The following is a 129706-nucleotide window of genomic DNA, read 5'->3' on the forward strand; positions in this document are numbered from 1 at the left end:
GGTTCTTGTTTGTGGGTTGCTAAGCAGAGAGACACACCCCTCTGCAGCCCAGATATAGGCACCTAACTGTGAGAGGGGTGTGACTTAGGACACCCCTTCCCCCCTTGTCAGCATCTCCCATTGGCTAGCTGACATGGCTGCCCGCCTACTGAGGTGGCTTTTGTGAATCGCATTGTAACGTGCCTGTGTTGCCCATGGATTGTCTAGGGAGTTTAGACCACTGACTCAGCTCTGAGGGTCACAGTGCTGCTGTCCCTGTGATTTTCTTGCTCCCTGAAAATTACTCACTGTGATTCTCAGCATTGCAACACCTGAGTCCCTTCATGGATTGCACCCTGTGCAAACAGTCACCTCTCTGCAGAGCACAGCTGAGCAATTCCTGATTGACATGGGTGTGCACAGGACAGAGGCAGAGCACAGGCTGGTTAGTGACACATCACACAGTAAAATCCAAACTCTCTTCCCAGAGGCACAATATTCCTTGCAGCTGGGACATTAAAGTGGAACAAACAAGAATTATTGTTTGTAATGTTTTATTTACAGTAAGTTGCTGGAACGTAGCAAAGTAAAAGGAGCTAAGAAGGAGCTTTAATAACCACAGCATGGCCAGGAGATCCCCAGCTACTGAGAACAGTTTTCTTTATGGAACTAAGATTGCACCAATGGCCAGGAATTAATATAGGGAATTAATGAGTTACAGTCTCACTTTCAGTAACATGTAATAAATCTCCCCGTCCCGCTCATGTTCCCTTTCCTTCCATACTGTCCTTTTCTATTCATCATTGTTCTAGCCTCACTTCCCACCCCTGTTTATTTCCCTGTGTCTCTCCTCCCTGTCACAGATCATCCCCCTCAGCTGCTCTCTTCTTTCCCTGATCTTATCCCTTCCCCCCTCGTGCTGATCCCCGCCTGGGAGCCCCCAATGAGAGCTAAGGACACAGATCTGTACAAAACGCTCCCTGCAGCTGCTGCTTCTCCCCAACCCTGATTGATCAATTCTGTGTCCCTGCCACCCCCACCTCCGCCAGCCCCCTGCCAGGCTGTTAGTGCCACCCCCTGCCCAGCCCCCACCTCTGCCCCTCTGCCCCTCCTGCAGCCCCAGGGGTTCTTCCCCCTCCTCCCCTCATCCCTGAGGCTGCAGAGAGGGCGGGGGAGGTGCTTCCAGGGGCCATAGAGATGAGGAGCCAGAGGCTGGGTAGATGAGAGTCCTCCACAATCATAGAGACTGGGATCCATGAGGCTAGAGAGGCTGATTTCCGGTTCCTGCCTCTGGTGCATGTCTCAGGGACACAGGCTGAGCCGGGATCCTGGCCCCACAAAGAACAAGGGTCGGATTCTCCCCCCAGGGACGGAGCCCGGCGGGAAAGTGAAGATCGGGGCCTTGTCACCAGCATCGATAAATGTCACCTGCCCCCGGTCACAGTCCAGACAAACCCGGATCCTGCTGGGGGCCCGGCTCAGGGGCAGGGGGGTCTCAGGGGAGGTGAGAGCCCAGAACTGATCTCCCAACCACCCCACAGCCCAGATCCCCCCGTCAGGGCTAGGGCTGATCTTTCCCTTCCTCCCCACAGACTCTCTGGCCACCCCCACAGCCCAGCATCCCCCATCCCCCACCTCCACCTCCCAGCAATGTCTCCCTGAGGTGAATCCCTCACAGCCCAGCACACAGGGCCGAGTGTCAAATCTCTCAGGGTTGTTGGGCAGTTGCTGCCGCGTGTCTACCCGTCTCACACTTTTCCGATCCTCAGACAGGACGAGGTTGGGATGAGCCGTGTCTGGATCCAGAGTCACATTAACTGGAGAGAGAATCAGAGCGTTAGGGGCAGAGCTCAGCCCTGGGGAGTCTGGGGCCATTTCTCACGCTCCCCAGCAGCTCCATTCAGGCTGGGACAGTCCCGGATCCCAGGGAACTGCCTCTGTCCTGGACACCTGAGAGTACGTCTAGACTACCCGCAGTATCGGTGGGTAGTAATCGATTGAGATGCGATATATCGATCCCCGAAAGTGCTCCTGTTGACTCTGGAACTCCACCAGCACGAACTGCGGTAGCGCAGTCGACAGGGGGAGCCGTGGACGTCGATCCCACGCCATGATGACGAGAGGTAAATTGATCTAAGATACTTCGACTTCAGCTACGCTATTCACGTAGCTGAAGTTGCGTATCTGAGATCGACCCCCCACCCCCACCCAGTGTAGACCAGCCCTGAGACTGAGCAGAGATGTCACTGCAGCTCCTCAGTCTTTGTAACGGGTCCCACTTCATTAGTTTCTCATTTATCACAGAGGCTTCAGCTCCCACATCCCGCTGCTGGTGTTGCCCCATTCCCAGCAGCACAGACTCAGCCAGGAAGGTGTCAGAAGTTTTTATTGAGGGAGCAGAAGTGGCAGGTACCAGCTTTAAACCACAGAGGGAAGCTCCCTCCCCTAATGCAGCCTCCACTCCCAGGCCAGGGAACAGAGAGGAAGGTGCAGCAATGGGGAACAGCCACTTAAGAGCAGAGAGTAGGAGGTGGCACTGGGTGTGGTAGCACCATCTCCAGCCTAGAGAGAAAGGAGGAGCTGACAGTCTCACAGGAAGAGCATCTCCCCAGTCCAGGAAGCAGGGAGCGGCTCCAATGGGAGAGCCCAGCCCTGCCCAGAGGAAAGGCAGGATGTTGGAGAAGAGCGATGGGGGACCCCCTGCACCGGGGTGAAGCAGAGGGATGTGGCAGGGAGCTCTGTTTGCGTGTGACTCAGTTAAGAGTGTTTCTGTTCATCAGAATGGGGATGAACTCAGCACTAAGGGTGGTGTCAGGACTCTTTTTGTGTCCCTGCCCCCTCCGTGGCCCTGACTGAGGCCCCCTGGCCAGGCTGGGAGACTTGCCCGCTATAGAGAGCCCCTGACACTCCACCTGCCCTGGACATGGGTCCATGGGCCTTTGGCAGCAGTCCCCAGCCCATGTCCCCACTCCCCGGGGTGCACCACCCTGGGCAGGTGGAGGATCCAGGGCTCCCCAGTGCAGTCCCTGGATGGCAGCCTGGTTCTGGCTTCTGGCCTGGCCAGGGCCTGAGGGAAAGAGGAGCAGGGGTGGGGCCATTGAGAGAAGCCAGCACCAGGGAGAGATTGGTGCTGCGGGCAGGGGCTGCACTACACAGAGAGGAACTGCTCAGCTGCCCTGCCCTAAGCACAGACACTGCCTGCCATGCTCCACCCCTGCCAAGGCTTGCAGTGTGTGTGTGGGGGAGCAACGTGGCCCTCTTGCCCCAAAATATGCCCATGCTGAAAAGTGTCCTGGTTATCCCACCTTTAAAAGTGTGTGGGGGGGGGGGTGGGGGGGGGACGGGACATGGGCCCCTGGATCTCCTGACCGTTTAATGTGTTATTTTTAGGGCTGTGTGTGTCATGGTCGCTGTCAGTTTGGTTGGTAACTTCAGCTACAATCTCATGAAGATGTTTTCTCTGGAATATTCTCATAATTTAAAGGCAATCTTCACCCGCAGACTCACCCTGTCTGTGTGCTCCAAAGAATTCTCCTCTTTTTCTCTCCAATTCAGACGGCAGAGTGTCTTGGGGGAGAAAGAAGAGAGGTGAGATTTCAGACTTTCATATTCATAAGAGCATCCCCACTCTGAAACTGTTTTATAATTATGACAGAGAAACAGACAGAGAGGCCCAGAGACACACTCAGATATTTAATATAAAAAGGTCTGAAATCTATTTCCCCTCTCAATCAGGCTTCTCTCAGCAATGGAGCCAGCAGCCTTACAGCCTCACAACTATCCCAGGACACACAATTTGTAAGAGATTTACTTTTCCCTCCTCATCCCCTCCCACCTTTCAGACTCCAGTTGGTTTGTCTCATTCACTTACTGCCTTTTGTTGTAACCTAGACCCAGAGCCTGCAAAGACTTTGGCATAAAAGTAACTTTACCCACTTGGGTCCCTTTGACACTGATGGGATGTGGAGAGTTTCCTAAATACTGGCTCTAACTTTGAGCTGTTGGGTCTGTTTACTCAGCACCTCTACAGAGAGCAGCATGACGGGGCCTCGTCCTCCATAGGCAGAAATGGAAATAATAGTAAAATTATTTTATCAAGGTGGAAATTGAGGTGGGGGAGGGTTGGCTCAAAGGGTCCGATTCCCCCCTGTACCGGGAAAAGGAGAGAGGGGAGGGGCCATTTGTGACTCTGCTGTTCAGTGGCTGCAGGGGCCGGTGCAGACCTTGGCACAGGCTGAGGAAGTTCTGAAGCCAGCCAGAGCTACATCCCTGTGACAATGGCCCCCGTGTCTCTTGCCCAGCGTGCAGAGTGTCAGAGGCCCAGCTTTACACTGCCCACCTCCCTTTGTGCCTCGTCCACCCCCCTCCCTCTTCCACCCGCCCTCACCACCCCCATTCCCAGCCCTCTCAGGAACACGCCTTGTGCCTGCAGCTGCTGTGCAGGAGACACAAGAGGCCCCTGTGCTGGAGGGATCCCTGATCATGGGGGAGGGGCTTTCTCCTTCCCTCCAGCCCATTTGGCCCAAACTAGCTGCAAACAGGACCAAAGCTCAGTGATTGGCTGGATCTGCCTTTGAGAAATGTGCCCCATGGCTGGTGATGGGGCAGTAGATGGGGAGGGCTCTGAGCTATCAAGAGTTCTTTGCCACGTGTCTGGCTGTTGGGTCTTGCCAAAATGCTCGGTATCCAACTGACCACCATATCTGGGGTGGGGAAGGAATTTCCCCCCAAGTCAGATTGACAGAGAGCCTGGGGATTTTTTTCCTTCCTTCCTCTGCAGCCTGGGGCACGAGTCAGTTGCAGTTTGAAACTAGAGTCAATGGTGGGTTCTCTGTAATTTGTGTAGTGGGGCAGTTACCCTGTTCCTGGGATAAAAGGAGGTAAAAGGTGAAAAGCAGCTCACATCGGCTGACTGGGGAGGCAGCCACAGCTGGGGCCACACCCAATTAGGCCACAACTGGCCCTGATCAAAGGGCTGGGAGCTAGGCAGGCAAGAGTCTCACTGCAGGGCTGCCTGGGAGCACAGGGTACCTTACACAGAGCAGGGCTGGGGGTGGGGCAGGCAGAACTGGGGAGCTCTGGCCTGGCAAGTCCCCAGGCTGAGGCCTTGTTAAGGGCCAGAGATGGTACTAGGGTTAGAAAAGCAGTAGGTCCAACCCCTTTGCTAATGATGAGTGGACATTGTGGACTGCAGGCTGCCCCAGAGAAAGGGGGCTAGATGACTGGCAGTAACCACTGAGGCAAGGTGGGTATAGAGGGTTGGGATTCCCCTGGGAGAGGAGACCCAGAGTGTGGGGGTACTGCTGTGGGCAGAACCCCAAGGTAAGGGGCACTGGGGTCCAGGAGGGACATGGTGGGGCCTGAGGCAGGAGAGACACTGGCCAGCAGTGGGCGCTCTGGAGCAGGAAAGCTAATTCCCTGACTGACCAGCAGGAGGCGCCGCACCGCTGAGTGCTCAACCAGTTACACTTGAAGTTTTAAAATCATGTTTTGAGGACTTCAGTAACTTGGCCAGAGGTTAGGGGTCAATTGCAGGAGTGGGTGGGTGAGATTCTGTGGCCTGCAATGTGCAGTTGGTCAGACTAGATGATCATGATGGTCCCTTCTGGCCTTAAACTCTTTGAGTCATTTCTTAATTTAACAGCATCATCTAAGTGGGAACAAATTGATCAGCACCATTCTCTTCTCAGAGACTCATCCCAATTTCCATTCCTAGATCCCTTCTAGGTACCTTTGAACTTCCCCAGAATGTCCAATAGCAGAATCATTTTCTGGGAGAAATCACTGACTCGCTCTTCCACTTCAGGAGAAATCTCTTCCGGCTGCTGAAACTTCCCCTTCTCAGACCTGGAGAGAAACAATTTTACATGATTGGATTTTACTGTGTGACTCATTATAAGTTCTGGCTTGTGAGTCGCTGCTCTAATAGGCCTGGAGTTAGAATTCCTCGACTTCTCCCAGCCTCAGAGCAGATGCAACACAGCCCAGGGCCAAGCAACCTTCTCGTCAAAGGTCATTAATATTCTTCAACTCTGGTCTGGAGAGATCAGCTCTGGGGACAAAACGGGAATTGAGTCTCCATGGCCAATTCGCTCCTTGGCCTCCATGCTCTGAGGGACAGGAGGTTCCCAGGTGAAGTGCTGTAGAAATCTGCCTCTAGGAACTAGACTGAGACACCAACTACCCCTTCCCCAGCTCATTCCACACAGGTCTCCAAACAGTCCTCAGGTGGGAAAGACTCTTGATCGCTTCTGCCCTGGGCTGAATAGTGACCAGGACCCAGCAGTGACAGGCCCATATTCCATCCCCACAATCCTGAAGCTGCCTGTCCCCCAGGGATGTGACATCTCTAGGAAATACTTGAGGTCAGTCCTTGCCACTGACTGGAGAATTCCAGAGTCTTCTGTACAAGAGTTAGCACCCCAGGATGAAGTGATCAGAGAAATTTGTATCCAACACGTGATCTCCCCACACATTTTGCTGTAGAGCCCTGGGGAAATGCAGTGCTACCCTCATGATCAAGCTCTTTCCCAGCATTGTGGAGTGCGAGGGAGCCACATACCTGCTCAAGGTGGTTCTGACATCCTAGAGGAAAGAGAGGCAAAAGAATTTCAGTCCTCTATGACACATACACAGGGGATCCCAGGGAAGGGGTTTAGGAAGTATGGGGGAAGAGCCCCTGCCCTGGCCCCAGGGCCATTGATTCCCTGAGCTAATGGGGCTTTTCCATCTTTCATATCCCTGTGACTCTGCTAAGAATAATACTCACTCAGATGTCAGCAATGCACATGCTGAGTGGCACTGAGATCTCCGACTACTGGACTCCAGTGCTTATGATTTAGCAGCCCGCTCCTCCCTCTGTGGGGGTCTGGCATGTTTCTAATGATGAGTGCGGGTTTCCAATTGTCCTTGGGGGTGCTCAACCCCATGCCCCATCACCACTCCACACCTTTCCCCAATGCCACACCCCAACCCAACTCTTCCCCCTCCCACTCAACGTCCACCCTGTCTCTTCCTCGCCTCCTCTTGTGAGCTGCCATAAATATAAAGGAAAGAGTAACATAAAATACCTACTTGCAGCTGTATTGAATCACTTTAGCTATAAGGGGTTAAGAAGCTCAGATAACCTGGTTGGCTCCTGACCAGAAGGACCGATAAGGAAAGAAGATACTTTCAAATCTGGTGGGTTGCGGGAGGTTTTGTTTGGGCTCTGTGTGTTTGTTCCCTCTCCTGATAGAGAGAGAGACCAAGCAGGTACAACAGCTCCTGAAAACCTACCTGAAATGATCCATCTAAGATTACAAAAATTCTAACTAAGGCAAGGAAATGCGTTAGGTTATTTTTTTGTTTTAGCTTGTGAATTTTCCCTATGCGAAGAGGTAGTTTTAGTCCTGTTTTTGTAACTGTGAAGCTGAGTCCAGAGGGGAGTCCTCTGTGTTTTAAATCTTTTTATTACCCTGTAAAGTTACCTTCCATCCTGATTTTGCAGATGTGATTTTTGTACTTTTTTCTTTATAATAAAGTTCTTTTTTAAAGAACCTGATTGATTTTAGTGTCCTAAAGATAAGGGTCTGGTCTGTACTTACATTAAAGGCAATTGGTCGGTATATTATTCTCAAGTCTCCCCAGGAAAGGGGGTGAAGGCGCTTGGGGGGATATTTTGGGGGGACAAGTGACCCATCTCTGAATCTTTGTTTAAATCACTTGGTGGTGGCATCAAGGAGAAGGAAAGGAATTTGTGCCTTGGGGAAGTTTTTAACCTAAGCTGATGGAATATAAGATTAGGGGGTCTTTCATGTGGGTCCCCACATCTGTCCCCCAGAGTTCAAAGTGGGGAGCGAATCCTAACGTGAGCACACTCCCTCCCTGCTCCTCCCGCTCCCTCCCAGCATCTCCTGCACACAGTGGAACAGCTGATTGCAGCAGGCAGATGGTGCTGGAAGAAGGGGGAGGAGTTGAGCGGCAGGGCCCACGGTGGGTAGCACTGAGGGGGAGAGCTGGCTGTCCTGGAGCACCCACCTATGTTTCTCATTCAGTCTCACCTGTAGGAATTCACTCGCTGGCTTCTGACACTTCCCCTCCAGCTCACTGATCAGCTCACTCAGACAGGAAATCTGCTGGGAGAGTTTACTGAGATTTTCATTCTGGATCCTCACAATCTCCTTGTCCAGCTTCTCCAGCTGGGCCAGCAGAAGTCGCTCTTGCTCCTCCAGGAACTGCTGCAATTGCTGAAATTCAGACACAATCTTCTGCCTCTCGGTTTGTGTTTGTTTCTGTATGAAATAGGGCAAGGGTTGGTCTGGGGCATGGATGGAGCCCAGGATCCTTTCATGGAGAGCTGAGTGTGCAGGAGGGTGATTTTCTGTGAAAATCCTCAGATTTCTGACATTTGACTCTACCCTGTGGGTACTAGGCAGGGGATTCTCTCACACCTTCCCCTTTGGCCCCTGTATCCCTGTGAAAGGGATATTTCTCTGTCAGTCATGGTCAGCATCTTCTGTTATTTATGGTCTGTGAAAATTCAGACCCAGAGCAGCAGGAGGCAGGACTCAGCATTACACTAACAGAGACATCAGGGGAGTTAAAAGGAACAAATGTTTTAAAAATGCACAAAATGTCTAGACACAGTGGACAAACACTTCACGGGGACATTTGTGTGAATTCAGGCAAGCCAGAAGGGCTACTCACCTACTGAAATGAAAGCTTAGGGCTTGTCTACACATGAATCTAACCCAGCAATCCATGATCATGGAGAAACACACACAAGCCCATGTTCACATAGGCCACACAGGAGTCTGCCTCCTAACAGACCTCCCACTGCCAGTCCCACAGTTGATTCATAACAACAGGCACCTACCAGATATTCCCGGCAATTCCTCTCTCCAGTCGCTTTCAATCCCAGCAGCTTTTCTCTGTCTTCCCTCAGAGTTTTCAAATGGGCCTGGATTCTTTCCTGAAGAAACAGAAATGATTTGGGAAGTTTCATCTGGATAGTTGAGAGGTGCTTGGAAGTGGGTGTTTTTCCACCCAAAACCCAAGATGACTGTGGTTCTAATCGCTTTGCGACATCAGGACCACCAAGGTGATGAAACCTCATTAATGGAAACTGGGAGCGTGTCACATTCAGACTCGTTACCAATTCTGGTTCAGTGTTTTTAGTAATTAGCAAGAGATCTCAATTATACCCAAGCTTTACTGGTATTTGTGAATTGATTAATGGTACAGAGCATAACAGGGCACTGGAGTCACATGGGGGTGAATCAAGAAACCTGTTTGTTGAAGGTTTAACAAACAAAGTGATACAAATCTCAGAAGCCACCAGGGTTTAAATATGGGCTGGGATTTCAGCCCTGGAGTACTGGGGCTGCACTGGTTGGGCAGAGCTGGTCTAAGCACCAGGGCAAAACTCGTGAGATGTTGGGAGGCCGTTCGTCTGGTTTGAAGCTGCACAGTCCAGTTTTGTGGAGCACTGTCCCTGTCCGGTAGGGACTCAGCACTGGACTTGGCTTTGTCTGGTGCAAAAGGGAGAGGAGGAGACTGAGGCTGCAGGAGGACACCCGTGAGGGTGGGGGCAGGGCTGGGGTGGCACCTTCATGCAGAATGATGCAGGCGGGTGGCACGCTGGAAAAAACGGTGGTGGGGTCCACACAGGGTGACTGATACTGGTGAGGACCCATGCAGGCAGCTCTGAGGGTGTCCCGTGTTCTGGGGATGCCTCAGTGACCTCCCTAATTAGACAGGATGCAGATTTGTATAAAGAACGGGTTGGGGGTTGCCCCAGCGCTGTCCTAACCCCTCTCCATGGCAATGCCCCCTGGGCAGGTACCCCACGGTCCCATTCCCTGGTAAAGATCCTGGAAGCAGTGCATTCTGGGAGATTTCTAAAGGCTGCCTAGTGGGACTAATGGAACCACACTGACTGGTCCTTGCCCACGTACACAACAGAGCAGGTCAGACTGGCACTGGTCAGCTCCAGCCTGGGGTTAGTTTTGCTACAACCCAGTGTAATCCCAGTGGTACTTGGCATGGACCTGAGCTGTCTGGAGCCCTTTTGTGTGCGGACTGATGGTGCTCGGGGTCCCACAGCGTTTAGCCCAGTGATCTCCTCTAGAGTTTAACCCCTCATGGAGCAACACAGCAGTTCAGAATCCCAGTGAGAAACCTCCTCTCCCTGGTGCGCCTGGGACCTTTATCAAGGTGTCTCTGCCTCCTAACGGAGACACTTCATCACTGGGTGGGGCTGATGCTAAGATGGCAGCATGGCAAAGTGGTTCGGGTCTTGGACTGGGTCTGGGGAGATCTGGGTTCTATGCTAAGCTCTGTCACTGACATGCTCAGTGACTATGTGCAACTCGCTGCCACGCTTTGTGCCTCAGTTTCCCTTCCCACCTGTTGTCTAGCTAGACCAGAGGTCACCTACCAGTTGATTGCGATCAACTAGTTGTTCCTGGAGATTCTCCCAGTCGATCGCAATCTCTGGCAGCCGTGCGGCACTCCCAGAAGGGGCCAGCTTGCCCCTGCAGCCTGGCGTGAGGGCAGGGTTCTCTTCACATGGCTCTTGCCTGCAAGCACCGCCCTCGCAGCTCCTATTGGCCAGAAATGGGGAACTGTGGCCAATGGGAGCTGCGGGAGTGGTTCTTGCAGAGAGGGGCAGCGTGTGTAGCCACATGCTCCCCTCCAGGGGCCACAGGGGCACATTGGCCCCTTTCAGGAGTGGTGCAGGTTTGGGACAGGCAGGGAGCCTGCGTTAGCCCCGCTGCTCTACTGACCGGGAGCTGCCTGAGGTAAGTCAGTGCTGCCCATCTGGAACCAGCTTCCCAGACCCCCTCCTGCCTCCCAACCCCCTACTCCAGCCCTGACCCTCCTCCCAGAGCCAGCACCCTGTGCCCTCACCTGCACCCCAACCCTCTGCCCTAGCCTGGAGCCCTCTCCTGCACCCCAACTCCCTGCCCCAGGCTCAGCCCAGAGCCCCCTCCCCGACTGCAACCCCCTCGCCCCCAGCCCAGACCCCGCACCCCCTCCTGAATCCCAACCTCCTGCCACAGATGGGTGAACGTGAGTCAGGGTGGGGGAGAGCAATGGAGGGGAGGGGTATGGAGTGAGCGGTGCTTCGGGGGCGGGGGGTGCAGATCCTGCTTTCAAGATTTGATATTTTGCCTCTGTGGCCACATTGCCTGACCATTAATTTTGTTACAGCATCTCCCCACACAATGAAGACTTTACAGAGCAGAATGATGAGTCACACCTGTGCTAGGTAACTTTCAGTGAAATTAGCCGGTAATTAAAACCCCAAAGTTAACCCATTAAATCTGACAGCATTTGCCTACCTTGTACTCCTGTGCAGCCTCCTGGATAGGAACCACCGTGTGAGCGCGGTGAGCCCGGGATCTGTCACACACCATACAGATGGGGGTTTGATCCTCTTCACAAAACAGTTTCAGAGCCTCCTGGTGCTCCCCGCACACCCTGTCCCCTCCTGCTCCCTTTGCTGCCTGTAAACTCAGTTGCTTGACGAGTTCTACGACATTTGCCAGTTGCCTGTTGGGCCTGAGGTTTCCCTGTTGCACAGTTTCTCTGCACTGAGGGCAGGAGGCGGCTGTATCGGATCCCTCCCAACCCTGGCTGATGCAGGCTCGGCAGAAATTGTGCCCACACTCCACACTGACTGGTTCTGTGAAATATTCCAGACAGACGGGACATGTCGCTTCCTCCTGGAGACTTTCCACGGGGTTCTCTGCAGCCATGGCTCCCTCTGGGCAGTGGATCAGGGTTAGTTTCAATTTCCTGAGTTCACACTCTGCCCCGCCTGCAGCAGCAAGGGAGTGTTTCCTTGCCTGAAAATGACTCAGGCTGTTTGCAGAGCAGGGAGAACCCAGCCAATTTCACCCCTGGAGGCTTTACTGAAAAAAGGTACCAGTAGGGCTTCGGTCCTGCAATTAGCCCCTGTGCTGGTGGGGAGGGTCCCTGGGGCATCCACCTGTGAGGATGAGCCTGCAGGAGAAGGAGCTGTGTGTTAGGAGTGATAGTCAGGCTGGGCAGAATTTTGTTATAATATATAATTTTGACAGATGATGTTTATTTTAAGCAATTTTTATATTTATTTATTTAAACTTTCACAGCAGCACAACAATCTGGGGTTTAAGCTTTTCATTCCAATTAAAATTTTCACGGTTGTGGGAAATTATGGGGGGATCAGATAATATTTTGGTCAGACCAGAACTATTTAATGACACTGGACACTGAGATTCAAAATGTTGAAGCTTTAGAACTGTTAAAATTGTCTGTGAGCAGGTAAATCTCCTCCCTCCCCCAGCAGCTCCCCCAGGGCAGTAACCCAGCCCAGTGCCTCCCCCCCACCACCACACGGACCGAGGCTGAAAGTCCATCTGATGGCGGCTCAGGGGCCTGTGGAATGTGCTGGGATCTCAGCCTGGGCCCTAGTAGGGCAGGTGACCCTGTAACACAACCACTCCCAGCAAGGCCATGCCCCCATTTTCTCCCTGTTTGTCAGTCTCAGCAGAGAGACCAGGGACTGCAGGGAGACCAAGCTCCTGTCCCCCAGGTGAGGGCTGGGGCCCAATGGCCGAGGGCAGCGGGTGTGCGGGGAGCTCGCACTAGGGGCTGCAGGGACCTGGTGTGGGATAAACAGAGACCTCTCAGGCCACTTGCCCATTGAGGCTGCAGGAGGGGATGTGGGGACAGACTGAGGAGGCCTTGGGCAGTCTGGGAAGCTGCCATCAGGGACAAGGAGAAGGAATTCAGCTGTGGCGGGGGAGCCATGCTGGGCAGAGATGCTGCTGCGGATGCAGCTAGTTACCCAGGTCCAGCGTGGTTAATAGACGTTGCAGCTCAGCAGAGGGAAGTGCTGATCTTTTGCTGGTCTCCGCGGGGCTTGAGATTTGCCGGCATCATTCAAACACCTTTCTCCTGCGGCTGTCTCAGGTACCTGGGTCTTCACGCAGCATTGCAGAGCAGAGCAGATTCAGTGCTTTGGTACAGGGTTACAGGAAGGGAAAAGACTGGAATGGTGCATATCGTACCTGTCATTTCTCTCCCCGGGCCCTGGGGATGTACCGTGTGCAGCTGGTTACTGAGAGACATTCAGTCAGACAGCTGGGGTGGCATTTTTGTGCTCTGCCCCTTTCTCAGTAAACTGAGACTTTTCAGGATCAGGACACTGACTCATTCGCTTTCTGGGTCTACTTGCTCAGCGTCTTCTCAGAGCTCTGCACCGTGAGGCCCTCGTCCTCCATAGACTGTAATGCGAAGAGACACAGAGGCATTGTATAGATTGGGAAACTGAGGCAGAGAGAGGGGTGGTTCAGTAGGCCCCCTATTCAGTGACTGCAAGGGCCAGTGCAGACCTTAGCAGCAGCCAGGCAAGTCCTGAGCTCCAGCCAGAGCCGCATCGCAGCTTTAATGGTCCTAAGGGGCTTTGCCAGGGTGCAGGATATAAGAGAAGCAGCTTCATCCTGGCCACACCCCTCTAGTCCTTTCCACCCCTCCCTCCTCCAGCCTGTCCCTGCCCCAACCCCACTCCCTCCCACCCCTCCCAGGGGCGCTCCCTGTGCCTGCAGCTGCTGGGGAGGAGGCACAAACAGCCGTTCCTGCCGGCACAGGAGCCAGAGCACACTGAGGGGCTGGATCCAACTGTCAATAATTTCTTTTGATTTAGGGTCCTAATTTGGGTACTGACCTAAGTGCTGAGGGGCTGGTTCTCCAAGGGGCTGGGCACCCGCAGCGCCCACTGACTCCAGTTCCTGCTGTGGATGCAGCTGGAACACGTGCCCTGGAGTCCCGTATTTTGAAGGGGTATTTCAAGACATACGGAATTAGGCCATTGTTTAAAATTTAGGCCTTACCGATTTGCCCATTGTGATGTTACTGAAATGAACTGTGACCGTATAGATCATTGTTGCAACCAAGGTCCTAGAGCTGCACCAAATATTATACAAAGAAGGTCAAGTAAGGTGTCTATGAAAAGGTTGTAATTTGCTGGTTATGGTTATGCTGTCTGTATGTGTGTATCGTTTTTGTATTTGAAGTTATGAATAGTGGCTCTCTGCTTGTTTCTCAATGTGTTTGATTTTAAGTAGCATCAGTGAAGCATTAGGTCAGCTTCTTGAGACAGGACTATTTTGAGTAAGTGCCAAATCAAGAAACACTTAACTGACAGTGGACCTTGGGAGACTCCAGTCTACTTCTGAGGAGCCTTCCTGGAAACGTTCAAGATAGCATGTGAGCAATGGCTGCTCTACCAGCAAACTGAGTCATGCATGGACCTGTGACTCGCCCATGTGACTCCAAACTCCATTTTGCTGCTGTGATTTTCCACAGTAAGAACAAAGGGGTTTCCGTCCACATGGCAGAGGATATAAAAGGCCCCGGAAACCCCTATATTTTGATCTTCAGTCCTGCTTCTAACATCTGGAGGAACTTTGCTAGAAACGGAAGCTCTGAAGAAAGGACTGAACGACCCATCCAAAGCTGTTTTGATTGTACTCCAGAGACTTGATTTGAGCTTGCAGTTTATTCCACCACTGCTATAAGCCTGAACCAAGAACTTTGCAATTGTTGTATGTATTTGATTCCAGTTAACCAATTTTAACTCTCATCTATATTTCTTTCTTTTTATGAATAAACCTTTAGGTTTTAGATTCTAAAGGATTGGCAACAGCGTGATTTGTGGGTAAGATTTGACTTGTATATTGACCTGGGTATGGGGCTTGTAACTTTTTTTTTTTTTTTTTACTGGGGTATTGGTTTTCATATCTGTTCATCCCCATATAGAGTGGGGCTGGTGGTGATACTGGGAATCTGGAGGGAATTGCTTGTTTGACTTCTGTTTAGCCACTGGGATGAAAGTGAAGTCCTCTCTGTTTGGCTGGTTGGGTGTAGCCTTGGGCTGTGAATGCCCTGCTCTTTCCTGAATTGATCCTCTCAGTAGTGTCCCCCAAGAGCATGCCTTGTTATACCCATTAACAGCAGTACGTGGGCTAAGACTCATTGTATATCCCTGTTTATACTTGGTCTCTGCTCAATCCCGTTATTCTAAGCAGAAGACGAACCAACCCCAGGGGTGCTCTGGAGCTCAAACCCCAACAGAAAAAAATAGCAGGTGCTCAGAACCCACCTGCTATAGCTGTTCGATGGGGCCGTAGATCAGCTGTTTGGCAGCTGGAGAAAGTGCTTGGGTGAGGGCAGAGAGCAGCAAGCCGCAGGTGTGCGGGGGGGCTTCTGGGGAAGGGTTGGATCAGGGGTAGGAAGCGGTGGAGAGAAGGCGGGGCTGGGGGCTGGAGCACTTCATGGGAAAATTAAAAGTCTGCACCTATGGTAAGCAGAGAGCTGGCAGTGAAAGGCCCATGTTACATCCCCAGTGTCTACAGGCAGCCAGTCCCCCCAGGATGGAACAACAAGTTAATAATTGACGATGACCTGTTCTGTTCATTTGATCATTGCCTGTTCTGTTAGTTGCCTCTGGGGCACCTGGCACTGGCCACTGTCAGCAGACAGGACACTGGGCTACATGGACCTTTGGTCTGACCCAGTGTGGCCGTTCTCATGTTCTTATAATCTTTCCCACGGGATTGGTGAATTCACTGTTTTGTTCATGGGCTGAGAACCTCAAGGTTAATTTGAACAAAGTGAAAGTAGCGTAAATGGGACCCCTGCGCCACACACTGTGCTGAGGTGCCCTGGGGAGACGTGGCTTTCACCCGGTGTCCAGCCCCTGGCCAGGCTCAAGAAGTGTGAGTGGGGGTGAGAAGGAGCCACATGCCTGTTCGTGGTGCCTCTGATGTCCTAGAGGGGGAAAGGACAGAAAAGAGCTTTCAGTCTAATACCTCACAAAGTGGGGAGCCTTCCATTATGCCGGGGGGGGGGGGGTGCTCGACTTCCATCTCTGCCCTGGGCCCCACCCCGACTCCACGACTTCCATCAGGGCTACAATCCAGCCCATTTCTGCCCCCTCCCCTGAGTGTGCCGTGTCCTCGCTCCTCCCCTCCCACCTCAGCCTCCTTCTTGCATGCCATGTCTGTAACTCTGCAAAGAACTGTTATAATTCCCATCTCTGCCATGCACTCGCCGAGTTACACTGCGATCTCAGAGTGCTGGACGCCAGTGCCCAGGATTCAGGAGCTGTTCTGTCTCTGTGCAGGGATCTGGGTGGCTGGAACAGTCTCACCTGCAGGAATTCACTTGCCGGCTGCTGGCCCTGCCCCTCCAGCTCACTGATGAGCTTGTTGAGATTAGATATTGGCTTGGAAAAGTTGGTGGCATTTTCACCTAGTTTCTTCCCAATCTCCCTGTCCAATTCCCCCAGCTGAGCCAGCAGGAATTGCTCTTGGTCCTGGATACACCAGCCCAGAGAGTCAAAATGAGAAACAATTTCCTGCCCGTAAGTTTCTCTTTCCCTGTGATGGCAGCTCACGGACATAAGACTCATGGGTCATTTCATCATCAGCATTGTCCCCTAGCGCTTACATAGCACTTTTCATCTGTAGCGCTCAAGCATTTTACAGTGAAGGTAAGTGACGTTATCCCCATTTCACAGATGGGAAACTGAGGCACGGAGAGGTGACGACCCAAATCTGCAATTGGACTTAGGTGCCTAAAGCCCAGGTTTAGATCCCTGACTCCCAGAATTAGGTGCCACTGAAATCAAGAAAACCTCTGCCTGGCTGCTGACTCAGCACCACATTTCTATGGTAAAATTACCCAAGGTTCCTAAATTTCTGCAAATCACCTGTGAATGGTAGTAAATGGGCAGTTGCCTTATGTTGGTCTGTGTAGTTAGTTACCGATGATGCTTAGGAAATAAGTTCGCCTAAAGACTGAACTGTAAAGAGAAGCCTGGGATTATATAGAGACCCTTGGGACCTGATCCTTTTAATCTCAGATCTGCTTGGTGCTTTATCAGGGAAACCTTTAAATCATAAGATTGAGATCTCCAATCCCACCTGGATCACCCTGAATATGGACATTGGACTGTAACCTATGGACTAAGGGTTTGTCTATATTACCAAGTTGTCAACAAAACTTTTGTCTTTCACAGGTGCTTAAAAAAGCCCCCCGCATCCCCATCCCCCAAAAGACAAAAGTTTTGCCGCGGCAAGTGGCAGTGTGAATGCCACTCCCACTGAAAAAGCGAACACTGCTTGCAGGTGTGGAAGCATTTTTTCAGCAAAAGTGCCCACAAAATACTGAAGAAAAGCGTTTACATAGACTGAGTTTTAGCAACAAGACTGTGTGTTGACACAGCCCTGTCACTAGAAGCTGCGTGGTGTAGTAAAGCCCTAATTCTGTAAGAACGCTTTCCAACTGCAAAGCTCAACATCTCTACTATGAATCTGATCTCAGAACTGTACTCATCTGTCTGTGTGCTGATCTCTCTTTTAACCTATTTTCTTCTTTAATAAACATTAGTTGAGTTAATAAGAATTGGCTGTAAGCATGAATTTGGATAAGATCTGAAATATTCATTAACTTGGGAGGTAAAGTGTCTGATCTTTCGGGATTGGTAGTGTTGTATATTTGGTTGTCATGGGTTTTGTTACTATGGCAACTGAGTTAGACTATTAAGGGATAGCTCAGCCGGTTTCAACTGGCTGAGTGAGCTCTCTGTCTCTGTAAATAAAATGGAGGTTTTGGTTAGCTGTCTGCTCTCTGGCCTCAAGTGATTGCTTCCTACACCGGCTGCCCCAAGGATATAACACTGGCGACGACGATGGGATTCCGGTGCTGCTCCAGTAAAAGAAGGCAGTAGAAGTTAAGGTAAAGAACAAACAAACAAAAAAAGCTGCTTGTTTGCACTGACTGTGAAAGTGAAACTAAAATCATGGCTACTCTGACCAGGCCCCTGGAGCCTTTTGATGAGAATACAGAGCAGTGGCATGTGTATACTGAGCGTTTTGAGCTGTTTGGTATTGCAAATGACATTACAGAAGCGAAGAAGGTGCCAATATTCTTAACTGTTGTAGGGGCTAAAACCTACTCTCTGCTACGCAGCTTACTACACCCTGTTAAGCCTGAGACTAAATCTTACAGTGACATTGTGGAAATCCTGGGGTCTCATTTCTCCCCAAAACCACTGGAATTGCTGAAAGATATAGGTTCCACAAAAGAGACCAAAAGGAAGATGAAACAGTTGTACAATTTGTAGCCATTCTAAAAAAGCTAGCAGAACACTGTGAATTTAAAGAAATGTTAAATGATGCCCTGCGTGACAGGTTAGTGTGTGGCCTGTACAGTGAAGCTATACGGAAGCGCCTACTGACAGAGGCTCAGCTTACCTTACAGAAGGCTGTTGATATTGCTGTCTCCATGGAACTGGCTACAAGGGAGGCACAATACATCGGTGCACCCCCTAGGGTGCAAAAAGTGTCACAAGAACCGACCCACAAAACTGTGCAGAGTCAAGAATGTTACCGCTGTGGTAAGCCAGGACACCAGGCATCAGAATGCTGGTGTAAGGACCTGGTGTGTCGACACTGTGGCAAAAAGGGACACATTGAGTATGCCTGTAAACAAAAGAAAAAGAGGCCTGTGGTCTGGCCGACAAAAGAGGAACCTTGCATACTCTAGAGCAGACCCAGGATGATCAAGGAGACACCTCATCACAAGAGGAAGTGCCACTGCATGTTTTGTCTTTGGCAGCGGGCTCACATGACTACTGGGTAACCCCCTTATTGGAGGGCAAACCTATACGCATGGAACTAGACACCGGTGCAGCTGTCTCGCTGGTTCCTGAGACTGTGTATAAGGAAAAGCTACAGCATCTTCCGCTTAAGGCAACAAAAACTGTTCTGAAGACGTATACAGGTGAAGCTGTGCCCATGTTGGGCACTATTGATGTTAAGGTGGAGCTCAATGGACAGGCGGCTAAATTGCCACTGTTTGTGGTGAGAGGTGACTACCCAGCCTTAATGGGTAGGTCTTGGCTTGGGAAGATTCAGCTGAACTGGGCAGAAGTGCACCGGATGACTAAAGAAGAAACCAGTCTAACCCCTATACTAAGGAAACATGCTGCTGTTTTTGGAGATGATTTGGGAAGTATGAAGGGAATCACTGTGACATTGAACATTAAACCTGGCAGTCCACCAAAATATCTGAAAGCCCGAACTGTGCCATATGCCATCAGGCCAAAAGTTGAAGCAGACCTGGAGCGCCTGGTCACCAATGGAGTCCTAATACCAGTTACCCATAGCTCATGGGCCACTCCTATCATTCCAATAGTGAAGAAAGATGGCTCTCTCCGGATTTGCGGTGATTTTAAAGTCACTGTCAACCCAGTGTTGTGTGCAGAGCAATACCCGCTTCCCCGCATCGATGACCTCTTCGCAGGCCTGGCTGGGGGACAAAAGTTCAGTAAGATTGATCTGAGTCAAGCATATTTACAGATGCACGTTGATGAAAAGTCCCAAGAGCTGTTGACTATTGTGACTCATAAGGGGCTTTATCGATACTGTCGCCTACCCTTCGGAATCACATCGGCTCCCGCCCTGTTCCAGAGGGCTAGGGACCAGATCTTGTGTGGCTTGTCAGGAGTTCAGTGTTATCTGGATGATATCCTGGTCACTGGAAGAAATGAAGAGGATCACTTAAAGAATTTAGAGGCTACCCTACAAAGACTGGAAGAGTATGGCCTACGAGTTCGCAAAGACAAGTGTGAATTCTTCAAGCCCTCTGTTGAATATTTGGGACACATCATCGATTCTGCAGGTCTTCATAAGGCCCCTGCAAAAGTTAAAGCTATTGTGGAGGCTCCCCCACCTCGAAATGTAAGCCAGCTGCGCTCATTTCTAGGACTACTGAACTATTATGGAAAGTTCATCTCACAGTTAGCCACACTGCTAAAACCACTTCATGAGCTCCTTGGGCAGAACAAGGCCTGGAAGTGGACTGAAGCCTGTGATGTTGCATTTAACAAAGCTAAGGATGCATTGTTAAATTCTGAAGTTCTAACGCACTTTGATCCATCCTTACCCCTGCAATTGGCCTGCGATGCTTCCCCTTATGGAGTGGGAGCGGTCGTGTCACACATTATGCCTTCGGGAGAAGAAAGACCTATTGCTTTTGCTTCACGCACTCTAAGCAAAGCAGAAACTAACTACGCCCAAATCGAACGTGAGGCATTAGGAATTGTTTTTGGAATTAGGAAGCTTCATCAGTACCTGTTTGGGCGAAAGTTTACTCTTCTTACAGACCATCGACCTCTGACATCAATTTTTGGACCCTACACAGGCATTCCCCCATTAGCTGCTAGTCGTATGCAACGTTGGGCATTGATACTTTCTGCACACACATATGAAATCAAATATCGGAAATCCACTCTGCACGGCAATGCAGATGGCCTCTCAAGGTTGCCTTTACCGGTCAAACATCAAGATAGTGCCCAAAAGGAAATCTTCTACTTTGAACAGGTAGAGAATACACCCATCACTGCTACTCAGATAAAGAAGGCAACCCGCGTTGACCCAGTATTATCCCAAGTTATGGACCTGGTGATGCATGGAAAATCTCGACAAACCTCTCCGGTCTCACCCGACCTTATTCCCTACATGTTCAGGTGGACGGAGTTATCGGTCCAATCTGGTTGTTTGTTGTGGGGGAGGTGTGTCATTATTCCACCACCCCTGAGATCACAGATGTTAGAACAGCTACATTCCGGTCACTGTGGAATAGTGCGCATGAAGGAAATTGCACGAAGCTATTTTTGGTGGCCTAGATTGGACGGTGCTATTGAAGAGAAGGCAAAAGCTTGTATGTCATGTCAGGGTGTAAGAAATGCACCCCAGTGGGCACCCCTACACCCATGGGACGGGCCTGAAAACCCATGGCAACGTATTCACGTTGACTTTGCTGGCCCCCTTGAAGGAAGCATGTTCTTGGTGGCAGTAGATGCCCATTCTAAATGGCCAGAAGTCTCTATAATGCAGTCCACTACTGCAGAGAGTACTATCCAAAAACTACGAGGACTCTTTAGTCGTTTTGGTCTGCCAGAACAACTTGTGAGCGACAACGGACCGCAGTTCGTCTCTCAGGAGTTTCAAAATTTTATGAAGGCAAATGGGATACACCACATCACGTCAGCACCATATCATCCGTCCACCAACGGATTAGCTGAAAGATTTGTGCAGACAATGAAAAACGCTTTGAAATCAGCAAAGGGACAACACTCCATTCAAAAGCGTCTGGATACCTTCTTACTTTCCTATAGAAACACACCTCATGCTACGACCCAGGCTTCCCCAGACTTTCTAATGATGGGACGACAGCTGTGCACTTGCTTTGATCTGCTGAAACCTTCTGAACCCAGACAAACTGTGCAACATCAGCAGCAATATCAAGTCATCAGACGGGCACCCAGAGCAAAAGACCGAACCTTTAGCCCAGGACAGCCAGTTTTGGCTCGGAATTATACTTCCAGAGCTAAATGGGTCCCGGCCACAGTCATCACTCAAACAGGACCTGTTTCCTATACAGTCCGGACTGCAGAGAATCTTACCTGGCGGCGACATGTAGATCAGCTGTTGCCAGGTCATGCCAGTCTTCAGGACCCATCTGCAGTTGAGGGGTCTGACTTCACCCCTCCTGGTGAGACACCGAATCATGAGTCACCTGTTCCTGACTGTTCTCCTCCATTACTGCCGGCAGCTGAGATACCCCTTTGCCCAGCACGAGCTGATACCACCTCCTCACCTATTCGTGCTGCGGACCCTGAGCCCCTAGTACTTTCGGGTGCAACAACACCAGAAGTTCGCCGTAATCCACCTAGAGACAGAAGGCCTCCTCATCGGCTGGATCTTTAGTTAGGGCGAACCCACGGTTATGGGGCAAAATAATCCCCAGGGTTTAGCCGGGAATGGAGGCAGTCTACCCTCCTTCTCTAGTTTAGTGTGTGTTTTATTTAGGGGATGTTCTTATTAGTGGGGGGAGGAATATGTTGTGTATTTGGTTGTCATGGGTTTTGTTACTATGGCAACTGAGTTAGACTATTAAGGGATAGCTCAGCCGGTTTCAACCGGCTGAGTGAGCTCTCTGTCTCTGTAAATAAAATGGAGGTTTTGGTTAGCTGTCTGCTCTCTGGCCTCAAGTGATTGCTTCCTACACCGGCTGCCCCAAGGATATAACAGGTAGAACTTTCTTATATGATGAATAAGATTTTCAGTAATGATCATCATATTTGCCTTGGGTGTCTGGGTGGAGGCCTAAGGCTGGGTTTCTTTAACTTTGTTGTTGGCTTCTGGGTAACCAGTGAGGTACCATAGAGGCGGTTTCATGCTGGCTTGGTAAATCTAAATATTGGGAAAATCCACCAGCTTTGGGGAGTGGCTCCCCATTTTTACAGTTTGCCAGAATTGAGTAACCTCAGTTGCTCCCTTGTGACCCTGGTCACATCATGTTTTTAAGAAAATGACTTGCATTATTCAGTAAGTAATATAATGTCCTTCATTCTCCTTCCTCCTGTTCAGTTTACATTAAGCCAGAACAGAAATTGCTTTGCACAGAGGAAACAATAAATAGCCTCTCAAAGGGAGGAGCATGTTACTCGCTGTTACTCACAAAGATCTGAGCATTGATAACGTCCCTGTGCAGATTTATTGGTGAGTAACAATGGCACCTACCAGCAGGTGCTGGATTTTTCTTTGCTCCACTCTAGTTAACACCATATTCTCATCTCCCTCTTTCTTCAAACCCCCCAGACAGCTCCAAATTTGATCCTAAGAAGAGAAAGCTGCTTCTGAATTTTCTGTATTTTGGCAGATTTACCTCAGGAACAAAATTTATCAAAGGACATTGGGCACTAGCCAGTCACAGAAACAACCCTGCAATCCACAAAGCTGAGTGAGAGGCCTGGACTCCCTATACAACATCCCTCTGGTCAGCATCTCCCATTGACTGGCTTAGGCAGCTCCCTGCCTAGCACGCTGGCTTTTGTGTCATCCATTCTAAGACATTTACATCTCCCCATAACTCAGGCTTTGTGGCTCACAGTGTCATTCCAGTGACTTTCTAGGCAGCTGCAATTTAGACGTGGTGACATACAGCCTTGTAATACCTGAGTCCCTTCCTGGATCCCGCTCTTTGTCTCCAAATCAAAAGGAGAGAGCAAATCCCCCAGTATGCAGCAGGTTTATGAGGTGAGGGGGCCCTGCCTGCTTTTCCTGAGCCCAGATGGCCCCCAGGACTCCCAAGGGAAGGGGGAGCTAGTGGGGGGCACTGCAGTTAGGTTGGTCATTTTGTGCTACGGGATCTGAACTCTCCTGTGCTTTATCTGGTTAAGAGATTAAGTGAAAGAGCAATAATGTTGGATGTGTGCAAAGAGTCTCTCCATGTGTTAAATGGTCACAATGTGCCCCCCGGAGAGAATTCAGCTGAAACCAGCAGGCTCTCACCTTGGCCTGGAGTTCAGTGAGACGATGCATTCAGGCATGGGGGAGTCTGGAGGGTCAGCTCTGCACTGGGGGTTAGGCAGCGGGTTTCACGCCTCAGATAGGGGGCTAGAGAGCCCCCCAAGAATGTGCCCAGGGACCCCAAGACTGGAGCAGTGGATGGGCTCTGATCCAGTTCCAGAGGCTTGAATTATCTGGGGATCCTGGGGCCCAGTTGCTTGGGTTCCCCTTACTGCAGTCCGGTGGCACCTAACCAGGTCCGGGAGATATATACACACACACACACACACAAAGAGAAATCTTCTCACTGCCCAGCATTCAAACATCCTTAACTCTGACCAGCTGAGTTCTGGTGACTATTTCTACATGTCTGAAATATTAAATTCAGAGACATGAATGGAGACGTCTCCCCCTCAGGGCTGCCACATCCCTTTGCCTTGGGCTGAGGGGGGCTCTTTCCTGTTCCTGGATTAGGGAGAGTCTCTCCCTCCAGTGCTGCCACTTCCTGCTCCCTTTGTCTTCAGGTACAACGGGTTCTATTAATGGCTCTTCCTGGGCTGGGCAGACACTGTCTCCTGCTCCAGGTCTCCAGGCAGGGCCCGATTACCCATTAGGCTAATGTGGCTTTAGCCTTAGGCCCTCCTATTTTTTAGGCCCTACTGGTCAGGCAGGGGGCCGGGCTGAGTGGGGTGGGGAGTGAGCTTGCTGCGGGAGCCCTGCTGGAGCCAGCAGCAAAGGCGGAGCAGCCCCCTGTGGCTTGGAAGCTGCTCAGCTGGCAGCTGCGCTTTGGCTTGCGGTGGGCTGCGGGTTCCGCCGCCGCGATGAGGAGGTGCGGGGGGCTGACGGGCGCCCAGCCGGCCACCCTGGAAGCGCAGCAGGTTGCCGACGAGGTGCAACTTCAGGTGGAAGAAAAAGAAGGGAAGAAATTTGAGGTCTTCACTGCTGTGGAGTTTAAAACTCAGGTGGTTGCTGGAATAAACTACTTCATCAAGGTCCATGTTGGCAATGAGGAGTTCTTGCACTTGCGGGGGTTCAAAAGCCTTCCTCATGAGAACAAACCTCTGAGCCTCTCCAGTTATCAGAGCAGCAAGACTAAGCATGATGAGCTGACTTACTTTTAGTGGCTCTTTGGAAGAGCCTCTCTCAATTCTTTTTTTTATAGGCTACAAAGTGATGTTTCCTATTCCAATGAATAGAATGAAAGTGCATTTAAAAATCTTGTCTGAAATATCAATTCCTTTTCTAGAGTTCCCTCCCTCCTCAGTATCCCAAAGAAGGGGCTGGTTCTCCTCTCACTTACACTAGTGTAAAACAGGCGAAGTTCCACTGAAATCAACGGATTTACACTGGCATAAATTCCATGTAAGTGACTAGAGACTCATGCCCATATAATCTGTTGTGAGCTAAAGAGAAAAGGGAGTGTAATCAGTACAACTGTGACATAGAGCAGTATAATAATTAGAATTTCTTCTAGCCCTGTTACAGAATGCAATGTTACTCAATACATAGTAAAGAACAAACACATGTTATTGTTAGGGAGCTAAAGATGGAGGTTTACAACACTGGAGCAAACCTGAAAAAGTGAAAAGAAATAGGATCATAGTCATTTGAAATAGAAGCATTTCCTAGGCAATCAAATCCATCCCCCTACAAGGATATGATGTAGTTCTCCATAGAGGAAATGTCACATATGACAGCGCTTCTTCACCAGATCTTAACCAAAAGTCCTTGTAAGGCAGTAGAACCACATAGGCACTTCTAAACAGATATTTCTACAGAAGGTACAGGGTGTATTTAACAGGAGTTTCACTCTGTTCTCTTAGCTGTTGTTGAAAATGTATGTGTTGATTTGGATTGTTTTATTTATAAGGGCCATCTTCCTCACAGCCCCAAGAAAGGGCAATTTCCCTGACAGACCAGCTGCCATTAAAGTACAGATTAAAAATGCTAAAAAAAAAAAAAAAAAAAGCCTGCTGCTTCTGCTCCCTCCTGTCTGTGTCTCCTGGCGCTGCAGGATCACACTCACAGACATGCACAGCACATTCCATTCGGGTGTGCACCCCAGGAATTTTATTTATTTTTTTAAAGGCGAACATCATAAAGGTTGGTGTGTGTGAGGGGGTGCGGTGTGCAGGAAGAGGCTCAGGACAGGGAGTTGGGGTGCAGGAGGGGTGCAAGGTGCAGGCAGGGGCCTCAGGGCAGAGAGGAGCCGCGGACGTCGATCCCATGCCATGAGGATGAGAGGTAAATCGATCTAAGATACTTCAACTTCAGCTACGCTATTCACGTAGCTGAAGTTGCGTATCTCAGATCGACCCCCCACCCCCCAGTGTAGACCAGCCCTGAGACTGAGCAGAGATGTCACTGCAGCTCCTCAGTCTTTGTAACGGGTCCCACTTCATTAGTTTCTCATTTATCACAGAGGCTTCAGCTCCCACATCCCGCTGCTGGTGTTGCCCCATTCCCAGCAGCACAGACACAGCCAGGAAGGCGTCAGAAGCTTTTATTGAGGGAGCAGAAGTGGCAGGTACCAGCTTTATACCCCAGAGGGAAGCTCCCTCCCCTAATGCAGCCTCCAGTCCCAGGCCAGGGAACAGAGAGGAAGGTGCAGCAATGGTTAACAGCAGGGGTGAGCTGGAGCCGGTTCGCACCGGTTCGTGCGAACCCGTTGTTAAATTTAGAAGCGGTTTTAGAACCGCTTGTTAACTAGCTTCCCTGCGAGGGAAGTTTTGATGGGCTCTGCCTGGGAAGCCTGTAATTCCTCCTCCCGGCCGCCGGGGGGCGCTGCGCTGTGCTGCGAGAGCCATGTGAGCTGCCTCCTGGCCCTGTTGCTGCTCCTGCTCTTTGGACCTCTGGCCCTGGGGCTCCGGCTGCTGCCTGGTGAGTCCCCGGCTGCGTCCTGCTGCTCCCAGCCCCCCCCCCCCGTGTGAGTGTCTGCGCCCCTCCCCCGTCTTCCCTGCCCCAGCCAGCCCCTGCCCCTGCCCCCAGCCGCCCCCTGCCCCCTGCCCCCCCCTGCCCACAGCCGCCCCCTGCCCCCAGCCCCTGCCCACAGCCACCCGCAGCCGCCCCCTGCCCGCAGCCACCCTCTGCCCGCAGCCGCCCCCTGCCCCACCCTCTGCCCGCAGCCGCCCCCTGCCACCCCCTGCCCCCAGCCAGCCCCTCCCCCACCTTCCCTGCCCGCAGCCACCCGCAGCCGCCCCCTGCCCACAGCCACCCCCCTGCCCGCAGCCACCCCCTGCCCCACCCCCTGCCCACAGCCACCCACAGCCAGCCCTGCCCCGCCCCCTGCCCCCCCTGCCCCCAGCCAGCCACAGCCACCCCCCTGCCCGCAGCTGCCCCCTGCCCCACCCCCTGCCCGCAGCCGCCCTCTGCCCCACCCCCTGCCCGCAGCCGCCCTCTGCCCGCAGCCAGCCCTTGCCACAGCCACCCGCAGCCAGCCCCTGCCCACAGCCGCCCTCTGCCCACAGCCAGCCCTTGCCCCAGCCACCCCCCTGCCCACAGCCGCCCCCTGCCCCACCCCCTGCCCACAGCCGCCCTCTGCCCGCAGCCGCCCCCTGCCCCACCCTCTGCCCGCAGCCAGCCCCTGCCCCACCCTCTGCCCGCAGCCAGCCCCTGCCCCCTGCCAGCCGCAGCCGCCCCCTGCCCGCAGCCACCCCCTGCCCCACCCCCTGCCCACAGCCACCCGCAGCCAGCCCCTGCCCACAGCCGCCCTCTGCCTGCAGCCAGCCCTTGCCACAGCCACCCTCTGCCCGCAGCCAGCCTCTGCCCACACTCCCTGCCACAGCCACCCCCTGCCTGCAGCCAGCCTCTGCCCACAGCCGCCCGCAGCCACCCCCTGCCCACAGCCACCCGCAGCCCGCCCGTCTGCATCACCTGCCCACAGCCAGCCCGTGTCACTCCCTGCCTCCAGCTAGCCCTGCCCCACGCCCCTATCTGCAGCCAGCCCCACATCCACTGGTGACCTGCAGTTCCCAGGGCAGTAACCCTGCACACCTGCTTTAATGAGGGGGGACAGGGAGCAGCTGGGACCCACACATGTGCACACCCTAGAGTGACCAGACAGCAAGTGTGAAAAATCGGGACGGGTGTGAGGGGTAATAGGAGCCTATATAAGAAAAAGACCCAAAAATTGAGACTGTCCCTGATCACCACCCACACATGTGAAACGGAGCTCATTTCTAGTTCAGCCCCATCTTTTTAAAAAAGAACTTTAGGTAGGGTTAAAATACATCTGTATTTTCCTGGACATGTCAGGCTTTTCGGTTCTTAATCACCTCCTGGGAAAATATGGACGTAAGGTAACCCTATTGGTACAAAAAATACATGCTGTCGCACATCCCTTAAATCAGAACTTTTTATAGGGAACCCGTTGTTAAATCAGAACTTTTTATAGGGAACCCGTTGTTAAGATTTTGGCAGCTCATCACTGGTTAACAGCCACTTAAAACCAGAAAGTAGGAGGTGGCACTGGGTGTGGTAGCACCATCTCCAGCCTAGAGAGAAAGGAGCTGACAGTCTCACAGGAAGAGCATCTCCCCAATCCAGGAAGCAGGGAGCGGCTCCAATGGGAGAGACCAATGCTGCCCAGAGGAAAGGCAGGAAATTGGAGAAGAGCGATGGGGGACCCTCTGCACCGGGGTGAAGCTGAGGGATGTGGCAGGGAGCTCTGTTCGCGTGTGACTCAGTTAAGAGTGTTTCTGTTCATCAGAATGGGCATGAACTCAGCATGAAGGTTGGTGTCAGGACTCTTTTTGTGTCTCCGCCCCCTCCGTGGCCCTGACTGAGGCCCTGCCCCCTGGCCAGGCTGGGAGACTTGCTCGCTATGGAGAGCCCCTGACACTCCACCTGCCCTGGACACGGGTCCATGGGCCTTTGGCAGCAGTCCCCGCCCATGTCCCCATTCCCCGGGGTGCACCACCCTGGGCAGGTGGAGGATCCAGGGCTTCCCAGTGCAGTCCCTGGATGGCAGCCTGGTTCTGGCTTCTGGCCTGGCCAGGGCCTCAGGGAAAGAGGAGCAGGGGTGGGGCCATTGAGAGAGGCCAGCACCAGGGCGAGATTGGTGCTGCGGGCAGGGGCTGCACTACACAGAGAGGAGCTGCTCAGCTGCCCTGCCCTAAGCATAGATACTGCCTCCAATGCTCCATGCCTGCCCAAGGCTTGCAGTGTGTGGCGCGGGGCAACGTGGCCCTCTTTCCCCAAACTATGCCCATGCTGAAAAGTGTCCTGGTCATCCCACCTTTAAAAGTGTGTGTGTGTGTTGTGGGGGGAGACATGGGCCCCTGGATCTCCTTACTGTTTAATGTGTTATTTTTAGGGCTGTGTGTGTCATGGTCGCTGTCAGTTTGGTTGGTAACTTTAGCTACAATCTCATGAAGATGTTTTCTCTGGAATTTTCTCATAATTTAAAGGCAATCTTCACCCGCAGACTCACCCTGTCTGTGTGCTCCAAATGATCCTCCCCTTTTTCTCTCCAATTCAGACGGCAGAGTGTCTTGGGGGAGAAAGGAGAAGAGAGGTGAGATTTCAGACTTTCATATTCATAAGAGCATCCCCACTCTGAAAACTGTTTTATAATTATGACAGAGAAACAGACAGAGAGGCCCAGAGACACACTAAGGTATTTAATATAAAAAGATCTGAAATCTATTTCCCCCTCTCAATCAGGCATCTCTCAGCAATGGAGCCAGCAGCCTTGCAGCCTCACAACTATCCCAGGACACACAATCTGTAAGAGATTTACTTTTCCCTCCTCATCCCCTCCCTCCCGTCAGACTCCAGTTGGTTTGTCTCATTCACTTACTGCCTTTTGTCGTAACCTAGACCCAGAGCCTGCAAAGACTTTGGCATAAAAGTAGCTTTACCCACTTGGGTCCCTTTGACACTAACCAGATGTTCAGAGTTTGTGAAATTCTGGCTCTAACTGTGAGCTGTTGGGTCTGTTTACTCAGCACCTCTACAGAGAGCAGCACGACAGGACCTCGTCCTCCATAGGCAGAAATGGAAATAATAGTAAAATTATTTTATCAAGGTGGAAATTGAGGTGGGGGAGGGTTGGCTCAAAGGGTCCGATATCTCCCTGTACCGGGAAAAGGAGAAGGGAGGGGCCATTTGTGACTCTGCTGTTCAGTGGCTGCAGGGGCCGGTGCAGACCTTGGCACAGGCTGAGGAAGTTCTGAAGCCAGCCAGAGCTACATCCCTGTGACAATGGCCCCCGTGTGTTTAGGCCACTGTGCAGATTGTCAGAGGCCCAGCTTTACACGGCCCATGTCGCTCTGTCCCTCGTCCACCTGCTCCCTCTTCCACCCGCCCTCACCACCCCCACCCCACTCCCAGCCCTCTCAGGAACACGCCTTGTGCCTGCAACTGCTGGGGAGGAGGCACAAGAGGTGCCTGTGCTGGAGGGATCCCTGACCGTGGGGGAGGGTCTTTCTCCTTCCCCACAGCCCATTTGGCCGAAACTAGCTGCAAACGGGACCAGAGCTCAGTGACGGGCTGGATCCGCCCTTGAGAAATGTGCCCCATGGCTGGTGATGGGGCAGTAGACAGGGAGGGCTCTGAGCTATAGAGAGATCTTTGCCACGTGTCTGGCTGTTGGGTCTTGCCAAAATGCTCGGTACCCAACTGACCATCATATTTCCCCACAAGGAATTTCCCCCCAAGTCAGATTGACAGAGAGCCTGGGGATTTTTTTCCTTCCTTCCTCTGCAGCCTGGGTCACGGGTCAGTTGCAGATTTAAACTAGAGTCAATGGTGGATTCTCTGTAACTTGTGTAGCGGGGCAGTTACCCAGCTCCTGGGATAAAAGGAGGTAAAAGGTGAAAAGCAGCTCAGGTCGGCTGACTGGGGAGGCAGCCACAGCTGGGGCCACACCCAATTAGGTCACAGCTGGCCCTGATCAAAGGGCTGGGAGCTAGGCAGGCAAGAGTCTCACTGCAGGGCTGCCTGGGAACAGAGCACAGGGTACCTTACACAGAGCAGGGCTGGGGTGGGGCAGGCAGAGCTGGGGAGCTCTGGCCTGGCAAGTCCCCAGGCTGAGGCCTTGTTAAGGGCCAGGGATGGTATTAGGGCTAGAAAGGCAGTAGGTCCAACCCCTTTGCTAATGATGAGTGGACATTGCAGACTGCAGGCTGCCCCAGAGAAAGGGGGCTAGATGACTGGCAGTAACCACTGAGGGACGGTGGGTATAGAGGGTTGGGATGCCCCTGGGAGAGGAGACCCAGAGTGTGGGGGTACTGCTGTGGGCAGAACCCCAAGGTAAGGGGCACTGGAGTCCAGGAGGGGCATGGGGGGCTCTGAGGCAGGAGAGACACTGGCCAGCAGTGGGCACTCTGCAGCGGGAAAGCTAATTCCCTGACTGACCAGCAGGAGGCGCCGCACTGCTGAGTGCTCAACCAGTTACACTTGAAGTTTTAAAATCATGTTTTGAGGACAGAGGTTCGGGGTCAATTGCAGGAGTGGGTGGGTGAGATTCTGTGGCCTGCAGTGTGCAGTTGGTCAGACTGGATGATCATGATGGTCCCTTCTGGCCTTAAAGTCTTTGAGTCATTTCTTAATTTAACAGCATCATCTGAGTGTGAACCAATTGATCAGCACCATTCTCTTCTCAGAGACTTATCCCAATTTCCATTCCTAGATCCCTTCTAGGTACCTTTGAACTTCCCCAGAATCTCCATTAGCACAATCGTTTTCTGGGAGAAACCACTGACTCGCTCTTCCAGTTCAGGAGAAATCTCCTCTGGCTGCTGGAACTTCCCCTTCTCACACCTGGAGGGAAACAATTTCACGTGATTATATTTTACTGTGTGACTCATTATAAGTTCTGGCTAGTGAGTCGCTGCTCTCATGGGCCTGGAGTTAGAATTCCTCGACTTCTCCCAGCCTCAGAGCAGGTGCAACACAGCCCAGGGCCAAGCAATCTTCCCTTCAAAGGTCATTAATATTCTTCAACTCTGGTCTGGAAAGATCAGCTCTGGGGACAAAAGGGGAATTGAGTCTCCATGGCCAATTCGCTCCTTGGCCTCCATGCTCTCAGGGACAGGAGGTTCCCAGGTGAAGTGCTGTAGAAATCTGCCTCTAGGAACTAGACTGAGACACCAACTACCCCTTCCCCAGCTCATTTCTCACAGGTCTCCAAACAGCCCTCAGATGGGGAAAGGCTCTTGAAAACTACTGCCCTGGGCTGAATAGTGACCAGTACCCAGCAGTGACAGGCCCATATTCCATCCCCACAATCCTGAGGCAGCCAGTCCCCCAGGGATGTGACATCTCTACAAAATACTTGAGGTCAGTCTTTCCCACTGACTGGAGAATTCCAGAGTCTTCTGTACAAGAGTTAGCACCCCAGGATGAAGTTGATCAGAGAGATTTGTATCCAACATGTGATCTCCCCATACATTTTGCTGTAGAGCCCCGGGGAGATGCGGTGCTACCCTCATCATCAAGCTCCTTCCCATCATTGTGGAGTGCGAGGGAGCCACATACCTGCTCAAGGTGGTTCTGACATCCTAGAGGAGAAACAAAAGAATTTTAGTCCTCTCTGACACACACACAGGGGATCCCAGGGAAGGGATTTAGGAAGTATGGGGGAAGAGACCCTGCCCTGGCCCCAGGGCCATTGATTCCCTGAGCTAATGGGGCTTTTCCATCTTTCATATCCCTGTGACTCTGCTAAGAATAATAGTCACTCAGATGTCAGCAATGCACATGCCGAGTTACACTGAGATCTCCGAATGTTGGACTCCAGTGCTTATGATTCAGCAGCCCGCTCCTCCCTCTGTGGGGGCCTGGCAGTTTCGGTTTCCAATTGTCCCTCGGGGTGGCTCAACCCTATGCCTCACCCCCCTCCAAACCTTTCCCCAATGCCACACCCCAACCCAACTCTTCCCACTCCCACTCAACCTCCACCCTGTCTCTTCCTCGCCTCCTCTTGTGAGCTGCCATAAATATAAAGGAAAGAGTAACATAAAATACCTCCTTGCAGCTGTACTGAATCGCTTTACCTCTAAGGGGTTAAGAAGCTCAGATAACCTGGTTGGCTCCTGACAAGAAGGACCGATAAGGAAAGAAGATACTTTCAAATCTGGTGGGTTGTGGGAGGTTTTGTTTGGGCTCTGTTTGTTTGTTCCTGATAGAGAGATAGACCAAGCAGGGACAACATCTCCTGAAAAGCTACCTGAAATGATCCATCTAAGATTACAAAAATTCTAACTAAGGCAAAGAAATGCGTTATTTTTTGTTTTAGCATGTGAATTTTCCCTATGCTAAGAGGCAGTTTTATTCCTGCTTTTGTAACTGTGAAGCTGAGTCCAGATTGGAGTCCTCTGTGTTTGAAATCTTTTTATTACCCTGTAAAGTTACCTTTTATCAATGATCTTGGAGGTGTGATTCTTGTACTTTTTTCTTTATAATAAAGTTATTCTTTAAAGAACCCGATTGATTTTAGTGTCCTAAAGATAAGGGTCTGGTCTGTACTTACATTAAAGGCAATTGGTTGGTATATCATTCTCAAGCCTCCCCAGGAAAGGGGGTGAAGGGGCTTGGGGGGATATTTTGGGGGAATAGGGATTCCAAGTAACCCATCTCCGAATTTTTGTTTAAATCACTTGGTGGTGGCAGCAAGGACAAGGAAAGGAATTTGTGCCTTGGGGAAGTTTTTAACCTAAGCTGATGGAAGATAAGATTAGGGGGTCTTTCATGTGGGTCCCTACATCTGTCCCCAGAGTTCAAAGTGGGGAGGGAATCCTAACATGAGCACACTCCCTCCCCGCTCCTCCCCCTCCCTCCCAGCATCTCCTGCACACAGTGGAACAGCTGATTGCAGCAGGCAGATGGTGCTGGAAGAAGGGGGAGGAGTTGATCAGCAGGGCTGACTGTGGGTAGCACTGAGGGGGAGAGCTGGCTGTCCTGGAGCACCCACCTATGTTTCTCAATCAGTCTCACCTGTAGGAATTCACTCGCTGGCTTCTGACACTTCCTCTCCAGCTCACTGATCAGCTCACTCAGACGGGAAATCTGCTCGGAGAGTTTACTGAGATTTTCATTCTGGATCCTCACAATCTCCTTGTCCAGCTTCTCCAGATGGGCCAGGAGGAGTCGCTCTTGTTCCTCCAGGAACTGCTGCAATTGCTGAAATTCAGACACAATCTTCTGCCTCTCGGTTTTTGTTTGTTTCTGTATAAAATAGGGCAAGGGCTGGTCAGGGACATGGATGGAGCCCAGGGTCCTTTCATGGAGAGCTGAGTGTGCAGGAGGGTGATTTTCTTTGAAAATCCTCAGATTTCTGACATTTGACTCTACCCTGTGGGTACTAGGCAGGGGATTCTCTCACACCTTCCCTTTTGGCCCCTGTGTCCCTGTGAAAGGGAAGTTTCTCTGTCAGTCATGGTCAGCATCTTCTGTTATTTATGGTCTGTGGAAATTCAGACCCAGAGCAGCAGGAGGCAGGACTCAGCACTACACTAACAGAGACCTCAGGGCAGTTAAAAGAAACAAATGTTTTAAAAATGCACAAAATGTCTAGACCCAGTGGACAAGCACTTCACGGGGACATTTGTGTGAATTCAGGCAAGCCACAAGGACTAATAATCAACTGCAGTGGAAGCTTAGGGCTTGTCTACACATGAATCTAACCCAGCAATCCATGATGATGGAGAAACACACACAAGCCCGTGTTCACGTAGGCCACACAGGAGTCTGCTTCCAGTCAGACCTCCCACTGCCAGTCCCACAGCTGGTTCATAACAACAGGCACCTACCAGATATTCCCAGCAATTCCTCTCTCCAGTCGCTTTCAATCCCAGCAGCTTTTCTCTCTCTTCCCTCAGAGTCTTCAAATGGGCCTGGATTCTTTCCTGAAGAAACAGAAATGATTTGGGAGGTTTCATCTGGATAGTTGAGAGGTGTTTTTCCTGTTTGGAAGTGGGTGTTTTTCCACCCGAAACCCAAGATGACTGTGGTTCTAATCGCTTTGTGACATCAGGACCACCAAGGTGATGAAACCTCATTAATGGAAACTAGGAGCATGTCACATTCAGACTCGTTACCAATTCTGGTTCAGTGTTTTTAGTAATTAGCAAGAGATCTCAATTATACCCAAGCTTTACTGGTATTTGTGAATTGATTAATGGTACAGAGCATAACAGCAGGGCTGGCTCCAGACCCCAGCATGCCAAGCGCACGCTTGGGGTGGCGTGCCACGGGAGGGTGGCAGACGGCTCCGGTGGACCTCCCGCGGCTCTGGTGGACCTCCCGCAGTCATGCCTACGGAGGGTCCGCTGGTCCCGCAGCTCTGGTGGACCTTCCGCAGATGTGCCTGCGGAGGGTCCGTTGGTCCCGCGGCTTCAGTGGAGCATCCGCAGGTGTTTCTGTGGGAGGTCCACTGGAGCTGCGGGACCAGCGGACCCTCCGCAGGCACGTCTGTGGGAGGTCCACCGGAGCCGTGGGACCGGTGACCGGCAGAGCGCCCCCCGCGGTGTGCCGCCCTGCTTTGGGCGGCGCAATTCCTAGAGCCGCTTCTGCATAACAGGGCACTGGAGTCACATGGGGGTGAATCAATAAACCTGTTTTTTGAAGGTTTAACAAACAAAGTGATACAAATCTCAGAAGCCACCTGGGTTTAAATATGGGCTGGGATTTCAGCCCTGTCGCCCTGGGGCTGCACTGGTTGGGCAGAGCTGGTCTAAGCACCAGGGCAAAACTCATGAGATGTCGGGAGGCCATTCGTCTGGTTTGAAGCTGCACAGTCCAGTTGTGTGGAGCACTATCCCTGTCCGGCAGGGTCCCAGCACTGGACGTGGTTTTGTCTGGTGCAAAAGGGAGAGGAGGAGACTGAGGATGCAGGAGGACACCCGTGAGGGTGGGGGCGGGGCTGGGGTGGCACCTTCATGCAGAATGATGCAGGCGGGTGGCTTGCTGGAAAAAATGGTGGTGGGGTCCACACAGGGTGACTGATACTGGTGAGGACGGGCCCATGCAGGCAGGCATGGGTATATCCGATGTTCTGGGGATTCCTCAGTGACCTCCCTAATTAGACATGATGCAGATTTGTATAAAGAACGGGTTGGGGTTTGCCCCAGTACTGCCCTAACCCCTCTCCATGGCAATGCCCCATGGGTAGGTCCCCACGCTCACATTCCCTGGTAAAGATCCCGGAAGCAGTGCATTCTGGGAGATTTCAAAAGGCTGCCTGGTGGGACTAACGGAACCACTCTGGCTGGTCCTTGCCCACGTACACAACAGTGCAGGTCAGACTGGCACCGGTCAGCTCCAGCCTGGGGTTGGTTTTGCTACAACTTAGTGTAGTCCCAGTAGTACTTGGCATGGACCTGAGCTGTCTGGAGCCCTTTTGTGTGCGGACTGAAGGTTGCTCCGGGTCCCACACAGCGTTTAGCCCAGTTATCTCCTCTAGTGCAGGTCGGCAGCATCTGAGTTTAATCCCTCGTGGAGAAACACAGGAGTTCAGAATCCCAGTGAGAAACCTCCTCTCCCTGCTGGGACTGGGACCTTTATCAAGGCGTCTCTCCCTCCTAACGGACACAGTTCATCACTGGGTGGGGCTGATGCTAAGATGTCAGCATGGCAAAGTGGTTCGGGTCTTGGACTGGGTCTGGGGAGATTTGGGTTCTATGCTAAGCTCTGTCACTGACATGCTCGGTGACTATGTGCAACTCGCTGCCCCGCTTTGTGCCTCAGTTTCCCTTCCCACCTTTTGTCTAGCTAGACCAGTGGTCACCTACCAGTCGATTGCGATTAACTAGTTGATCCTGGAGATTCTCCCAGTCGATCGCAATCTCTGGCAGCTGGAACTGTGGCCAATGGGAGCTGCAGGAGTGGTTCCTGCAGAGAGAGGCAGTGTGTGTAGCCACATGCTCCCCTCCAGGGGCCACAGGGGCACATTGGCCCCTTCCAGGAGTGGTGCAGGGTTGGGACAGGCAGGGAGCCTGCGTTAGCCCCGCTGCACTACTGACCAGGAGCCGCCTGAGGTAAATCAGTGTCGCCCAGCTGGAGCCAGGTTCCCTCACCCCCTCCTACACCCCAACCCCCTACTCCAGTCCTGACCCTCCTCCCAGAGCCAGCACCCTGTGCCCTCACCTGAACCCCAACCCTCTGCCCCAGCCTGGAGCCCTCTCCTGCTCCCCAACCCCCTGCCCCAGGATCAGCTCAGAGCCCCCTCCCAGACTGCAAACCCCTCGGCCCCAGCCCAGAGCCCCCACCCCCACCTGAATCCCAGCCTCCTGCCTTTGACCGTGAGTGAGGGTGGGGGAGAGCAAAGGAGAGAGGGGGGGTATGGAGTGAGTAGCCCTTCTGAGTGGGGCGGTGCAGATCCTGCTTTCAAGATTTGATATTTTGCCTCTGTTGCCACATTGTCAGATCATATATTTTGTTACAGCACCTCCTGCACAATGAAGACTTTACAGAGCTGAATGATGAGTCACACCCGTGACAGGGAACTCTCAGTGAAATTAGCCTGTAATTAAACCCCAGACGTTAACCCATAAAATTTCACAGCAATTTCCTACCTTGTACTCCTGGGCAGCCTCCTCGATGGGGACCACCGTGTGAGCGCGGTGAGCCCGGGACTCTCTGCAGATCACACAGATGGGGGTTTGATCCTCTTCACAGAACAGTTTCAGAGCCTCCTGGTGTTCCCCACACACCCTGCCCCCTCCTGCTCCCTTTGCTGCCTGTAAACTCAACTGCTTGGTGATTTCTACGACATTTGCCAGCTGCCTGTTGGGCCTGAGGTTTCTCTGTTGCACAGTTTCTCTGCACTGAGGGCAGGAGGCGGCTGTATCGGATCCCTCCCAGCACTGGGCAATGCAGGCTCGGCAGAAATTGTGCCCACACTCCAGACTGACAGGTTCTGTGAAATACTCCAGACAGACGGGACATGTCGCTTCCTCCTGGAGACTTTCCACGCGGTTCTCTGCAGCCATGGCTTCCTCTGGGCAGTTTGTAACAGGCTTTGTTTCAAATTCCTGAATTCAAACTATGCCCCGCCTGCAGCAGCAAGGGGGTGTTTCCTTGCCTGAAAATGACTCCTGCTGTTTGCTGAACAGGAAGGACCCAGCCAATTTTACCCTTGGTGGCTTTAGTGTAAAAATGTACAATCACACCAGTGACAGGTAACTTTCAGTGAAATCAGCCTGTAATTAAAACCCCAAAGGGCTCCCGGCCTGCAATCAGCTCCTGAGCTGGTGGGGAGGGTCACTGGGGCCAGGGGCGGCTCTAGGTTTTTGGCCGCCCCAAGCAGTCATGCCCGGGAGGCGCCCCCGAGCTGCGGGAGCAGCAGACCTCCCGCGGGCATGACTGCGGAGGGTCCGCTGGTCGCGCGGCTCGGCTGGACCTCCCACAGCTGTGGGCGGTTCGCTGGTCCGGCGGCTCCGGTTGAGCTGCCGCAGTCATGCCTCCGAGCCGAGGGAGGAAAAGCACTGAACCTTGGCAGGAGCCGCACTGGCCAGGGGTGGGGAGAAGAAGCCCCGGACCGTGGTAGATGGGCAGGCGGCTGGGCAGGGTGGGTAGGAGAAGCCCTGGACTCCAGCACGAACCACGCAGGGTGGGGTGGGGGGGCAGAAGATGTGGGGCTGAAGCCCGACCCCCTTCTGTTCAGAGATGGCCTGAGTCCCTCTCTCTCCCCTGCCCCCTGCTCGGAGCTGGCTCTAACTCTCCGGCTGTAGAGAAATTCAGCCCAAATCTACTAACCTTGGTATCTCCGTTTCCCCCCTCACCACATAGCTATGAAGGGATTCAGCTTAGGAGGCAGAGTCAGCATTAGCCGCATTTGGCAGATGGGATCTAGGGTACACAGAGGTTAAGTGACTTTTCCAAGACCAAAAATTATACAAACCTGCCGCCTATGTGCAGGGGCCCTGTGGCTGGGGGGTATCCCCCTATCCTGGTGCCCTTGAAGGATCAGAGTGTGTGTGTCTAAGGAAGACTAATCAGGCTTGGCAGAATTCTTTATATATACACATAATTAACAGATAGTATTGCAGCTAGTTTTAAGCATTTTTTCAATATTTATTGAGTTACATTTTCACTATTGCACAAAACTCAGGATTTAGCATTTCCTTCCAATTGTTCTCAATTTCAGTTTTCACAGTTGCGGGAAATTATAGGGGGATACGTCAATAGTGTGTCAGACCCCAATGATTTAATGTCACTAGACACCGAGATTCAAAACGTTGAAGCTTTATAACCATGAAAACACAGATGGTCACATCACCTATCAAAAGATACAGTCACTGTCCTTCAATCAAACTCGAATAAGTTCTCAATCAGCCTTGTTCTTACTTTGTGTATCTGTAATTACCATTTATTATCAATTGAAATATTTTTCATTGGTCTGTGTGTAGACAGCAAAAGCAACTGTAACCCCTTTGGGGTCTAGAAAGCATGGCCCCTTTAAATCTTTTTTCCCAAGGGGGAGGGGGAGAGTAAGAAAAAGGAGGGAAACTCCAGGGGGCAGGGCTGGAGCTGGAGGGAGAGAGAGGGGAAGCAGCATGGCTGGCCCTGGAGAAGGAAGCAGAGAGAACCTGCCGGAGCCCTGAGGAGGACAGGCCAGATCAGGGACAGCCCAGGACAGGAGCCAGGAGGAGCCCTGTGCCGGGGGGAATCGCCCAAGAAGGACAGGCCAGAGCTGGATCCAGTATCACGGCTGCCCGGAGCTGCGTGGGACTGTGAGTACTGGGGCTTGTGACTCTGCACTGGGAACAAGGAGGGAGGCTGCTAGATAGTTAAGTGGGGAGGTGGTCGCTCTGTGTGGCTTTGCAGAGAGCGGCAGAAGAGGGCACCGGAGGGGTTTGCTGGGGAGAGTTCACTGGCGCCGAAGATGACCAGGAGCACCCAAGACTCACCACCGGACTGGAACTTTGCTCAGGCCTCCTGAACTCTGTGTGCAGACACATTGCTCGGTGTCTGCCCTTCCAGACTGTGCTATCACTGGGCCCGTGGGCCTTGGTTTGAATGCAGCCCTGTTTTACTGCTCCCCCTATATTTCCCCTTGTTGTTTTTCTCCTCCCAGCCCTCTGTAAATAAATATCTCCCTTTGTTATATCCATTGTACTTTTCCTGTGGGTGTGTGTGGTCACTCTGGGGGGTTTGGAACAGGTGCCCCTGGGGTGGAAGGGATTTCTCCTGCTGCATTCCTGCGCGCGCTGTCTCTTGGCCAGAGCTGCCTGCAAAGCAGACTCCATCTTGGCCACGAGGGCGCTAAAGTTACACAACGTTGGCCAAGATTTATGAATAAAATCTAATTCTTCCAGGCCTGGTGATGATAAACTCTCAGGCTAAAAGCTTGGTTAAACTGGAACGAGTGTTTTCAAGACCTGATTCTCATTTACACTAACGCTGCATGTCTCAGTGCAAAGCGACTGTAGGATCTCCATCTTTCATGACTTTATCATGAGTCTTGTGATATTTGGTGTGTTTGATGAAGCCCCAGCTCCTGGAAGCATGTGAGGAGGTGAGACTCTCAGGCAGGGCCAGGGGAGAAATCCAGCTCCAGATATTGGTGGAGCACAGCCCCCAGCCCTGAATATTCCTGGTGCTGGGGCACCTGGAGCCCATATAACCTGGCGCCCATGACGGTGGGTTCCTGTTTGTGGGTTGCTAAGCAGAGACAGACACTCCTCTGCAGCCCAGATTTAGGCACCTATCCATGAGAGGGGTGTGGCTTAGGACACCCCTTCCCCCCTTGTCGGCATCTCCCATTGGCTAGCTTACATGGCTCCCCGCCTACTGAGGTGGCTTTTGTGAATTGCATTGTAAGGTGCCTGTGTCGCCCTGGCATTGTCTAGGGAGTTCTAGATCCCTGACTCAGCTCTGAGGGTCACAGTGCTGCTGTTCCTGTGATTTTCTTGCAGCCTAAAAATTACTCACTGTGACACTCAGCACTGCAGCACCCAAGTCCCTTCATGGACTGCACCCTGTGCAACCAGTCACCTCTCTGCAGAGCACAGGTGAGCAATTCCTGATTGACATGGGTGTGCACAGGACAGAGACAGAGCACAGGCTGGAGAGTGACACATCACACAGTAAAACCCAAACTCTCTTCCCAGAGGCTCAATATTCCTTGCAGCTGGAACATTAAAGTGGAAGAAACAAGAAGAATTGTTTGTAATGTTTTATTTACAGTAAGTTGCTGGAAAGTAGCAAAGTAAAAGGAGCTGAGAAGGAGCTTTAATAACCACAGTACGGCAAGGAGATCCCCAGCTACTGAGAACAGTGGGAGGAGCTCTGGCTGGGAGACCCCCATGAGATCTAATCTCACAGATCTGTACAAAACACTCCCTGCTGCTGCTGCTTCTCCCCACCCCCCCAACCCTGATTGATTCATGCTGTTTCCCTGCCACCCCCACCTTCGCCTGTTCCCTGCCCGGCTGTTAGTTCTGCCCCCTGCCCAGCCCCCACCTCTGCCCCTCAGAGCCCCTCTGCCCCTCCTGCAGCTCCAGAGGTTCTTCCCCCCTCTCATCCCTGGGGCTGCCGAGAGGGAGGGGGAGGCACTTCCAGGAGCCATAGAGATAAGGAGCCAGAGGCTGGGTAGATGGGAGTCCTGCAGGGTCATAGAGACTGGGGTGTGCGAGGCAAGAGAGGTTGAGTTCCAGTTCCCCCCTCAACTGTGTGTCTCAGGGACACAGTCTGAGCTGGGATCCCCATGTCCCCACCCCGAGCCAGGGTCGGATTCTCCCCCCAGGGATGGAGCCCGGTGGGAAAGTGAAGATCGGGGCCTCGTCACCAACATCGATAAATGTCACCTGCCCCCGGTCACAGTCCAGACAAACCCGGATCCTGCTGGGGGCCCGGCTCAGGGGCAGGGGGGTCACAGGGGAGGTGAGAGCCCGGAACTGATCCATCCACCAGTCCCGCTCCACAGCCCAGATCCCCCCCTCAGGGCTGAGGCTGATCTCTCCCTTCCTCCCCACAGACTCTCTGGCCACCCCCACAGCCCAGTATCGCCCATCCCCCACCTCCACCTCCCAGCAATGTCTCCCCGAGGTGAATCCCTCACAGCCCAGCACACAGGGCTCAGTGTCAAATCTCTCAGGGTTGTTGGGCAGTCGCTGCCGTGTGTCTGCCCATCTCACACTTTTCCGATCCTCAGACAGGACGAGGTCGGGATGAGCCGTGTCTGGATCCAGAGTCACATTCACTGGAGAAGAATCAGAGCGTTAGGGGCAGAGCTCAGCCCTGGGGGAGGCTGGGACCATTTCTCACACTCCCCAGCAGCCCCGTCCTGGCTAGGACAGGCCTGGATCCCAGGGAGCTGCCTCTGTCCTGGGCACCTGAGTCTGAGCAGAGAGGTCACTGCAGCTCCTCAGTCTTTGTAACAGGTCCCACTTCATTAGTTTCTCATTTATCACAGAGGCTTCAGCTCCCACATCCCGCTGCTGGTGCTGCCTCATTCCCAGCAGCACAGACACAGCCAGGAAGGCATCAGAAGCTTTTACTGAGGGAGCAGAAGTGGCAGGTACCAGCTTTAAACCCCAGAGGGAAGCTCCCTCCCCTAATGAAGCCTCCAGTCCCAGGCCAGGGAACAGAGAGGAAGGTGCAGCAATGGATAAGAGCCGCTTAAAACCATACAGTAGGTGGTAGCACCATCTCCAGCCTAGAGAGAAAGGAGGAGCTGACAGTCTCACAGGAAGAGTATCTCCCCAATCCAGGAAGCAGTGAGCAGCTCCAATGGGGGAGCCCAGCCCTGCCCAAAGGAAAGGCAGGATGTTGGAGAAGAGCGATGGGTATGTGGCAGCAGGGCCGGCTCTAACATTTATGCCGCCCCAAGCAAACAAAAAGAGCGCGCCCGACCCCTGCGAGCGCCGTGCCGCTGAACCCCTCCCCGAGCGTCGCACCGCCCAAGTCCCCATCCCCATCCGAGGGTCGCGTCACGCCGCCTAAATCCCCGCCCCCCTGAGCGCCATGCTGCCCAAGGCCCGCACCCCTCCCGAGCACCGCACCACGCCACCCAGGTCCCCACCCCCCGAGCGCCATGTTGCCTAAGCCCCCCACCCCTCATGAACGTCGCGCCGCCCAAGTCCCCGCCCCCCCCGAGTGTCGTGTTGCCCAAGTCCCCGCTCCCCCGAGTGTCACGTTGCGCCGCCCAAGTCTGACCCCCTCCCCCCAAGCGCTGCCCGGCCAAATCGAAAAAAACAAAAATAAACCCAGAGCGCCGCCCCGTCCCAAGGTGCCGCCTCAAGCACATGCTTGGTAGGCTGGTGTCTGGAACCGGCCCTGTGTGGCAGAGAGATCTGTTCGCGTGTGACTAGGGGCTTGGCTACACTTACAAGTTGCAGCGCTGGTGGAGGCTTTCCAGCGCTGCAATTACACCCCGTCCACACTTGCAGGGCACAACCAGCGCTGCAACTCCCTGGCTGCAGCGCTGGCTGAAAACCCATCCCGGCAGGGGTATAAGGAGTGCAGCGCTGGTGATCCAGCGCTGCTCAGCAGGTGTGGACACTCACCAGCGCTTTAAGTGTCCTCCAGGGAATAAGGAGTTATCCCAGAATTCCTGTTCAGCCACTCTGCTCATCAGTTTGCACTCTACTGCTCTTGCCTCAGGTGACCCGCCCTTTAAATGCCCCGGGAATTTTAAAAATCTCCTTCCTGTTTGCTGCAGCCAGGTGTGTGTGGAGTGCAATCAGTTAATCTTTCCAGGCGACCATGCCTCCACGCAGCAAACGAGCCCCAGCATGGAGCAATGGCGAGCTGATGGACCTCATCAGTGTTTGGGGGGAGGAATCTGTGCAGGCACAGCTGCGCTCCAGCCGTAGGAATTACGATATCTTTGAGCAGGTATCAAGGTCCTTGCTGGATAGGGGCCATGATCGGGACGCGCTGCAATGCAGGGTGAAAATTAAAGAGCTGCGGAGTGCCTATTACAAAGCCCGCGAGGGCAATCGCCGATCCGGAGCTGCCCCCACGACCTGCCGTTTTTACAGGGAGATGGACGCGATACTTGGGGGTGACCCCACTACCAATCCCAGGACAACGATGGACACTTCTGAGCTGGCTGGGGGACAGGAGGAGGAGGAGGCGGAGGCGGAGGCGGCGGGGGGGGGGAGGAAACCGCGAGTGAAGCTCCTGGGATGGGGGAAGACACCCCAGAGTCCCTTGAGGCATGCAGCCAGGAGCTCTTCTCAAGCCAGGAGGAAAGTACCCAATCGCAGCAGCCAGCAGTTGCAGAAGGACAAGCAGAGGAGCGGGTTACCGGTAAGCGGCTTTTATTTTCTGGGTGGAAATGTTTCTGGAGAGGAAGGGGGGTTATGGCTGCATGCATGCCAGACTAGAATAGCCCGTTGATGTGGTCTATCACGTCGCGGTAATCTGCTTCAGTTATCTCAGCAAAAGTTTCAGCCAGAGCGTGGGCAATATGCCTGCGCAGGTTTATAGGCAGAGCCACTGTGTTTCTTGTCCCAGTCACGCTGACGCGTCCGCGCCACTGTGCCGCGAGTGGTGGGGGGACCATTTCTGAACACAGGCAAGCCGCATAGGGTCCCGGGCGGAATCCACATTGCTGTAAAAGAGCCTCCCGCTGTTCCCTAGTGACTCGCAGCAGGGAGACATCTTCCAGGATTAACTCCTGTGAAAAATGTTGGGAGACTCTTTAGTGAAGAGATAGGGAGATAGTGAAGATCACCCCTGCAGCTGCATCTTCACTCAACCCCTCTATCACTCCAGATTACCCGAAGCAACCAGCTCCCCTCTATCAATCAAGCCCCACTTCTCCCTCTATAAGCACCCCTCACTCACCATTTCGTGGCTTCTGTCGTGTTATGCGTGTGGTAAAAGAATGTTAAAGTGAGAACTCCCTCAGTGTAACAATTCATGTCTGGAGATAGTGGATACAATGCTGCCTCTGTTAAATGTTGTCATTTCTGGGTTTCTACAGTGACCTTGACTACTGGACTGAGCAGATGTTCCACTGCACAGAGGCTTCAAAATTTGAGAAAAAATCCCCGAAAGAGCAAAGAGGACATGCTGAAAACTGTTCTTCATCACTCTGCTACAGAGAGAAAGGAATTGAAGGAGTGGAGAGAGAAGGAAAGCATGATCCGCCAGAGACATTGGCATAGAAACGCTGTGGCAAAGAGGAAAAGCACAAACCAGCTGCTAGACATCCTGTCGCGCCAAGCGGACTCTCTCCAGGCTATCGTAGCCATGCAGGCAGAGCAGTCCCGTGCTGCCCCACAGCCCCCCCCGTCCCAAAGCTTTTTGCCTTGTGCCCCAATGTCAGCTCAAACCGCCTTTCCCCAGCATTCAGGTTCTTACCACCACCAGCTGCCTCCAACACCTGTACGTTCACCAACCAGCCCTGATACCTACCACCACCCTTACCCTCTGCACTCAACACCCATCACCATGCAGTATATGCACCCTGAAGTGCAGGATTCGTTAAACAGCACTCCAGACAGGACATATGCAAACTTGTGACTGTACAGTTCACCAACCCACACCCCTGCCCTCTTGTTTTCATGAAATGTTGTGTGTCTGTCTGTCTGTCAAGGAAGTTTTTTTCTTTTCAATAAAACAATTCTTGGCTTTGAAAACAGTCTTTATTATAGCAGATAGTTAAAGATACCTTAGCCCAGTAAAGAAAGAGGCACTGCAAATCATATTATTATTAGGGATAATAGAATAACAGTGTAAACAGTGCAATTCACTCCCATGCAAGGCAGCAAACATTACTGTTGGCTTTCAGCCTCAAATTCTTCCCTCAAGGCATCCCTAATCCTTGTAGCCCTGTGCTGGGCCTCTCTATTAGCCCTGCTCTCTGGCTGTGCATATTCAGCCTCCAGGACTTGAACCTCGGTGGTCCATGCCTGACTGAATGTTTCACCCTTCCCTTCACAAATATTATGGAGGGTACAGCAAGCGCATATAACCGCGGGGATGCTGCTTTCCCCCAAGTCTAGCTTCCCATAGAGACATCTCCAGCGAGCTTTTAAACGGCCAAAAGCACACTCCACAGTCATTCTGCACCGGCTCAGCCTGTAGTTGAACCGGTCCTTGCTCCTGTCAAGCTTCCCTGTATAGGGTTTCATGAGCCAAGGCAGTAACGGGTACACGGGGTCTCCAAGGATCACAATGGGCATTTCAACGTCCCCTACTGTGATCTTCCTGTCTGGGAAAAAAGACCCTGCCTGCATCTTCCTGAACAGGCCACTGTTCCGAAAGATGCGTGCATCATGCACCTTTCCAGGCCAGCCTGTGTAAATGTCAATGAAACGCCCGCGGTGATCCACAAGCGCCTGGAGAACCATAGAGAAATACCCCTTACGATTAACGTACTCTGATGCCAGGTGGGGGGGGGCGCAGAATAGGAATATGCGTCCCATCTATCGCCCCTCCACAGTTAGGGAAACCCATTTGTGCAAAGCCATCCACAATGTCCTGCACGCTCCCCAGAGTCACGGTCTTTCTTAGCAGGATGCGATTAATTGCCTTGCAAACTTGCATCAAAACGATTCCAACGGTCGACTTTCCCACTCCAAACTGGTTCCCAACCGACCGGTAGCTGTCTGGAGTTGCCAGCTTCCAGATTGCAATAGCCACCCGCTTTTCCACCGTCAGGGCAGCTCTCAATCTTGTGTCCTTGCGCCGCAGAGTGGGGGCGAGCTCAGCACACAGTCCCATGAAAGTGGCTTTTCTCATACGAAAGTTCTGCAGCCACTGCTCGTCATCCCAGACTTCCATGACGATGTGATCCCACCAGTCAGTGCTTGTTTCCCGAGCCCAAAAGCGGCGTTCAACGGTGCTGAGCATTTCCGTGAATGCCACAAGCACTTTGGTGTCACAAGCGGCAGGAGAATCGATATCGATATCATCGTCAGACTCCTCACTGTCACTTTGGAGCTGAAGTAATAGCTCGACTGCCAAACGTGTTGTGCTGGCGACACTCATCAGCACAGTCCTCAGCAGCTCGGGCTCCATTTGCCACAGAAATCGCGATTCACACAGAGAGTAAAACACTCACAATGGCGCCAAACGTTGCCGGAAAGAGTGAATGCTGGGATGTGAAGCGATGCACCACGGGGCGTTGGCACACAGGAAGCGGAATGACCCGCACACTTCCTTCCCCTTCCCACAATACTCAGCACCAAAACGGCGCCAAAACGGGACGAGGTGCTCTGTGGGATAGCTGCCCACAATGCACCTCTCAATACAGCGCTGGAAAGTGCTGCAAGTGTGGCCACACTGCAGCGCTGGTAGCTGTCAGTGTGGCCACACTCCAGCGCTGGCCCTACACAGCTGCATGACCAGCGCTGTAACTCCCAGCGCTGCAACTTGTAAGTGTAGCCAAGCCCTCAGTTAAGAGTGTTTCTGTTCATCAGAATGGGGATGAACTCAGCACTAAGGTTGGTGTCAGGACTATTTTTGTGTCCCCGCCCCCTCCGTGGCCCTGACTGAGGCCCTGCCCCCTGGCCGGGCTGGGAGACTTGCCCGCTATGGAGAGCCCCTGACACTCCACCTGCCCTGGACATGGGTCCATGGGCCTTTGGCAGCAGTCCCCAGCCCATGTTCCCATTCCCCGGGGTGCACCACCCTGGGCAGGTGGAGGATCCAGGGCTCCCCAGTGCAGTCCCTGGATGGCAGCCTGGTTCTGGCTTCTGGCCTGGCCAGGGCCTCAGGTAAAGAGGAGGAGGAGTGGGGCCACTGAGAGAGGCCAGCACCAGGGAGAGGTTGGTGCCATGGGCACAGGCTGCACTACATAGTGTGGCAAAGTACCTTCTCAGTCTCCCCAGCCTCTGCTGTTTTTAGCCCTGGTGAGACAGGCTTGGGTAATGCAGTCCCCCTTAGGACTCAGGGGAAGTCTGTTCCCTGTCTCCACCAGTCTTGTTTAAAGTATTTTTACCCTGCCTTGTGGGAGAGCGTACTGCCGCTCCCCCTGGGGAGGCTCGCTGCCTTGCTGCTCCAACACTCCTGGCAGCCGGGCTCCTTCTCCCTCTGCTCCCCCTCAGCTGATTCTAATTTGCTACCTTGGTAACCCTTTCTCAGCTGAACCCGATTGACCTGTAGTTGCCTCCCAGTTGATAAGGAGGAGGGACCTTTTAACCCTCTGGGACTGACTCTTACCCCCCCCCCCCCTTGCAACTGTCTGTCCTGAGTTTATCACAATAGATAGGAGCTGCTCAGCTGCCCTGCCCTAAGCATAGATACTGCCTGCGATGCTCCACACCTGCCCAAGGCAATGTGGCCCTCTTTCCCCAAACTATGCCCATGCTAAAAAGTGTTCTGGTCACCCCATCTTTAAAAGTGTGGGGGTGGGGAGCAGGGCCGGCTCTAGGTTTTTTGCCGCCCCCCCAAGCAAAAACATTTTTGGCTGCCCCCAACCCCAGCCCTGAGCTCCCCCCGCCCACCAGTGCCCCCCTCACCCCCTGCCACCCCAGCACTGGGCTCTCTCTTCACCCCCCTCCACCCGCACCCCCAGCTGCCCCAGCACTGGGCTCCCCCTCCTCCCCGAAGTGATCTCCTCATTCACCGCAGCAATCCCCGTTTACACTTGCAGTGGGGATCAAACCATTTATCCTATTTTTATGTCACTTTCGTATAAATCTCACCCCCCCCCCATCCCCATCTTTAGTGCTCCAAATGCACATGGAAGGCATAGGGACTAACCCTCAGACCTTGTACCCGGAAAGGGATGGGGATCTAGTAAAGAGGGTTCAGGCAGAAGAATGGGTGTGGGGGTGCTGGGGGCTCTACACTGGCAGAGAAGCAGGGTGCAATGTACTCGGGGAGGAGGAGAGGGGGTATCGGGAGGGTTGCGGGAGAAGAAGAGCAGGGGAAGGGGGAGGTGCGGGAGGAGAGGGCTGGAGGAGGGTACAAGGGGAGAGGTGCGAGTGAAGGGAGAGTACAAGGAGCGATGGGGGAAGGTACAAGTGGAGGGGCTGTGAGCAGTATGGGGGGGTGTAAGGGCTGAGAGGGGCAGGCGCTGACAGCCGCTTCCCCTGCCCCGTGCAGGCAGAGAGGAGGGACACTGACCCCCCAGGTGCTCGAGCCGCGGGGGGTCCCCAGGCGGGGCAGTATCCCCGGCTGCCCGCTCGGCGCCAGGCTCTGCCTCTCCTCACCCAGGGCAGGCAGCGCTGGGCTGAGGTGGGGGAGGTGCGCGGCGGGCTGGGTCCAGGGGCAGGAGGAGGCAGCAGCAGCTCCCTGGGCTGCCCAGCCATTCACCCTGTCAGCGCGCGAGCCGGGATCCGCGCCCCCTGCCCAGCCCTGTGGGGAGGAGACCGACTGAGATCTGTGGGTGGTGCGGGGGATCCAGGGAGATACTCTGACTCGCTGCTACTCCAGCAGCAGCTCTGGCTCCATCCGATCCGCCGCCATCAGGGCTACTTTGGGAACCGCTCTCCCCTCACTCTGGCGTGCCTGGCTCAGTCCTTCCCTTGGCCACACCCTTATTCCCGAGTGCGGAGGACGGGGGGAGGAGGCGGCGGCGGGCGTGGGGGTGTTGGAGGGGGGTGAGTTGTGGGAAGCAGCAGAGTCTGGGAGATTTCTCCTTTGCTTCTCTGCTAGGAGCAAGAAGAAAAGGGAGCTGGGGAAAGTCACAGCGGGGGAGGGTGTTAGATGAGTCTCGGTGAGCCCTGTGGGGAGCCGCTTTCCATACAAGGAATAGGAGGAACTCCCAAAGGCAGGATCTGATCTCCCGAGCTTGGGGGGAGGGGGGGCAGATGGTGCCTAGTCCCAGCCACATGCTAGAAAGCCCTGCACAAGGCAGCCTCATAGGCCAGGCTCTGAACTGGTCCAGGTTTGCTCCACAATGCACTTTGTGTTCTGTTTTATGGACTGGCCCTGTGCTGGAGCCGAGGCAGCCTGGGACCTGGAATGCAGAATCAAGCGAGACTCCGGCTTGCCGCCTGGTTCGAAAGCCTCTCCGGGCTTGTCGCTAGCGGCCCCTGGGCATGAGTGGCTGGGTCTCTGCACCTCCTGGGCGTCCCGCTGGGCATGAGCGGCTGGGTCTCTGCATCTCTCAGGCGGCTCCCTGGGTCTGATTCTCCCAGGCAGCCCCTGGAGCCGAGCCCAGGCTGATGCGAGGAGAGGGGCTCCCTGAGTGTGTGAGGAGCCAGGGAGGAAGGGAAGTGGGGTCCGGGATGCAGGGAGGGGGGAGGGGTCCTGCTGCCGCTGCTGCTCTGAGTCTCCCCACGGCGATGCTGCGTTTCCCCACCAGAGTGGGTTGTTCAGGGCGCCGTCGGGCTGAGCAGGGGGCGCAGATCCCGGCTTGCGCGCTGACATGGCGAGTGGCTCTGGCCAGGGCTGGCTCTGGCTTTTTGCCACCCCAACCAAAAAAAAAAAGGGGGGGGAGGGGGGGCGCAAAGTGCCGCCCCAAGCACATGCTTGGAGGGCTGGTGCCTAGAGCCGGCCCTGGTGGGGTTACTGGATCTACTTACCGTTTAATGTGTTATTTTTAGACTGTGTGTGTCATGGTCGCTGTCAGTTTGATTGGTAACTTTAGCTACAATCTCATGAAGACGTTTTCTCTGGAATTTTCTGATAATTTAAAGGCAATCTTCACCGGCAAACTCACCCTGTCTGTGTGCGCCAAAGAATTCTCCCCTTTTTCTCTCCAGTTCAGACGGCAGAGTGTCTTGGGGGAGAAAGGAGAAGAGAGGTGAGATTTCAGACTTTCATATTCATAAGAGCATCCCCACTCTGAAACTGTTTTATAATTATGACAGAGAAACAGACAGAGAGGCCCAGAGACACACTCAGGTATTTAATATAAAAAGGTCTGAAATCTATTTCCCCTCTCAATCAGGCATCTCTCAGCAATGGAGCCAGCAGCCTCACAGCCTCACAACTATCCCAGGACACACAATCTGTAAGAGATTTACTTTTCCCTCCTCATCCCCTCCCTCCCTTCAGACTCCAGTTGGTTTGTCTCATTCACTTACTGCCTTTTGTCCTAACCTAGACCCAGAGCCTGCAAAGACTTTGGCATAAAAGTAACTTTACCCACTTGGGTCCCTTTGACACTAACGGGTTGTTCAGAGTTTGGGAAATCCTGGCTCTAATTGTGAGCTGTTGGGTCTGTTTACTCAGTGTCTCCACAGAGAGGCGCATGATGGGGCCTCGTCATCCATAGGCAGAAATAGGAATAATAATAAAATCATTTTATCCATGAGGACATTGAGGCGGAGGAAGGTTGGCTCCATGGACCAGATTCACCTTTGTACCCACAAAAGGAGAGAGGGGAGGGGCCATTTGTGACTCCACTATTCAGTGCCTGCAGGGGCCAGTGCAGACCTTGGCACAAGCAGAGGAAGTTCTGAAGCCAGCCAGAGCAACATCCCTAGGACAATGGCCCCCGAGTGTTTAGGCCATTGTGCAGAGTGTCAGAGGCCCAGCTTTACATGGCCCATGTCCCTCTGTCCCTCGTCCACTCCCCTCCCTCTCCCACCCGCCCTCACCACCCCCACCCCATTCCCAGCCCTCTCAGGAACATGCCTTGTGCCTGCAGCTGCTGGGGAGGATGCACAAGAGGTGCCTGTGCTGGAGGGATCCCTGACCATAGGGGGAGGGGCTTTTTCCTTCCCCACAGCCCATTTGGCCCAAACTAGCTGCAAACGGGACCAGAGCTCAGTGATGGGCTGGATCCACCTTTGAGAAATTTGCCCCATGGCTGGTGATGGGGCAGTAGATGGGGAGGGCTCTGAGCTATAGAGAGTTCTTTGCCGCATGTCTGGCTGTTGGGTCTTGCCAAAATGCTCGGTATCCAACTGACCATCATATCTGGGATGGGGAAGGGATTTCCCCCCAAGTCAGATTGACAGAGAGCCTGGGGATTTTTTACCTTCCTGCCTCTGCAGCGTGGTGCACGGGTCAGTTGCAGTTTTAACGTAGAGTCAATGGTGGAGTCTCTGTAATTTCTGTACCTATTGGGTTTCTGGGTTCTGTAACTTGTGTATCTATTGGGTTTCCGGGAAACCGGGCGGGCAGAAGCCCGCCCAATGCTAAAAGATCCCCGCCTCAGCCTAAGGGGAGGATCTACAGGACCTCAGAAACCCACGAATTTCAGGGGACAACTAATAAAAGAACAGGGACAGGAGTGCGGTAAAAGGGTCATAAGAAGGGAGCCCGACTGGGACACCGAGCAGAGAACCCCGGATAGCGCCCACTGCTCCTCGAAGGCGTCAAGGGAGCCAGTGGACGCCACCCAGAGGAACTCCGCCCGGACATGTGAACGGACAGAGGATCGGAAACAAGCCCCACAGTCACAGGAGTCTCCACTGGCCAACTGCCTCTCCCTGGTTGCGTAGATTGCCATTTTAGCCAGGGCGAGGAGGAGGTTGACCAGGAGGTCCCGTGACTTTGTGGGGCCATGGATAGGAAGTGCATGGAGAAGGAGGTGGGGGGAAAAGTGCATCCAGAAACGAAGCAGGATATTGGTGAGGAGCCGGTATAGGGGCTGCAACCTGGCGCACTCTATGTAAACGTGCGCCAGGGTCTCCCTCACGCCACAGAAGGGGCAGGTGTCTGGGGCAGGGGTAAACCGCACCAAGTACACGCCCGTGCTCACGGGCCCATGGAGGAGCTGCCAACTGATATCCCTGGTGGGCCTCGGGACCAGGGTGGAGTACAGGCTGGCCCACCGGGGCTTCTCACCCTCCAGAGGTGGCAGGAGGTCCCACCACTTTGTGTCAGGGTGGGACACGAGGGTGAGGAAGTGAAGGGTGTGGAGCACGAGCGCGTAGAGCTGCTTCCTTGGCGCGGTTTGGAAACGGACCGGCTGCAGATCGTGCAGCCGGGTTGCAGAGATAGGGCGGGGGGGCCAGTCGGGTCCACAGGGCAAGGGCCCAATGAAAATGTCTGGAGGGCTCGGGGTATGGGGTGGGCGGGGCGTGCCCTCACGTAAGACCCGGTTGAGGTAGGCCTGAGCAGCGGGTGGCAAAGCGGCCTTCACCTCCTGTAGTACTCGCCGGGGAATACAACGTCTGGAGAGCCCCATCTGCCGAGCGAGCGTCAGGGGATCCAGCCAGTCTCCCCGGTCGTAGTCCAGGAGGTTTCCGACCCTGGTAGCTTCTGCCAGGACCAACCTCTGGCGCACCGCGGGGGACTCCGCCACCTGCACACGGAGCTGGGGATTGTGTAGCAGGGGCTCCACGAGGAGATCCGCCCCCTTGGTGGCCACCACGGACATGGTCGCAGAGAATAGCTTCCAGGTCCGGAGGAGGTCCTGGTAGAAGACCGGCAGCCCGGAGAGGTCTCGCGGAAGACCCCTCGGATCAAGATAAAGGAGCTGCCGGTTGTATCGGAGCCCTCGGAAGCGGCGCAGGAAGGTGTGCGCCAGGGCTCTCCATGCCGGACTACCCGCACCATACAGGAGCCTCTGCAGTGCCTGGAGGCGGAAGACGTGGACCTGAATGCGCAGGCACTTCAGGCCCTGCCCTCCCTCCTCCAGGGGCAGGTGGAACACCCCTGCAGGGACTCAGTGCAGTCCTGGCCAAAAGAACTCCAGAACCACCTTTCAGAGGTCGGCCAGGAAAACCGGGGCCGGGACCAGGGTGTTGAGCCGGTACCAGAGCATGGACAGGATCAGTTGATTGAGCACTAGTGCCCTCCCTCAGAGGGAATGGCACCGGATGAGTCCTGTCCATTTCCGGAGCCGCTCCACCACCCTGCCCTGCAAACCTTGCCAGTTCTCCGGTGGAGACGGTTGCGTGGCAGAAAGGTAAACGTCGAGATAGAGCAGCGGACCCGCGCTCCACCGGATGGCCTGAAGCGCGGGTGGGAGGGAGCTCGCCTGCCACCTGTCCCCGACCACCAGGCCAGAACTCTTGACCCAGTTGACCCGGGCGGAGGAGGCCGCCGAGTACACGGCCTGGCAGGCCTCCACCCACGCCAAGTCGCCCAGGTCCTGGACCACGAGGAGCACATCGTCGGCTTACACCGACAGGACCAGCCGCAGCTCCGGCTCCCGAAGCACCAACCCCGTCAACAGAGGAAGGGCTCGATCGCCAGGGCCTACAGGTGGCCCGAGATGGGGCACCCCTGCCGCACTCCCCGCCCGAAGCTGACCGGCTCGGTCAGGGTCCAGTTGAGCCTGACCAGACACTCTGCGGAAGCGTACAGCACCCGGAGAAAACCCACAAACTGGGACCCGAAGCCTAACGCTCGCAGAGTGCCCAGGAGATACACGTGGTCCACCCTGTCGAACGCCTTCTCCTGATCCATAACTTGTGTAGTGGGGCAGTTACCCCCCTCCTGGGATAAAAGGAGGTAAAAGGTGAAAAGCAGCTGAGCTCGGCTGACTGGGGAGGCAGCCACAGCTGGGGCCACACCCAATTAGATCACAGCTGGCCCTGATCAAAGGGCTGGGAGCTAGGCAGGCAAGAGTCTCACTGCAGGGCACCTGGGAGCAGAGCGTATCTTACACAGAGCAGGGCTGGGGCGGGGCAGGCAGAGCTGGGGAGCTCTGGCCTGGCAAGTCCCCAGGCTGAGGCCTTGTTAAGGGCCAGGGATGGTACTAGAGCTAGAAAGGCAGTAGGTCCAACCCCTTTGCTAATGATGAGTGGACATTGCGGACTGCAGGCTGCAGCAGAGAAAGGGGGCTAGATGACTGGCTGAGTCAAGGTGGGTATAGAGGGTTGGGATTCCCGTGGGAGAGGAGACCCACAGTGTGGGGGTACTGCTGTGGGCAGAACCCCAAGTTAAGGGGCACTGGGGTCCAGGAGGGGAATGGGGAGGCCTGAGGCAGGACAGACACTGGCCAGCAGTGGCTGCTCTGGAGCTGGAAAGTTAATTCCCTCACTGACCAGCAGGAGACGCTGCACTCCTGAGTGCTCAACTTGTTACACTTGAAGTTTTAAAATCATGATTTAAGGACTTCAGTAACCTGGCCAGAGGTTAGGGGTCTATTGCAGGAGTGGGTGGGTGAGATTCTGTGGCTTGCAATATGCAGGAGGTCAGACAGGATGCTCATGATGGTCCCTTCTGGCCTTAAAGTCTTTGAGTCATTTCTTAATTTAACAGCATCGTCTAAGTGTGAACCAATTGATCAGCTCCATTCTCTTCTCAGAGGCTTATCCCAATTTCCATTCCTAGATCCATTCTAGGTACCTTTGAACTTCCCCAGAATCTCCATTAGCACAATCGTTTTCTGGGAGAAACCACTGACTCGCTCTTCCAGTTCAGGAGAAATCTCCTCTGGCTGCTGGAACTTCCCCTTCTCACACCTGGAGGGAAACAATTTCACATGATTATATTTTACTGTGTGACTCATTATAAGTTCTGGCTAGTGAGTCGCTGCTCTAATGGGCCTGAAGTTAGAATTCCTTGACTTCTCCCAGCCTCAGAGCAGATGCAACACAACCCAGGGCCAAGCAACCTTTCCTTCACAAGTCATTAATATTCTTCAACTCTGGGGAATTGAGTCTCCATGGCCAATTCGCTCCTTGGCCTCCATGGTCTGAGGGTCAGGAGGTTCCCAGGTGAAGTGCTGTAGAAATCTGCCTCTAGAAACTAGACTGAGACACCAACTACCCCTTCCCCAGCTCATTTCTCACAGGTCTCCAAACAGCCCTCAGATGGGGAAAGGCTCTACTTGAAAACTACTTGAAAACTACTGCCCTGGGCTGAATAGTGACCAGGACCCAGCAGTGACAGGCCCACATTCCATCCCCACAATCCTGAGGCAGCCAGTCCCCCAGGGATGTGACATCTCTACAAAATATCTGAGGTCAGCCTTTCCCACTGACTGGAGAATTCCAGAATCTTTTGTACAAGAGTAAACACCCCAGGATGAAGTTGATCAGAGAGATTTGTATCCAACATGTGATCTCCCCACACATTTTGCTGTAGAGCCCCAGGGAGATGCGGTGCTACCCTCATCATCAAGCTCTTTCCCAGCATTGTGGAGTGCGACAGAGCCACATACCTGCTCAAGGTGGTTCTGACATCCTAGAGGAGAGAGAGACAAAAGAATTTCAGTCCCCTCTGACACACACACAGGGGATCCCAGGGAAGGGATTTAGGAAGTATGGGGGAAGAGACTCTGCCCTGGCCCCAGGGCCATTGATTTCCTGAGCTAATGGGGCTTTTCCATCTTTCATATCTCTGTGACTCTGCTAAGAATAATACTCACTCAGATGTCAGCAATGCACATGCCGAGTTACACTGAGATCTCCGACTGCTGGACTCCAGTGCTTATGATTCAGCGGCCCGCTCCTCCCTCTGTGGGAGTCTGGCATGTTTCTAATAATGAGTGCTGGTTTCCAATTGTCCCTGGGGGTGCTCAACCCCATGCCCCACCTCCACTCCAAACCTTTCCCCAATGCAACACCCCAACCCAACTCTTCCCACTCCCACTCAACCTCCACCCTGTCTCTTCCTCACCTCCTCTTGTGAGCTGCCATAAATATAAAGGAAAGAGACACATAAAATACCTCCTTGCAGCTGTACTGAATTGCTTTACCTCTAAGGGGTTAAGAAGCTCAGATAACCTGGTTGGCTCCTGACCAGAAGGACCGATAAGGAAATAAGAAACTTTCAAATCTGGTGGGTTGCGGGAGGTTTTGTTTGGGCTCTGTTTGTTTGTTCCCTCTCCTGATAGAGAGATAGATCAAGCAGGTACAACATCTCCTCAAAGCCTACCTGAAATGATCCATCTAAGATTACAAAAATTCTAACTAAGGCAAAGAAATGCGTTAGGTTATTTTGTGTTTTAGATTGTGAATTGTCCCTATGCGAAGAGGTAGTTTTATTCCTGTTTTTGTAACTGTGAAGTTGAGTCCAGAGGGGAGTCCTCTGTGTTTGAAATCTTTTTATTACTCTGTAAAATTACCTTCCATCCTGATTTTGCAGGTGTGATTCTTGTACTTTTTTCTTTATAATTTAGTTATTCTTCAAAGAACCGGATTGATTTTAGTGTCCTAAAGATAAGGGTCTGGTCTGTACTTTCATTAAAGGCAATTGGTTGGTATATTATTCTCAAGCCTCCACAGGAAAGGGAGTGAAGGGGCTTGGGGGGATATTTTGGTGGAATAGGGTTCCAAGTGACTCATCTCTGAATTTTTGTTTAAAATCAGTTGGTGGTGGTGGCAGCAATACCGTCCAAGGACAAGGAAAGGAATTTGTGCCTTGGGGAAGCTTTTAACCTAAACTGATGGAATATAAGATTAGGGGGTCTTTCATGTGGGTCCCCACATCTGTCCCCCAGAGTTCAAAATGGGGAGGGAATCCTAACATGAGCACACGCCCTCCCAGCTCCTCCCCCTCCCTCCCAGCATCTCCTGCACACAGTGGAACACCTGACTGCAGCAGGCAGATGGTGCTGGAAGAAGGAGGAGGAGTTGATCGGCAGGGCTGATGGTGGGTAGCACTGAGGGGGAGAGCTGGCTGTCCTGGAGCACCCACCTATGTTTCTCAATCAGTCTCACCTGTAGGAATTCACTCTCTGGCTTCTGACACTTCCCCTCCAGCTCACTGATCAGCTCACTCAGACGGGAAATCTGCTCGGAGAGTTTACTGACATTTTCATTCTGGATCCTCACAATCTCCTCATCCAGCTTCTCCAGCTGGGCCAGCAGGAGTCGCTCTTGTTCCTCCAGGAACTGCTGCAATTGCTGAAATTCAGACACAATCTTCTGCCTCTCGGTTTGTGTTTGTTTCTGTATGAAAATAGGGCAAGGGCTGGTCAGGGACATATGGACGGAGCCCGGGGTCCTTTCATGGAGAGCTGAGTGTGCAGGAGGGTGATTTTCTGTGAAAATCCTCAGATTTCTGACATTTGACTCTACCCTGTGGGTACTAGGCAGGGGATTCTCTCACACCTTCCCCTTTGGCCCCGGTATCCCCCTGAAAGTGAAGTTTCTCTGTCAGTCATGGTCAGCATCTTCTGTTATTTATGGTCTGTGGAAATTCAGACCCAGAGCAGCAGGAGGCAGGACTCAGCACTACACTAACAGAGACCTCAGGGCAGTTAAAAGAAACAAATGTTTTAAAAATGCACAAAATGTCTAGACCCAGTGGACAAGCACTTCACGGGGACATTTGTGTGAATTCAGGCAAGCCACAAGGACTAATCATCAACTGCAATGGAAGCTTAGGGCTTGTCTACACATGAATCTAACCCAGCAATCCATGATCATGGAGAAACACACACAAGCCCGTGTTCACGTAGGCCACACAGGAGTCTGCTTCCAGTCAGACCTCCCACTGCCAGTCCCACAGCTGGTTCATAACAACAGGCACCTACCAGATACTCCTGGCAATTCCCCTCTCCAGTCGCTTTCAATCCCAGCAGCTTTTCTCTCTCTTCCCTCAGAGTCTTCAAATGGGCCTGGATTCTTTCCTGAAGAAACAGAAAGGATTTGGGCGGTTTCATCTGGATAGTTGAGAGGTGCTTGAAAGTGGGTGTTTTTCCACCCAAAACCCAAGATGACTGTGGTTCTAATCGCTTTGTGACATCAGGACCACCAAGGAGATCAAACCTCATTAATAGAGATTGGGAGCGTGTCACATTCAGACTCATTACCAATTCCGGTTCAGTGTTTTTAGTAATTAGGGATTTCAATTATAACCAAGCTTTACTGGTATTTGTGAACTGATTAGTGGTACAGAGCATAACAGGGCACTGGAGTTACATGGGAGTGAATCAATAAACCTGTTTTGTAGAAGGTTTAATGAACCAAGTGATACAAATCCTCGAAGCCACCTGGGTTTCACCCTTGAAGCCCTGGGGACTGCACTGGTTGGGCGGAGCTGGTTTAAGCACCAGGGCAAACCCCATGAGACGTCGGGAGGCCATTCGTCTGGTTTGAAGCTGCGCAATCCCAGTTTTGTGGAGCACTGTCCCTGTCCGGTAGGGACTCGCCACTGAACATGGCTTTGTCTGGTGCAAAAGGGAGAGGAGGAGACGGAAGATGCAGGAGAACATCCATGAGGATGGGAGTGGCACCTTCATGCAGAATGATGCAAGCAGGTGGCACACTGAAAAAAGCGGTGGTGGGGCCCACACAGGGTGACTGATGCTAGTGAAGACGGGCCCATGCAGGCAGGTGTGGGCATGTCCGATGTTCTGGGGATGCCTCAGTGACCTCCCTAATTAGACATGATGCAGATTTGTATAAATAATGGCTTTGGGTTTGCCCTACTACTGTCCTAAAGCCTTTCTGTGGGATGCCCCCTGGGCAGATGCCCCACTGTCCCATTCCCTGGTAAAGATCCCGGAAGCAGTGCATTCTGGGAGATTTCAAAAGGCTGCCTGGTGGGATTCATGCGGGGGTTTCAAACTCAAATGACCATGAGGGCCACATGAGGACTAGTACATTGGCCTGAGGGCCGCATTACTGACACCTCCCCACACCGCCCTCGGCCCCGCCCTCACTCCATCCATTCCCTGGCCCCATTCCAACTCCTTCCCCGAAATCCCCACCCCAACTCTGCCCCCTCCCTGCCCCCAGGGGGCACAGGAGGGATGTGGGGTGAGGCAGGGGCTCAGGGCAGGGAGTTAGGGTGCAGGAGGGGTGTTACAGGGGGCTCAGGGCAATTGGTTGGGGTGCGAGGTGCAGCAGGGGGTTCAGGGGAGGAGGTCGGGTGCAGAGTGCGGCAGGCAGCTCAGGGAAGGGGGTTGGGGTGCAGGAGGGGTGCAGCAAGGGCTCTGGCCCAGCGTGCACTGGGGGAAGGGCAGGCTCTTCCTGCCCTGCCCCTGCGCCGCTCCGGGAAGCCGCTGGAACGTGCGGGAGCAGGGGCACGGGGCGTGTGTGTTGCTGTTGCTTCAGGCACTGCCCCCAACATCTCCCATTGGTTGGGAATGGGGAACCGCAGCCAATGGGAGCTGCTGGGGGTGGTGCCTGAATCAACAGCAACACACACACCCCTGCGCCTCTGCTCCCCCAGGTTCCGTCCGCTTCCCGGAGCGGCGCGAGGGTAGAGCCGGCCGACCGGAAGGGAACCTGCCCTGCCCCTGGTGCGCGTGGGACCGGAGCCGCTCTAGATAAATGCTGGGGGGAGGCCGCGAGGAGCTCGTGGGCCACAGAAAATAACCTCGCAGGCGCATGTTTGAGACCCTGGACTAATGGAACCACTTTGGCTGGTCCTTGCCCACGTACACAACAGAACAGGTCAGACTGACACTGGTCAGCTCCAGCCTGGGGTTAGTTTTGCTACAACCCAGTGAAATCCCAGTGGTACTTGGCATGGACCTGAGCTGTCTGGAGCCCTTTTGTGTGCGGACTGGAGGTGCTCGGGGTCCCACACACTCTTTAGCCCAGTGATCTCCGCTAGTGCAGGCCGGCAGCATCTGAGTTAAATCCCTCGTGGAGCAGCACAGGAGTTCAGAATCCCAATGAGAAACCTCCTGTCACTGACATGCTGGGTGATTGTGTGCAACTCACTGCCTCAGTTTCCCTTCCCACCTTTTGTCTAGCTAGACCAGTGATCACCTACCAGTCAATTGCAATTGACTAGTAGATCCTGGAGATTCTCCCAGTCGATCACGATCTTCGGCAGCGCAGGCAGGCTCCCTGCCTGCCCCAGCCGTGCGGCACTCCCAGACGTGGCCAGCATGTCCCCACAGCCTGGGGTGAGGGCAGGGTTCTCTTCACGTGGCTCTCGCCTGCAAGGACCATCCCCGCAGCTCCCATTGGCCAGAAATGGGGAACTGTGGCCAATGGGAGCTGTGGGATTGGTTCCTGCAGAGAGGGGCAGCGTGTGTAGCCACATGCTCCCCTCCAGGGGCCACAGGGGCACATTGGCCCCTTCCAGGAGTGGCGCAGGGTTGGGACAGGCAGGGAGCATGCGTTAGCCCCGCTGCTCTACTGACTGTACACCAACCTCCTACTCCAGCCCTGACCCTGCTCCCAGAGCCAGCACCCTGTGCCCTCACCTGCACCCCAACCCTCTGCCTCAGCTTGGAGCCCCCTCCTGCACCCCAAACCCCTGCCCCAGGCTCAGCTCAGAGCCCCCTCCCGACTGCAAACCCCTCGGCCCCAGCCCAGAGCCCGCACCCCCACCTGAATCCCAACCTCCTGCCACAGACCAGTGAACGTGAGCGAGGGTGGGGGAGAGCAAGCAATGGAGAGGGGGGGTATGGAGTGAGCGGTGCTTCTGAGGGGGGGCGTGTAGATCCTGTTTTCAAGATTTGATATTTTGCCTCTGTTGCTATAACAAAATTAATGGTCAGGCAGTGTGGCATCTCCCCACACAAGGAAGACTTTACAGAGCTGAATGATGAGTCACACCCGTGACAGGGAACTCTCAGTGAAATTAGCCTGTCATTAAACCCCCAAAGTTAACCCATTAAATTTCACAGCAGTTCCCTACCTTGTACTCCTGGGCAGCCTCCTCGATGGGGACCACCGTGTGAGTGCGGTGAGCCCGGGGCTCTCTGCAGATCACACAGATGGGGGTTTGATCCTCTTCACAGAACAGTTTCAGAGCCTCCTGGTGTCTCTCACACACCCTGTCCCTTCCTGCTCCTTTTGCTGCCTGTAAGCTCAACCGCTTGGCGATTTCTATGACATTTGCCAGCTGCCTGTTGGGCCTGAGGTTTCCCTGTTGCACAGTTTCTCTGCACTGAGGGCAGGAGGCGGCTGTATCGGATCCCTCCCAGCACTGGCTGATGCAGGCTCTGCAGAAATTGTGCCCACACTCCAGAGTGACAGGTTCTGTGAAATACTCCAGACAGACGGGACATCTCGCTTCCTCCTGGAGCCTTTCCACGGGGTTCTCTGCAGCCATGGCTCCCTCTGGGCAGTTTGTAACAGGCTTTGTTTCAAATTCCGGAATTCAAACTATGCCCCGCCTGCAGCAGCAAGGGGGTGGTTCCTTGCCTGAAAATGACTCATGCTATTTGCTGAGCAGGAAGGACCCAAACAATTTCACCCCTGGAGGCTTTAGTGTAAAATGTACAATCACACCGGTGCCAGGTAACTTTCAGTGAAATCAGCATGTAATTAAAACCCCAAAGGGCTCTCTGCCTGCAATCAGCCCTTGAGCTGGTGGGGAGGGTCACTGGGGCATCCCCCGGTGAGGCTGAACCTGAAGGAGCAGGAGCTGGGTGTCTAAGGAGTGATATAATATCTCATTGAAAGGTGACACAGGGCCAGAAAGAGTTAATTAACTCACAGACTGACCTGACCCATGGCCGAACTTTAAAGACTGCTTAGGAAGATATGTAAATGAATAGAGCTTTGCCATGCAAGCCTGCATTGTTAGAGATAGAAGAGTAGATATTTGTTCAGGTCTTGTGACGTAAGCAAACATGTCTATAGCTATAGCTTTGATTCAAAGATCAAAAAGAGAGTATTTAGGAGAAGGATAGTTAAGCCTATTGTTTTCTCAGGCCAAAAGGCTGCTGGAAATGTATAAAAACCTTGGGACATGATCCTTCTTCATTTCAGATCTGCTTTGGGTTTCAAGTGGGGGAAACCTTAAGCTACAAGGATTGAGATCCCCAGTCATTGACTGGAGCCATCCTGAACATGGACATTGGACTATAACCTAAGGACTATTTCTAAAAGGACTTTTGGCAACTACAAACTCATCTCTGCCATAGGTGCCGACTCCATGGATGCTCTGGGGATGGAGCACCCACAGGGAAAAATTGGTGGGTGCCAAGGCGGGGATTTGAGGTGGTGTCCAATTGGAACAGGGAGGCGGCTGGAGTCAGGGCGGGACTGGGGGCAGGGATCGGAATGGGAGGGGGGGCGAGCATCCACTGGTGCCAAGGAAAGTTGGTGCCTCTGATCTCTGCTATGTATTTGAACCTCATGAATTGAATTCAAGTCTGTATGTATATTGATCTTTTAACCAACACTTTCTCTTTTTTAATAAAATTTAGTTTAGTTAACAAGAATTGACTATAATCGTTTATTTTGGGTAAAATCTAAGTTATAATTGGACCTCTGTGTGTGGCTGGTCCTTTGGGATCAGAAGAACTTTTCCTTTTATATGATGAGATAAGATTTTGAGTAATCATCATCATATCTGATATGTGTGTCTGGATGGAGGCCTTAGGCTGGGCACTTTAAGGGAACTGCATTGTTTGGACTTCTGGGTAAGCAGCGAGGTAATACAGAAGCTGATTTGTGCTGGCATGGTAAATCTAACTATTGGAATATCCACCAGTTCTGTTTGCAGTTCACCTTAATAGAGTAACCTCAGCTGGCTCCCACAGGCAGCATCATCACAAACTTTAACTCTGGATTTCTGAGTTTTCTCAGATTTGCTTAGTAGTTACCTTTGACTGTTTGTTTCAATAACTGAGGGCTCAGTGAAACTGCCCACTGCAACTGTAAAGTTAACTGTGAAGGAGACAGCTTTCTTAAGAGTTAGTCCAAGGCTATTGGTTGAACTTCTGCCATTCTGAGAACCAAGAAAGTAATAATTATTAATAATAAAAAATATTATTTTGTCTTTCAAGTGCAAGCTGCGTGGCTTGGACCTGTCTCTGCTAATAACCATACAATGCAGAGGAATAATTAATTTAAAAAGAAATATCCCTGAGTAATTTTTCCTCTGGTAAGTGGGGAATAAAGTAGAAATGTACCACACATACAGATAGTAGCCGTGCCACTGAACGCGGGGCGTTTCTTCTATGTAGCAGTCTGTATTACGATAGAGAGTCTGCACTAAAATAAATTTTGAGAGATCATTTCATGACAAACCCTACATTTTGTTTATTAGAACATTTTTAATATAAACTTTTGGTGTTCAGTTCCTGGGGTTTAGTCCTGTATGCAACTTTTTTTAAAAGTTAATTGAAAACTCAAAACAAGAACAAAACCAAACCAAACCTCTCCTTTAATAGGCTCCAACTTCATACAAAAGTTTTCTATTCAGAAATGGGATAATGAAACTGACCAATATCCATATCTCACTCACCTAAAAAATAAATCAATAAATAAACAATAGTATTAGATGCTTCCCATTCTCAGATACTATTTCGCTGTATTATGAATACAAATATTAAGACTGAGAGATTATTTTTATCCAGACCTCTTTTAACTATTGCTTAACAGCTGGGTGAAATGTATCCAAATTAGTCTTATCCCACGTATTTTAAAGTTAGAGTAACCGCCCCTTGCTGCTAAAAAAAGAGGGAAAACTACAATTGTGTCAGCGTATTTGTGGAAGTGGGGGAAAGTGAAATTTACCCAGGTCTGCAGTAAGTTTCTCAAAAACATTTACACAGATAAATATTAATGATTATTCACAGCTGCTTTCTCCATCAGTTTCCAGTTAAATTATTGTATTCTTTTCGGCCAGGGAAAATGCGGATTTATTTTAAAATGCTTTTGAAGTGAGTTGTGAATTGAACAAGGTGGGACATGAGGCCATATTATAGTGTCTCCATTGCTGACAGCGAAGACCTTGGATCCATTCACCCATATGGCCAGTGAGGACAATAGAAATTAAGTGCTCCAGTGTCTTTCCAAGTATCAAAGTTTAGGCTGACTGGTCTATAATTCCCTGTGTCCCCTTTTTAAGAATGGTTCTACAAGACATCAAAATGCATGAGCTGAACCCTCCCAAAAATCATGAGATTGGGCCAATAAATCATTACATTTAAAAAAAATTTTAGGTCAGTCTCTTGATGTTTGATGGACTCCCCCCGCCCCAGCCCATCCTCAGAGTGTGACAATTGTTAATTTTTTTGGAATTGGGTAGGATTGCATTTGGGCAAGTTGCGAAACTTTTCTTCAAATTCATCATTTTGAAATTCCAAGTAACATTCCACGAAATGCTGATCATCATGCCTTCCCTACTCATCTGCTGACAAAATCTTTTTATTTTGGCGAGGGACCTCAAAAGCTGGAAGTGGCCCGGGCCTTTCTGGACCTCCTCTCCCTCCGTCACATGCACATACATAATTGAAAAAAAAATCACAATTGGGTCAAAAAAGAAGTGATTGACTTAAAATCAATATTTTAAAAAATACATTTTGAGTTTCTACTTTTTTGCCATTTGGTTTCTGACCCCTGAGTGTGCACTCAGGTCAGAATCTTAAACTCTCTCCTGCAACCATAAAAGCTAGAAATTTATTTTTAGTTTAAATGAAATCTGAGATTCTCACAAACTCATAACTAGAGCATTCGGACTTACAGAAAATTACGGAATGCTGTGAGACTTAAAATAAAACCCACAATAACTTATGAGAGTTGACAACAATGCAGCTGGTCAAAAATGTTTAAACAAAAATGGTTTTTTCAATAGAAAATGGTTTTTAGACATTTTTTTGAAAAATGATTTTTTCCAATTTTAATGTTTCTAATTTTTCAATGAAATGATGCTAAATGAAAAAAAAATTCAAATTGACTCAAAATGAGAAACCTTAATCAAATGGAATAAAAACATTTTATTCGCCCATCTCTTATCCTGTCTCAAAGGAGAAAAGGGAGCAAAAATGAAAACTGAAAGAAAGAAAAACTAAAATCTAATTTTTTGTTCAATAATGTAATTAAAATGTGAAAAATAAGCAAATTGTTGTATACAAAACAAAAAAACAATTTCACAATACTGCCATTTTTAAATAGCTGCACTCTGATTGGTTTCCTCATGATATTGCCCCTTCAATGGCTTTTCACACAGGAGGAGATAATCTGTTACACAATGTATAAATTTCCTTTTTTAGTATGGCCTGAAGTCCCTACTCAATGACACTCTTGAACACAGGATCAACTTCAGGCACATGCTGAATTCCCACTGAGGTCAGAAGGAGAAAAGGAGGCAGGTTTCTGTTTCAATTGATTCTAGCATAATTTTATTTTTTTTACAAGAAAAAAAGGATTCACCCCCCCACCCCCCCCACACACACACAAAAACCTGCAATAACAGCACAGGCAGAAAATTAGACTGGTTGCTGGGTTTGGTGCAGTAAATGTCCTGTATTGATAATATAGGAAGTTATTTGCTACAAATCTCCCCCAAGAGGAGTATTGGGCCCACTGTTCTTGAATAAAATTCAGCAAAACAAAGAAATGACTAATTCCACAAGCTGTAAAAGTCTCATGTTACATTGCTATGAAAACAATCTGCGATGTATTTGACAGCAACAAATATCACAGGATTATTTACTCCTTGTGTTTTTAATAATCTGTCCAAGCAATAAGTATAGTGTATTAGATGTAATAAACAGTCCTTTCAAAACATCAGGTTCATCAGAAGTGATTGGCTGTGTTGTTGCAGCCATGTTGGCCCCGGTATATTACAGAGACAAGGTGGATGATGTGAGATCTTTTATTGGATCAACTTCTGTTGGGGACAGCGATGAGCTTTCCAGTAACACTGTCATAAACAGATAGTTAAGGGTTAAAGTCTGTTTTACCTGTAAAGGGTTAACATGCAGTACCTGATGACCATCTGACCAGAGGACCAATCAGAGACAAGATAATTTCAAATCTCTGTGGAGGGAAGCCTTTATCTGTGTTCCTTGTTGGCTCTGTGTTCTCTTTTTGGATCTAAGAGAGGCCAGTCAGGTCTCCAAGTTCTCCTGGAGTAGTTCCTACTATTCAATAGTGAGTATTAATTAGAAAGGTGGATTAGTCTTATAATTTGATTTCGACATTTGCAATTGTGTGTTGGCTGAAGGAAATTCTTTATTCCTGTTTGCTGTTACTTTGCTTTTACTGAGAAAGAAAGGAGGGGGGATTCTCTCCATAGATTGATAAGTTTAGACCCTGTATTTTTGCATCTTGGGTTACAGAGACAAGTTACTTTCTTTTTATTCTTTAATAACTCTTTTCTGTTAAGAACTTGGTTGATCTTTCCTTGGGTGGATTCTCAGGGAAAGGAGAGGAGGGAGGTATCCCTCTGTAGTTGGATCCCGGTATCTCTCCTAGGAAAAGGGAGGGGGGAGGAAGCAGGGGGGAATGGTTTATTTCTCCTGGGTGTAAGAACTCCATGGATTTGGGGCTCTTGGGATCCCCAAGGATTTTGGGGAAGGACTGTGTCCCAATCCACGTACCTGATTGGGTGGTGGCAGCTTTTACCAGATCTAAACTAGGATTTTTAGTTTAGAGGGAAACCAGTGCAGGTCCCCATATTGGAACCCAACAGCTCTAAGTGGGGGTGAGACCTATGACATGGTGGCAGCTTTTACCAGATCTAAACTAGGATTTTAGTTTAGAAGAAGGATTCATGCAGGTCCCCATATTGGAACCCAACAGCTCTAAGTGGGGGTGAGACCTATGACAAACACACAGCCCTAAAGAAGAGCTCGGTGCAGCTCCAAAGCTCGTCTCTGCAACAACAGGAGATAGAATCTTTTATGTGACCATCTCTCCCACCTGGTTTAAGTTCATCAAAACTCAAACTTCTGAAAACCAAGAAATACAGAGTTAAGGTACCGGCCAATGCAACGTTAACCCTGCCCTCATGGGGCTGTCACTAGTCACTGGGAAATTATCTGTATGCACCTCAGCTGTATTCCTGGTGTGAGGTGTAGCTAGACCAGGGGTCAGCAACCTACGGCACGCATGCCACCTTTGGCACGCGAGCCTATTTTTCCTGGCACATGGCTGCCAGCCGGGGATCTGGCCGCCGGCCCCACTCAGCGCACAGCTGGCTGAGTTAACGGAACCCCAGGCCGGCAGAGGCTGAGTGGGGCCAGCGGACGGGACCCCAGACTGGCGGCAGGCACACCCCCGGGCTCCCCCCTCACCGCACTCGGGCTCTGCGGCTCCCAGGAGCATGAGTTGCCAGGGTGCAGGGCACTGAGCCTGCTGCGGGAGGGGCGGTGGCGGCGGTTCACATTCCCGGGAGCTTCAGAGCCCGAACACGGCAAGGAGGGATCCGGGGGACGCATAGGGCCCACCGCCCGCATACATCTGCTGCAGGAGCCCCCCCGGGGGGGCACTGGGCCGCAGCCCAGGCAGACACGCCCCCCGGCCAGTGGTAAGCTGGAGCTGGTTCCCACCGGTTCGTAAGAATCAGTTGTTAAATTTAGAAGCCGGTGTAGAACCAGCTGTTAAAGGGGCGGGCAAACAACTCCAGTCCATAGGCCACATCCGGCCCGCAGGAACGTCCTGTCTCTGGCCCACCAGAGCTCCCAGCTGGGGAGGCTCCCCTGGCCCCTCCCCCGCTCCCTGCCCCCCTGCAGAACTGCAGCATGTCGACCCGCCGGTGCCAGCGCTCTGGGAAGCTCTGCAGCTCTTGCCGCTTTGAGTGGCATGGTAAGGGAAGGGGCAGGGCTGCGAGCTCTAGCGGGCCGCACGGCATCGTTACACGCTGCCCTGAGCAGCATGGTGAGGGAGTCAGCCGGGGCTGGGAGGAGGGTTGGATAAGGCAGGGGCCAGGCAGGGAGCGATTGGAGGGGGCGGTCAGGGGACAGGGAACAGGGGGTTCAGGTAGACATGAGTTCCGGGGATCTGTTGGGGTGGTGGTTCTGGGGATCTGTCGGGGGATCTGATGGGGTTGGGGGAGTCAGGGGACAGGGAGTGGGGTGAGTTGGGTAGGGAGTGGGGAGGGGTTCTGGGGGCCAGTTAGGGTGGGGGGTCTCAGAGGGGGTAGTCAGGGGACAAGGAGCAGGGGGGATTGATGGGTTGCTTGTGGCCCTTGTTGGTTCTGAGAGGGGCAGTCAGGGGAAAGACATAGGTGGGGGTCGGATGAGGGGGACAGGCTGTTTTGGGAGGCACAGCCTTCCCTACCCGGCCCCCAATACAATTTTGCAACCCTGATGTGCAGGGCCGGCTTTAGGAAGTGCAAGGCCCGATTCGAACAGTTTTGACGGGGTCCCGGCAGGGATAAGTAAAAAAAACACATGGGGCTTCTTCTCACCCCGCGCTCAGGTTCTGCGGCTCCTGGAAGTGTGAGCTGCCGCCGCCGCCCCTCCCACAGCTCCCGCCTCCTGCTGCCTCAGCACTCCACATGGAGCCAGCGTCTGACCGGCAGGGCCTGGTAAGGGGAGTCCCGGGGGGGCAGTCAGGGAGCAGGGGGAGGGTTGGATGGGTCGGGAGTTCTGGGGGTCCTGTCAGGGGGTGGGGAGTAGTTGAATGGGGTGTGGGAGTCCCCGGGGGGTCTGTCTGGGAGCAGGGGTGTGGATAAGGGTTGGGGCAGTCAGAGGACAAGGAGCGGGGGTGGGGGGTTGCGGGTTCTGAGCAGGGCGATCGGGGTGGGAAGAGGGAGGGAGTGGATGGGGGTGGGGCTAGGGCAGGGCTCTCCCCTCTTATTTTGATTGTTGAAATATGGTAACCCTAGGAGAGGGGGGAGCTGGGGGGCTGGTGCCCACATACATCAACTGCAGCCTGCAGGAGCCCCCAGGGGGGCACCAGGCTGCAGCCTGGGCAGGAGGGGCAGGGGGGCACAGCTGCTCCCCGCTAGCGGCACCGCCACCTTTGCAGAGCTGCTGCCCCCCTGCACCGCGCCGGCTCCTCCATGGCTGGGGCTCGGTGCTGCTGCAAGCGGGACGCTCTGGCTCTCCAGCGCCTCTGGAAGGCGGCTACTCCCTGCCGAGCTGCTGCAGTGGCCCAAGTCCGGCAAAGCCAGTGAGTGGACTCTGGGCAGGAGCCAGTGGGATGGGGTGGGGAGGGATCATGGGGGGGCTGTGCACCCTCCAGGGGAGTTCAGGGGGGCAGGGAGGGGGGAACCTGGTCTGGGGAGCAGCCCCTGGCCAGGCTGGCCCCTGGGGTCTATAAAGACTCACTGGGATTTGCCCCTCAATGAACCGATGTGCGGGGGAGGGGGGGGCGCAAGGTGGAAGTTTCACCCAGGGCGCAAAATATCCTTGCACCGGCCCTGTCCCAGGGGGTGTGCGCACCCCAGGTTAAGAACCACTGCACTAAACTGATAAGATCTGCATTTTAATTTAATTTTAAATGAAGCTTTTTACACATTTTAAAAAACTTGTTTACTTTACATACAACAATCGCTTATAGATTTATAGAGAGAGACCTTCTAAAAACATTAAAATGTATCATCAGCACGAGAAACCTTAAATTAGAGTGAATAAATGAAGACTCGGCACAGCACTTCTGAAAGGTTGCTGACCCCTGAGCTAGACCAAATGGTGGAGGAATTAGTTGGAGCGGCTTGGGAGAGCTGTGACTCCAAGATGAGGAAATAGGAGATTAATTTGAGGGTTTCATGCTGTCACATGGGGACTGCATCTTGCCAGAGCCCATGGTCCTCCGACAGCCCCCCCGCCCGGCCACTCCTGGCTCACCAAGGCACCATTTCAGATTTCTTTTGAGGGGGAGGGTGACAACTTTAACCGTGATTCCAGGCAGGCGTGAAAGTAAGTAGAGGGACTTACCAGTACGCTGGGTCCCTTCTGGGTAAGGTGGAGGGTGGCTCTGGCCCCCCGAAGGGGCAGGGCCTTGGGTGGAAGGGATGGGGCTGGGGACCAGACTCCCACAGCCAGCCCTTCATGGCCACCACTGCCACAGCGACTGAGAGCCCCGAGCCCTTTTAAATTGCTGGGGCCTCCCCAGGGCAGCTGCCCTTTTGCTTCCCGTCATTGGTGACCCTGCCTGTAGCATCCGGAAGTTGCTGGACTCTACCGGCAGCACCGCCAATGGGGGCGAGCACAACGGGCAGTGATGTTAAAAGCCCCGGAATTAAATAATTAAATAAAGCTGAAATAATTAAATTTAAGCATTAGAGAGAAATAAAATTATGAAATGCACAGACCAGTCAAAAAAAAACCCCTAAACTAACAGCACTGCAATCCTTAACCAAGTTCGATAGAATATAATGACAGAGAACATAGGTGCCTTGCTCATTTCAACAGGAAGTAACAATAATACAAGTGTGTGTTAGGGGGAGAGTGTGTGTATTGGAGCAGTGAGAGACAGTGCGTGTGTGTGCAGCTGGAACATTAAAGGGGAACAAACAAGAAATGTTTGTAATGTTTTATTTACACTAAGTAACTAAAGGTGGTAAGTAAATGGAGCTGAGAAGGAGCCTTAATAACCACAGCACGGCCAGGAGATCCCCAGCTACTGAGAACAGTTTTCTTTTGGCACTAAAATAGCACCAATGGCCAGGGATTAATATAGGGAATTAATGAGTTACAGTCTCACTTTCAGTAACATGTATTAAATCTCTGTCCCGCTCACGTTCCCTTTCCTTTCACACTGTCCTTTTCTATTTTCTAACCCTCACTTCTGATCCCTGTTTATTGTCCTGTCTCTCTCCCGCTCTCCTCCCCTCCCTGTCACAGATCATCCCCCATGGCTGCTCCTTTCCTCCCCCCTCACTCCCCTGTAATTTTATCCCTTCCCCTCTTGCTGCCCCCGGGCTGGTTCCCCTGGCAGGGATATTTTCCTGTCACTCTTCTCATTCCTGTTCTCCACCATTTCTCCTGGACTCTCCCTTTCTTCTTGTTTTATTTTCATTCACATTTTCCTTCTTGCTTCTTCTAATTCCCTCTGGTTAAACCCGCCCTGTCCCTGCCTCCCCCCGTGCTGCCAACCTCAGGAGTTGGGAAAAAAAATCATGAGACTGACCCAATGATGATTTTTTTAAGGTTGTATAACGGTTTTTCCATCAACTGCTCCCCTTACCCATCTCCCCCCACCGCCCGTTGTGTGTGTGACCATTACACTGTTACCAGTTGTCCTGAAGTGACTCTGGCCCCTGCGGCAGGAGCTCTGGCTGGCAGGGCCGGCTTTAGGCCAATTCAACCAATTCCCCTGAATCGGGCCCCACCCCTAAGAGGGCCCCGCGCCCAAGCCCTGGTACTGCGTACTGGCAAGAGCTGGTGTGCTGTACCAGGGTGGCCTGGCTTCTCCAGGGGGGCAATTTAAAGGGCCTGGGGCTCCCAGCAGGGGTTGGAGCCCCAGGCCTTTTAAATTGCCACCAGAGCCCCACTGCTGGAGCCCTGGGTAGGGCTGCAGGGCTCTGGGGGCTATTTAAAAAGTCCAGGGCTCCCGTTGCTTCTACCGCCCCAGCCCTTTAAATAACTCCTGGAGTCCCACCGCTTCTCCAGGGCTCCCTCAGCTATTTACAGGGCCGGGGCAGTAGAAGCAGGGGATTCCCCGGGCCATTTAAATAGCCCCCAAGCCCCGGGCTGCTGCTGCTACCCCGGTGCTGAGGGAGGGAGGAGGGGGCACTTACCGTACAGGGTGGGCTGTACCCACACCCCCTGCCCACACCAGCCCCGCACCCCCTGCCCTGTCTTCAGCCAGCCCGTCTCCAGCCAGCCCTGCACCCCCTGCGCTGCCTCCAGCCCTGCACCCCATGCCCTGCCCGCACCAGCCCCTGCCTCCAGCCAGCCCCGCACCCCTGCCCTGTCTCCAGCCAACCCCTGTCGCACCCCCCTGCCTAAAGCCAGCCAGTCCCGCACTCCTCTGTCTCCAGCCCTGCCAACCCCTGCCGCACCCCCCTGTGACCCTGCCTGAAGCCAGCCAGCCCACCCCACACACCCGTCTCCAGAGCCCCGCACCCATTGCCCTGCCTGCAGCCAGACTCTACCTCCAGTCAGCCCCTGCCCTGCCTCCAGCCGGCCCCATGTCCACTGGTGCCCTGCAGTTCCCAGGGCAGTAACCCTGCACACCTGCTTCAATGGCGGGGGGGGGGGCAGGGAGCAGCTGGGACCTACACATGTGCACACCCTAGGGTGACCAGACAGCAAGTGTGAAAAATTGGAACAGGGGGTGGGGTATTTTCCTGGACATGTCAGGCTTTTTGGTTCTTAAATCGCCATCTGGATGTACGGTAACCCTATTGGTACAAAAAATCCATACTGTGGCACATCCCTTAAATCAGAACTTTTTATAGGGAACTGGTTGCTAAGAAATGAAAGGCTTATTTTTACATTTTTTTTTTAAGTCATCCCTGCCGGGGCCCCACCAAAACTGTTTGAATTGGGCCCCGCACTTCCTAAAGCCGGCCCTGCTGGCTGGGAGACCCCAGTGAGATCTAATCCCACCGATCTGTACAAACCGTTCCCTGCTGCTGCTGCTTCTCCCCAACCCCCCTGTGTCCCTGCCACCCCCACCTCCGCCTGAGCCGAGCCCGGCTGTTAGTTCTGCCCCCTGCCCAGCCCCCACCTCTGCTCCTCTGCCCCTCCTGCAGCTTCCAGGGACCACAGAGATGAGGAGCCAGGGGCTGGGTAGTTGGGAGTCCTCCAAGGTTATAGAGACTGGGGTATGTGAGGCTAGAGAGGCTGATTTCTGGTTCCGCCCCCCCCCTCGTGTGTCTCAGGGCCTTGTCACCAGCATCGATAAATGTCACCTGCCCCCGGTCACAGTCCAGACAAACCCGGATCCTGCTGGGGGATGCTGGCCAGCCAACCCCTGCTGCACCCCCTGCCCGCAGCTAGCCCCCCCATGCCCTGCCCACACCCAGCCCCGCACCCCCTGCCCTGCCTGCAGCCAGCCCGTCTCCAGCCAGCCCCGCACCCCGTGCCCGCAGCCAGCCCATTGCACCCCCTGCCTTGCCTCCAGCCCCGCACCCCCAGCCCTGCCCGCAGCCAGCCCCATACCCCCTGCCCTGCCTCCAACCAGACCTTACCTCCAGCAAGCCCCTGCCCTGCCTCCAGCCAGCAATGTACGTAATATATAATTTTATTATTATTTATATAGTTATGGAAAGTTAATTATACATGGAAGAAATGAAAAGGTTTTTTTACCTTTTTTTTTTTTAGTCACCCCTGCCGGGGCCCCTCCGAAAATGTTTGAATTAGGCCCCGCCCTTCCTAAAGCCGGCCCTGACTGTAACTGCCAGGCGAACAGGGCAAAGGTAGGTAAATCAACACTGCAGCTACTGCTATTCCTTTCCCCCCAAACCACAACCCCGCAACCAACAACCCCCCTGCAGGGAGCCAGGCGCAGCCACGTGGGGATGTTGGGTGGAAGAGGGGGCCGGGGCGCAGTTGGTAGTTCCCCCCACAAAGAGCGAGCCAGGCGCCCGCAGCAGCCACGTGTCACTGCAGGAGGAACGGGGCCAGCAGTTTTTGCAAACGGCCAGTAGGTGGAGGCAGAAGCCTCCAAAAGGCCTCACGTACACAGTACCTTGAACTTTGAAACTAATCTTTTCTTTTGCTGCCAGATGCAGAAAGAGATCCAGCTTTAAGCCAGTTTTTCCTTACCAGATAACGGTGTTACGGGGCTTAGTAACCACCAATGAAGTGTTAACACGGCATGGTCTTTGTCTGAAAGTGTATAAAAAGCTTGTGAAACTTGTGTGTAGTAGAGTTTTCTGTATCTGCTACAGAGCTCTCCTTTCTTCTGCAAAATAAAGCATTTTTTCCTTATCCCTGTCAGGCTGTTATTGGCTCTCAGCTAGGCAGACCCGATATTTCGGTAACACCACCCCACACACCATAGGTGCTGAGTTTTGGTTTTCCCGGTGGTTCCCCATCCCGGCTCTGCCCCCTTCCAAGGCCAAGCCCCCACTTCACCTCTTCCTGCCCCTGCTCTTCCCCCCTCCCCCTAGGTCCCTGCCCCCCCCCAAGTGCCTCCCGCCTACTGCTCACTCCTTTATGCCCCCTCCTGCCTCGAGGGTGAGATGTGTGTGCCGGGGGGGGGGGCTCAGCATCCCCCCAACTCTGACAATTTTCAGCATATTTATACACTTCCTTCATATTGTAGGTATTGAATGTGTGTATATCACTGGTATCCTAACAATGTCACCTTTAAAATAGTAGACCTACATCATTACATTACCATGAATTACAGAGTATTAGAATAATTAATTCAGATACAAGCTGCCTTCGCTAACACCCAGTGGTGAGCTGGAGCCAGTTCACACTGGTTTGCTGGAACCGGTTGTTAAATTTAGAAGCCCTTTTAGAACCGGTTGTCCTGCGCGGGATAACTGGTTCTAAAAGGGCTTTTAAATTTAACCACCAGTAAAGCTCCGGCAGTGCCCCGCCCCCAGCCCCAGCTCACCTCTGCTCTACCTCCTCCCCTGAACACTCTGCCCCAATTCTCCCCTTCTCACCCCCCCACCCCCGCTTTCTGCAAATCAGCTGTTCGCATTCGAACCCTGGGAGGGCTGAGAAGCAAGCGGTGGCTTCACGCTCAGGTCCAGGGAGATGGAGCGGAGGTGAGCTGCGGCAGCAGGCACGAGGAGGGCCACGCGCCGTGGCAGGTAACCCCCTGCTCCCTCCCCAGCTATGCTACCCCACCCCTAGGAGCTAGAGGGACTTGCCAGATTCTTCCCAGGAGCCGCTCCAGGTAAGCACTGCCAGGACTCCCCACCTCGCCCCCGGGCAGGTCCCTCTGGCTCTTAGGGGTGGGGCTGGGTGGGCACCCACTACAGTGGCCCACGAGACCCTCCTGCCCGGCCCCAGAACTCCCGGCCAGGGAGGCTAGTCCCCGGCTGTTCCCCATCCCCTGCAACTTCAGCTCGCTCTGCCGCCAGCGCATGCTCTGGGCGACGGGCTGCGAGCTCAGCCTGACCCGGTGCTCCAGGTGCTGCAAGGTGGCTGTGTGGCCCGGATCCAGCCAAGCGGCGTGACCCAGCTCCAGGCACTGCGAGGCAGCGGCCTGGTTCAGTTTCAGGTGCACGTCCTGGCCCAGCCTGGCTCCAGCTGTGTGGTGCAGCCCAGCCTGGCCCGGCCCAGCTCCCGCGGTGTGGCCCGGCTCTGCCCAGCTCCAGCCATACAGCCTGGCCCGGCTCCAGCCGAGTGGCGTGGCTGTAGCTCCACCAGCCACCTCCAGGCAGCGCAGTAAGGGGGCAGGGATCAGGGAGGGCGTGTTGGATAGAGGGCAGGAGAGCTCGGGATGGTGGGGGGTGTGGATAGGGGTCAGGGCGGTCAGAGGGCAGGGAACAGGGGGATTGAATGAGGACAAGGGTCCCAGGGGGACAGTCAGGAAGGAGCAGGGGTTGGATGGGGCAGTGGGAGGCAGTCAGGGGCAGGGATTCCAGGGGCAATCAGGGCTTGTTGAATGGGGCAGGGGTCCCGGGGGGCCATCAGGAATGAGAGGAGGGGTTGGATGGGGTGGTGGGGAGCAGTCAGGGGACAGGGAAGGGGGGTGGATGGTGCAGGGGTCCTGGGGGGGCGTCAAGGAATGCGGGGGGTTGGATGGAGCAGGAGTCCCGGGGGCAGGCCCGACCCCCTCGTGGGGTGAGGAGGGAACCGGTTGTTAAGATTTTGGCAGCTCATCACCGCTAACACCCCTGTGTAAAGACACTGTGTTCACTCTGTGCTTTACTCCTGCTTAGTGCCTGTTTGGGAGCTGAGGGCCACTGATGGCTGTGGGAAGAAGGTGGATGGGTCGCAGAAGTTGTGGGGAGTCTTTCCCCTGTCATGGGTCTACCCTCACTTGAAACTGGGCGGTTTCAAAGTGAGGACCCGCATGCCACCATGTCAAAGGTCTCACCCCCACTTTGAGCTTGTGGGTTCAAAGATGGGGACCCACAGGTATTCTGCCACCACCCTAACCCTTAGGGTGGGGTTTTTTCTCGCTGCCACCACTCAATTAAGAAATGTGAATTGAGACACAGTCCTTCCCCAAAATCCTAGGGGATTCCAAGAGCCCCAAATCCATGGAGTTCTCACACCCAGGAGAAACAAACCATTCCCCCTGCTTCCTCCCCCCCCTCCCTTTTCCTAGGAGAGATACCGGGATCCAACTACAGAGGGATACCTCCCCCTCCCCTTTCCCTGAGAATCCACCCAAGGAAAGACCAACAAGTCCTTAATAGAAAAGAATTTATTAAAGAATAAAAAGAAACTACAGAATCTCTATGAGCCCAAGCTGGACACTCATAGGGTATAACCTTATCAATCTCTGGAGAGAATCCCCTCTCCCCCTTTTCTCAGTAAAAGCAATATCAGCAAACAGGAATAAAGCATTTCCTTTAGCAAACACACAATTGCAAATATAGAAATCAAATCATAAGACTAATTCGCCTTTCTAATTAATACTTACTATTAATTAGTAGAAACTACTCCAGGAGAACTTGGAGACATGACTGTCCTCTGTTAGATTCAAAAACAGTTCTCACACAGACAAAGGCTTCCCTCCACAGAGATTTGAAAAAATCTTATCTCTGATTGGTCCTCTGGTCAGGTGGGTCACCAGGTACTACATGTTAACCCTTTCCAGGGAAAAGAGACCTTAACCCTGATCTGTTTATTTATGACACGCCCCCCAAATCGCAGACAGTGGGGGAACCACACTGGCGGTGATTTCCTTCTAGAACTTTAAAATAAACAGATTAACAAAACACATGCACTATTACATATACTACTAAGTATGTAACAACAAGATATTTGACATTGAAGAACACTTTGTATGCATTTGAGCGGACATACTTGGCAATGTCCTTGCCCATCCTCCCAGTGGAAGGACTTCCCCAACCTGTCTTTGGTTTGTTGACCCCAGAATGCCCACTGGGATGTCAGGGCCCAAGCTTAAGAGCTTGTCCCAGTACTTACTTGGAACTACCAACTGTCTTTGAGGATGCTGGCCTTCCTGGTGTTTACCAGAAAGAATGTCCTTATATAAAAGTCCTTGTTTTAGAACAAACTGGAATTGGGTAGAAGAGCTGAGAGGCGGTGGGTTGCTTCGTGCCGCCGCCCAAGCTTTCTTAAGGCTGTCATCGGCTTCCTGCTCTGTCTGGAACTGTTCCCTTGAGGCGGGAGACACCAGTTCCTCTGGGAGCGATGTAGGTGATGAGGTTGTTTCCATTGACTGTGGACCGCTCTCCGCTGGTGCACAAGGTGATATTTCAGGCTCTGGCTGAGCCTCTTGGGTAGAGTTGTCTGCTGCTTCTGCCAGTTTAGGCCCGTTGGCGCCCCCTGGCGGTGGAGTTGCAAGCGCTGGCGTCAGTGCTGGTTGCTTTTCCAGTTCCGGTCCTGGGACTGGATGTACTATGGCTGCTGTAGTTGTTGGCATGAGATCCGGTTCCACCACCTCTGTCTGGGTCTCTGGTAACACAGACAGGGTCCTGGTGGATGGCTCAGGAACAGGGATGGGAGTGCCTGCTTGTTTGGCCTGGCCGCGGGTGACCACTCCCCCACTCTTGGCCAGCTGCATGGTTGGCCAAGTTTTCCCCCAATAGCATGGGGATGGAATAATTGTCATAGACAGCAAAAGTCCACTTTCCTGACCAGTCCTTGTACTGGTCTTCAGGGATGCTGTACCCATGGCAGGTCCTTTTAACCTTTTTGAAGAAGGCCTCAGTGTCCTCACCTGCCATGTAGGTGGGAAATTTCTTGGGATGGGGAACAGTGCCTTCTGGTGCTGGCCACACCCCTCTGCAGTCAGTGAATTTTATGTGTGGCTTGCTGGTGTTGCTCTTTGGTGCTGGCCACACCCCTCTGCAGTCAGGGAATTGGGTTGCTTGCTTCCCAATTCCTAACCCTTTCTATTCCCGAGAGACTGAATAGAAAAGAAACAAAACCTTTTCATTTGCAAATGTGTAGTTGCTGTTTGCTGATATACTGAGAAGACCAAAAAAAACTGGTTTGTCCTGTTTCTAGCAACTTGCTAAGTACCTCACAGTGGGGGTCCTTCTAACAGCCTGTTAGAAAAACGTGCACCTCTTTCCTAGCTGTTTTCAAGCAGACAAAGAAAAAAGAAAAAAAAAGAAGAAGCTGGTGCTACTTAGTACCTGCAAGAAAAGTGTAGTAAATCCTCTCAGAGATTTGTATTCCCTGGCTCCAGAGGATTTTAAAAGACACAGGGAAAAAAAATACCTGGCTGGAGGGTTTCTCTCTCCAACCCCCAAACCTGTTTTCCCTGTTGGATGGGAATGTACTTTGGCGAGCACTTCCCCCCACCTAAGGAATCCTGACTGATACCTGATATCACAAAGGAAGGACACACCTCTAGGGAAGAGTTTTTCCTCAGCATAGCCAGCAGAGAAAAAAAAACTTCTAACCCTGAAAACTGTTTGAAACTGCCTTTTCCTGAAGCTGCCTGTCCAAGCAAACAAAAGAAAAACTGTTTCCAACAAAGCCTGCTGGAACTTAATTCCCTCCAGCCAACCTGGCTGAAACTGTAAACTCCCTCTTCTCTCAGGTTGCTTTCCTGCTCTAGAAGAAGAGAATAGCTCCCTTCAGCGTAGCCCAGCTGAAAAAAACTCCTTGTAACAATGGGTTCGAAACTCCGCTGCCACCATGTCATGGGTCTACCCTCACTTGAAACTGGGCGGTTTCATAGTGATGACCCGCATGCCACCATGTCAAAGGTCTCACCCCCACTTTGAGCTTGTGGGTTCAAAGATGGGGACCCACAGGTATTCTGCCACCACCCTAACCCTTAGGGTGGGGTTTTTTCTCGCTGCCACCACTCAATTAAGAAATGTGAATTGAGACACAGTCCTTCCCCAAAATCCTAGGGGATTCCAAGAGCCCCAAATCCATGGAGTTCTCACACCCAGGAGAAACAAACCATTCCCCCTGCTTCCTCCCCCCCCTCCCTTTTCCTAGGAGAGATACCGGGATCCAACTACAGAGGGATACCTCCCCCTCCCCTTTCCCTGAGAATCCACCCAAGGAAAGACCAACAAGTCCTTAATAGAAAAGAATTTATTAAAGAATAAAAAGAAACTACAGAATCTCTATGAGCCCAAGCTGGACACTCATAGGGTATAACCTTATCAATCTCTGGAGAGAATCCCCTCTCCCCCTTTTCTCAGTAAAAGCAATATCAGCAAACAGGAATAAAGCATTTCCTTTAGCAAACACACAATTGCAAATATAGAAATCAAATCATAAGACTAATTCGCCTTTCTAATTAATACTTACTATTAATTAGTAGAAACTACTCCAGGAGAACTTGGAGACATGACTGTCCTCTGTTAGATTCAAAAACAGTTCTCACACAGACAAAGGCTTCCCTCCACAGAGATTTGAAAAAATCTTATCTCTGATTGGTCCTCTGGTCATGTGGTCACCAGGTACTACATGTTAACCCTTTCCAGGGAAAAGAGACCTTAACCCTGATCTGTTTATTTATGACACCCCCGCTCCTTCCTCTTTTCTCCTCTCCTTTCCTATCGCTCTCCCTGCCCCTTTCCCTCCCTCTTGTTTCTTCTCTAAGTCCTTGCTCCCCTTCCTGATGTTTGCCCCTTCTTGCTTCCCACCCGTGTCCTTTTACCCATCTCTCTCTGCTCCCCACCTCCTGGGGGCTCTGTCTAGTGCCTGCTCCCAACAACACACTCAAAGCGGCAGAGGAGATTCCCCTTCCTTGGGGAGGAAGGGTGGCCCAGTGATTCAGGAAGAGGCCTGGGGCTCAGGTGTGCTGGGTTTGGTTCTCTGCTCTGCCACTGACTCACAGCTTAGCCTTGGGAAAGTTACTTCACCTCTGTGTACCCTAGATCCCACCTGCCACATGGGGCTAATGCTGACCCTGCCTCCTAGGTTAAATCTGTTCATAGCTGTGTGGTGATGAGGGAAATAATGATACCAAGGTAAGTAGATTTGGGCTGAATTACTCCTCAGCCTGACAGTGACAGCCAGCTCCGTGCAGGGGTCACGGGAAAGGAAGGGGCTCAAGCCAGCTCTGCACAGAGGGAGGTCAGGACTTCAGCCCCACATCTGCTGGGGTCATGGGCTTCTTCTCACCCCCCACCTCACCCAGTGTGGTTCCTGCTGGGGTCCGGAGCTTCTCCTTCCCCTAATCTGCTACTGCACCCATCCAGCACGTGCACCTAGGAGCCCTGCGGCCTGCTGGGGCGATTTCAAAGAGCCTGGGGCTCCCAGCCATTGCCACCACTACCAGGCACTGGCAGTCGCTGCGACTAGAGGCCCCGGACGTCAGGTGGTGGGTTCTTGTTTGTGGATTGCGAAGCAGAGACACACACCCCTGTGCAGCCCAGATTTAGGCACCTATCCGTGAGAGGGGTGTGACTTAGGACATCCCTTCCCCTCTTGTTGGCATCTCCCATTGGCCAGCTGACATTGCTCCCCGCCTACTGAGGGGGGCTTTCATGTAACGCATTGTAAGGTGCCTGTATTGCCCAGGGATTGTCTAGGGAGTTTACACACCTGACTCAGCTCTGACGGTCATAGCGCTGCTGTTCCTATGATTTTCTAGCTGCCTAAAAATTAGGCCCTGTAACACTCAGCATTGCAACACCCGAGTCCCTTCATGGATTACACCCTGTGCAACCAGTCACCGCTCTGCAGAGCACAGCTGAGCAATTCCTGATTGACAGGGGTGTGCACAGGACAGGGACAGAGCACAGGCTGGAGAGTGACACATCACAATAGGCGCCAACTTTCTCGGCGCTGGTGAGTGCCTGCACCCCCCCCACGACTTTCCCCGCCCCGGCCCCCCTGACTCCACCGCATCCCTGGCCCTGCCCCCTTTCCAATCCCATCCCCAAAGTCCCTGCCCTAACTCCGCCCCCTCCCTGCACCTATTGGATCCCTTCCCCAAATCCCTGCCCCGGCCTCGCCTCTTCCCCCAGCGCACCACGTTCCCACTCCCTCCCTGCCCTGTGAATCAGCTGTGTCACGGCACAAGCGCTGGGAGGGAGGGGGGAGAAGCAGGACGTGGTGGCGCGCTCGCGGAGGAGACGGAGGTAAGCTGGAGTAGGGGGGTAGGGCCACGGGGAACTGCCGGTGGGTGCTGAGCACCCACCAATTTTTTTCCGTGGGTGCTCCAGGCCCGGAGCACACACGGAGTCAGTGCTTATGCACATCACAGCAAAACCCAAACTCTCCTTCTAGAGGTTCAATATTCCCTGCAGGGCCGGCTTTAGGCTATGGTACGCCATAACGGGGCAGTCCGGCTTCCCCAGGGGGGCAATTTAATGGGCCTGGGACTCCCAGCAGAGGCTGGAGCCCCAGACTCTTTAAATTGCCACCGGAGCCCCACTGCTGGAGCCCTGGGGTAGAGCTGTGGGGCTCTGGGGGCTATTTAAAAAGTCTGGGGCTCCCGTTGCTTCTCCCCTCCCCCAGCCCTTTAAATAGCTGCTGGAGCCCCGCCACTTCTCCAGGGCTCCCTCAGCTATTTAAAGGGCCGGGGCGATAGAAGGAGGGGAGCCTGGGACCCTTTAAATAGCTGCCGGAGCCCTGGGGTAGTGGGGGGCTCCGAGGGCTATTTAAAGGGCTGAGACTCCAGCTGCCTCTGCCGTTCTGGTCCTTTAAATAGCCGCGAGAGCCCCGCTGCTTCCCCAGGGCTCTGGCAGCTATTTAAAGGGCCGGGATGGTAGAAGCAGGGGAATCCCTGCCCTGCCCACAGCCAACCCTTGCTGCACCCTCTGCCCGCATCAGCCCCGCACTCCGCACCCTCTGCCCTGTCCGCAGCCAGCCCGTCTCCAGCCAGCCCTGCACCCCCTGCCCACATCAGACCCTGCTGCACCCCCTGCCTTGCCTCCAGCCCCGCACCCCCTGCTCTGCCCGCAGCCAGCCCCATACCCCTTGCCCTGCCTCCAGCCAGAGCCTACCTCCAGTCAGCCCCTGCCCTGCCTCCAGCCAGCAATGTACGTAATATATCATTTTATTATTTATATAGTTATGGAAAGTAAATAATACATGGAGGAAATGAAAAGGTTTTTTAAATGTGATTTTGTTTTTAGTCACCCCTGCCGGGGCCCTGCCGAAAATGTTCAAATTGGGCCCCGCACTTCCTAAAGCCGGCCCTGATTCCCTGTGGGTGCTGGGGGGACACAACCAAGTCGGGAAGCAAATCCCATGATGCTGCCCCCAGCACCTGCAGCTGGGACAGTAAAGTGGAACAAAGAAGAAGAATTGTTTGTAATGTTTTATTTACAGTAAGTAGCTGGAAAGTAGCAAAGTAAAAGGAGCTGAGAAGGAGCCTTAATAACTGCAGCACGGCCAGGAGATCCCCAGCTACTGAGAACAGTTTTCTTTATGGCACTAAAATTGCACCAATGGCCAGGAATTAATATAGGGAATTAATGAGTTACAGTCTCACTTTCAGTAACATGTAATAAATCTCCCCGTCCCGCTCACATTCCCTTTCCTTTCGTACTGTCCTTTTCTAGTCATCATTGTTCTAGCCCCACTTTCCATCCCTCTTTATTTCCCTGTGTCTCTCCCCCCTGTCACAGATCATCCCCCTCGGCTGCTCTCTTCTTTCCCTGATCTTACCCCTTCCCCTCGTGCTGATCCTGGGCAGGGCCAACTCCAGGCACCAGCCTACCAAGCACGTGCCTGGGGCGGCACTTCGGGAGGGGGTGGCAATCGGGGTTTGTTTTTGTTGTTTGTGGTTTGGCCAGGCGGCACTGGGGGGGGGACGACGACTTGGGCGGCCCGACGCGATGCTCGGGGGGGGGGGGGCGGGGAGTTGGGTGGCCCGACGTGGCGCTGGGGGCTGCGGGGACTCGGGCAGTATGACGCTCAGGGAGAGGTCGGGCGGTGCTATTTTTTTTTTGCTTGGGGCGGCAAAAATGTTAGAGCCGGCCCTGATCCTGGTGAGATCTAATCCCACAGATCTGTACAAAACGCTCCCCGCTGCTGCTGCTTCTCCCCAACCCCCCGAACCCTGATTGATTCATGCTGTGTCCCTCCCACCCCCATCCCAGCTGTTAGTTTTGCCCTCTACCCAGCCCCCCATCTCTGCCCAACCGGCAGCCCCAGAGGGGGAGGGGGAGGATCTTGCAGGGGACATAGATGAGGTGCTGAGGGCTGGGTAGATGGGAGTCCTCCAAGGTCATAGAGACTGGGGTCCCTCAGGCTAGAGAGGCTGATTTCCGGTTCCTGCCTCTGCTGCGTGTCTCAGGGACACAGGCTGAGCCGGGATCCCCGCCCCACCCAGAACCAGGGTCGGATTCTCTCCCCAGGGACGGAGCCTGGCGGGAAAGTGAAGATCGGGGCCCCGTCACCAGCATCGATAAATGTCACCTGCCCCCGGTCACAGTCCAGACAAACCCGGATCCTGCTGGAGGCCCAGATCAGGGGCAGGCGGGTGCGAGGGGAGGTGAAAGCCTGCAACCGACCCCAGCACTGCTCCACAGCCCAGATCCCCCCCTTAGGGCTAGGGCTGATCCATCCCTTCCTCCCCACAGACTCTCTGGCCACCCCCACAGCCCAGAACTCCTCATCCCCCACTTCCACCTCCCAGCAATGTCTCCCCGAGGTGAATCCCTCACAGCCCAGCACACAGAACACAGTGTCAAATCTCTCAGGGTTGTCAGGCAGTCGCTGCCGTCTGTCTCTCCGTCTCACACTTTTCCGATCCTCAGACAGGACGAGGATGGGATGAGCCGTGTCTGGATCCAGAGTCACATGCACTGGGGAGACAGAATCAGAGCATTAGGGGCAGGGCTCAGCCCTGGGGGAGGCTGGGACCATTTTTCACACCCCCCAGCAGCCCTGTCCTGGCTGGGACAGGCCTGGATCCCAGGGAGCTGCCTCTGTCCTGGGTACCTGAGACTGAGCAGAGATGTCACTGCAGTTCCTCAGTCTATGTAATACAACCAACTTCATTAGTTTCTCTTTTGCCTGCAAAAGCTTCAGCTCCCTGCTCCCCCTCTTGGGACTGCTCCATTCCCAGTGGCAGAGGCACAGCCAGGAAGGTGTCGGAAGCTTTTATGGAGGAGTTAAAAAACTGAGCGAGAAACTCCCTCCCCTAATGCAGCCTCCACTCCCAGGCCAGGGAACATAGAGGAAGGTGCAGTGTTGCGTAAGTGCCACTTATCACCAGAGAGGAGGAGGAAGGATTGGTTGGGGTAACCCCATCCCCTGCCCAGAGAGAAGGGAGGAGCTGCCAACATCACAGGAAGAGCATCTCCCCAATCCAGGAAGCAGTGAGCAGCTCCAATGGGAGAGCCCAGCCCCGCCCAAAGGAAAGGCAGGATGTTGGAAAAGAGCAATGGGGGAGACCCCCTGCACCAGGTGAAGCTGAGGGATGTGGCAGAGAGCTCTGTTCAGGGGCGACTCTGTTAAGAATGTTTCTGGTCATCAGAATGGGCATGAACTCAGCATTAAGTGTGGTGTCAGGACTGTTTGTGTGTCCCCGCCCCCTCCATGGCCCGGACCGAGGCCGTGTCCCCTGGACAGGCTGGGAGACTTGCCCACTATGGAGAGCCCCTGACACTCCATCTGCCCTGGACATGGGTACGGGGGGCTGTGAGAGCAGCCTCCGGCCCATGTGCCCGCTCTCCAGGATGTGGCATCCTGGGGAGGTGGAGGGTACAGGGCCCCCCAGTGCAGCCTGGCCTACCTGGGTGGTGGCCCCGGTTCTGGCTTCAGGCCTGGCCAGGGGGCAGGGCCTCTGGGAAAGAGGAGCAGGGGTGGGGCCTTTGAGAGGGGCCAGGACTGGAAAGAGCCTGGCGCCGCGGGCAGGGGCTGCGCTACACAGGGAGGAGCTGATCAGTTGCCCTGCCCAAAGCACAGACACTGTTCATGACACTCCATGCCTGCCCGGGGCTTGCAGTGCAGGGGGAAGGGGAACGTGGCACCCTGCCCTCAAACTATGCCCATGTCAAAAAGTGTCCTGAACATCCCACTTTTAAAAGTGTGTGTGTGGCTGGGAGTGGGGGGGTGGGGGGGACATGGGCTCCTGGATCCACTGAATCTGTTATTTTTAGGGCTGTGTGTGTCGTAATCGCTGTCAGTTTGGTTGGTAACTTTAGCTACAATCTCATGAAGATGTTTTCTCTGGAATTTTCTCATAATTTAAAGACAATCTCCACCTGCAAACTCACCCAGTCTGGGGGCTCCTAGGGGTTCCCTGCTTTTTCTCTCCGGTGCAGACGGCAGAGTGTCTGGAGGGGGAAAGGATAGGAGAGGTGAGATTTCAGACTTTCATACTTATAACAGCGTCCCCACTCTGTAACTTTTATAATTATGACAGAGAAACAGACAGAGACATTCAGTTATTTAATATAGAAAGGTCTGAAACCGTCTCTTTCCTCTCTCATTCAGGCATCTCCCAGCAATGGAACCAACATCCTTGCAGCCTCACAACCATCCCAGGACAGATAATCTGCAACTGAGATTTACTTTTCCCCTCCTCATCCCCTCCCACCCTTCAGACTCTAGTTGGTTTGTCTCATTCACTTACGGCCTTTTGTCATAACCTAGACTCAGATCATACAAAGACTTTGGCATAAAAATAACTTTACCCACTTGAGTCCCTTTGACACTACAGAGAGCAACATGAAGGGGCCCCCATCCTCCACAGGCAGATAGAGGAATAATAATAAAATCATTTCATAAATGTGGAAACTGAGGCAGGGGAAGGTTGACTCTATGGGCCAGATTCACCCCAATGCTGGCAAAAGGAGAGAAGGGAGGGGCCATTTGTGACTCTGCTATTCAGTGGCTGCAGGGGCTGGTGCAGACCTTGGCACAGGCAGAGGAAGTTCTGAACCAGCCAGAGCTACATCCCTGTGACAATGGCCCCCGTGTGTCTTGCCCAGCGTGCAGAGTGTCAGAGGCCCAGCTTTACACGGCCCATGGCCCTCTGTCCCTCGTCCACCTGCTCCTTCTTCCACCCGCCCTCACCACCCCCACCCCATTCCCAGCCCTCTCAGGAACACGCCTTGTGCCTGCAGCTGCTGGGGAGGAAGCACAAGGGGCTCCTGTGCTGGAGACATGGCAGGTGGGTGAATGGCTGGTTTGGGGAGGCCAGTCGTCCCCCCCACAAGTCCTGTCCTTTCTACTGAAGCTACTTCCATGCCCACTGGAGCCCACCCAGACCCATTGTAGCCGCTAGCTCCTGCCCAGCACACTCAGCCCATGGAGTGTCGGCCAGCTCCAGCCTTCCCAGTCACAGAGCACCAGGGGGCTGGGAAGCAGGGGCCGCGCTGCCAGACCCGACCCCGGCCACTCCTCCCTCTGCAGCCGCCAGGCTCAGTGAGGGGCGAAGAGCAGCCTGCTGCACATAGCTAGGAGGGGGCCTGAGCTGGGGTGCAGTGTGTGCGGGGCCACCCATGTCTTTTTGGGGAAGCGATGCCTTCCCTTGCGTTCGATACCTGCCACCCATGGCTGGAGGATTCCTCACTGTGTGGGAGGAGCTTTCTCCTTCCCCAAAGCCCATTGGCTCAGCAAAGCTGCCATCCAGTACCAGAGCAGAGTGATGGGCTGGATCCAGCTTTAACAGACGGCCTCTCATTTCTGGTCTATATCTTGGATGGCGACTTTTAGGCCCTAGGGCCTGGTTCTCAGAGGAGTGGGGCACCTGCATTGACTCCACCTGCAGCTCTCTAGATGGGGCAGAGAAACGTAGCTGCCCCAAATTAGTCCATTTTGCTAAATTGGGGCCCGAATGTTCTGACTTTCAATAAATCATGAATTCATGTGAGCCATCCCGACTCCTGGGCCCCTGCTACATCTGCTCCATTTGTCTGCTTTCCACTGTTTGTTATGCTAAGTATTGAGAATGCTACAAGGGTAATTTCTTATGCAGCAGTTTGGACAGACCACGATTGTGTGTTTGCACTGACTGACTCGGCTTTGGCCTGGTGAGCAGTTTTCTGGATGTAAGGGAAGTGTTGCCTTAAGTGACCTTGTTATGAAGCGATGTGTTCATAAGTTGCTCTGTAGGACAAAGATGTTTTGATCACACAAAGAGGTTAAAGACAACACCCCCAAAATGTACTGTCCAGGAGCAGTTAGCAAACTCCAAAAACTGCGATATGGAGACAAGCTTGAAAGTGAACTGGGCATAATCAGTGGTAAGAAATAAGGATTATTATGTCATGGAGATCAGCAGGGAGCCTTGCAGCTCTCAGCTGCTGCTGGCAGCGGGCCCTCAGCAGTTCCCAGCTGCAGCAGATGCCTCGGAGCTCCCAACTGCTGTGGGGGGTGGGGAGGGGTAGGGGACCCCAGAGTCCCCAGTCACTGTGGGTGCTGGACCCTCCTTCTTCCCTATTTTGTCAGGGATATTTTTAGTAAAAATCACGGACAGGTCACAGGCTTCCGTGAAGTTTTGTTTATTGTTCGGGACCTTTCTGTGATTTTTACTAAAAAAATCTGAGCTGAAATCTGAATCTTAATAATATTTCAATCAGAAAAGAGAACAACAACATGAACATAGCTTGGACATCCAAAGACCTGCCAATTAGGAAGTTCATGTATGTGTATTGTATGAGCTATATACGCTATTTAATATTGATAACACTCAAAGATGATTGGAAAAGAACTAATACATACATCATTTGGACACGTATAATATGTCAGACATTGTAAGGGGTTCTCGGAGCTTCATAGGAGAAATTCACTGTGACCTGCCTATGGCCCAGGAGAAGATAATTGGCTAGTTCTTCTTTCTGTATGTCTGTCATTTCTTACTTTAAGAGTAACTGTAATGGCAAGGCAGGCTTTTGGTAGAAACAAAGGTTTGAATCAATCAATCAGGGTGACTTGGACCCCAAGTGTGTGACATTCTCACCCAAGAATTAAAGAGAAGCATCATCTAACTATGAACCAATTGCCAAGAGCCATTCTCCTCCCACAGCCACAAAAGCTTTTCCCAATTTCCACTCTAGATCCCTTCTAGGTACCTTTGAACTTCCTCAGAGGCTCCATGAGAGCAAGAGTTTTCTGGGACAAATCGCTGAGTCTCTTTTCCAGTTCAGGAGAAATCTCCTCTGGCTGCTGGAACTTCCCCTTCTCACACCTGGAGAGAAACAGTTTCACATGGTTACATTTTACTTAGTGACACTTTATAATTTGTTGTCAGTGAAAGTTGCTGCTCTAATGGGCCTGGAGTTAGAATTCCTCTGCTTCTCCCAGAGTCAGAGCAGGTGTAGTTCACGCTCTGCCAGTCAAACCTTCACTCTGAAGATCCCATTTAACTCTGGCCTGGAGAGACCAGCTCTGGGGATAAAAGGGGAATTGAGTCTCCATGGCCAATTCGCTCCTTGGCCTCCATGCTCTGAGGGACAGGAGGTTCCCAGGTGAAGTGCTGTAGAAATCTGCCTCTAGGAACTAGACTGAGACACCAACTACCCCTTCCCCAGCTCATTCCACACAGGTCTCCAAACAGCCCTGAGATGGGGAAAGGCTCTTGAAAACTACTGCCCTGGGCTGAATAGTGACCAGGACCCAGCAGTGACAGGCCCATAGTCCATCCCCACAATCCTGAGGCAGCCAGTCCCCCAGGGACGTGACATCTCAAGGAAATACTTGAGGTCAGTCCTTCCCACTGAATGGAGAATTCCAGAGTCTTCTATAAAAGGGTGAAAACATCAGGATAAAGTTCATTTGAGAATTTTGTGTCCAACACATGACCTTCCCCACACATTTTGGCAGGGATGGTGTCCCTGGCCTGTTTGCCAGAAGCTGGGAATAAGGAACGGGATGGATCACTTGGTGATTCCCTGTTCTGTTCATTCCCTCTGGGACACCTGACACTGAGCACCATCAGAAGACAGGCTGCTGGGCTACGTGGACCTTTGATCTGACCCAGTATGGCCATTCTTATGCTGTAGATTCCTGTGGAGATGTGGTGCAAGCTCTTTCCCAGCATTGTAAAGTGTAAGGGGGAGTGAGAAAGAGACACATACCTGGACAAGGTGCTTCTGATGTCCTGGAGAGAAAGAGAGAGAATTTCAGGCCCACCTGACACACACTTCAAATTCCAAAGAAGGGATTTTGCAAGTATGGGGAAGAGAGGCTCTGTCCTGGTCCCAGAACCAAGGTAATGAGTCTTTTCTATTTCTAGTGTCAATGTGTCTGCGACTTTGCAATGAACAATAGTCATTCACATTTCAATAATGCACACATGGAGTTACTCTGTGATCTCTGACTGCTGGACACTTGTACCCATGTTTTAGGAGCTCTCCTGTCCCTGTGTTGGGATCTGGAGTATTTCTAACTCAGTCTCACCTGCAGGAATTCACTTGCTGGCTTCTGACACTTCCCCTCCAGCTCACTGATCAGGTTACTGAGATGGGAAATTTCCTCAGAGACTTTGGTGATATTTTCATTCTGTATCTTCGTTATCTCCTCCTCCAGCTTTTCCAGCTGGGCCAGCAGGAGCTGCTCTTGTTCCTCCAGGAATTGGTGCAGTTGCTGAAAATCAGCTACAATTTGCTGCCTCTTCTTTTCTATCTGTTTCTGTAAAGCAACAGGGAAAGGGCTGGTCAGGGACATGGAGGCAGCCTGGAGGGGGGATGGGATCCTTTCATTGAGTGCTGAGTGTGCAGGAGGGAAAACTTCTTTGTAACCCTTAAGGTTTCTGACACTTGACTCCATCCTGTGGTTACCAGGAAAAAGTTTCCCTCGCACCTTTTTCCATTTCTCCCCGTGTCTCTAAAAAGGAATGTTTTCACATCTGACCTGGTTAAAACTTTGCATTATCAATGAACCCTGAGCATGAAGATCCTGAGCAGCAGGAGTCAGGAATCAGCATTACACTGATAGAAGTTCCCAGGGGGTGGGGGAGGAAAATCAAATGATTTAATAATGCAAGAAATGACACAGACACAGGCAAAGCCGCTAGAAATTAATTCATTCACTGGAATGGAAGGAAGTCTAGATTCTGCACATGAATCTAACAGAGAAAAATCCATGATCATGGAGAAACAGACATGCCCACATTCACCAATGCCACAGAGGAATCTGCCTACAAACAGACCTCTCACCACAAGTCTTTGCACATCAGTAACAAGAGGCACCTACCAGATACTTTGGGCTTTTCTCCTCTCTAGTCACTTTAGATCCCAGCAGCTTTTCTCTCTCCTCCCTCAGAGTCTTCAAATGAGCCTGGATTTTTTCCTGTAGAAACAGAGATGATTTGGGACGTTTTATTTCGAGTTTGAGAGGGGTGCGTAGGGGGATATATTCCCACACAAATCCAATGTAACTGTTGGTCCTAACAGGTTCATGACATTAGAGTCACCAAGGAAAAGAAATCTAAGAATGAAGACTGGGGATGTGTCATATTCTGGCTTGTTACCAATTCAGGTTCAGTCTTTTTAGTAACTGGAGAAAGACCTGAATTATCCAAGCTTGCCTGGTATTTATTAATTCATTCGTATTACAGAACAGAACAGGAAAATGGGAACAAATGGTGGTGAATCACTACATTTAATTTTGAAAGATCAAACTACCAAAGAGATAAATCTCAGAAACCTCGTCTCCCTGCTTGGCCTGGGAGTTTTATCAGGGCGTCTGTCCCTTTTAATGGCCTCACTTCATCATTACTCAGGGCTGCTGCTGGAGTGGCAACATGGCCTAGTGGTGTGGTTGCTCAACTTGGGAGACCTAAGTTCTATTCCCAACTCCGGAACTCCACCACCGCGAACGGCGATGGTGGAGTCGACGGGGGAGCCGCGGACGTCGATCCCGCGCCGTGAGGACGGGTAAGTACTTCGAACTAAGGTACTTCGACTTCAGCTACGCTATTTGCGTAGCTGAAGTTGCGTACCTTAGATCGAAACACCCCCCCCCCCCCAAGTGTAGACCAGGCCTTGGAGTTGGTATGGCAACCTCCACCTTTTCATGTTCTCTTTGTGTGCGTATATGTATATACAATCATATATATACAATCTTCCTACTGTATGTTCCACTCGATGCATCTGATGAAGTGTGCGTATATGTATATACAATCATATATATACAATCTTCCTACTGTATGTTCCACTCGATGCATCTTCCTACTGTATGTTCCACTCGATGCATCTAGCCCCTGAAAGCTTATGCCCAAATAAATGTGTTAGTCTCTAAGGCCTACACCAGGGGGAGGAGTTGATGTGAGATATGCAACTTCAGCTACGGGAATAGCTTAGCTGAAGTCAAAGTATCTTATTTTGATTTACCTCCCATCCTCACAGCGCGGGATCGATGGCCGTGGTTCCCCCTGTGGACTCTGCTACCGCCACTCGCCCTGGTGGAGTTCCGGAGTCGACAGGAGCGCGTTCGGGGATCGATATATCGCGTCTAGATGAGACGCGATATATCAATCCCCGATAAACCGATCGCTACCCGCTGATCCGGTGGGTAGTGTAGACATCTCTAAGGTGCCACAAGTACTCCACGTTCTTTTTGTGAATACAGACTAACACGGCTACTACTCTGAAACATGTGAGCTCTGTCTCAAACCAGGCATGAAGAAGTTTGATCCTCTTCACTAGGGTGACCAGATCACCCAGGTCAAATATCGGGACACGGGGGGGGGAAAGGGGGACAGAGGTGGAAAAATGGCGGCAGAGCAAAAAAAAAAATCCCCCACCCCGATTCCTCCTCCCTTCGCAAGCGCTGGAGGGAGGCCCAGGAGACTCAGGGGACCGCGGGGCTGGGGTGAGTGTGAGTCCGGCCTGGCCCTGAGCAGGCAGGACTCGGGCGCAGTACAGGTAGGGGGTGGCCTGCCGCGGAGGGAGGAAGCGGCCGCTGGCCAGGCTCGGCGGCTGCAGCTCTGGCGCCCACGAACTCCCCGAGTCTGGCCCTGCTGCGGGGACCCAGCCCCTGGCCAGTCGCGTCTGGGCTGGCTGCCCAGCTGGTGCAATCCCGCGGGCAGCCCCGGAATAGGGGCAGCAGGCCCCAGCCCCCCCAGGGGAACTAACGGGGCTGGGCTGCCGATGCCTCCGCCGCGGGATTGCACCAGCTGGGCAGCCAGCCCAGACGCGACTGGCCAGGGGCTGGGCGCAGCGTGCGCGCTGCTGGGTCCCCGCAGCAGGCCCAGGTTCGGGCCCGGGCACCACGTGCTTGGTCACGTCCTCCCCCCGCGGCAGTGGGAGCTGCAGCAGTGGCTGCTCCCGAGTCCCGCTGTTCAGGTAGGGAGAAGGGCCGCCCCCCTACTCTCCCTCCAGGTGCCAGGCCGGACTCACACTCACCCCGACCCCGTGCTCCCCTGCGTCTCCTGGGCATGGCGTGCTTGGCAAGAGGCAGGGATTTGGGGAGGGAGCCAATGGGGCAGTGAGGGGGCAGGGATTTGGGGAGGGATCCAATGGGGGAAGGAGGGTGCGGAGTCGGGCCCGGCAGGGGAGGGCGCGAGCCCTTTCGGGCTCCGGAGCCTTTGCTTGTTTGTCCAGTGTCCCGACCTAACATTGGTCGGGACGCGGGACAAACAAGCAAATATCGGGACACTCCCGATAAAATCGGGACGTCTGGTCACCCTACTCTTCACAGAAGATTTGCAGAGGCTCCTGGTGTTCCCCACACACCCGCCGCCTTCCTGCTCCCTTCGCTGCCTCTAATCCCAGCTGTTTCTATCTCCTTCACCAGCTGCCTGTTTGGCCTGAGGTTTCTATGTTGCACCATTTCTCTTTACTAAGGGCCAGTGGCAGATTAACACACAGGGCCACTGAGTCCCGGCCAATCTTGGGCACAAGGGCAGGGCTGTCTGTACCCACATGCAAAGGACGCAGCTGTGTAGGGCACCAGGAAATTTGGGGCACCACATTTCCTGGTGCCCAACACGGCTGCGTGGTGCTCCAGCCCCTGCCCAGCCTATTTAGCATGGCCCTGCCACAGCGCCTCCTCTTCCCACCCCTGCTCTAGCCCCGCCCCACTCCACCCATTCCCCAAAGCCCCCACCCCTGCTCTGCCTCTTCCTGCCCCAGCTCCCCTGAGGACTGCAGCAGGGGGCGGCCTGCACTCACCCAGCGGCAGGAAGTGGAGCACCCCGGCCCCAACCCGCTCCACTGGCCGTGCTGGGGGGTGTTTCCCCCTTGACCCCTAAAGCCAGCCCCTCCCACGGAGGCCTGGGGCCCACACAGCCCCCCACCCCACCCCAGGAAGACTGCGTAGGGAACCAAAATGGCTGGGGACAGCCCTGCCCGGGAGTGTTGGAACTTGTGTAGAAGGTGGGAGGGCAAGAAGCACAAGTTCTGTGGCCCTGTCCCCTGCTCTTCCTTTTCTCCCAAGGGCCCTCCCCCCAGCCAGGCTGGAAATGAGAGCCAGGCCACAGTGAGAGCCCCTCAGGGAGCCCAGGCAACTGTGGGGAGCCTCGGACCCTTCATTTGCCCTGGGTGGGGGACTGGAGGGCCTGAGAGCAGCCTCTGGCCCATGTGCTGCCCAGGGCATCTGGAGGGCCTGGTCTCCCTGGGTAGCTCTTAGGTGCCTTCTTGGAGGGGGAGGGGGAGTGGGCAGAGGAGGATCGGGGGCAGGGTCCCATGGTGATGGAGGGACTAAGGCCCACCTCAGTCCCTCCCCCACCAGGAGAAGGCACTGATGTCACAGCCCCTGCTGCTCCGTGTCTACCCAAGGCTAAAGAGGCAACATGTGGTGGAGGCATGTGCCCCCAGATGTATTGGGATGCCTGTGGCAGGGACACCCAACAGCAAGGAGGCAGCATTTCCCCTGGCAGTAGCACTGCCCCTGTCGGTCGTGGAGGGAGGAAGAAAACAGCAGAGTGGCTCACTGCCAGCTGAGCCCTTTCCCCACCACATGGGGCAAGGTGGCCGAGGACCCCAGAACAATAGTTCTTGGAGTGACCACCCTATTGAGATCCGTGGGGCAGTTACCTCTTCCCAGAGCTATTGGCTCAGGCTCTCTGCAGACTCAGGCACACGGCACTCTGTCAGTGAGGCTTGAAAGTTATAACTCACTCAAACTTTTCTTTTCAATCCTATGGGCTAGAAAATTACTTTTTGTTGTGGATTTTTTTATTATGAAACCTGAAGTTCTGTTTTAATCATGTGACTCCAGAGGTGGGTCTCTAGGGAAGAACCCATAGTACCAGTGCTTAAACCCACTCCTGTAGACATGTTCCATCAGGGGTGAAAGATTCTTCCTAAAATTGGAGGTGCCAAGAGGCCCTGCCCCCTCTGTGGCCCTGCCCTGCCTGCCTCTTCCCCAAAGGCCCTGTACCCGGCCAACCCAGAAGCTGGAGCTGAGTTGTGCAGCCCAGGTCCCTCCATCTGCCCAGGGTTGGGGGGATGCGAGAGCAGCCCCCAGCCCATGTCCCTGACCCCCAGGCTCTCTGCCCTGGACAAGTGGAGGGTCTGTGGCTCCCTGCAGCTGCGCGCAGCTCTTACCATGGCCTGGCTGTGGCTCTTTGGCTCCTGAGTCCCAACCCCCGCCCGGGCCAAGCTGGAAGCTGGAGCTGGGTCAGAAGAAGAGCTGCACTGGCACCTGTGGGGAGCCATGGACCCTCAGCCTGCCCTGGGCAGGTAAAGAGTCTGCGGTTCCCCACAGATGCCTGGGCTCCCTGGGCTTACTCAGGCCGGGCTCCAGCTTCCAACCTGGGTGGGGCCTTAGGGGGAAGAGGAGAGGCAGGGAGCCGGGCTGTGGGGAAAAGTGGGAGAGCCATGACCCCTTGGCCCTCTCTGTTCCAGAGCCCGTCTGTTCCATGCAGCAGAGTGGGGGCTGATTTGTTCATGACTCATGTGAATGCCCTGCTGGCAGTGCCTCCCTGCATCTTGCTTCAGTCCTGTGTGCGAGGAAAGTGCCTCACACAGAGCTCTAGTGCCCACCTCTCCCTAATGAACAATGTGGGGTTGATAGGCTGGGTGCCATCCGTGACCAGGGCTCCCTGCACCTGCCCAGAGGAAGGAGCCTGCAGGGCAGCGATTTAGGTGGAGCCAGAGAACAGGGGAGAAAATCTGGGAAACTGGGAGATTCTGTGGCTCTGAGTGACTGAGTCTGAAAAGGGAAGGATTGAATTAACCTGGATCCAGAGTGTGTCCTACCTTGTATTTCTCGGCAGCATCATCCATGAGCAGCACCGTGTGAGATCTGTGCTGGGGGGATCTCTCACAAACCACACACACGGCTTCCCCGTCCTCTTCACAGAACAGATCCAGGGCTTTGCCGTGTCTCTCACACAGAGTCTCTTTTCCTGGTTTGAAATCCAGTTGTTTGATTTTTTCCACTCTATTTCCTAGCTGATAGTTATTCCGGAGAGCCCCTTTCCGGATTTGGACTCCGCAGCTAGGGCAGCACAAAGGGTCAGAGCCCAGCTCTGTCCATGTCTCACAGCGCTGAGTGATGCAGCCTCGGCAGAAGTTGTGCCCGCACTCTGTGATCACTGGGTCCGTCAGATATTCCAGGCAGATGGGACAGTAGGTTTCCTCTTGAAATTTCCCGTACCGGAGTTGCTGAGGCCATGGCTGCTGGGATCTCTGGGCTTCTGTTCTCTCTGCACCAGAAATGGTTTTGCTGATCATGGGCAGACCCTGTCCCACCTCTTATCAGCTGCACCGGTGCAGAATGAGGTGAAGAGAAAGGAGAGGCCGGGAGGTGGAGCAGGAGAAAGATAAGGAAAGAAGGAAGCAGGAACTACACAGGCCAGGAGAGGGGTGTAAAGGAGCAGAAAGGGAAGGGAAGGAAAAGGTGGGACGGATACAAACAAGATCACAAAAACTCAAACTCAGGGTCTTTCTACACAGCACGTGTCCAGGCGGGGGTCAGGCAGGACTGTCCTCGTGCAGCTGCCCCCAGGGCCGGTGTAACGACAGAAACATGAACTGCTCCAGATTCGCTACTTTGGCTGCACTGAGCATGGGCACCCGAACTGAGCATGCCCAGTAACCTTCGCTGTCACCGCTGCACTGAGCATGCGCACCCGAACTGAGCATGCCCAGTAATCTTCCCTGTCGCCGCTGCCCTCTCTCTGCCCTCACTTCTACTTAGGATTTGCTGCCTCCTCTTTGGGGGGGGTTTAAAAGGCTCAAGGGGGCAAATCGCAGCGGGGGGGCTGCCAGGGTCTGAGCGGGGGGCAGAAATTTACTGGCCGGGGGGGGGTCAAGCTGCTGTAGGCAGCGGCAGGAGAGAGGCTGAAGGGGAAAAATCGGGGGGTGGGGGGCGGTAGCCGCGGTTAAGCCCGGGGGGGGGGGGGGGAGCCTCTGCCAGACCCTGTGCGGGGACAAAACCCCCGTTTAGGGAGGAGGTGGGGGGGACAGTGGCCCCTCGGGATGAGCCACCTGCTGGGCTCACAGATCTGGGGGGTCGGGGCTGGGGGGGGGGGCAGAGGCTGTTTTCAGTTCTGCCGCGTGTCAGCCCCGGAGCAGGGGGCGGGTTCCTGGGGCTGGGTCTTAAAGGCACAGGCAGCCTAATTCCCAGACTGTCAAAGCCCAGACACCGCAGCTCCTCTCGATCCTATACAAGTGCTGCGGCGCTGTTACTGCTCCAGCCAGGAGACTGAATGCGGGGAAATATTGTACAGACGCCCCCTCCCTTCCTCCAACTCTGCCTCTCACATTTTGACTATGGAAAAGTGTCTTCTGTCAGTTTCTATGTCTATATGAAATCACTGCAGCTCCTTTCTCTTATACAACGTGCTGATTTGGTAACTCCCTCCCAGAGCCCACATGTCTGTACCCCCTCCTGTACCCGAATCCCCTGCCCCAGGTCAGAGCCTGCACCCGTCACTCAAACTCCCCATAGCCTGCAACCCTCCTGCACCACCAACTCCATCCCAGAGCCTGCACCCCAAACAGGGCCAGATTAACCTTTTGTGGGCCCGGTGCTAAACATATTTGTGGGTTCCCATGGGGGAAATGGGGTCATGGGGCAGGGGGGCAGAGTCCTCAGAGCGAGGGGCTGGCCGGGGGCAATGGGAGATGAGTCATGGCACGGCAGGGACAGCCCCACTCCACCCAGCCCAGTACAAGGGCACTGTTTACAAACCGGGAGCTGCCAGACCCACGCTGTCCAGCCCATCCCAGCACTGCCATTGTGCTTCTTCCCCTTGTGGGTGGGCCCATGCTGCACCATGCTACCCCCTGCCCAGCACCCCCCTGGCTCCCTACACCCAGTGCCACACCACCCAGAGACCTCCACAAGCCCCCTGCCCAGCACCCCTCTGACTCGCTATGCCCAGTGCCACATCATCCAGAGACCCCCCACAAACTCCCCTGCCCAGTGCCCTCCCAGTTCACTCCCCCACCCACTCAGAACCCCCCCACAGATCCTCTCACTGACCAGTGCCCCCCAGCTGAAGACCCCCCACAGCCCTCCCACAACTGCACAGTGCCCCGCCCCTTTCCACCCAGAGCCCCCCTACAGATCCCCTCACTGCCCAGTGCCCCCCACCACAACTGCACAGTGCCCCGCACAGACCCCTCACACTTCCCAGCGCCCACACACACACACACACACATCTTCCCCACTAACAGCCCCACAACACACAGATCTCCCCACCCCCAGTGCCCAGCACCTACCCAGACCCACTAGAGACCTACTCTCCTACACCCTAACCCCCAGTCAGGCTGCCAGGCTGAGGTGGCAGCGCAGCCAGAGCTGGTCCTGGGGCAGGATAACTCTGGCCTCTTGGGAGTGGTGGAAGCAGCCAGGCTGGAGCAGGAGCAGAGCCTACCCGGGACAGGCTCTCTCAGGACCCAGCTGAGCCTCCCCCCTCCCCGACTGTTCCCTGTGAGTGGCTGAGACTGGCCCAGCCTCTGCACCAGTCCCAGGTGGCTCTTCCCCCAGGGAGGCAGGTGGGGCCACACAGGTCCCAGGCAGTGGAGACAGCTCAGAGCTGGAGCAGTGCTGGGGAGTGGGCAGATCCCTGAGACGTGACTCCCGAGATCCTACCCAGCCCACCCACATCCATTGGCCCCGTGGCCAGCAGCCTTGCAGAGCACACACCTCTCTCTCTCCCTGCTTTCCTATCACCAGTTCTGTTACTACAGGAATGAAATCGAGACATCTCGTAAAACAGCTAGTTCCACATTGTTCTTCAAACCTCAGATCATTGAAATGCAGCTTTGCATTTGAGATACTATATGACTGTAGTACACTTTGCACTGCCTGCATCTACACTGACATCAGGAGAGGAGAAGAGGACAAGACTGTCCCTAGCATATATGATTTTAAAGAAAGGTGAGACACACCCACCCACTATCAATACAACAAGAAGGGAGAACAGTAGCTGGTGCCAAGAGAGAAGATGCAATGAAACCCTTCTGTACCCACAACTGATGTCTGAAAAGCATCAGTCACTCTGCAGATCAAAGAAAGAAAGAGCAGCCAGTTTCAGACAGATAGGATCCTTATGACCTATATAGGAGAAGTGCACTTCCCTATAGCAGTTTCCCAACATAGTTTTCTTATGGATTTATTTATTAAGCAAAAATTAAGATTAGGAGTCTGATTTAAATTATGTACATTTTCAGTGTTAGTTAACTGTGGAACTATTGCAGCTACTTTTCTTTTACTCCTGCCTTCATAAAAAGCTACAGAGTTTTAACAGATAATTACAAAGACTAAAGTACATGCTTTAATATAATTAGGACCGGGCAACCCAAGATGAAAACTACACTGTAGAAGAGTCCTACAACCAGGTATTTGAGGCCAATCCCTTTATCAATGGAATCCTCACCAAAATATGAGGAAGGAGAAGAGTCACCCTCAAACTTTTGACAATAGCTCAAGGTCAGACACTAAGAAGACCAGCACCATTCATATTCTGGTTTTGGATAAAATACTTGATCTTGCCTACATTATAGAAACCTTCCTCTCTCCAAGTCTACACCCCACTACGCCCTTTAGCAATAAAGTAACCATTAAACAAGTTCTGAATCAGTCGTCTTTCTTCCCAATTTAGTTTTAACAATAAAGCTGCAATGTAAGTAGCTATGGGAGAAGACAGTGCAACTACTAGGTATTGGTGGGGGAAAAGTGTGCTAGTAATATCCTGGATATACTGGCAGGGCTGGCTTTAGGCCAATTCAACCAATTCCCCTGAATCGGGCCCTGCCCCTAAGAGGGTCCCGCGCCCAAGCCCCGGTTCGGTGTATTGGCAAGAGTCGGTGCACTGTACCAGGGTGGCCCGGCTTCTCCAGGGGACAATTTAAAGGGCATGGGGGCCCTTTAAATTGCCACCACAGCCACACTGCTGGAGCCCTGGGGTAGGACTGTGGGGATCTGTGGGCTACTTACAAAGTCCGTGGTTCCCATTGCTTCTATCGTCCCAGCCCTTTAAATAGCCACTGGAGCCCCGCCGCTTCCCCAGGGTTCCGGCAGCTATGTACATGGCCAGGGCCGTGGAAGTGGGGGAGCCCCAGGCGGCTGCTGCTACCCTGGTGGGGGAGGGAGGAGGAGGAGGGAGCACTTACCATACCGGGTGGTCTGTACCCCCTGTACCTGCACCCCCTGCCCTATCTCCAGCCAACCCCTGCCGCACCCCCCTATGGCCCTGCTTGAAGCCAGCCAGCCCACCCCACCCTACCCCACACACCCCTGTCTCCAGCCATTGCTGCACCCCTTGCCCTGCCTGCAGCCAGCCCCATGTCCACTGCTGCCCTGCAATTCCCTGGGCAGTAACCCTGCATACCTGCTTCAATGATGGGAGAAGAGAGCAGCTGGTACCCACACATGTGCACACCCTAGGGTGACCAGACAGCAAGTGTGAAAAATCGGGATGGGGTGTAGCCCTTCTGCCCCTCTGAGTTGGCAGCAACAAGGGCCGGGTTCAGTATCCAGGGGTTCCGTTTCAATAACACAATGCAAAACCGGCTCGAGCCCCCACCCAGTGACCTGGGACAATTACATACCACCCCCCCGGGCGCCTCTAGGAGGCAATACTTCCCCACTCGCAAGCAAGGAGTCCGAGTGTAGCAAAATCCTTTTAATAAAGGAGGGAGTAGAGGTTAATAGGATCCTATATAAGAAAAAGACCTCAAAATTGGGACTGTCTCTATAAAATCGGGACATGTGGTCACCCTAGCACACTCCCTGGGAGTGGTGGGGACCCACACATGTGAAATGGAGTTCATTTCTAGTTCAGTCCCATCTTTTTAAAAAATAACTGTAGGTAGGGTTAACATACAGCCGCATTTTCCCAGACATGTCAGACTTTTTGGTTCTTAAAGTGCTGTCCGGGAGGAATTTTTAAATATGGACATATGGTAACCCTATTGGTACCAAAAATACATACTCTGGCACATCCCTTAAATCAGAACTTTTTATAGGGAACCGGTTGCTAAGAAAGGAAAGGCTTTTTTTTTAACCTTTTTTTTCTTTTTTTACAAGTCATCCCTGCTGGGGCCCTGCTGAAAATTTTTGAATTGGGTGGGCCCCAAACTTCCTAAAGCCAACCCTAACTAGTCTGTTAAGTGTTATAGCTTTTAATATGCTAATGCAAACACTGTAATAGAGCATTAATGTCCCAATGTACTGTAGCTTGTTTTAACTTACCGTAATACTAGAAGTGGTGCATGTGAACATTGCCGTAACGAGGGCAAGGAGAGTGAGGCACTTGCCTCGGGCACAGAAAGTGAGGGGCTCAGACAGTCTCTCCTTCAACGGCAATTCGGCAGCAAGTCCTTCCCTCTGAGAGGGACTGGGGGACCTGTTGCCGAATTGCCGCTGGTTGTCAGCAATGGAGAGGGGCGGCTCTTTTGCAGAAATTCGTTGGTGGATCCTTCCTTCCAATAGGGAAGAGCCGGACATGCTGCCTCTGTTCCTTGCCTTGTGTGCAAAAATCCCTATTTACGGCTCTGCATGTGAAGCTCTCTTAAAAGCTGACACTACAGTAGTGATATTCCCAAGCCAGCATGCGTAGGGCTGGGAGTGGGGAAGGGGAGTGCATTTAGGTACAAGTAACATCTCTCACACCAAACAGGAACTTTTCCGAAAGTTCATTATTATACCTTGTCTTACAAACACCAAAAACTATTACATATGCACAAAGGTCAATAATCACCCCCTCCCCATATATACAGAGTTGTGCTTCTGCATATAGTATCTATCTCAGATGAATATTGAGCTACCAGCTGTTCAGGAATCAGTAAAGAGTCAGCTGACAAGCCACATGTTGAATCCTATTGCAAACAGTATGGGTGACCCATGAGGCATTCTGAAGCAAGAGATTACTGTAAAACTTTAAATAAGACGCAGAAAGAATAAACTTTTCCTAGGTTTTGTGTCCATATATATAATGCAAATTATAAAATTATAAAAATAAATTTAAAAAAAGAAAGTGGTCTCATCCTGGGCGTTCTCCATACTCCCAAACCTTACCTCCCTTTTCACGTATTCACACACAAACAAGGGAAAGCGCGCGCCTCACTCATCTAATAGGTCAATTTGGCACATTAGCCAGGAGGAAGCAGATTGTGAGCATTTTTGACCGCAAACCCCATCCCTCCAGATTTGCAACCATCCCCGGACCAGTGACAGGTGCATAGGGAGCCAAGTCAATGGAAATAAACAAGGAGGAAGCCAGTGGAAAAAATGAATGGGGCCACTATGGTTACCACCTTGGGGTCAGGGGAGTGCTCTGTACCCCCAAACCTTACCTCCCCTTTTCACATATTCACACACAAAAAAGTGAAAGAGCACACCTCAATCATCCAATAGGTCAATTTGGCACATTAGCCAGGAGGAAGCAAATCATGAGCGTTTTCGACCGCAAACCCCATCCATCAAGATTTGCAACCATCCCTGGACCAGTGACAGGGGCACAACCATCCCTGGACCAGTGACAGGGGCACAACCATCCCCAGACCAGTGACAGGTGCATAGGCAGCCAAGTCATTGGAAATAATCAAGGAGCAAGCCAGTGGAGAAAATGAATGCGGCCACTCTGGTTATCACCTTGGATAAGGGGTGTGCTCTGTACCCCCAAACCTTACCTCCCTTTTCACATATTCACACACAAAAAAGTGAAAGCGCGCACCTCAAGCACCCAAAAGATCAGGGTTTGGCAACCTTTCAGAAGAGCTGTGCCGAGTCTTCATTTAGTCTCTCTGATTTAAGGTTTCGCATGCCAGTAATACATTTTAATATTTTTAGAAGGTCTCTTTTTTGGGCTATAATATATAACTAAACTATTGTTGTATATAAAGAAAATAAGGTTTTTAAAATGCTTAAGAAGATTCATTTAAAATTAAATTAAAACGCAGAACCCCCCCAGACCCCTGCAATAGGTCAATTTGGCACATTAGCCAAGAGGAAGCAGAATGTGAGTGTTTTCAACCACAAACCCTGATTCGCAACCCCATGGATCAGACGGCAGCAAGTCCTGAGCAGGAGCCCAGATGGTCACGTTGTGCGGCAGAAACTGCTACTAGTAGCAAAATGCGAGGGTTTCGCAATGTGCCGTCACACCGGCTCTAACATTTCTGCCACCCCAAGCAAAAAAAAAGAGCGCCGCCCTGCCCCCGCAAGCACCACGTCACAGCGCCCAAGAGCCCGCCCCCCATCGCCGCGTCGCAGCGCCCAAGACCCCGCCCCCCGAGCGTCGCGTCGCACCGCCCAAATCCCCGCCCCCCCGAGCGTCACGCCACACCGTCCAAGTCCCTGCCCTTCGAGCCGCCTAAGTCCCCACCCCCCCAGAGCCACGTCGCACCGCCCAAGTCCCCACCCCCCCCAGCGTCGCATCGCTCCACCCAAGTCCCCGCCCCCCCGACCGGCGCATCGCACCGCCCAAGTCCCCGCCCCCCTGAGCGTTGTGCCACCCAAGTCCCCGCCCCCTCCCCAGCACCGCCTAAGTCCCCGCCCCTCCCTCCGCAGTGCCGCCAGCCCAAACCAAAAACAACCATACCAAACCCCGATCGCCGCCCCCTCCCAAGGTGCTGCCCCAAGCACATGCTTGGTAGGCTGGTGCCTGGAGCCGGCCCTGCCTGCCCCACCTCTTATCAGCTGCACCGGTTCAGAATGAGGTGAAGAGAAAGGAGAGGCCGGGAGGTGGAGCAGGAGAAAGATAAGGAAAGAAAGAAGCAGGAACTACATAGGCAAGGAATAGGGGGTAAAGGAGCAGAAAGGGAAGGAAAGGAAAAGGTGGGACGGATACAAACAAGATCACAAAAACTCAAACTCAGGGTCTTTCTACACAGCACGTGTCCAGGTGGGGGTCAGGCAGGACTGTCCTCGTGCAGCTAATCCAAGCCACCCCCTTGGCGCTGTGGCCACATTGCTCTTGGTGGTGTGGTTGAACCAGCAGTCAGCATGTGTACGTGTACCCAAGCTGGGACTCACACCTCCCAGGTGCTGTGTAGACGTGCCCTCAGTCGAACCAGGCCATTCTTAATTCACAGTGAGGGTGTCCACAGTCACTCACAGACTTGCACTGGAACAACACAAGATGGGAACTGAACCCCCTTGAGTGAGTTCAGTGACAATGTGTGTGCAGAGGAGCCTTGGCGTGGCTGTGTCCTGCTGAACATCTAACCACCCGCCTGGGACCAGCTGGGCTACAGGGGCTCCCTGGGTTAAGGGCAGAGGCAGCTGGTGTGTGCTAGTGACAAGGCAGGAAACCGTAAACAGCTCATTAATCTGGAGGAGCAACCCTTGAGCTGAAGGGTGATTTTATGGCTAATATTTCAGCTTTATGACTGTGCAGTCTAAAGGTCACAGCCCAGCCCCTTCAAAACGCCAGCTAAGAGCTGGAAAGAAGATTTACAGGTTTAAAATCTGTAACATTCCTGCCCACTCCCCCCCCCCCAGCCCATTCCAGCTGCCCCAGGCTCTTCATGTCCTTTTTTCTCCTTGGGCCAATACTGAGCCCATCATCACTGTCTGTCTGGGCTGGTTCCGCTGGGGGGAAATACGAGCCAGGGATCCTCGTTTGGGTTTTGTCTGACTGTGGGCAGAGGAGTGTCAGGCCGGAGAGAAGGGACAATGGGGACTGCTCGGCACACAAAGCCGGACATGCTCAAGTCCACAGTTAGCAGCAATTGCTCCTCTGCACGGGCTCTTTGCTGCTGGATCTCCCCGCAAATGTTTCCCACCAAGGCATTCGCCACCATAGATCTAGATTGTAACTCAGGTTGTACCACTGATCCTTTGACCTGAGCAGTTAGCCAGTGTTTGGGGCATTCTAGGTTCCTCCATTGGCAGGAGAAATGGATTATTTCTTTGGTGCAGTCTTTATTATTTACAAACAACGTCCACACATTCCTGTGCCCTGAACATGGTAGAAACAAACAACTGCCAGCAATTTCCTTACTCAGAAATGCTCTTTCCCGGCATTGTCAAGTGTGAGGGGGACTGATAGAGAGCCACACACCTGGTCAAGGTGCTTCTGACATCCTAGAGGAAAGAGAGAGGAGAGAGAGATTTTAAAAAATCTCAGGACCACCCGACACCCACTTGGGATTCCAGGGTCATGGTTTCATTGAGCTAATGGGGCTTTTCCATCTCTAATATCAATGTGTCTGTGAGTCTGCAAAGAACAATCGTCATTCACATTTCAGCAACACACACACTGAGTTACACTGTGATCTGTGACTCCTGCACCCCTGTCCCTGTGTTGGCATCTGGGATGTTTCTAGCTCAGGCTCACTTGCAGCTCCCATTGTCCGGGAATGGCAAACCGCCAAACCTGCAGACGCTCAGGCTTTCCCTGAACAAGCTGGGGGCAAGGCCCAAGGTTAAGAACCCCTGGTTTACATCGCAAGACCTGAGCAAACACCTGCCATTCTACTGCTCTACCAATGCAGGTTTGCATTTCAAAGTACTATTCTAAGGGATTGGGAGAGCCCAACTCTTATTTACCCTGCTTCCTAGCAAGCCTTTAAGGGTCGACCATGGGCCATGTCAGCCTATGGGTTAGTTAAACCTTTGTGGCCATGTGGCATATTTTCATGAGATATAATCATATAATGTCACAGCAGGCTCGGCAGATACTGTGATCACAGTCTAGAGGCACCAGATCTTTAAAATACTCCAGACAGATGGGACAGGTCAGTTCATCCTGGAGCATTTTTGCTGGATTCGCAGCAGCCATGGCGTCTAGTGCAGGAAAGAGACAAGAGAGGAGTTTAGTTTCACTTCCTTCTGCTCAGAAATGGGCTGATTGAACTTTGTACCATTAGCTGATTCCTTTCTGGGTGCAGTCTTGTGATTTCTTTTCTGTGGACTGTAAAGAACCTTTCAATGAAATGTGATAAATCTAAATTGACATTAACTCCTCTAAAACATGTGCCAGGCCCCAAACTTTGGACTAGTCACGTAGGTCAAAAAGGGTAACTATGGACTTGGGGGTTTCACTGCCTGACATAAGGATCTGATGGGGCAGCCTGGGAAGGTGGGTGAGAATCACAGCTGCTTACTCCTACTGCCTGTTCCCTACCCTGGCCTTCAGGCTCCTTAGGACCCCTGTCTCTCTGGTGCTGGTGTAACCCACTGGGGTGTGTGTGGAGCTGGTACAGTGACAAAGGGTTGAATATTTAGCATGAGCTGGGGCAGCCTGTGCTTTTAGCTCTAGGGGTCCCTGGTTCAGTGCTGGGTGCGCTGGCCAAGAGAGCAGCCGTCACCCCTGTTCTTAGCCTGGCGGCTCCTGCTTCTGTTTCCCTGCACAGTCTCCCCAGCTCTCAGGGACTCCTGGCTCTCTGTAGATGGCAGCGGGTGTGAGGGGAGCTGGCGCTGGGGCTCCTGCGCTGTACAGGGGATGGGCTAACCAGAGCTCTCCTGTCCCCAAGGCTCTCAGGCCACTTGTCCAGCCTGGCTGCAGGAGGGGATCTGGAGACAGACAGAGGGGGTCTGGGAGTGTCTGGGGAGCTGCCACATGGGACCAGAAATGGAAATCAGCTGTGGTGAGAAAGGAGAGCTTCCAGGGATGTGGCTGGTTAAATGGGCTACTGTACAGCTGGATACAATTTTGCAGCTAGTTAATGTTACTGTTCTGTATGGGAAACGGCTCACATGGTTGTAAACTTGCTTCTGACAAGACTTGCTGCTTCTTTGCAGCCATAGTCTGTCAAGTACGGTAGATGGGCTCAGGCAGAGGATCTCACTGTTGCTGGGTTTTTCACTGGTGAACGTATTGCCTGGGAATTGCAGGCATTAGTCAGACACATGTGACATGCAGTTATTTTTGGCCCACAGAAGTGGCCACCAGGAGTTTTGAGGTGGCGGCTGGAGAGATGGATCCCTCAGCCCATGTCACGTGCAGCTGGCTGTGCCCATGAGAATCCCCAGACTGCTTAGTGGACACTCCAATAACAATGTCCAGAGGCGCCAGCTTTCGAATTTCCCTTGGGGTGCTCAACCCCCACTCTGCCCCCACTCCACCCCTTCCCCTAAGGCCTCACTCTGGCCCCACCTCTTCACACCCCACTGAAATCCAGAAAACCTCTGCCTGGCAGCCTCCAACTCTGCAGACGCCTGAGCTCACTCAGCGTCAACATTTCTATGGTTAAATTTCCCAAGGTTCCTAAATTTTTCTGTTGCTGAGTGTGAGCACTGCTGCTGCCTAACTGTAGGTGTCCAAACACCTACCTCATGTGTAAACCCCAGAAGGATCCTCAAAGGAGAAGGCAGACAGAGGAAAGCCTCTCTGGCCTGTGGGGCCCAATCTTGTAGGAGCAGTACTGGATGTATAATGGCATTGGGCCCACACACAGCAAGGGCTCCCTTGGCCAGCGCTCCACTTCTGCTGCCTCCCAGCCTTTCCAGCCCCTTCCCTGACAACTGGGACCCTGGGCTTCTCCTCCTCCCCCCCACCCCACCCACAGCTGCTCCTCCTTTCAGCTGGCCAGCTGAGCAGGGGCGGCTCCAGGCCCCAGCACGCCAAGTGCGTGCTTGGGGTGGCAAGCCACGGGGGGCGCTCTGCCGGTCACCATGAGGGCAGCAGGCAGGCTGCCTTCGGTGGCTTGCCTGCGGAGGGTCTGCTGGTCCTGCGGCTGGTCCCACGCCGGCAGGAGGTCTGCCGAAGCCGCGAGACTAGCGGACCCTCTGCAGGCAAGCCGCTGAAGGCAGCCTGCCTGCCGTGCTTGGGGCGGCAAAATGCCTAAAGCCGCCCCTGCAGCTGAGGGCTTCTTTCATCTCCCATCTCGCCCTGTCACTGGGAAGTAGCCTGGGGGAGGAGGGGCAGAGAGGAGCCCTCAGCTACTGCTGTGCTTCTCCTCCAGGCTGTGGGTGATGGATGGTGCCGCTTTGGGATCCCCTGGGGTTGGGAAGCCCGAAACCAGGGACTGTCAACCAGCCACCAGGAGTGGAGTGGAGGGGACAGAGTCCCTGCCTGCTGCTCAGCTGCTCTGCAGCAGAGGAAGGGGGGTCTGGGACCAGGGAGAAGGGAGACCTGCTCTATATGGGCAGCGGGGATCCTGTTTACCCCCTCCCCAGCCCTGCTGTGTTTGCAGTTTACCCCTGGCACCTCCCTCTCTCCAGGGACCAATCCAAGGTCCTGCCCCACTGTGCTTTTGCCCCCATCCTCTGTCTTGCTCCAGGCAGCAGGGACTAATCCTCCACCCCATGCCCCACTGTGCTCATCTTGCCCCTGGCCCCTGCCTCGCTCCAGCTGGGGATCAATTCTTCCCTCCCACCATGCCCTGCTGTCAGGGTGGATAAAAATCAATTATTAAAAAAAATTAAATATTTGATTTTCTTTTATTTAAATTGGATTTTTTTGATAAAATGCTTTTTGAGGACAAAATCTATCTAAAGAGAGTTTTAATTAAGATACATTATAGCTCAAAGGTATCTTATCATGGAACAGGGATTATAAATTTTAATTCTATAGTATGACACAATATATTCATGTAACGTTTAAGAAACGTTTTGTTAATGAGTTCCAATAGTTCATGGATTAGAGACTCAATATTATGGGGATCCACAGGCTTCTGTATAGATTATTTAGGTTAATGTTTCTATCTACTCACTGGGACTCAGTGCTCAGTCTAGAAGGTACCATCAGAGCTGCTTAGTTTTGCAGTTCTCAAACTGTGACTTTGTCTCCCCAGAGGTAACATGCTTGTTAACAGCAAAAATATTTTAAATAAATTAATTAATACATAGAGGTGAGAAATAACAGACCTCGCCTCTACTGTCCCTCTGCAAATTTGTGTACATAGAGTCAATCCCTTTGTACCTCTATCTAAAAGTGCAAAGTTTCAAAAAGTTCAATGAATAAAAGATTGTTGAGGGCGGAATAGATCTGGACAAAGAGGAGTCTGGAGATAAATGTGAGAAGTGAGGGACATATGCTTTTTTTGTTAAAATATTATATGTTTGCTGTTGAAGAAAAAATCCAGAATACTTAATGTTGTTTTTAATTAAATAAAGCAATTTAAATGTCTGTTTGGTGATGTTTTCCTCCTAATACAGCCTGGCAAGAAAATCCTCCAAATATTAATGATTAACCTGTTGAATTGGCGATAGTTCACCTCCCAGTGACTTCATAAATATCTGCTTCAATTACCTTTGGTAAATGAAATAACCAAACAATCATTCGTTTTCTGATACAGCTGTAAAACTCATATGAAAAGTTTTCAAAATAAATCACTGTTAAAAACGTATAGTGTGTACCTTCCAAAAATGAAACCTACAGCTCTCTCTGCATTGTGAAGAAATGTATTAAGGTTATAACAACGAACAAGAATGCACTTTTATGTAGAAAATCATGATTAAATCGAGTCTTCCTGATGAGTGATTTAAATCAAATCCACCCTGCCTGCTGTGCTCTTTCCCCGGCCCCTTCATTCCCCAGGGGACCCCATAAATATGTTGAGCGCCGGGCCCACAAAAAGTTAATTCGGCCCTGTCTAATACAGTCATAATCATAGAATCATAGAATTCAAGATCAGAAGGGACCATTATGATCATCTAGTCTGACCTCCTGCAAGATGCAGGCCACATAAGCCGATCCACTCCTTTAGCAAGCGACCCCTGCCCCATGCTTCGGAGGAAGGCGAAAAACCTCCAAGGAAGGCGAAAAACCTCCAGGAAGGCGAAAAACCATTATATTTTTCATCTCATGCTCCAAATGGAAACTCCCCTTTTAATTACTTCAGTAATAAACAGCCTTTGTCCTGCTCCACTGGAGTTTATGGTGAAGTGAGTGTCTTTATTGCTGTAAGGTTGAAGGTTAAAGCCCAACTCATCTGTTTCAGGTACAAATCAAACAGGGACCAAACCACGTTAGTTGTTAGTTCTAAGTTCTGATTGGTCAGCAGACACAGTGCTCTCCTTGTGACAGGATCCCCGGGGTACAAACTGGATCCGGGGTGCCACTGCGGCCCCTTACGGCTCCAGCCTGGGCTGTCTCTCACAATACTTTGAAGCAGTAAATCCCATTGAGAGCTGTTATCACTCAGCACAGCAGTAGGTGGAGCCCCACACCCAGCTGGATTCCCTGAATGCTCCCAGAGCCACTCACAAATCACACAGAGAAAAGCGCCAGGAAATATCCCCCAGCTCCCCAGCCTTGCACCCCAATGTACGTTTATTGCCCAGTCTGCCCCTCCCTCAGTGTGGAGAGGACGTGCACCAGCCTTTGTACCTGAGCTGAGATTTCCCGAGCACTTCAACCAAAGCACACGGTTGTAGGTAAAATATAAAACAAAAAGGTTTATTAACTGCAGAAAGATAGACTTGAACTGATTAGAAGTGGTCGGCATAAAAGGTCAGAGACAGTTAGCAAGGAAAAGAAAAGATAAACATATGATCTAAATCCTAAACCTCATTACACTAGGCAATATTTAGCTCAAGCAATTTTCTCACCCCACTGGCTGTTACAGGTCTCAATACACAGGCTTCACCTTTAAGCCTGGACCAGTCTCCTCAGTTGAAGTTTTTGTCTTATCAGCATTTTTGTTGCTTCCAGCATAGATGGGGGAGGAGAAAGGCAAAAGCATGATGCCACCATCCCCCGTTTTATAGCCTTAGCCCATGTGCCTATAACACACTTGCTCAGACATGTCCTGGTGGCTTCGCTGAGTCGCAGAGTTGAGCAATCCCCCTGCTGTGGTTTTCTGCAACTGAGTCCCTAGGCTGATCAGTGCCTATTGTGTTGGAGCACTGGGGCTCCTGCGCTGTACAGGGGATGAGCTAACCAGAGATCTCCTGTCCCCAAGGCTCTTAGGCCACTTCTCCAGTCTGGCTGCAGGAGGGGATCTGGAGACAGAGAGAGGGGGCATGGGAGAGTCTGGGGATCAGCCACTTGGGACCAGAAATGGAAATACAGCTGTGGTAAGAAAGGAGTGTTTGCCAGGGATGTGGCTTGTTACAGGGGCTGCCATAAAGCTGGATACAATGTTGCAGCTATTTAATGCATTATACTGTGGAATTTGTATGTTCTTGCAGCTGGATGGTGTGAGCTGAAATTATTTTCCTTAAGGGCAAGGCTGGCAGTGCTCCTTGTTTTGCTGGAGAACGCATGGCTGGAGATCTGTAGCCATCAGTCACACGCCTTCATTCTGCTGCTGTCTCCTGTGGCTGGGCGCTGCAGCCAGGACTCTGTTGCAGCAGAGTGGATCTGAGACCAGATTCAATAGAGAATCTGGGGAGTGGCCTTCTGGAACTAGAAAAGAAGCTGCAACTGAGATGGGAAAGACATACTGGAGGGAGATGCTGCTGGGAAAGCAGCTGGTCACTTCAAGAGCAACTGGATACAATATTGTTACAGATCCTGACTCCCATGGTGATGAGACACATTTTTGTTACCCTTATGCAAGACAAACTGGTTACTTGCTGCTTCATGGTGTCCAGATGCTGTCAGCTCTGGTTCAGGGGCTCAGGCAGAGGATCTCACTGCTGCTGGGTTTTGTTGCTGGTGAACATATTGCCTGGGAATTGCAGTCATCAGTCAGACACATGCAACATGCAGTTATGTTTGGCCAACAGAAGTGGCCTCCAGGGGCTGAGGTGGAGGCTGGAGACATGAATCCTTCATCCCACGTCACTTGCAGCTGACTGTGCCAATGAGACAGTTCCCAAATGGGAGAGTGGGGATGCTCTCCAACAACAAGGACAAAACCAAGGGCTGGGGAAGAGAGAAAAGCTAGAGGCCATGAGTACAAATCATCTCACTTCTACTGTGTGTTGTTTGTGTGCGCAGGCACCTCCCAGCCCTTATGACTGACCATGACTTCGTATTCCCAGCCCTAGAAGGTAACCTCGTATTGGACGCCTTTGCAGCCCATTTTGCTAATAAGTTAACAGAAGTTGCACAAAGTCACTGAAATAAAAATGGGGAATAGAATCAGGGTCTCCCAATGGATTCCCCAGGTCTTAGCTACTCACCCCCCTGTCTCAGCTGAAAGTGTCAAGTATCTGTTCATTGGTTCTTCTGTTGCTAACAGTTACACCACATCAGAGCCAGCAACAGGAGACCAGAGTCCTGATTGCAAATGTTCTACTGATGTAAACCATTGGCAACTACTTGTGTAAACCATTAGCACGGCATGTGTCATGTTCCCTCCAGCAGCTGGCCCAGACACAGCCCAACAATTATTCCCAGAGCTGAAGTGGTGTGGTGGGGTTCTGAAGAGACATGATTTAAATCAGTGGTTTTCAAGTCTGGGTCGTGACTCCGCAGGTTTCACCCCTGGCCTGGAAGGTGGCCACTTCTTTATTTGCATCCCGCAAAGTTTCATCTATGTTTAATGGGTTATTTCGTTGCAAAGAAATATACAATGAAACATAATTACAGGGGTATATGCAATCTAAATGTAAGATAACAAACAACCCTTTATTAGTTTTCATAAAGTTTCCACATCAGACATCATCTCATCTTAACACTAACAAACACTTCAATTTAGAGTTATCTAATTGCCAGGGCCTACAGAAAGGAACAGTAATGTAATAATAAACAACAAGATTTAGACAAGCAAAACCAATACACTTAACATCTCTGGTTTGGTCTCTATCTGCACAAGTGAATTGGCCTGAATACATATTGATACCCTTAACACTTTGGTATTCAGACAAGTGAATTGTTGCTCTGATCTGAGCTGGTCTGTCAGTGCCACATGGGCAACGTATTTCACACACTATAACTGCCTTTGAATACAAGTTCCCAGCTGGCAAGGAAGAAGATCAGCACCATGTGGGCAGCAGAGCTCCTAAGTTACTGGATTAGTGGAAAATTCACTATTTCCCCTGATTTCTGTTGCTTCTTCTCTGTTGCTTCAAAAGCAGACAGTCATTCACAGATACACACGGGACTCTTCTGCTAGCAGGGCTGGCTCTAGACCCCAGCGCGCCAAGCGTGCGCTTGGGGCAGCGTCCTGCGGGAAGGCGGCAGGCGGCCCTGGTGGACCTCCCGCAGGCATGCCTGCGGGAGGTCCACCGGAGCCGCAGACCGGCAACTGCCAAAGCACCCCTGCAGCACGCCGGCGCAAATCCTAGAGCCGTCCCTGCTGGCAGCCGCGGGGAGCCCAGAGCCTTTTAAATCTCAGCCGCAGTCGGGAATCAGAGGGCTCTGGGCTGCCGGCAGCCGCGGGGAGCCCAGAGCCCTTTAAATCCCAGCCGCGGCCGGGATTCAGAGGGCTCTGGGCTGCCGGCAGCTGCGGGGAGCCCAGAGCCCTTTAAATCCCAGCCGCGGCCAGGAATCAGAGGGCTCTGGGCTGCCGGCAGCCACGGGGAGCCCAGAGCCTTTTAAATTCCAGCCACGGCCGGGACTCAGAGGGCTCTGGGCTGCCGGCAGCCCCGGAGAGCCCAGAGCCTTTTAAATCCCGGCCGCGGCTGGGAGTCAGAGGGCTCTGCGCTGCTGGCAGCCGCGGAAAGCCCACAGCCCTTTAAATTCCAGCCGCGGCCGAGAATCAGAGGGCTCTGGGCTGCCGGCAGCCACGGGGAGCCCAGAGCCTTTTAAATCCCAGCCGCAGCCGGGAGTCAGAGGGTCTGGGCTGCCGGCAGCTGCGGGGAGCCCAGAGCCTTTTAAATCCCAGCCGCAGCCGGGAGTCAGAGGGCTCTGCGCTGACCGCAGGGGCAGGGAGCCCAGAGCCCTCTGAATCCCAGCCCCTGGCCGCTGATTGCCCCCTCCCGAGACCCCTGCTCCTAACTGCCCCTTGGGACCCCAGCACCTATCTAAGCCTCCCTTCTCCTTGTCCCCAACTGCCCCCTCCTGAGACCCCACCCAACTTTCCCCCAGGACCCCACCCTCTACCTGTCCCCTGATAAACCTCCTGGACTCCCATGCCTATCCAATTGCTGCCTGTCCCCTGACTGCCCCTCCGAACCTCTGCCCCATCCAACCCCCCCTGCTCCTTGTCCCTTGACTGCCCCCCGGAACCCCCTACCCCTTCTCCAACCCCAAAACCGCTTACTGTGCCACTCAGACCAGTGTGTCTGGCTCCGTACAGCTCCAGACAGTTCCTGCCATGCTCCCCCATGGAGCCCACAGCCCTCTCTCACCCCCAGCACCTGCCTTCCAGATTTGAACACCTCAAAACTCAGGAGTGCTCAAGCTTGGTTTGGGCAGCTTTTACTTCATTTCTCCCAAATCAAATATACTGATCCACTGTAACTTGCTGTAGAAAAAGTAGGATAAAATTGAGCAAGAAATGCTTATTAGGACTGGAATTGCTATTTTCAACAGCCATTGCCTTTTTGTTTGTTTGAAAGGAAGACAGTGATATTGCATTGGCAAATTCCCCATAGAAAGAAAGAGTGGAACAAAAGAATAATAAAGGCACCTCAACTTTTCCTCATTTATGGAGGACAGTCTTATAATATGCATCCAGATATCCTCCAATCACACAAGCTGAAAATTGTTCCACTTTACTGCAGCTCTGTAACCATATAGGAACCAATCCTGCCTGTGTTCTGTGCACGTCCAAATTTCCGGCTGAATGACCCGCCCTGGGAGCGAGTTACCAGTGATCCATGGCTGGGGCAGCAGGTGGTGTGCGGGGGGGGGGGGGGCTCGGGTGGGGGGGAGCCCAGGGCTGGGGCAGCAGCAGGGTGGAGGGAGGGCACTGGTGGGGAGGAAAGGGGGAAGCCCAGCACTGGGGTGGCAGGGGGTGTGGGTGGGTGGGTGGGGGGAGAGTCCAGGACTGGGGCAGCAGGAGGGTACGGGGGGAGCCCAGGGCTGGGAAGGGGGGCAGCCAAATTTTTTTTGCTTGGGGCAGCAAAAAACCTAGAGCCGGCCCTGTCTGCCAGCAAACATGCAGCAAAGCAAGCATTAGAAGCCATGGGGGAGGGGGGAGGAAGAGAATTTCAATCCCATTCACACACACACACACACTCACACACACATTCCAAGGAAAAGATTTTGCAAATATGAGGAAGAGAGGCCCTGCCCTGACCACATTGCTATAGTCACTGAGCTAATGGGGCTTTTGTCTCTCAATACCTATATGTCTGTGACTCTGCAATGAGCAATTGTCATTTACATTTCTGGAACGCATACACAGACTTACACTGGGGTCTCTGACTGCAGGACTCCTGTGCCCATATTTTAGGAGCTGTCCTGTCGCTGTGTTGGACTTGGGATACTGGGTATTTCTAACTCCGTCTCACCTACAGGAATTCACCCAGTGGCTTCTGACACTTCCCCTCCAGCTCACTGATCAGCTCATTGAGATGGGAAATCTCCTTGGAGAGTTTGGTGACATTTTCATTCTGTATCTTCGTTATCTCCTTCTCCAGCTTTTCCAGCTGGGCCAGCAGGAGCCGCTCTTGTTCCTCCAGGAACTGCTGCAGATGCTGAAAATCAGCCACCATTTACTGCCTCTTCTTTTCTATCTGTTTATGTAAAGCAACAGGGAAAGGGCTGGTCAGGGACATGGAGGCAGCCTGGGGGATCCTTTCACTGAGTGGGCAGGAGGGAGCACTTCTTTGCAAACCCTAAGATTTCTGAAACTGGACTCTACCCTGTGGCTCTTGGGAGAGGATTCTCTCACCCCTTTCTCATTCCTCCCCAATGTCTCTGAACAGGGATGCTTCCATGACTGATGTGGTTATGACATTGCATTATCAATAGCCTCTGAGCACAGAGATCCTGAGCAGCAGGAGACAGGACTCAGCATTACACAGAGAGAAGTTCCATGGCAAGAAAAAAGGATCAAATAATTCAACAATGCAAGAAATGACACAGACACAGAGAAAGCCACAAGGGCTAGAATTTAACTCATTCACTGAAATGAAAGCTTAGATTCTGCTCATGAACCTAACCCAGAAAATCCATGATCATGGAGAAACACAGACATGCCCACATTCACCAAAACCACAGAGGAATCTGACTACAAACAGACCTCTCACCACAAGTCTTCACAGGTTAATAACAAGAGGCACCTACCAAATACTCCCGGCTTTTCCCCTCTCCAGTCTCTTTAAATCCCAGGAGCTTTTCTCTCTCTTCCCTCAGAGTCTTCAATTGGGCCTGGATTTTTTCCTATAGAAAAAGAGATGATTGGGAGGTTTCATTCTGAGGGTTCAGAAGGGTGTGTAGGGGGATGTTTTTTCCTCCCAAACCCAAGGTGACTGTTGGTCCTAATCAGCTGATGACATGAGAGCCACCTGGGAAATGAAATCTGACACTGGAGACTGGGAGCGTATCATATTCTGAATTGTTACCAATTCAGGTTCAGTCTTTTTAGTAATTAAAGAGAGACCTCAATTATCCACGGGTGACTGGTATTGATTAATTCATAACATGAAACTGGAGTCACATGGTGGTAACTCAATTAATGTGGTTTTCAGAAGACTAAATTAACAAAGAGACAGAAATCCCAGAGACCACCCAGGCTCAGAATATGGGCTGGGATTCTCTCAGGAGCAAAGTCCCCATTGAATTCCTGCCCTGAAGCCCTGGGGATTGCACTGGTTGGACAGACCTGGTCTAAGCATTAGGGCCAAGCCCCATGAGACAGGCTGATTTGTGGTAAGAACAGTTGGGCTTTCCCCTAGTGCTGTCCTGAACACACTCAGCAGCAGCAATACCTTCTGGGTAGCTACCTACCATCCCAGTCCCTGGAAAGATCACAGAAGCTGCGGATCCTGAGAGATGTGAAGAGGCTGCATTATGGGACTCATAGAACCACTGTGGCTGATCTTTGCCCACATACAACACGGAACAGGTCAGCACCGCCCAGGGGTTAGTTTTGCTACAACCCAGTGTAATCCCAGTGGTACTTGGCATGGACCTGAGCTGTCTGGAGCCCTATTGTGTGCAGACTGAGGGTGCTCAGGGTCAATGCAGCATTTAGCCCAATGATCTCCTCTAGTGCAGGCCGGCATCTGAGTTTAACCCTTCATGGACCAAAAATGGAATTCAGATCCCAGTGAGAAACCTCATCTCCCTGTTGGGCTTGGGGTGTTTATCAAGGAGTCTTTCCTTCCTAATGGCCACACTTCATCACTGCTCAGTGCTGTTGTGGGGGTGGCAGCTTGGTTTAGCGGTTTGGGCATTGGACGGGGCCTACAAATACCTTGGTTGTATTCCCAGTTCTGCCACTGACCTGCTGCATGACCTTGGACAAGTCACTGCCTCTCTGTGCCTCAGTTTCCCTTCCCCACCCTTTGTTTTGTCTACTTTGTGTGCAACATTGTCCCTCATATTTTATGCAGGGCCCAGATCTCATTTGGGGGATGTGGGGACTGTGATCCAAATAAAACTAATAATAAGTTCTATGATACAAATCAGTAACATAGAGTTTTTGATTTCATAGAATATCAGGGTTGGAAGGGACATCAGGTGGTCATCTAGTCCAAGCCCCTACTCAAAGTAGGACCAATCCCTAGACAGATTTTTTCCCCAGATCCCTAAGTGGCCACCTCAAGGATCAAACTCACGACCCTAGGTTTAAGGAGGCCAATGCTCAGACCACTGAGCTATTCCTCCCTCCAATCAACAACTTGTAACTTCCCCATCTCCAGCCTGAAGGCGGCACTCTCAGCTAGACCAGCCTGTAGCTCTTGTGATTCAAGCGTCACTGGCCATTTAAAAGACGGTTACTCACCTTAGTAACTGTTGTTCTTCGAGATGTGTTGCTCCTATCCATTCCAGTCAGGTGTGCGCGCCGTGCGTGCACGGCTCTCCGGAACTTTTTTACCCTAGCAACTCCGGCGGGCCGGCTGGCACCCCCTGGAGTGGCGCCGCCATGGCGCCTGTTATATACCCCAGCCGGCCCGTCCGCTCCTCAGTTCCTTCTTGCCGGCTACTCCGACAGTGGGGAAGGAGGGCGGGTCTGGAATGGATAGGAGCAACACATCTCGAAGAACAACAGTTACTAAGGTGAGTAACCGTCTTTTCTTCTTCGAGTGATTGCTCCTATGCATTCCAGTCAGGTGATTCCCAAGCCTTACCTAGGCGGTGGGGTCGGAGTGAGACGTGGCGGAGTGCAATACCGCGGAGCCGAAGGCTGCGTCATCTCGTGATTGCTGCACCAACGCGTAGTGGGAGGCGAAGGTGTGGACCGAAGACCAGGTGGCCGCTCGACAGATGTCCTGGATGGGGACATGGGCCAGGAAGGCGGCCGATGAGGCGTGCGCTCTCGTCGAGTGAGCGGTGAGGCGGCATGGTGGCACCCGAGCCAACTCGTAGCAGGTTCGGATACAGGCTGTGACCCATGAGGAAATCCGTTGGGAGGAGATCGGCTCGCCTTTCATGCGGTCAGCCACCGCTACGAACAGCTGGGGCGAACGCCAGAAGGGCTTCGTCCGCTCGATGTAAAAAGCGAGGGCCCTACGGACGTTGAGGGTGTGAAGCTGCTGCTCCCTAGGCGAGGCATGCGGCTTCGGGAAGAAGACCGGGAGGAAGATCTCCTGGTTGAGGTGGAAGGTCGACACCACCTTGGGGAGGAAGGCTGGATGCGGTCGAAGCTGCACCTTGTCTCTGTGGAAAACGGTATATGGAGGACCAACCGTCAGAGCGCGGAGCTCGGAGACTCACCTCGCTGATGTAATGGCGACGAGGAAGGCCGTCTTCCAGGAGAGGTAGAGCAGGGAGCACGTGGCCAAGGGCTCGAAGGGGGGCTCCATCAGCTTGGCCAGCACGAGGTTCAAATCCCAGGACGGGGCAGGACGCCGCACCGGCGGGTACAAGCGGTCCAGGCCTTTAAGGAAGCGGGAAACCATCTGATTAGAGAAGATGGACCGACCTTCCACGGATGGACGAAAGGCGGACACTGCTGCCAGGTGAACTCTCAAAGAGGAGACCGCAAGACCTTGCTCCTTCAGGTAGCAGAGGTAGTCCAGGATTGTCGGGACAGGGACTACGAATGGATTTAGCCCTCCTTGGTCACACCAGAGTGCGAACCGCTTCCATTTTGCCAGATAGGTGGAGCGAGTGGAAGGTTTCCTACTCTCTAGGAGGACTTGCTGTACTGCCGCCGAACAGCCCCTCTCCGCGTGGGTCAGCCACTCAGGAACCAAGCTGTAAGATGGAGGGACTGTAGGTTCGGATGGCGGAGTTTGCCGAAGTCCTGAGTTATGAGGTCCGGCCACAACGGAAGGGGGATGGGATCCCGAACAGAGAGCTCGAGCAGCAGGGAGTACCAATGCTGCCTCGGCCAGGCCGGGGCTACTAGGATGATGGTGGCCCTGTCCCGCCGAAGCTTGTGTAACACTCTGTGGACGAGCGGGAACGGAGGGAAGGCGTAGAGGAGGTGATCCTTCCAGGAATACAGGAAGGCGTCCGACAGGGAACCCGGCGCGTGACCCCGGAACGAGAAGAAGAGGTGGCACTTCCTGTTCGCCTTGGATGCGAATAGGTCTATTCGGGGAAACCCCCACCTGTGGAAGATCGTGTGCACGACGTCGGGGCGGAGAGACCACTCGTGGGAGAAGAAAGACCTGCTGAGATGGTCGGCCAGCGTGTTCTGTACTCCCGGAAGAAAGGACGCTACTAGGTGAATAGAGTGGGTCACGCAGAAGTCCCACAGGAGCAACGCTTCCTTGCAGAGGAGGGAGGATCGGGCTCCGCCCTGCTTGTTCACGTAGAACATTGCTGTTGTATTGTCCGTGAACACTGTCACACAGCGGCCCTGCAGGCGGGTGCGGAAGGTCTGACAGGCCAGACGGATCGCCCGCAGCTCGCGGACATTGATGTGCAGCGCGAGCTCCTGGGGCGACCAGAGGCCTTGGGTGTGAAGTTCGCCCAGATGAGCTCCCCAACCGAGCGCTGAGGCATCCGTGGTCAGGGTGGCGGATGGGCGAGGCGGATGGAACGGTACTCCCGCACAGACAATCTCCGGGTCGAGCCACCAGGTGAGGGACTTGAGTGTTGGTCTGGAGACTCTGACCACCATATCGATGGGATCTCGATACGGCCGGTACACGGACGCGAGCCAAGTCTGGAATGGACGGAGGTGAAGCCGCGCGTACGCGGTGACGTAGGTGCATGATGCCATGTGGCCCAGGAGGCGGAGGCAGGAGCGCACCGTCGTGGTCGGGAAGGAGGCGAGGTCTCAGATGAGGGAGACCATCGTCTGGTGTCGAGATCGAGGTAGGCAAGCCCGGGCTAGCGAGGAGTCGAGGATCGCTCCAATGAACTCTACCCGCTGCGACAGGGTCAAGGTGGACTTCTCGGTGTTGATGAGAAGACCGAGTCGTCGAAAGAGGGACAGTATGTCTGCCAACTGGCTCCTTACCAGTTGTTGGGACTGACCGCGGACCAGCCAATCGTCTAGATACGGGTAAACATGTATCCGTCGACGGCGGAGGGCTGCGGCAACCACCGCCATGCATTTGGTAAACACCCTCGGTGCGAATCGGAGGTAACGCCGATGAGGAGGATAAATCGCAACATGGAAGTAGGCGTCCTTCATGTCGAGGGCGGCGAACCAGTCTCCCGGATCCAGAGAGGGAATGATGGTCCCCAAGGTGACCATGCGAAACTTGGGCTTGAGCAGGTACTTGTTCAGCTCGCGAAGGTCCAGGATAGGACGTAGCCCCCATTTCGCTTTGGGGATGAGAAAATAACGTGAGTAGAATCCCCTGCCCCGCCTGTCTTGAGGCACTACTTCTATGGCACCCACACTCAACAGAGTCTGGACCTCTTGTAAGAGGAATTGCTCGTGAGAGGGGTCCCTGAAGAGGGACAGGGAGGGTGGGTGGGAAGGCTGGGGAGAAACAAACTGAAGGCGGTATCCCGACTGGATTGTTTGAAGTACCCAGTTGTCTGTTGTTACTCGGGACCACGCCGAAAAGAAATGGGAAAGGCGGTTGTAAAATAAAGGGGACGGATCCGGTAGGGAGAGTGATGGGCCGTCCTCGAGCGTCCCATCAAAAGGCCGGCTTGGCCCCCTGAGGGGCCTTGGAAGAGGCCTGGCCCTGGCTACGCCGGTTACCAGGAGGACGACGGCGATTTTGAGGCGGTCGTCGGCTGTTGTACGGCCGATAGCGTTGCTGGTAGAAGGGCCGGGAGGCTTGCTGACGGAAAGACCTCCGCTGGGTCACCGGTGTGTGCATCCCCAGGGTGCGGATGGCAACGCGACCGTCCTTTAGGGTCTGGATCCGAGAATCCATCTTCTCGGAGAAGAGACCCCTGGTATCAAAGGGCAGGTCCTGCAGAGTATATTGTACCTCCGTTGGCAGGTTGGAGGACTGCAGCCAGGCAATGCGCCGCATTGACACGCCGGAGGCTATGGTCCGAGCGCCGGAGTCCGCGGCGTCGAGGGCGGCCGTGATGGAGGACCTAGATGACTTTCTTCCCTCCTCCAACATCGCCGCGAACTCCGGGCGGGAGGCCGATGGTAGGAGCTCCGTGAACTTCGCCAGGGACGTCAGGATGTCGAAGACGTACCTGGCGAGGAGAACCATTTGGTTCGCGATGCGCATCTGCAGTCCGCCTGCCGAATAGACCTTGCGGCCTAGCAGGTCCATGCGCCGGGCGTCCTTGGACTTAGGCGCAGGTGCAGGCTGACCGTGCCTCTCGCGGTCGTTAACTGATTGCACCACCAATGAGTCCGGGGTCGGATGGGTATACAGGTACTCATAGCCCGTCGGGGGAACTGAGTATTTTCGCTCAACCCCGCGGGCCGTGGGAGGGATGGATGCGGGTGTTTGCCAGAGCGTAGTGGCGTTTTTCTGAATTGTCTTTAAAAAAGGCAGCGCTACGCGTACAGGAGCGTCCGCGCCCACCACGTTGGTGATGGGATCCTCATCCTCCTGGACCTCCGCTACTGGGAGATCCATGGCCGTCGCCACCCAGCGGAGCAAGTCCTGGAGGGCTTTCAGGTCAATGGGCGGCGGGTCCTTGGCTGAAGCCCCGGCCACCGCCTCGTCCGGGGAGGATGACGATGATAAGCCCTGCACGACGGCCTCTGCCGCCGGGGCAGCTGACTGTGCTTCGGCAGGGTCGTGCTGCATGTAGGCCTGGTAGTCCGGTGGAACAGAGGGCTCACGGCGAGGTGAAGGGGCCGGCCGGCTAACCGTTGCCTCGGGGACCCTGCGCTCGGAGGCCGGGTGTCTCGGTGGGAACGGGACGCCCTGCACTTCGTACTGGGCCCAGGGAACCCAGAAGCCCCACTGTTGAGCCCCTTGATGCTCGCCTTGTGGGGTCGGTGGCAGGTGTGCGTTGCTGTCAGCACCAGAGGCCACCGATGCTGGACGGGATGGCCACGGAGGCGCCGAGGCGCTGACGGACTGTACCACAGAAGGCGGTGGTCTGTCCGCAGACGGTGCCGGGGAACGATGTCTGTCCATCCGGTACCGGGACGGTGAACGAGACCGTCGGTCACCGCGGTGCCGGGAGCTCGACCGGTGCCGGGAGCTCGACCGGGAGCGGGATTCTCGGTGCTGAGAGTGGCTGTGAGAGTCACGGCGTCGTGAACGGTGCCGGGACGGAGACCTCCGGTGGTACCGACGCGACGGCGATCGGGACCTGGAGCGGTGCCGGGAGTGTGACCGGTACCGGGATGACGAACGGTACCGGGACTCTGACCGGCGTCGGGATGGCGATCGGTACCGGGACGGTGAGCGGCGCCGAGATCTGGAGCGACGGGATGGAGACCTCCGTCGGGACCAGGAGCGTGACCGGGAACGTCGCTTGTGTCGGCGGTCCACGGAGGGCGGCCGGAGCATCATCGCCGGCTTTCCCATGGAGACGACAGCCCGCACCGGCGGTGCCGGGGGCCGGAGGCTCGGTGCCTCTACGAGCTGTATCAGCTCATGTGCCGCGGCGAATGTCTCCGGTGTCGACGGCAGTCGTGGCTCGACCGCAGGCGGTGCCGGGGAGCGTGGTGGTGCCGGACTCGACGGCCCTTGCGGCGCCGGAGTCAACGGGCCGGTGCCCGTCTGGTGCACGGTCACCGCTGGCGCCGCCGGAGGCACAATAGTCTTGGCTGAGTCCTCCACACGGGACTGAGCGATTGCCTTTGCCAGCCTGCGCTTCCTAGCGGGCGAAAGGGAGCGGTGCTGGGACTTCGAAGTTCCAGGCTGAGGCTGCGGTGCCGCGGTGCCGGAGCGGCTCGGGGCCGCCGGTGCGCTCTGCACCGATGGAGCTCTCGGTGCCGGCGCGGCCGGTGCCTGGGGTTGCAGTGACGCCTCCATGAGGAGCTGCTTAAGTCTATTGTCCCGCTCCTTACGCGTTCTCGGCTTGAAGGCAGAACAGATCGGACACTTGTCAGTCCGGTGACCCTCGCTGAGACAACGAAGACAGGCGTCGTGAGGGTCCCCAACCGGCATAGACCTCTGGCAAAGTGCACAGGGCTTAAAGCCCGGTGCCCTGGGCATGAGCCCGCACCGGGGGAGGAAAGGGAGGGGAAACCCCCCTAACCTTATCACTAAGCTAACTAACTAACTATAACAACTGTCTACAACTATGAACAAACTATATTACAAAAACTTTTAGCGAGAGCTAGGGTTGTGGAGGACAGAGAGCACTCCACAGTTCCAACTGGCCGTCACGGGCGGTAAGAAGGAACTGAGGAGCGGACGGGCCGGCTGGGGTATATAACAGGCGCCATGGCGGCGCCACTCCAGGGGGCGCCAGCCGGCCCACCGGAGTTGCTAGGGTAAAAAAGTTCCGGAGAGCCGTGCACGCGCGGCGCGCACACCTGACTGGAATGCATAGGAGCAATCACTCGAAGAAGAACAGCTTCAGTTCTGTAAGAAGCACAGGTACCAACTTTCCAATGCGCCAGGGGCTAGACAGCTGGCTCTGCCCAGGTCCTATCCCCACTCCACCCCTTTCCCCACGCCCCCCCCCCCCCCCGCCCAACTCTACTCATCCCATTCTGCCCCATCCCCCGAGGCACCACTCCTTACTCCTCCCCCACATAGTCCCCACAACTGAGCTCCGCAGTCCTTGGGAGGCACAGGGAGGCACTGTTCAGCAGGGCCTGCCAGCAGGACCCATGCGGTCAGCACCTATGGTAAAAAGGTTCCCTTATTTCACCAGTGGAAGCTGGTTTGACGAGGATTCAGCTTCTCAGATAAAAGTCTCCCATGTCAGGTACCTTTCAAGACTATTTTTTGCCCTTCTTGCCACTGTGCCAGATCATTTATTTTTCAATAGTATCTCCCCTTCAGTGAAGGCTTTGGAGAGCTGAATGATGCAGATACACACGTAACAGGCAACTTTCAGTGAAATTAACCTTGTACCTAAAATCCAAAGTTATTATCCATTAAATCTGACAGCAATTCCCTACCTTGTACTCCTGGGTAGCTTTCTGTATAGGAACCACTGTGTGAGCTCTGTTACACACCAGACAGATGGGGGATTTGATCCTCTTCACAGAGCAGTTTCAGAGTCCCCTCCTGCTCCTTTTGCTGCCTGTAAACTCAGCCATTTGGCTATTTCTAGATTTGCCAGCTGCCTGTTGGGCCTGAGGTTTCTCTGTTACAGTTTCTCTGCACTGAGGGCAGGAGGGGCCTGTTTCAAATCCCTCCCAGCACTGGCTGATGCAGGCCTTTCAGAAATTGTGCCCACACTCCAGAGTGACAGGTTCTGTGAAATACTCCAGACAGACGGGACATGTCGCTTCCTCCTGGAGACTTTCCCCGAGGTTCTTTGCAGCCATGGCTCCCTCTGGGCAGTGTACCTATTGGGTTTCCGGTTTCCACTGCTAAAGGATCCCCACCCCCCCAGCCTAAGGGGAGGATCTACAGGATCTCAAAAACCCAACTGATTTCACGGGACACTAATAAAAGAACAGGGACAGGAGTGCGGTCAGAGGGTCAAAAGGAGGGAGCCTGATGGGGACACCGAGCAGAGAACCCCGGACAGCGCCCACTGCTCCTCGAAGGCATCAAGGGAGCCAGTGGATGCCGCCCAGAGGAATTCTGCCCAGATATGTGAACGGACAAGGGATCGGAAACAAGCCCCACAGTCACAGGAGTCTCCATTGGCCAACGGCCTCTCCCTGGTTGTGTGGGGCCACGGATAGGGAGTGCATGGAGAAAGAGGTGAGGGGAAAAGCTTAGCTAGAAATGCAACAGGATATTGGGAAGGAGCCGGCATAGGGGCTGCAAGCTAGAAAACTAAGTAAATGTGTGCCAGGGTCTCCCTCACGCCGCAGAAGGGGCAGGTGTCCGGGACAGGGGTAAACCATGCCAAGTACACGCCTGTGCTCATGGCCCCATGGAGGAGCCACCAACTGATATCCCCGGCGGGCCTTGGGACCAGGGTGGAGTACAGGCTGGCCCACCAGGGCTCCTCACCCTCCAGAGGTGGCAGGAGGTCCTGCCACTTGGTGTCGGGGCAAGACACAAGGGTGAGGAAGTGAAGGGTGTGGAGCACGAGTGCGTAGAGATGCTTCCTTGGCGCGGTTTGGAAACGGACCGGCTGCAGATTGGGCAGCCGGCTTGCGGTGAAGGGGCCGGTCGGGTCCATGAGGCAGGGGCCCAATGAAAAGGTCCGGAGGGCTCAGGGTGGGGGGTAGGCGGGGCGTGCCCTTACGCAGGACCTGGTTGAGGTAGGCCCGAGCAGCGGGCGGCAAAGTGGCCTTCACCTCCTGTAGTACGCGCCGGGGAATACAAGGTCTGGAGAGCCCCATATGCTGAGCAAGCTTCAGGGGATCCAGCCAGTCTCCCCGCTCGTAATCCAGGAGGTCTCCGACCCTGGTAGCTTCTGCCAGGACCAACCTCTGGGGCACCGCGGGGGACTCCGCCACCTGAACACAGAGCTGGGGATTGTGTAGCAGGGGCTCCGTGAGGAGATCTGCCCCCTCGGTGGCTGCCACGGACCTTGTCGCAGAGAACAACTTCCAGGTCCGTCTGGGCAGCGTAACAGGGTAGTTTCACTTTCCTGATGTCAGGAATGTAGGGGCAGGTTAGTGGTGGGGGTGATGTACCAGCAGTGACGGTGAAAAAAATCCCAATAAAAACCCAAAACAAAAGCCTTGTGCACCAATTGCCCCAGCCAGGGCCCCCACAATGCACCCCACACGGCCAGAGCCAGACCACCATGCCTCCACCCCACTCAGGGCCCCATGCAGCCTCACCACCCTGGACCAAGTCCCCCACCATACATGCCCCACACTGCTAGTGCCACCCCCCACTCCTCATTCTGCATTCAAATACCTCCCCTCATACACTCTGGGGTTCCCCTCAAGCAACACCTTTCTGTGCCCCCCAGAAGCCCCCACAGCCAGCATCCACCTTGCCTCTCTCAGCCCCCCCTCCCAGTCCAATGTGCCCATCAGGACCCACCAACCAACACCAAGAGAAAGACAGACCAACATAAAGAGCAGAACTTTTAATTATATTTTTTTTGAAGCAGGAGGGCCAACCCGAGGTACAGCCATTACATACCTGTAGCAGACCCCCCAGTAGACCCTATCCCTGGGCTGGTGCACCCCCGATAACGAAAGACTGACCAAAAATTAGCACAGGACAGTGGGTGGCACTCCTCTCCCCCAACCAGCCCTGTAGAGCCACCCCTCCCCCATCCCAGCCAGGCCAATCCCCTGCAACCCCCTCAAACTCGGCTGCAACCTTCGCCAGCCCCTCCCCCACACAGTGTGGCTGTTCCCCTCCCGGCAGCTGCCCCCCGACTGGTGCACAGCAACTGCCAGGCGAACAGGGCAAGGGCAGGTAAATCGAAGCTTCCCCGTTGCAGCTACAACTATTCACATCCCCCCCAAAAAAACAGAACCCCCCTGCAATGAGCCGGACCCAACCACGGAGTGGTGGGGGCAGGTGGGAAGCAGCCAGCAGCCCCCCCCCCCCCCATATGAGTAAGTCAAGGTCCCTGCACCCGAGCCAGGCGCCCGAAGCAACCACGTGGCGCTGCCGGAGGAACGAGTCTAGCATCACCCACGGAATTCCGAAAGCGAAACCAAAAATCGCGCAGGCGCAGTAACGAGCCTTTAAAGCTTTTTTAAAGCCGATTGGGTAACCGGGAGCCAATCACGTTCTCAGGAGGGAAATTAAAAACCAACCAACAGAAAAGCCAGAAGCCCCGCCCCCAGGGGCGGCCCCAGAACAGGCAACATTCGCTGCACGAGAGAAGCCGCGCGAGGCCGGCCGGGCTCTGCCTTGGCAGCTCTTGCAGCAGCCGCCGGGTGTTTCCCTTCCTGGGACTGACTCGGCGGCTGCTGGGCGGGGAGGAGCCCCGGGAACATTGCAGCCCGCAGGCGTCTGTGTGACATGTGCCCCAGGGCCCTGTGGCTGGGGGGCATCCGCCTATCGCGGTGCCCCTGAAGGAGCAGAGTGTGTGTGTGTGTGTCTAAGGAAGAATAGTCAGGCTTGGCAGAATTCATTATATATATATATATACACAGCTAGTACTGCAGCTAGTTTTAAGCATTTTTGCAATATTTATTGAGTTAAATTTTCACACTTGCACAAAACTCTGGGTTTAGCATTTCCTTCCAATTGTTCTCAATTTCAGTTTTCACAGTTGCAGGAAATTATGTAGGGATATGTCAATAGCGACTCAGACCACAACGATTTCATGTCAGCAGACACCGAGATTCAAAAAGTTGAAGCTTTATAACCATGAAAACACAGATGGTCACATCACCTGTCAAAAGATGCAGAGTCACTGTCCTTCAATCAAACACAAATAAGTTCTCAAGCAGCCTTGTTCTTACTTTGTGTATCTCCAATTATCATTTATTATCAATTGAAATATTTTTCATTGGTCTGTGTGTAGACAGCAAAAGCAACATTTGCCAACATTTATGAATAAAAGCTCATTCTTCCAAGCCTTGTGATAATAAACTCTCAGGCTAAAAGCTGGGTTAAGCTGGAATCAGTGTTTTCAAGACCCGATTGTCATTTACACTAATGCTGCTTTGGCTCAGTGGAAAGGGGCTGCAGCATCACCAACTATCATAATTTTATCATGAGTCTTGTGATATTTGGTGTGTTTGATGAAGCCCCAGCTCCTGGAAGCATGTGAGGAGGTGAGACTCTCAGCTTTTGTTTTCTAGCTATTGTTTTTGTATCTAGCTCTCTTTGTTGCAGGAAAAAAAACATAAAAATTTCACCCCAGTGCAGTCAGGGCTCAAGCATAATATTTTTGGGCCCTGTACAAACTTGTAACTCAGGCCCCCTCTCACACATGGTAATGGGGGTTGCAGCCTGGGCTGGGCTCCCAGGGTCTCTGGCCTTGGTAAAGTGTACCCTTCTCCCCCCCTCCTCATTTTGGGGCCCCTGAGTGCAGTCTAAAGCTCTGAGAAACCAAAAGGCAAATAAAATAATACTAATATTTACCATTTATTATTATTAAATCTCATGATTTTGGGGGGCTGGCCTGATTTAAGATTTTAAATGCCTGGGTTTGGCAGTGCTGTGAATCCCCTAAATGAGTGTCATCGTTGATCTAACACAGCACTGTGAACAGAAAGGGGAAACGGCCACAGAGCTGGGCTGTGGGCCCCAAGCAGGACATGAGCAGAGTCCCCACAGGCCCAACAACAGCAATTCCGGGCCCCAGGGCAGAACAGTCAATGAGCCCCCACTGGTGCCCGCATGCACAAGCTGCGCCCAAGTGGACTCCGTCTGCCTGACATTTGTGTGGTGCTGCGCCTGCGCTAGACTGCACTCAGAGCCCCCACTCAACCGCGCTGCTGGGGGCTCTCCCGGCATGGCCAGGGCTTCCACATGCCCACCCGCCTGCCTTCGCTCCTGCCACTAGTACCACCCCTCGCGCCAGAGGTGCTGACATTTGGTTGTGCCGGTGGTGCTCCATCCCGGCTTCTCCTCCTTCCCCAAGGCCAAGCCCCCACTTCATCCCACTCCACTGCTCCCTGCCCCTGCTCTGCCCCCTCCCCCAAGTCCCCTCCCCTGACAGCCTCCTTCTACCCACTGCTCACTCCTTTCTGCCCCCTCCTGCCTTAAGGGTGAGGGGTGTGTGTCTGGGGGGGCTCAGTCTGTCCCCAAAGCTCACAATTTTCAGCATATTTATACACTTCTTTCATACTCTAGTTATTGAATGTGTCTATCATTGGTGTCACAGCAATGCCATTATTAAAATAGCAGTGAACTACAGCATTACATTATCATGAATTACAGTGTATTAAAATCATTGCACTCAGCTACAAGCTGTCTTCAGTAACACCCCAGTCTCTGTGCTTCACCCCTGCTTAGGGCCTGTTTGGGAGCTGAGGGCCACTGACGGCTGTGGGAAGAAGGTGGATGGGAGACACAACCAGTGGGGAGTTTTCCCTCTCTCCTTTCCTATCGCTCTCCCTGCCCCTTTCCCTTGCTCGTTTCTTTTCTAAGTCCTTGCTTCCCTTCCTGATGTTTCCCCCTTCTTACTTCCCACCCACCCATGTCCATTTTCTCATATCTCTCTGCTCCCCATCTCCTGGTGTCTCTGTCTAGTGCCTGCTCCCACCCACCCACTCAAAACAGCAGAGGGTGGTTCCCCCTTCTCAAGTAGGAAGGGTGGCCCAGTGGTTAAGACACAGGCCTGAGGCTCAGGTGTGCTGGGTTTGGTTCTCTGCTCTGCCATTGACTCTCTGCTTAGCCTTGGGAACGTCACTTCACCTCTGTGTACCTTAGATCCCACCTGCCACATGGGGCTAATGCTGACCCTGCCTCCTAGGCTAAATCCCTTCATGGCTGTGTGGTGAGGGGGGAAACGGAGATACCAAGGTGAGTAGATTTGGGCTGAATTTCTCCACAGCCTGAGAGTTAGAGCCAGCTCTGCGCGGGGGGCACGGGAGAGAGAGGGACTCAGGCCATCTCTGAACAGAGGGGGGTTGGGGCTTCAGCCCCACATCTTCTTGCCCCCCACTCCACCCTGTGTAGTTCCTGACGGAGTCCAGGGCTTCTCCTGCCCACCCTGCCCAACCCCCCGCCCAGCTACCACGGTCCGGGGCTTCTTCTCCCCACCCCTGGCCAGTGCGGCTCCTGCCGGGGTCCAGGGCTTCACCTTCCCCTAATGTGCCACTGCACCCATCCAGCGCATGCGACTAGGAGCCCTGCAGCCTCCTGGGGCGATTTCAAAGGGCCTGGGGCTCCCAGCCGCCACCACCACTACCTGGCACTGGCAGCTGCCATGACTGGAGGCCCCGGACATCAGGTGGTGGGTTCCTGTTTGTGGGTTGCTAAGCAGAGACACCCCCCCCTCTGCAGCCCAGATTTAAGCACCTATCCATGAGAGGGGTGTGACCTAGGACACCCCTTCCCCCCTTGTTGGCATCTCCCATTGGCTAGCTTACATGGCTCCCCGCCTACTGAGGTGGCTTTTGTGAATCGCATTGTAAGGTGCCTGTGTAGCCCTGGCATTGTCTAGGGAGTTTAGGCCCCTGACTCAGCTCTGAGGGTCACAGTGCTGCTGTTCCTGTGATTTTCTTGCTCCCAGAAAATTACTCACTGTGGGTATGTCTACACTACAGGATTATTCCGATTTTACATACACCGTTTTTTAAAAACAGATTGTATAAAATCGATTGCATGCAGCCACACTAAGCACATTAATTCGGTGGTGTGCGTCCACGGTCCGAGGCTATCATCGATTTCTGGAGCGTTGCACTGTGGATAGGTATTCCGTTGCTATCCCATAGTTCCCACAGCCTCCCCCGCCCCTTTGAATTCTGGGTTGAGTTCCCAGTGCCTGATGGGGCAAAAATCATTGTCGCGGGTGGTTCTGGGTACAGCCTCACCCCTCCCTCCCTGAAAGCAGCAGACAACCGTTTCGCGCCTTTTTTGCTTCGTGAACTGTGCAGACGCCATAACGCAGCAAGCATGG

The 129706-nt window shown here is 53.3% G+C and overlaps 5 protein-coding genes and 1 long non-coding RNA gene across 7 annotated transcripts; 1 reads left to right on the forward strand and 5 right to left on the reverse strand.

The window, feature by feature from the left end:
• Positions 1–1126: 1126 nt before the first annotated feature.
• On the reverse strand, positions 1127–37306 carry LOC123344879 (zinc finger protein RFP-like). The gene is made up of 6 exons (XM_044981369.1): positions 36890–37306; positions 34127–34222; positions 33312–33542; positions 31854–31876; positions 31021–31136; positions 1127–1796 (listed from the first exon to the last, which is right to left on the reverse strand). Exons 1-6 carry the CDS (start codon positions 37304–37306, stop codon positions 1282–1284), a joined length of 1398 nt encoding a protein of 465 aa, XP_044837304.1. The 3' UTR covers positions 1127–1281.
• Positions 3331–11758, reverse strand: LOC123344900 (zinc finger protein RFP-like). The gene is made up of 6 exons (XM_044981401.1): positions 11307–11758; positions 8837–8932; positions 8022–8252; positions 6542–6564; positions 5711–5826; positions 3331–3546 (listed from the first exon to the last, which is right to left on the reverse strand). Exons 1-6 carry the CDS (start codon positions 11721–11723, stop codon positions 3458–3460), a joined length of 972 nt encoding a protein of 323 aa, XP_044837336.1. The 5' UTR covers positions 11724–11758; the 3' UTR covers positions 3331–3457.
• LOC123345716 (cystatin-B-like) lies at positions 24194–24556 on the forward strand. Its single transcript, XM_044982746.1, has one exon. It carries the CDS (start codon positions 24194–24196, stop codon positions 24491–24493), a length of 300 nt encoding a protein of 99 aa, XP_044838681.1. The 3' UTR covers positions 24494–24556.
• Positions 37307–40825: 3519 nt separating the features above from the next.
• Positions 40826–61113, reverse strand: LOC123344895 (zinc finger protein RFP-like). 2 transcript variants are annotated; one of them, XM_044981391.1, is made up of 6 exons: positions 57556–57684; positions 56738–56968; positions 55237–55259; positions 54420–54535; positions 49888–49947; positions 40826–41520 (listed from the first exon to the last, which is right to left on the reverse strand). In XM_044981391.1, exons 1-6 carry the CDS (start codon positions 57682–57684, stop codon positions 40997–40999), a joined length of 1083 nt encoding a protein of 360 aa, XP_044837326.1. In that variant the 3' UTR covers positions 40826–40996. The 2 variants fall into 2 exon arrangements, with proteins under 2 accessions (XP_044837326.1, XP_044837327.1); XM_044981392.1 differs by lacking the exon at positions 40826–41520 and adding an exon at positions 60624–61113 and having other exon boundaries at positions 49662–49947; positions 57556–57651.
• A 20786-nt stretch (positions 61114–81899) lies between these two features.
• LOC123344950 lies at positions 81900–84882 on the reverse strand. Its single transcript, XR_006572675.1, has 2 exons — positions 84822–84882; positions 81900–83405 (listed from the first exon to the last, which is right to left on the reverse strand). It is a non-coding gene; the product is annotated as an uncharacterized LOC123344950 (long non-coding RNA).
• Positions 84883–86817: 1935 nt separating this feature from the next.
• Positions 86818–95174, reverse strand: LOC123346639 (tripartite motif-containing protein 10-like). Its single transcript, XM_044984117.1, has 5 exons — positions 94698–95174; positions 89746–89841; positions 88951–89181; positions 88629–88651; positions 86818–87739 (listed from the first exon to the last, which is right to left on the reverse strand). The coding sequence occupies exons 1-5, from the start codon at positions 95172–95174 to the stop codon at positions 87616–87618; spliced, it is 951 nt and encodes a 316-aa protein (XP_044840052.1). The 3' UTR covers positions 86818–87615.
• Positions 95175–129706: the final 34532 nt, after the last annotated feature.

Source organism: Mauremys mutica, chromosome 12 (assembly GCF_020497125.1).
Source record: "Mauremys mutica isolate MM-2020 ecotype Southern chromosome 12, ASM2049712v1, whole genome shotgun sequence".
NCBI lineage: Eukaryota > Metazoa > Chordata > Testudines > Geoemydidae > Mauremys > Mauremys mutica.

Coding starts and splice junctions, on each gene's coding strand:
- LOC123345716 (XM_044982746.1), top strand. CDS start 24,194: ATGAGGAGGTGCGGGGGGCTGACGGGCGCCCAGCCGGCCACCCTGGAA.
- LOC123346639 (XM_044984117.1), bottom strand. CDS start 95,174: ATGATCAGCAAAACCATTTCTGGTGCAGAGAGAACAGAAGCCCAGAGA. Junction 88,652..88,950: donor CAGCAAGTGAATTCCTGCAG/GTGAGACTGAGT, acceptor CTTTCTCTCCAG/GACATCAGAAGCACCTTGTC. Junction 87,740..88,628: donor ATCAGAAGCACCTTGTCCAG/GTATGTGTCTCT, acceptor GTTTCTCTCCAG/GTGTGAGAAGGGGAAGTTCC.
- LOC123344879 (XM_044981369.1), bottom strand. CDS start 37,306: ATGGCTGCAGAGAACCGCGTGGAAAGTCTCCAGGAGGAAGCGACATGT. Junction 34,223..36,889: donor AGGCTGCCCAGGAGTACAAG/GTAGGAAATTGC, acceptor CTGTTTCTTCAG/GAAAGAATCCAGGCCCATTT. Junction 1,797..31,020: donor GATTCTGGGGAAGTTCAAAG/GTACCTAGAAGG, acceptor TTCTCTCTCCAG/TTAATGTGACTCTGGATCCA.
- LOC123344900 (XM_044981401.1), bottom strand. CDS start 11,723: ATGGCTGCAGAGAACCCCGTGGAAAGTCTCCAGGAGGAAGCGACATGT. Junction 8,253..8,836: donor GGAATTGCCGGGAATATCTG/GTAGGTGCCTGT, acceptor TATTTCATACAG/AAACAAACACAAACCGAGAG. Junction 5,827..6,541: donor GTCAGAACCACCTTGAGCAG/GTATGTGGCTCC, acceptor GTTTCTCTCCAG/GTCTGAGAAGGGGAAGTTTC.
- LOC123344895 (XM_044981391.1), bottom strand. CDS start 57,684: ATGAAACCGCCCAAATCCTTTCTGTTTCTTCAGGAAAGAATCCAGGCC. Junction 55,260..56,737: donor CAGAGAGTGAATTCCTACAG/GTGAGACTGATT, acceptor TCTCTCCTCTAG/GATGTCAGAACCACCTTGAG. Junction 54,536..55,236: donor GTCAGAACCACCTTGAGCAG/GTATGTGGCTCT, acceptor GTTTCCCTCCAG/GTGTGAGAAGGGGAAGTTCC.